General features: G+C 44.6%; 7 protein-coding genes and 1 long non-coding RNA gene across 17 annotated transcripts in view; 3 read left to right on the top strand and 5 right to left on the bottom strand.

Moving 5' to 3' along the window:
- Window positions 1–2,473, bottom strand: part of LOC111857458 (D(1) dopamine receptor-like) — a 4,261-nt gene extending 1,788 nt beyond the window's left edge. The window contains exons 1-2 of one of the 2 annotated variants that reach the window (XM_023838363.2): window positions 2,083–2,473; window positions 1–1,025 (exon numbers count right to left, since the gene is read on the bottom strand). The exon at window positions 1–1,025 is cut by the window's left edge and continues 1,788 nt beyond it. In XM_023838363.2, coding sequence (XP_023694131.1) covers window positions 1–884 — 884 coding nt within the window. In that variant the 5' untranslated portion in view covers window positions 885–1,025; window positions 2,083–2,473. Of the gene's footprint in view, window positions 1,026–1,384; window positions 2,036–2,082 lie in introns of those variants that run through there. The other variant, XM_072706759.1, reaches the window with a different exon arrangement.
- Window positions 2,474–8,724: 6,251 nt separating this feature from the next.
- Window positions 8,725–10,425, bottom strand: LOC140582191 (uncharacterized). The gene is made up of 4 exons (XR_011985117.1): window positions 10,301–10,425; window positions 10,013–10,060; window positions 9,683–9,838; window positions 8,725–9,081 (listed from the first exon to the last, which is right to left on the bottom strand). It is a non-coding gene; the product is annotated as an uncharacterized lncRNA (long non-coding RNA).
- Window positions 10,426–12,206: 1,781 nt separating this feature from the next.
- On the top strand, window positions 12,207–29,055 carry rad50 (RAD50 homolog, double strand break repair protein). 2 transcript variants are annotated; one of them, XM_023838350.1, is made up of 26 exons: window positions 12,207–12,284; window positions 12,635–12,808; window positions 13,229–13,312; window positions 13,631–13,782; window positions 14,266–14,451; window positions 15,308–15,512; window positions 16,861–16,989; window positions 18,388–18,553; window positions 18,685–18,878; window positions 19,381–19,587; window positions 19,705–19,887; window positions 19,974–20,131; window positions 20,259–20,434; window positions 21,349–21,589; window positions 22,426–22,615; window positions 22,748–22,874; window positions 23,372–23,565; window positions 24,647–24,757; window positions 25,711–25,803; window positions 25,885–25,998; window positions 26,141–26,268; window positions 26,814–27,038; window positions 27,414–27,499; window positions 27,618–27,760; window positions 27,986–28,119; window positions 28,485–29,055. In XM_023838350.1, the coding sequence occupies exons 2-26, from the start codon at window positions 12,680–12,682 to the stop codon at window positions 28,669–28,671; spliced, it is 3,942 nt and encodes a 1,313-aa protein (XP_023694118.1). In that variant the 5' UTR covers window positions 12,207–12,284; window positions 12,635–12,679; the 3' UTR covers window positions 28,672–29,055. The 2 variants fall into 2 exon arrangements, with proteins under 2 accessions (XP_023694118.1, XP_023694117.1); XM_023838349.1 differs by having other exon boundaries at window positions 12,260–12,371.
- Window positions 29,056–29,281: 226 nt separating this feature from the next.
- On the bottom strand, window positions 29,282–43,169 carry LOC111857453 (kinesin-like protein KIF3A). 2 transcript variants are annotated; one of them, XM_023838351.2, is made up of 18 exons: window positions 42,872–43,169; window positions 41,845–42,127; window positions 41,328–41,472; window positions 40,456–40,540; window positions 39,854–39,959; window positions 39,073–39,212; window positions 38,063–38,260; window positions 37,498–37,672; window positions 35,213–35,305; window positions 34,194–34,259; window positions 33,010–33,166; window positions 32,738–32,918; window positions 32,531–32,641; window positions 31,168–31,293; window positions 30,759–30,812; window positions 30,510–30,578; window positions 29,978–30,105; window positions 29,282–29,895 (listed from the first exon to the last, which is right to left on the bottom strand). In XM_023838351.2, the coding sequence occupies exons 1-18, from the start codon at window positions 42,875–42,877 to the stop codon at window positions 29,847–29,849; spliced, it is 2,172 nt and encodes a 723-aa protein (XP_023694119.1). In that variant the 5' UTR covers window positions 42,878–43,169; the 3' UTR covers window positions 29,282–29,846. The 2 variants fall into 2 exon arrangements, with proteins under 2 accessions (XP_023694119.1, XP_023694120.1); XM_023838352.2 differs by lacking the exon at window positions 34,194–34,259 and having other exon boundaries at window positions 42,872–43,161.
- Window positions 43,170–47,066: 3,897 nt separating this feature from the next.
- Window positions 47,067–48,655, bottom strand: LOC111857460 (POU domain, class 4, transcription factor 3-like). Its single transcript, XM_023838365.2, has 2 exons — window positions 48,443–48,655; window positions 47,067–48,256 (listed from the first exon to the last, which is right to left on the bottom strand). The coding sequence occupies exons 1-2, from the start codon at window positions 48,560–48,562 to the stop codon at window positions 47,372–47,374; spliced, it is 1,005 nt and encodes a 334-aa protein (XP_023694133.1). The 5' UTR covers window positions 48,563–48,655; the 3' UTR covers window positions 47,067–47,371.
- A 3,398-nt stretch (window positions 48,656–52,053) lies between these two features.
- On the bottom strand, window positions 52,054–66,113 carry LOC111857443 (RNA-binding protein 27-like). Of its 7 annotated transcripts, none has more exons than XM_023838321.2 (19): window positions 65,951–66,113; window positions 65,246–65,364; window positions 65,004–65,140; window positions 64,823–64,902; window positions 63,404–63,564; window positions 62,762–63,019; window positions 61,863–62,099; window positions 61,557–61,703; window positions 60,962–61,103; window positions 60,391–60,544; window positions 59,676–59,915; window positions 58,885–59,001; window positions 56,906–56,980; window positions 56,684–56,812; window positions 56,080–56,184; window positions 54,632–54,790; window positions 54,097–54,180; window positions 53,658–53,792; window positions 52,054–53,099 (listed from the first exon to the last, which is right to left on the bottom strand). In XM_023838321.2, exons 1-19 carry the CDS (start codon window positions 66,007–66,009, stop codon window positions 53,013–53,015), a joined length of 2,625 nt encoding a protein of 874 aa, XP_023694089.2. In that variant the 5' UTR covers window positions 66,010–66,113; the 3' UTR covers window positions 52,054–53,012. The 7 variants fall into 7 exon arrangements, with proteins under 7 accessions (XP_023694089.2, XP_023694088.2, XP_023694087.2 ...); XM_023838320.2 differs by having other exon boundaries at window positions 56,080–56,178; window positions 56,645–56,812; XM_023838319.2 differs by having other exon boundaries at window positions 56,645–56,812.
- A 4,578-nt stretch (window positions 66,114–70,691) lies between these two features.
- On the top strand, window positions 70,692–74,236 carry plac8l1 (PLAC8 like 1). Its single transcript, XM_023838331.2, has 4 exons — window positions 70,692–70,809; window positions 71,427–71,638; window positions 72,372–72,508; window positions 73,906–74,236. Exons 1-4 carry the CDS (start codon window positions 70,775–70,777, stop codon window positions 74,035–74,037), a joined length of 516 nt encoding a protein of 171 aa, XP_023694099.2. The 5' UTR covers window positions 70,692–70,774; the 3' UTR covers window positions 74,038–74,236.
- Window positions 74,237–83,578: 9,342 nt separating this feature from the next.
- On the top strand, window positions 83,579–89,940 carry LOC111857459 (glutaredoxin domain-containing cysteine-rich protein 2). Its single transcript, XM_023838364.2, has 3 exons — window positions 83,579–86,423; window positions 88,007–88,222; window positions 88,852–89,940. The coding sequence occupies exons 1-3, from the start codon at window positions 86,088–86,090 to the stop codon at window positions 89,038–89,040; spliced, it is 741 nt and encodes a 246-aa protein (XP_023694132.1). The 5' UTR covers window positions 83,579–86,087; the 3' UTR covers window positions 89,041–89,940.
- Window positions 89,941–109,747: the final 19,807 nt, after the last annotated feature.

The following is a 109,747-nucleotide window of genomic DNA, read 5'->3' on the forward strand; positions in this document are numbered from 1 at the left end:
GGCTCGCAAAACGGAACCATGCAATTTAGGATGAAGAAAGGCAGCCAGCAGCAGACAAACACCCCCATTATGACCGAGAGCGTTTTTAAAACCTTTGTTTCGCGCTTGAATGACATTTTGAATGAGCTCTCCGTTTCTGTTCCAGGGTTCCGCTCCATGCCGGTATGCCGGTGCATGGCGCTCTCTGCCGCTCGCTCCAGAGCCGATATCCGCCTGATCTGTTTCTGAGCGATCCGGTAGATCCGAGTGTACGTGACTATCATTATAGCGACGGGTATGTAGAAGCTAATGAGCGAGGATGAGATGGCGTACGTCCGATTGAGGCTGGAGTCACAGTTATCCGGAAACGTCTCCCCGTAGGTTCCGTTGGGCTCGGGGTAGCCAGTGGTTCGAACCTTGTGCCAGTTAAGCTGGACAGGGATGAAGGAGATGAGGATCGACAAGGTCCAGGCGACACTGATCATGACAAAAGCCACCCTGGGCGTCATCTTCCTCTCGTAGCGGAATGGACTTGATATGGCCCAGTACCTGTCCACGCTGATGACGCACAGGTTCAAGATGGAGGCGGTGGAGCACATGATGTCGAACGCCACCCAGACGTCACAGAATGAGCCAAAGGGCCAGAAGCCGACAATCTCCGTGGCGGCCTTCCACGGCATGACCAGGATCGCCACTAGCAGGTCCGAGATCGCCAGAGAGATCACGAAGAAGTTGGTGACCTTCGACCGCAGGTGACGGAACTTGGTCACAGCCGCGCAGACCAGCGTATTTCCCAGGAGGGTGGTGAAGATGAGGAGGAAGAGGAAGCAGCCGGTTAACACACGCGTGGAAGCGTCCCTCTCCGATAAGCCACCGTCTGCTACTGCGGAGATGTTCGTATCCATCTTTTCAGCCTTTCGTTGCAGAAATCACCTCATCATTAAACTGGAACAAATTGAGCAGAACTTCCCAGAGAATGGAAAAGTAGCAGAAATGCTGCGGACAAGTTGATCTGGAAACTCAAGCCTCCTCTTCATCATAGCGACCTGGATGGCATGAAGATTCTGCTTCATCAGTAATTCTAATACATTATTTTTAAAAAATTAAAAAAAACTATTCAGGCCTAATGCTTTTCAAGGACACTCCATATACTGTACACGTCATAAGGGTTTCAATTACAAAGTGTGTGATAAACATTAAATCATTCCCCCCCCCCCCCCACTTTTTGTTATCCAGTCCGAACTATGAGCCAGCCTTCAGCGACCATGCTCGTAAAAAAAAAAAAAAAAAAGTTAATCAAACTAATGCATGGCTAATTATAGCTTTAGAATCATACATCCTAGTGATGGTACTTATGCTGCATCGGTGTGATTTGCCGGGTGTTAAGTTGTGTTTCTGTAATTACCTCCCGGGTCTTGGAGCAGCCCTGGTCACACCGCAGGATGCGGGCACGTCGCGTACACTTTCTAGGTCACTGACGTGAATTCAGCCGCCGTTGTCAGTCTTAATTGCACATTGCCCCTTTTGAGCGTCGGAGTAAATGCAGGCGCATTTTACTGGAGCGATGTGGGATCCCGTGACGTCCTTATACGCTGGTTTCTATATCAGTGTTGCAAGAAATACCACAAAATATGACATAAACGTGGTGAAAGAGATCAGTCCGCAGGATATGTCCGATAACTGCCATGTAAAGCAGGCATTCGACCGATTAAGTTTGTTATTGTTGTTGCTATTATTATTATTGTTGTTGTTGTTGTTATTTTCTATCAGTTCCTCCAGGCAGCTGATTGAAAAAACGTCCATTACTGGTCTTTAGTTGTCAAAAATGAAGGGCGCAAACCAGTTCGCCCAGTGAAAAACAAGTTGCTGATAAAGTCCTTCTAAACCTTTTCTTCATTTTGACAAAAACCTGAGCAGGGATCGGCTTCGAGATTCGTGCAATTCCCGCTGACACCTGCTAGTTTATTCGGGAGGAGAATCTGAAATTAAAGTTTTGCAAACATGCAAAATGAAGGTGAACGTTTTATTTTTTAAACTAATACATTAAAGCATTAAGACTATCGTTTGGCTCATCTCGAGAGAGAGTAAAGGAAATCTATTTACCTGTATGCAACAAGATCCTTTGCACCAGTTTTCCGTGTCGTCAGGTGGTAAATGAATGCTTTCCTCCAACCTGAAGTAGAGAAATTTACCGGGCACGCCGTTAAAGCCTGATCGCTGACCTTTCCCAAGTCTTTCATTGATCCACGCATCTTTTTCCAAGTCATTGCAGACCGCTGCCACGCACACGTCTCCTTCCTCCCCGTATAAACGGAAAGCCTCACTCTCATATGTCTGGAGAAATTCACGTTTTTAGGATTCGCTCCACTTCAATTCGTTTACACTTCCAGAGAAAGTGTTTAAAAAGCATGTTCCATTTCTTATTCTTTTTTCATCCTTTGCTGTAATTTAGGAAAATGTGTGGGAATGACCCACTTCTTTTCTTCTGGCACATATTAGATGTTCAACTATATATCAGACCTATGATATTTTTACGTAATTTCATGGAGTAAATGCCTTTGCTTGAGCGCCTCTTTGAGGCCCCCTAGTGGTAGCAAATGAATATTTCTGTGTATATTATGGCTTTATTGCGCTGAAATGTGGACACAATGTAGCTTATGGATTTTGTGTAGGCATGAAAAATACCACTTAAATCAGTTAACCTAGAGAACCAGTTCCTGTTATTGTAGCTAATGACTGGCACAACTCTAAACACATTAAAGACTGTTGTTTTTAAAACAGTGCTTGTTGTAGTTTACTGCCTATAATGGTCTAGCCCAGGGGTGGCCAATCTTATCCGCAAAGGGCCGGTGTGTATGCAGGTTTTTGGGATAACCTGTAGGTCAGCTGTTCAAACCCCAGTGTGAGGACGCTTCAGCCAATCAGTCCTCTAATTAGTAATCTAATTAGGGAGTTGCAGCGAAAACCCACACATACCGCGGCCCTTTGCGGATAAGATTGGCCACCCCTGGTTACATTACTACCTGGTGACATTACTGATGTTTGCTGGCTTATGTTTATGAAACTTTTATCCAAAGTTCCTTACAGTTAGAGGAGAGTTGTAAGTTATGTGTGAACCAGGGGGACACAAACCTACGCCACTTGCAGTGTTAGCACAGTGTTCTACTTGTTGAGCTACAGGAGCACCTCTTGGTACCTATGTCTTACCACGGTAATGTGGAGACCATGCAGGAGAGGGGTGGGCGCTACCCATTACCCATTTACTTGGTTTCTCTGTCGCTTACAACAATGGACAGAATACGGCCCCAGGAAATCTTAACTATAGTACGTAAGATATTCTTAAGTATCTGATTTCCCTGATTGTCTTTACAGAGTCTGTGATAGATGATGGCGCAATCGCAGGACATCCAGTGTTCACTGAAGTTAATTTTATAAGAATATACCAGAAAGTAGCGAAGGCCAAACCAAGCTTCATGAACCATTTGCAATATTTTTTGGCCCCACTAGATGGTGCTCTCATCAAAAAACGGACTCAAAGCATGCCCCCAAAATAAACCAAGAGCGCCATGTAGTGGACTCAAAAAAATACACCAAACGGTCCACGAAGCTTCATTCAGCCATCACTGCTAGAACTGCACATGGACACAGCCTACAAACATAAAGGGTTAGCAGAGTACCAAGTATTTGCACTCCCTCCTCTTCTCTAAACATGACGCTCTTATTGCAGAGACGTGTGAATTTATGGATTCCAGATATACACTATTCCTCGCAGAGACACTTTGGGCTGAGCATGTGAGAAAGGTCATAAATCAAAGTCTGGTTTTTCCCGTCCTCAAATAAAATCCCATGCTCTTTTTTTTTTTGCTCCTGAAATGTAGGCACGGAATCTGTGATTATATAAAGCTGTCCGATTTGTTTATTAATAATTCAGCCGGCGGAAGTGGGCCAGTGTGTCTGGGTAAGAATTTAATGTAGTGTGACATAAGAATAAGAGACTGAAAGAGTAATGTATTTCCAAAAAGACTCGTCCCTGATGTGCAGGACGGGGGTCGGAGGGGGGAATCTTTCTAGAAATTATTTAAGTTTGTAAATAGAGCGGAGAATAAAATCAATATTTTAATATTATTTTTATTTTACATAAATGTACATCACAGCTAACCACTTTTAATAAAGCCCAATAGAGCCTCATAATATTTGTTTATTATTAACATTTACCAACTTTCTGACTATTTATTCAGCACAGGATTGCAGGGAAAGGCACAGGGCACAGATCTCCTTGGACGGCTGGCCAGTGTAAAGGTAGGTCTCACACATAAACACACTGTGTGCTATTAGGAGACGCTAATTAGACTGGTGGCGTGTCTCTGGACTGCGGGATTCCTCAAATCAGCTTCCTGATTCCGTCAGACAAACACGAGTGCTATTGTATGTAACGCATAAATGTGTCTGTATTTCTTTGATACGTTCTGGGCACAGTTTTCCATTTGCGATGTCTTGAGGGTTAAATAAAACTGTAATAGTTAATGCGGCATCTAAAAAATACATCCCTTTTCTGTATCAGTGGGTGGGACTACAGCTCTGTAATTTTCACATATTCATTGAGGATTTGCGCCTGGTGAGATAATTCTAATGTATTTCCTGCCCGTGGCGCAGAAATCATCTTCATCATGGTCTCCGGAGAAGCATCATATGTGGCAGTTTCAGCAAGGTTGTTGGATGCCAGAAAGATTCCCAACCCATAGAGTCGCCTCACAACACCTGTACTGAAAATGAAAGCGTTTCTGATATATATTCGGTGATATTTGCCAGTCTCTGATGATGCGTTTCCTGTGTCCTTCCAGACTGAAGGTGTAACTGATGTGCTTTGCCTAGATGTCTGCCTTAGGTTGCTTATGCCCATAGCTAGAATTCCTTTTCTAGTTCTCCCTGTTTATTTTTTTTTCCTTTGAGCCCTTTTTAAATGAAACACTGCCTTTAAGAACACACTGATTTTCTCAGTCCACGGCTGCCTCTCTGACTGACAATCTTTTGGAATCCAGTGCGAGATTAACATTTTATTTATTTAAAGTGACATATATTTGTTTTCGAGCAGTTGGGGGATAAGGGCCTCGCTTAAGGGCCCAATGGTGAAATCATTTTTCCATTCCTGGGATTCGAACCAGTAACCTTCTGATGACCGATGTAGTGCCGTGCCCCATTTACACCTTTTTTTGCCATTAATGATTGTTTATAATCATCCAAACCCTCCAGTGAACTGGAAACAGATCCTGTACCGACACACACAACCCAGTCTAAATGATTTCTCTGTAAAACCACAAGGAGGTGCTATGCATCTGATCTAATATTTAGTATAAAAGCAAAATGTCAAAGTTGTGAATGGAATGCAGTATATCTGATAATGGCCAGTTAAAATTAGGCAGGAGTTAAATCATTATGTTGTCTTACCACTTTGAAGTAAAACAAAACAAACTTTAAAATGTGATCAAAAAGATTTTTTAAAATATGGAAATTGTACATATTGTGTGGTTAAGTAGTAAGTATGCTTGATTTTTTTTATTTAAACGTACCATGTAAATGAAGCTTTAAAAATGCATCAAAATGGCCTATCACTACGGGTTATGGCCTATCACTACGGGTTATGGCCTATCACTACGGGTAATCCATACATACATACATTTTCTGTAACTGCTTGTCCTATTCAGGGTTGCAGGGACTTCGGAGTCTGTGGGCCCAAGGCAGGGACCCCCCCCCCCCCCCACGATGGGGCACCAACACATCGCAAGGTACACAGACACACAGACAGACACACACACACACACACACACCTACGGGGAATTTGGTAACTCCATTTAACCTCAGTATTTTTTTGGACTATGGGGGGGGGGGAACCAGAGTACCCCCAGAGGAAATCCCACGATGACACACTACACAGACTTCTAATTGGTTAGTGCAAGTTTCAACCTGGTTGGCTCTGGGTAAATGGGCGCTTGGGCTATCAATGCTGTTATTTTAGTATTCTGTACAGCCCACAGGATTTCCTGCTGATGGGGCTCACTGTCTCGCTATATGACAGGGCGCTAAGCTAATCCACCGTCTAGTTTCCGTACTGCATGACTAGCATTTCCCATGTCATTGACATCTTCTGTTTAGCTACATTGTTGCACATCTTGCCAAAACCTCTTAGCGATACTCAATACTGTGTAAAAAAAAAAATCCATTTCCTTCATAAAATATCTATCAATACTTTTACAGAACTACACAAATCTTCCCATGGCATTGATCATATATGGTTGGGATTCAAACCCTTGCCATCCACGCGGAAATACAGGTGTCCTCCAGAGAACTGTCAGAGGGATCGTTTTACTAAATCCTAAATTGCTGTTCAGGGGAATATGGCTCAGTTGAGATTTTGGTGTGAATGACAGACCTAAGGCATTATAGATTTTTTTCCCCGGTCTTTTCCATGTTGTTACCAGCGGAGTAAGGGGTCACTTGAAAAACGCAAAACCATTTTGCGAGTAGCTGAATGTACTGTAATGAGTATGATATCAGGCACATATCACAGGCCTTCACAGTACTCTGCTCTGCATAGATCTATGTAAAATATCCATGTATGTTCAGGTTATGATATACACAAACATTCTATCTCTCTCTATCTCTCTCTGATATACATATACAGAGAGAGAGAGAAAGAGAGACACACAGACATAAAATGCACATACTGTACAGTTCTGTGCAAAAGTCTTAGGTAGTCAAAGAAAATGATGTTTAAATCATCTTCATGTTTGTTGTGAAACTATTACATCTGTAAAAGTATGTCAACTTAGTCATTTCAAAGCCTCCCGTTTTATCTACAGCAGCCATCCAATACATCAATGTATTTTTCTGACTCAGCCACTTGCATACCATGTTTGGCTAATTAACAGCTTTTTACCCAATTAAATTAAATAATTAGGTGAGCTCACGGTGAAATTTAGCAATTAATTAAGGAGAGAATTGGTTTGGGAGCAGAAATGGTGTTCATCTAGCCGCCCAGAAGGAAGTAGGTAAATTTTGGGAGAACAGGAGACATTCTTGTTAGTTTTTATTGTTACTCTTAATTTGCATATTGTCTGATGTTAAGTAATGTTTTTATTCTGAGCAAATGTGTACTTATCTAAATACATGGCTTTAAACCGTGACTTTTGTACAGTACTGTGTATATATGAGTGCATTTTATAAAAATCCACGTCAATTAACATCTGACTTCTATGAATGTAAAAGTAATATGCAAATAGTTCATCGATAGACAGTTTGGTTTACACTGCCCTCTAATGTTCACATACAAACATGACGCAGTGTAATCTACCAATAGGAAAGTTTTACTCTGGCCAGTGAGAGTTACGCCGCAAGTATGCTGAGGAACAAATCTGAAGGGGGTTTCATGATGTCCACTGTCTGATTTACTTTTGAATACGTCTGAATCTTCCTCCTCTTGTTTTTTGTCATCGTCTGCTTACCCGACTGTATCTTTTTCTTGCCGTGTGATACATGTTGAGATTTGGCTAATGCTGCTGATGACAGTGAATGAGGAATATTGTGTGCTCATCTAAGAAGCACATGTTTGCCGTTAAACACACAGATATACACTGTATGGATGAAGTACTGGAACATGCCCCATCATTGAATTCAGGTGTTTCATTCAGACCCAGTGCCACAGGTGTATAGAATCAAGCACCAAGTCATTCACTCAGGTTTACAAACGTTTGTGAGAGAATGGGTCATTCTGAAGAGGTCAGTGAATTCAAGCGTGGTTCTGTCACAGTATGTCACCTTGGCAGTAACTCTGTGAAATTTATTCCCTGCTAGATATTTCATGATCAACTGTAAGTGGTATGATTGCAAAGTGGAAGCGTTAAGGAACAACAGAAACTCTGGCATAAAGTGACAGACCAAAAGTAACAGATGGGGGTCTCTGAGTGCTGAGTCGCATAGTGTGTAAAGGTCACCAACGCGCTGTTGACTCGGTAACTGCAGAGTTTCAATCTTCCTCTGGCATTAACTCCAGAACAAACACTGTATGCATCAGAAGCTTCGGGAAATGGGCTTCATGGCTGAGCAGCTGCATGCAAGCCTCACGTCACCAAACTCAATGCCAAGCGTTGGATGAAGCTGTGTAAAGCACGGCACCACTGGACTCTGCAGCAGTGGGAATGGGTTCTGCGCAGTGACGAATCACGCTTCTCTGCTGGCAGCCTGATGGATGAGTTTGGGTTTGACAGATGCCAGGAGTTATGCCAGGATGCCATTGTTATAGCTGCAATGGGGGACCAACTCCATATTGATGGCTATGGACTTAGAATGTGACGTCATAAATGTTCCTGTAGGTGTAATGACCAGGTGTCCCAATACTTTTGTCCATATAGTGTAATGCAAACATTTATTAACGAAGTTTTATCAATATCTGTTACATTCATTGTTTGGTAATTGTTCAATTCACAAGAGTTTAATTTCTATATGCATCCGTAAATGGTAAAAATAATTACATTAGTGCATCAAAGGAGCTCTTGTAGTATTGAAACTCGCCTTGGCACCCACAGGAAAGTTCCTTTGCAAGTATTCTGTAGCAACAACAGTTTGTTAGAATTAAAGTTTCACCAAACCGGCTCAAAGAGGTGGAACAGAATGATTCTGCAATTCCAGCATAAATCACTTTATTCAACTCATTTTTAAATTTCCATCCGTATTATATAAATAGCCAAATATTAAAATAAATAAATAAATATGTTGATAAATAAACATGCAAATTCACAAGAATTCACAAAAATGTGAAAAACCACCAATGTGGCTGTTATCCTCCTGTATGTATTATACAGGGAATATTTCAGATATGTAAAGAATTGGTCCTATAAAACATTCAAATACAGGGAGGTATTTTGCGCTGAAGTGCCTCGATTACAATGCTCCGGTATCTTATCATGTGTGCGCCGAACTTGTATGTTTGCAGGTTCGACACACTTCATTCCCATGTTGGACAAACTTCAAGTAGGAATTTATGATCGAAGTCTTGTTTTTTTCTATGTAACCGGATGCTACATTTCGGAAGAAGCAACCAGCTTTCACCTAGCAATGAAAAGACAAAAAGCACATTGTGAGTTAAACTTATATGTATGCCAGCAAAATGATCAAATGTACAGTATTACCTATGACATATATATATTTTATTCTTTTTCTGGACTGCAGGGATAGACTGTCCTCAGAGCAACTGGCAAAAGGACCCGCGCTCAGGGGTCCGATGGTGAAATCACACTGCCGACACCACGATTTGAACCAGTGACCATCTGGTTCATCATAGGCACAGGGGTCTGACCCACTGAGCCGTATTTTGGCATATATACAAAGGGGTGTCCTTAGGACAGCCTACATCCAAACTTGAAGCAGACCGTGGGGCTTTACATGAGGGGTGTGCAGATTATCGTCTTTAAGCTCATAAGTGATGGAAACCTTTAGCTAGAAATACCCAAGAAAATTCAGGAGTTTAAAGATTTACATTGAGCATAGAACAGTGCTTGTGCAATGTGCCTAACAAGGCAAATATAAAATAAGCAAATGAGGAAAAACTAGGTTTAGACTGAAGGAAAGGTAACAACTGCTAAATGCAAAATACCCAAAAGGTTTTGGCTGCGTGCTTCACATCTAGCTAATCAACATGTCTGGCACTCACCAAGTTTGTGCTGTGCTCCAGTTGCTCTATATTCCGCAGCAGCTTTGAGCGAATTTCACGTATCGTCTTGCAAACTGATTCCTGTGCAGCAGGGTTGCAGGTCACGCTGTTCACCATGGTCTTTAGCTCTTGGGAAAAGTTTCCCATGCAATGGCACTGTAATACAATGCGCAGTTTTAAATAAAAGGTAATAAAAAAATAGATTAAAAAAAAAACAATACAAATAAATGCTAGTCTTAAAAAATTAATATTGAAACTACACAAATAGTAGCAGAAGTGCTACAAAAGAAAAATATATAATAATGGCTGTTTATCACAAAACATACTTACTGTATTCTTTAACATTGACCTTCTCGGCAAGGAAAGTTGCGTTGTATTCTATAGGGGAGAGACATAAACAAGTCAGAAATAAAGTTCAGCTATACAGTACTTACTTCTGGTATTGATATAGTCTAGTGTTTCTCATTCTTAAGCACATTGCTGCAGCCTGAATTTACACTCAGTCTCAGTTCTGCATTTTGATCATCCGATTCCACACGACGTCGACGAGACACTTCATGCTTTCACTCCAATGGCGTCTTGTCGTAGAGCAAAAGAATGTAAAAAGAGATTACTTACAAAGCTGAAATGGCCCTGGTGATGTTCAAGCTGTTGAAGATGTTTTGTTAATTCCACAAGTAGGCCACATCCATTGGCCAAAAGTACGACGACACAGAGGATGAAAATGTTTTTCATCATGTTTGGTTTTAGAGATCTCTCAGCTGATAAAGAAGCACATTTTATAGTGCCTGCATAGGAAGTTTGGGTGGCAACTGAGAAAACCTCCATGACAAAGAGAATGCGTAATTGCACATAAATAGCATGAATTGGGGTATATGCACTCCCACTCAGGAACTTTCTTAGCTGGGTTTCTTTCGCAAGCCAAACCCTTCAGGTAGATCAAGTGATATCTCCAAATTTCCCAGAAATTCAGGGGCCCCTGAATAGGAAAAACAATAAAGCACATGTCCAGGAAATGTTGTGCATCTGCTTGGTAAATTCTACTGTGACCCCCCCCCCAGAATTTTTAATTACACCTCTGATCATGGGATGGATGGATGGATAGATGAGATCTCTCCAGTGAGCCCTCTGCAGGCTCGGGTGAGGGGCTGCTGTTTCAGACCCCCCTTTCCTGCCAGCTGCTGCTATGCTTTTTCCACAGTTGCTCCAGTGCTTTTGGTCCAGCTCAGTAACATGAAGGCCGAGACTCTTAAAAGGTCACCGAGGGGCCCTTTTAAGGAACTAGGGGCGCCTAGAACAATCTATGATAAGCTCTTTAATTTTCTCTATATTGAGAATAAGATCACTGTTCCCTCCTTAGCAGGTTTTGTCGTTTACCAGTGTCCAGGGGCGTTGCTAGAGATTTTGGGGCCCCCAATCCAGTTATGTTCCAAATTTTTTAGGCCCCCTGTCACTCGGGGGCCCTTGGAATCATCCTAAGTGAAGTGCCAGGGGCCATGAAATCATCCACTGATCTGTTTGTATATATATATATACACACACACACACACACACACACACACACACACACACACACACATTTATTCATTACCCCTGGACCATTCTTTTTTGGGGGTGGAGGGTAGTTAAGAGCCTTGCATAAGGACCCAGTGGAGGTGAAATCATGGGCACAAGCACAGAGTCTTAACCTGCTGTGCCAACGCACCAGCTCCATGAACATCTAGATCTATTTGTTAATAAAATACTCAGCTTTCTTTTCACAGGGCCACTTTGTACTCAGCTCACCAACAGCAACCAGCCATTATGACATTTCAAAGTAAACTTTATCGTCAACTATATATTTCCAAAGAAAGGACCCACACACCAACCAGACCATGCCTGTACTTTTGTTGTGATTATACTTGCGATTTGCACATTTATGGACAGTATGAGCGATAATTAACACTGGATGTTATGTTTTCAAGTTAGCAAATAGTTCACAGCACCTAAAGTCTACCACATAGACTCAATACTTTGGAAATCGGTGAGACAGCAAAAGTGTTCAATTTTTCCTGATATTACTAGTACTGATGCAAGATAGTTACTATTAGAACTGGTGCAATTGCAGCTGGCTTTCATCTGCATGTCAATAAAGACGTGGGCATTAATTCAGTTGTGTGCAGTGTACAACAATGCATATCTGTATATAATTAGCATATACTGTAATTCAAATACGAGTTGATATTGCCATTAAAAACATAAGGACCACTAAATTATGTTCAAACTGAAGTATGCTCATTCATTTGCATTATTGGTTTTTACTTAATTTCCAGAGCTGTTAAAGTTAATGGATTCAAAGGAGTTCAATCCAACAATTAATTTTTTACTACAAATATAGTAATAACAGTCCTGGCTTTTCATGCAGTCTGACTTTTTGCTTCTCTTGCTAATAACACGTGTCGCCATGTCTCCTGTGCACTGAGAACGACTCGCGAGCTGATCGTAATAGATAAGGATAACTGCCTCGAGCCGCTTTTTTTCGCGCGTGGCCGTGGGGCTTCTTGCAACGGATGTGACGTCACCGATATGCGGAAGCGCGAGCGGGTCTGCAGCCTACAGTAATGTGAGTCGTTGCTTTACATGCCGTCAGTATTTTCAGCGCTGAAAGAGTCGCCGTCTGCTCTCTCGTACTGTATCCGCATAATCCTGTGTATGTATATTTACATAGATGGCTATCAGCAGTGACGCGACGTGAATAAAGAGCGGACTGCTAGTGTAGCTAATTAGCTAAGTCGCTAGCTAAGTTTGGAAACTTCCCTTTCAATGGCTTTCTTGGTTCACGGTGCACTGCACGGTTCAGCTTTAAATTAACACAAACTGCCTGACTACTTAATCCAGATTCCCTTTGCCATGTGTGATAGTGTGTTTGAAAATGCCTTATAGTCATGCAAATTTCGTTTTTCGTCCATGAAGTTGCCCAGAGAAATCCGCAGAAAGAAATAGCCAAACAGTCCCAAGATGTCTAAAATTGAGAAGATGAGCATCCTGGGTGTAAGGAGTTTTGGCGTGGAGGATAAGGACAAACAAGTAATATCATTCTTTACACCTCTGACTGTGTTGGTGGGACCCAACGGTGCCGGAAAAACGGTAAGATGTGGGTAAAATCCCCAGTATGAGGCTGTAATATAACCAGTTACTTTTCACTACCAATTTTAATACATGCGATATATACGCACATGCATACTCATCATTCCTAGATAAGCCTGTAACTACTCCCTTGATCATTTTGTGGTTTTGTTAAAAAAAAAAAAAAAGAATCTCCATATAGCCTGTGGTTCAAAGAGTGTCTTGCATCCTGTGAACTGCATTTTCTATGTACATTCAAGTTGTTCCTAGAAAAATATGATGTTCATGTTTTTTCTGACAGGCTTGTGTTTTTACTCAGAAATGTATAAATAAAATTCAACTTTGCATGGCCCCACTACCCAACTCTGATGAAACATCTGGTGCCTTTTAATGTGATTTTTATGTATCATCACTCTTTTTTTTGTATGTTATGAATGCCAGACCATCATTGAGTGTTTGAAATACATAACATCGGGAGACTTCCCCCCCGGCAGCAAAGGAAATACTTTTGTCCATGATCCAAAGGTAAGAACTCAGCAGTGTGTTAAGTTGATTCGTACTGATTACTTAAAACACACATTGGTTAATTTCTTCAAATTTTTTTTTCTTTCATATTGTCACACAGACTGTTATATGGGCTGTGTGTGGCTCGCTGGGTTTGTCATCAGAAGGTCACTGGTTCAAATCCCAGAGTTAGCAAAATGATGTCACTGTTGGGCCGTTGTGCAGGGGCCTTTAACTCCAGTGGCCCCCGGGACTGACAGACACTGCTTTCATGCTGCTTTGGATACTAATATTAAATATATTTGGCCCTAAAATGTGTGTGTGTGTTTTTTCCTACAGGATGCTCACGAAACGGACGTACGGGCCCAGATCCGCCTGCAGTTACGGGACGTCAACGGCGAGCCACTGGCCGTACAGAGGTCCATGCAGTGCACCCAGAAGGGCAAGAAGACCGAGTTCAAAACACTGGAAGGTGTCATAACGAGGTTCAAGTACGTTAAAATCCCTCTGCTGTGTCTCTCTGCATCGAGGCAAAACTTATCTACTGATTTATGTATGCTGAAGTTTGCAGATGCTCCTGTATCACACCACTTACATTTAATCCTCTTTTGTATACCTTTGATCTCATGTTTATTCTCTGTCTGCATTATGATGTCATTATAAATAAATTCTAATTCCGATTTAGATCTTGTACAACTTGGATTGTTTTCCTGACTGATTTTCTGCAGGTTCTCTGGACCCGTTTCCAAGAAAGTAGTTGGTCTGGAGTTCTGACTGTGACCTTTTTGTGATATTATTTATAGCTTATTTGCCAGTGGTCACCTTGCACTTGCCCAGTCTTCAGGTGGCATACACGTCACCGCATGTCATTTTCGTAATGGCCTCGGTAAACGAAAAGCGTCTCCACGATAGTGACCCGCGAGTGTGCCCTCTGCGCCGAGTCCTCATGCATCGTGATCCGTTCGTACTTCCAGGCACGGGGAGAAGGTCAGCCTCAGCTCAAAGTGCGCCGAAATTGACCGCGAGATGATCACGGCGCTGGGGGTTTCCAAAGCGGTCCTCAACAACGTAATCTTCTGCCATCAAGAGGAATCCAACTGGCCACTGAGTGAGGGGAAAGCCCTCAAACAGAAGTTCGATGAGATATTTTCCGCTACGAGGTACTGTGGTGGAGTATGGGGGCTGTTTGGAAGATAAGGGTGTCTGTGGTATTTATTTTGGCATGTCTGTGATCAGCCTTTAGAGACACTTCCGTTCTTCATCTAACCGCTTTACCTTGGGCCGAGTGGTGAGGGGTCCTGGTCCCTATCCCTCTTTGCAGGATTCCCGTGCTGGAACGCGGAAAGAGCTTCCTGCAATTCAGTATATTTGCACGCTTCACAAGTTGTCTGAAGGCTGGTTTTGTAGATAGTATCAGTGTTTTCGTTTGAGGTTTTACTTCATGTTTCCTTTCTCTGCTTTTGTGTTTCTGCCAAATAAGCTATTTTAGCTACTGGCATCCTTCCATCTGTTTGTAAACTGGTCCACGATCATTTGACCACGGACAGCTTTGCATCAGTTCTTTGTCTAGGATATGTGTGGTGTGTCGTCTTCAGATACCTTACAAATAAACCATGTGATGGTGGCCTGGTGGAATTAGGGTTGTGCTTGGATTTTTCCAAAGTTAGGATGGATGCATCTGTTTAGTCCTCTGCGCAGGGTTCCCCAATTCTGGTCCTGGGGGGGGGGGCACACCATTTGCAGATTTCCCTGTTTAAACATGCATAATAAACCTGGTAATTAGCTAAGTAACATGTGTTTCGAGCAAAAGTCTGGAGGATGTTGGATTCTGGGCCTCCAGGACTGGAATTGGGGACCGGTGTGATTGTGTACGTGGTTGGACTGTAGTTCTGTCCAGGGCGTCCCCTACGTTCCATGGAGATATGTAAAATATGTATGTATATTATTTTTGCAGTAATATACTGTTTGGGAAACTCCTGATGAGGATGCATTGATTCTGTGTCACGTGACCGTCAGGTACATTAAAGTGTTGGAGACCCTGCGGCAGCTGAGGCTGAAACAGGCCAACTGCGTCAAGTCCTGCCAGCTGGAGCTGAAGTACCTGAAGCAGAACAAGGAGAAAGCCCAGGAGATACGGGACGCGCTCACCAGCAAGGAGTCGCAGCTGGCTGCCTCAAAGGAGAGTGTGCGGCGCATCGAGAGCCAGATCGAGCCTCTGGAGGCGAGTCCCTGCCGGCGCTGAGTCAGCCCTCACCTACGCACACCGCCTCTCGGGAGGGGGAAGCAGCGGCACATTGTACTTTGCGTGAATTCCGTCGCCCGAGCGGGTTGCACTGTTGTCTGACGCCTCCATGATTGTGGGTTCTAGCCCCCCCCCCCCCTGGCTCAGCGTGTGTGAGGTTCTGTGCATTCCCCCATGTGTGTAGGTGAGATTGTCTCCTGAGGGCCCGAAATTCCTCTAATGGGGTGCATAGTTTGTTGTTGTGTGTATAGAAATCTAAAATGAATTTAGAACGTTTTATGTATTTTGCATATTTTAATTGTGTTTTATTTTACAGCCTCTCCCCAGGTGGCAATGGTGTTACGTTCTGATAAAACAAAAATATCGTAAGGCGAAAATGCATTTTAATACAGTGCACCTAACCTAACAAACGTCGTGTCCTAGCCTACCTTAAACATGCATTTACAAGCTTACGTTGGCCTGCAGTTGGGCGAAATCATTAGCGCGAAGCCGATTTTATAACGAAGTGTTGAATGTCTCATGTAATTTGTCGAATAATGTGCTGAAAGTGAAAAACATTTTCCCATCGTAAAGTCAAAATATCGTAACACGGACCATCGTAATCCAGGGAGCGTCTGTCTGTATTTTGAGGGGGGATATCACTTGTAAAAGACCTTTTGGAGGGGGGTGCTGTTTATTGCCTGCGTTTACAGAGGTTGTGGATTTGAAACGACTGTGAGCTCAGTTCAGTTGTGTGTGTTGTGTGTGATTGGCCGGATTCATGTTCAGTTGTGCGTGTTGCGTGTGATTGGCCGGATTCATGTTCAGTTGTGCGTGTTGCGTGTGATTGGTTGGATTCATGTTCTAGCTGCCATCCAATGCTTCACTTTCCGGCCCAGACTGAAATCCTCTTCTGTAGGGATCCCCCACATTTTGGCCTCTGGTTTACGTCGAACGAAAATGTCGCGGATGAGTAACACGGCTGGGATGGAGGGAGTGGGCGCTGGTTAGTGATGGATTGATTAGCAATATTGAGAGTAATTGCTTGCGTTTTTTTCCCCCAGATGTAAACACAACGTGCAAATGTGACGGGTCATAAATAATTGAAAATAGATATTTTCGGAATTTATCCAACCCCACCGCAAACTGGAAAACTGGTCTCAGACCAGTACCGCCACTCTACCGGATAAGTGCTTATCGAAAATGAACGGTTGACTTCTAATTGAAGAGCCATGAATTGGGAATGGCAGGAATGCAATTATGAATAATTTGGTTTTTATCGTAAATGTCTGTAATATGCAGGCTGCAAACTGTGTTTGTCCTTTTTTTTTTTTTTTTGGTTGTTTAGAATCGGCTGATGGACATTGATACTAATCTGGGCAAAGTGATGAAGCTGGACAACGACATCAAGGCCCTGGAGAGCCGAAAGAAGCAGATGGAGGAGGACAATCGGGAGCTGGAGGAGAAGATGGAGCAGGTACATTCCATCGCGGCGCGATCGGCGACGCGGGATTACCCAGGGATTTCAATGGGAATTAGGCCAGCGGGCCGTTTCTGGCCAAACACAGGACCGCGGTAACGCCGTAAATGGTCACAGAAGGATGAGCGTAGCCTGAATGCTGTGACCTTCTCACAGAGGGGATGTCGGTTATAACTCTGAAGTTGCAACTTTACTCACTTCAGTCCTGGGAAAGAATGCGGGTTTACACCTGGAATCTTTGGTGATAGAAAAGGACAAATGGCAGAATGGCAGGCCGCCAGGCCGCAGAGAGTGGCCACTGCGGGGGCAGGCGTGAGATCCTGCGTCTGAGGTGTGAATGGTCAGTGATGACATCTCAAGGGTTTTTTTTTTTGTTCTTTTTTTAAGTTGGGTGCATTCGCGTTCATGTTTCGGTCACATATCTGACGTGTCACCATAGATATGCTGTGATAGCATGCAGTACGTAGGCTAAGTGTGAATTGGGGATTTCTCGTGACAGATCAAGCGTTGAATTTTGAGTTGGTTTTCCACTCAGAGCAATCATTAGCAAAGAGCTATAATTTGTTTCCCTAGAAAGCTGGTACTGTTACAAAAAAAAAAAGAGTGGCATATTGAAAAAGTTGTAAGAGATATCTTAGCAGCTGTTTGTGTTTGTCATCTTTTAAGTGATTCAGTGTGGTGCCACTCTGGTAAAAAATGACTCAACGCAGTGATACTACCATGACTGGTGTGGCCCAGAGGTGTGTGTGTGGGGATTAGGTTTATATTACATTGTGGGGAGCAAATGGGACCATTTTTCAGGTCAACCACAAAGATCTGTGAATACAATCAAAAAAGTAAAAATGCCAGAAGTCTCTTATTTTGTTTGGTTACTAATGGTTAGGGATGGGTAGGGGTTAAGGTTGTCATGTTGGGATTAGAGTTTTCCCCATAGAAATTAATGGAGAGTCCCCACAAGGATATAATTACAAACCTGTGTGTGTGTGTGTGTGTGTGTACACATACACTGTAACCTTCCATTGGATAACTGTATATGGATTTTTATAGAACTTCTACGAATCTTATCTGGGGTCTGATCAATTTAATCATTATTGTCTGTTCTGTGAATATGATCTTTATGAGCAGACGTGAAGTGTATGTTTGGGATTGTATGTATGGTGCCGAGGGGTTTTCCACAAAGGAGATTTTCCTTGACGCCTGGATAACAGAAGCCAAATGTGAAAACTGTCCAATAGGAGGAGAGGTAAGTGATATTCCTATTGGACAATCCTTACATTTGGCTTAAGTTATCCGGCTAATGAAGAAATCCTGCTTTGTGGAACAACCCTCAGGCCTTTGTGAAGCTGACGGCTGTTGATGATCGTGATGTTTTTTTTTTTTTTTTTCCCCGCTTAGGTGTTTCAGGGTACGGATGAGCAGCTGCAGGAAATGTACCAGAACCACCAGAAGACCGTGCGGGAGAAGGAGAAGCAGCTTGCGGAGCGCCAGCGTGAGGTGGAGCGGGTCGGCCGGGAGTGCCAGCAGCTGAACCGCCAGAAGTCCGAGCTCCTGGTAGAGCAAGGTGTGTCCTGCCCATCTCTGCTCCGGAAGCCTGCTCAGAAATCCCCGGGATCACAGCGACACGGAGTGCTGGAAGTGCTGGCGCGTGCTTATTCTGGCTGACGCCCGACGTCGCCGTTATTTTCACGGCAGGGCGTCTGCAGCTGCAGGCGGACCGCCAGGCCCAGAGCGTGAAGAGCCGCGACGCCCAGGTGAAAGCGCTGGCGTCCCTCTTGGAGATGGATGGTTACGACAGGACCCCTTTCAACGAGAGGCAGCTGCAGAGCTTCCACCGGCAAGTGAAGGAGAGACAGGACAAGGAGAACGAGGCCATCGACCAAGACATGGTGAGTCCGCATTCGATATTCATCTTATTGCTGTCATTGCTGATTAGGTTTGGTATTTGTACTGAGGTGTCCAGATGCTTTTTGTCTCTGCAAGGCCACCATAGACTTGTGGACTTAACGTGCCGGTTCCTTAAAGTGAAGTTTCACCACGTTTTCGTCCTTTTGAGTAGCAGTTGGCATCGATTATGTCCGGCAGTCTTACATCTTGTCGTTCCATTTATGATCGGGACGAAGATCTGTTTTCGGTAAAGGTTGGTCAGTGAGGGGAAAAATCAAAAAGAAGGAAAATGAAATATTAACATTAACAGCAATAATATTATTAACAATAACAGCAATAAAATGATGATAAATAAAATGCATACACCTTACATACACATAGTTATGTGACGTATATCAAATAAATTAGCAAATGATTACATGGCAACGCAGCACAAATAACCACAGTCCCTGTCTTGATCTTTGGATATCCGTCTTACAAGCTCTTTCTTTTCTGCCTCTCTAGCGAGAACTGCAAGAGAAGGAGGCATCAAAACAAAACAGCATTGACGAGATTCGGGACAAGAAGACCGGATTGGAGCGCACCATCGAGCTGAAGACCGACATGCTGAACAAGAAGCAGCAGGAACTGAGGAACATCAAAGGGGACCTTCACAAGCTGGAGGGCTCTTCGTCGCGCCTGCAGGAGCTGGAGCAGGAGCTGGCCAAAGCGGTGAGGCCCGACGACCACGTCAGGGAACTTTCCAGAACCCTCGTCGCCTTCCGTTTCTTTTTTTTTCCTTCTTGTCGGAACTGAAACGCCCGTGTCTCTGCGTGTCACGTGTCGAAGGAGCGAGACCTGGAGAACGCTACGCGGGGCTCGAACGTCGACGCGCTGAAGGAGGAGGTGCTGGCCCTCCAGAAGGAGAAGGGGGAGCTGGACAAAGCTCAGCGCAAGCTGGACCAGGAGATGGAGATACTGAACACTCACACCACGACTCGCACGCAGATGGAGATGCTCAAAAAGGACAAGGTCGGGGGTCACCATTATCCTCTCCCTGGACGTTCCAGTACAAATGCGTTCTACTAATGCATTTCTAATCCGTTGATTATTTCTAGATGGATAAAGAAGAACAAGTGAGGAAAATTAAGTCCCGGCACAATGAGGACTTGGTCTCCCTGCTGGGATACTTTCCCAACAAAAGACAGCTGGAGGATTGGATCCATTCCAAGAACAAAGACATTCGCTCCACGCGGGAAAAGCTCATCAAGCTGAAGTAAACATAATCGCCACGTAAAAACAGCGAGCTCTGATCTTTGTTTCTGTGGAAGCCTGTTTGGAGTCTTTGTACTGTACTGTCTCAGGTAGAATCCACAGCATCACTGGTTTGCCTGTGCTTTCAGCAAAGACCTGGCCTCCAGCGAGCAGAACAAGACCCACAGCGCGGGGCTGATCAAGCAGAAGGAGCAGCAGCTGTCCAGCTACGAGGAGCGGCTCTTCAACGTGTGCGGCAGCCAGGACTTCGAGAGCGACCTCAGCAAGCTGCAGGATGAGCTGGAGAAGAGCTCCAAGCAGAGAGGTAACATCCTTCTCGCAGGACGAGGCGAAGCAGAGGGCAGAACCATAGCTGGGCTGGTAAATTTCTGACTGTAGCCCACGTTAACCGATTCTGTCAGACTTATTCATGTGAAACGTAGATGCTGGCAGAAAGACAGTGATGTATTTCCCAGTTTGACTCATCACCTCCTCTCCCAATCTAATCCCAACTCCACCTACATCAACCTCTACAATCTCTAGACCTCCCTGTACACTCCCCACCCCAGCGACGGTGGACCGGTCCCAAAACCCATCTGGGGAATACAGTGAACTTTTAATTTATCTCTGATGTGAGAAGTTATTACACCCGACTGCAAGAATTAGTGTAAATACATATTAGCTGATATTTAATATTGAATTCTTAAGTATTGAATTTTGTTTACAGCGGTCTTCATTTATTTTCTTGTCCCTTTCACGGGACTAAATAAATACTGTGACGCCGTAAATTGCTATCAAATAAAGAGTGGAGCGTTTTACGTGACAAAAGATTCCGTAAATACTTTTTCTAAGACTTAAAAGCCATTCCTATTTTTCCTTTATATTCTTCATAGTTTTGTCAGTGTAGCTGTGAAGTGTGAATTTTACTCGCAGAATCCTGGGGATACCCCTGAAATTGAGATTTCGTTCATCTCGCTCATTTGACTTCCCCCTTTGGGTCTGATTCCTCCCAAGGTTTCTTCCTTCTAGGGAGTTTTTCCCTTGTCACTGTCACCTCTGGCTTGCTCACTGGTGGCCTTGGGCAGGGGTAATGTAAAGCGCTTTGAGACAATGTCGCGTGAAGAGGCGCTACGCAAATAAAATCGAGTTGAACTGAATAAGACGCATGTATGAGTGCTGACTGCTGGCCCTCGAGCGGCGTGTTTCTGCCGTGCGCGTGACGCCTTCTCGGTGGCCCAGCCATGCTGGCAGGTGCCACGGCCGTCTACACGCAGTTCATCAGCCAGCTGACGGAGGAGGAGGCGGAGCCCTGCTGCCCCGTGTGCCAGCGCACCTTCCCGTCGGAGGCCGAGCTGCAGGACGTCATCGGCGACCTGCAGTCCAAGCTACGACTGGTGCCCGACAAGCTGAAGAACACGGAGCAGGACCTGCGGAGGAAGGAGAGGAAGCGCGACGAGATGATGGGCCTCAAGCCCATTCGGTCAGTAGGGGGCGCCACTCGCATCAGTGGGTGGGTGGGGGGGGAGACTGGCATCATAAATATCTCCCGTCCGGGGTTTTAAATAACCAGCCCTTATGCCCAACCGTAACCAGGAAATACCCACAGTGGGCTTTCTGACTCAAACAGGATGGCCTTTAATTCACTGGCTCACACTTGGTTATACTGGTAACTCTGTAATATAAATAACATCTACTATTCATCACTTTCTCATTTGCGCTATGACCACCGAGAATGACATTTCATGAATGAATAGAAAATGCCGTCTAGAAATGTCTTTTCATCCCTTTTGTTTTTTTTTAAACCCCAAACCTAAATATTGCATCCTAAGTGCATATCATAGAGACTGCCTATCCACTGACCTTAGTAGTTACTGACTTCTGTATATAGTGGGTCTTGCTCTCCATGAGATGTACATGAAAGCAAGCTCAGCGCAAAGGGGAAGGGCAGCCGCCTTGCAGTGCGCAGTGCACTGGGGGGGGGGTTTAAGGGGCCTCAGGTGTGCCCAGTCCGGGGGCTCAAACAGGCAGCCCCCTGAGCCACACACACATATATTATTATGTTTTGATTAAATGCAGTGGCACTGCATTAAGAGCCAGACTCCATTTTACATTTACAGTATTTAGCAGACGCTCGTATCCAGAGCGACTTCCATTTTCTAAATTCAGGGACAGTCCCCCTGGAGCCAGTTGGGGTTAAGGGTCTTGCTCAAGGACACAGTGATGGTGGTGCCAGAGGTGGGCCTCGAACCCGCGATCTTTTGGTAGCAAGCGTCCTAACCGCTAGACCACCAACGCCCGGTCCGCGTGCCGCTGCAGGCAGTCTCTGTCCGAGCTGCAGGAGCGGGACCTGCCGGAGCTGCGCAACAAGCTGCAAGGCATCAACCGCAGCATCGAGAAGCTGAAGAACGACACGGAGGAGCAGGAGACCCTCCTGTCCGCGCTGATGACCGAGGAGGAGACGGCCAAGGCCTGCCTGCAGGACATCGCGCTCATGGACAGATACCAGGTCAGGAGGCTGCTTTGCTGCTCGGGGGCTCGATGCTAATGCTAATGAAGCGGAAACTGCTGATTAGAGGTAGCTTTTGGGTGGGATCCTTTAGACCTGCTGGGGTTGAGTCTTGTCGATGTTTGCGCACAGCTGGACCTGAAGGAGGTGGAGCGGAAGATCGCCCAGCATGCCGCCAAGCTCCTGGGCGTCGACCTCAACCGCACCATCCAGCAGGTCAACCAGGAGAAGCAGGAGACGCAGCACCGCCTGGACACCAGTACGTCCACGGATACCGTGCACTACCCAATCAGAAATCAGACGGGAGCAACTGAAACTTTGATTGGCCGATCTGGTGTAGTTGGGGTGTCCAGATAATCCACATCATCCTGGACACCTTGAGCTGCTTCAGGTTTTACAAACTACCTTAAACCCCAAAGGCTCCTGTGTTAAATAGTTCAGCTCTTCTTGTGCTTTGATTGGTTAGTTTCCTTGATTGAAAGACGCATCCAGCTGTTTCACATTAACATTAGTGACACATGCATGATTATAGGAGACTGACCAATCAGCACGCAGAAGTGCTTCAGTGAAGTCCAGGTCCGTTTAATTGAAATGGTAGTTTACTAACCCTGGCCTGGTTTGAAGTATCCTCCCTGACAGGGATTATTTGGTCAGCCTGCAGTGGACCTCCTCTGTGTGTGATGACCTCCTCTGTGTGGATGATGCTTGACATTAAAGCCACGGGGTCTTTTAAAGATCCTCTTTTCCCCATCTAAGTATCTAGCAAAATCGAGCTGAAGAGGAAACTGATCCAGGACCAGCAAGACCAGATCCAGGCCTTGAAGAGCAGCGTGAATGAGGCCAAGTCTGAAATGCTGCTCATCTCCAGCAACATGCAGCAACAGCAGCAGCTGGAGAACCAGTGCGTGGAGTTCACCACGGAGATCCAGACACTCCACCGGGACATCCGGGTACGCGCAGTCCCCCCTCCCCCCCCCCCAGAGCCCGAATCAGCCGGCACTGCTGCATTTACAACAGGCATGAACATTCAAATAGAGGTGCTTTGTATTTTGTATCCAAAATACAACATACAGATTCAAACTGTACTACACTGTTGCAGAAGCTTTTTAAAATTAGCACTGGGAAATTTCTTGGAATTTAAGCAAGGTTTCTTCCTTCTAGGGAGTTTTTCCCTGCCATTGTCGCCTCTGGCTTGCTCACTGGGGGCTTTGGGGCGAGGGTAACGTAGAGCGCTTCGAGACAATGTCATGTGGAAATGCGCCACACGAATAAAATCGAGTTGAGAGTTGAGTTGAAATTGCTGAGACGGCTGCTTGTGTGGGATGATAATTTTCACAACCACAAGATGACTGAGCTAAAGTGAAGAGAAATGGAAACTACAGAAATGTGTAACTGGCACATCCACACAAGCAGTGAGACTCCTAAACCACAGCACATAACTGGGCAACACAATGGACAACTACACACACAACTTAATTTCTTCCATCTGTAAATTATAAAAACATCTGTACCTCATGGCACATCTGCACCTTACCTTGTCTGCACCTATGGCACTTTATTTATTACATGGTAAATGCATATTTACTTCTGTATATAGATGTACATAAATTCATTTTTCCTCTTTTTACACTTATCCTCTGTTAGTACTTATATACTCATCCTACGTCTAGCACAGTCGGAGTTCAGCCAGGAAAACACATTTCACTGTATGTTGTACCAGCTATAACTACATGTGACAAATAAAGAATCTTGAATCTTGAATCTTGAATCTTGACCAGTAGAATATCCTTTTTATAGCTGGAATCACCTAAACTTAACTGGAGTCCTCGGGCTTCCAAATCTGCCCGGAGTGTGTCTGCTCTTCATCTGTGCCAGAGTATTTTTCCCATTCCGTTTATCGCACTTCCGACTCGCATTAATCCCCCTTGTCATGGGTACTGAGGAAACCTCGCTGGCTTCCGTGGCCCCGTCAGAATGCGTCACGTGGCCTGGAGATTTGAGTGCCTGGTCTTATCCCCGTGTGCCTTTCAGGACGCCAAAGAACAGGTGCAGCCCCTGGCAACGACTCTGGAGAAGCTGCAGCAGGAGAAGCAGGACCTGATTGAGCGCAGGAAGAAGATGATGCAAGAGGGGCAGGAGAAGGTGAACGGCTTCATAGCGTGATGCGGCTTAGACTCGCGTGGCTGCTATTCCTCCTTTGACTGTCCATGAAATGAAATGATGAAATGAGTAGAGATACATTGAAATGCTGCTTTTTGCATATCCCATCATGCACTCCTTCGAGCCACATACACACACAGCTCTGGGGAAAAAAATTGAGACCACTGTATATTTTAAATGATTTCCAATTTTAAATCCTGCTTTAATCCTGGTTCTGCTGGCAGAATGCAACACTGAACAGCAGGTTGCTTCCAGGTTCAACATTTCTAAGACAGCAGGACACAAGAACAAGGTGAAGCAGGAGACACTGGGATCGACCAGAGACTGTTACAAAGGGAGGAAGTGACGTTCTAATGCCAGAGATGGCAGTCAACTTATCTGACAGTTTCTCATGAATCGGAGGATGACATCAAGTGACCTTCAAAGGGAATGGGAAACATTAAGTGCAGGTGTGAAGTACACTGCTAGGACAGTTCGTATCAGGCTCCTAGAAGCAGGACTGAAGTTCCTTAAAGCAAGGAAGACGCCCTTCAGTAATGAGAAACAGGGAAGAACCAGGCTGCAGTTTGCAAAAAAAATATATGTATATTTTTCACAGACATACACCCATAAATTGAGAAATGAGTGAAGTAAAACATTTTGCTGTGATCTCTTAATTTTTTCCAGAGCTGTTTATACATATCCAAGAGCAAAGTTTGGGATCTGAGCACAGAGTCAGCTATTCATCGAGCGGCCGCCGCAGTATTTTGGGGGTTTAGGGCTCAGCGGAGATGTGACTATATTCAGTTATTCGGTGTCAGCTGAGGGCCGATTTGGTTGCAATATTTTGACAGTCCCTGCAGCATTGAATAATTTCTCCGTTGTGGTTGATGGTGTTTTTTTCCATTTCTTTCTTTTCTCAGACATAATTGTATTTTGCTTTTACCTCCCTGCAGATAAATGGCATCAAAGAGAAAGTAAAGAACATCACCCTTCACGAGAAGGAGATTCAGAGCTACATCAGGGATGGGAAAGATGAGTACAAGGAGGTAACTAATGCCTGAAGCGTTGGCCTTTCGCGTTGACAGTGATCGTGGGCCATCAGGTTACGTCGCGTTTTCCGTCTTCAGCAAAAAGAAGCAGAGCTGCAGGAGATCACCACCCAGCTCCATGAGGCCGAGAAGCAACGCGAGAAGATCAATAAGGACATCGGGAACATCAGGCAGGACATCGACACGCAGAAGGTGGCCTCGTGTCTTCATGCCGACTCGCCGCGGATTTCACCGGCACTTCAGCCCGCGGCACGGACGCGGATCGTGCCGTCCGCTGCACCCAGTGACGAGTGTTTCCATTGGTGTGTTCCCTTTTCATCCTCTTCTGCGGTAGGTCCAGGAACGCTGGCTCCAGGACAACCTGACATTGAGGAAGCGCATGGAGGAGCTGCTGGAGGTTTCCGAGAAACGCGCGGCACTCGTGAAGGAAATGGGAGACATGAAAGTCCTTCAGCTGCGGAAGTAAGCGACACTTCCAGCCACCACTGAAGAGGCCTTGTTTTAATTATAGTTAATTCTTTTTCTGTGGCCTTGATTAGACACGTCACATACTTTCATTACTGCTGAGTAATACTTCTTGGCTTGGGTCTGTTGAGAAAACAATCGCTAAAAATTGATTTTGTTGACTTTCCTATCTCCTATTTATAGATTTATGTAGATTGTTGTCAGTGAGACGTACATCAGTGTCAACTAATCAAACTAATACTATAACTAGACAGAGGAGAATGGCTGTATTGCCTCTAGTAGAGCAGGGCTATTCAAGTCATGGTCCTCGAGGTCTCAGCCCTGCTGATTTTCCACCCTTCCTTTACCTGTGAGCCACGTGTGATGTCTCTCTGGCCAGTCAGAATTGGTATTTATTAAGCTGCCAGGGAGGACTGAAAACAAGGCCTGCATTTGGAATCGGGGGCCAGATCTGATGAGCCCCCGGACCTGTAGTAAAACAGTCGCAGTCGTTACGAGGTCTTGGTTCGGCGCCGTCATGGTGTCTCGGCTCGGTGCGGCAGGGAGCGCAGGGAGGTGGAGCAGCGGCTGGAGGACCTGAAGAAGAACCGCAGCGTGGCGGTGGGGCGCCAGAAGGGCTTCGAGGAGGAGATCCTGCACTTCCGCAAGGAGCTGCGTGAGGATCAGTACGGGCAGGCCGAGGAACGCTTCCGGGACAAAATGATCGTCATGCGAACCACGGAGCTGGCCAACAAAGACCTGGACATCTACTACAAGGCCCTCGACCAGTAGGATGTCTCTTTTTTTAAATTTATTTCCTCCTACCTGTTGAGGGGGAGGGGGGAGTTTGTAAATAAATTTATATACAGATAAAGCATAAATCTATTTAGCAGATGCTAAATAAATTTTGAGACAGTCCAAGGAGCGATTGGGGATTAAGGCTCTCACTCAAGAGGCAAACAGAGTGTAGTCACTGCCAGCCTTGGGATTTGAACCAGCGGCCTTCTGGTCGCAGCCACACCGTAGCAGCAGTGCTCCGGCTTGTGTGTATCGGATGGACTCCCCTTTGTGCCTTTCAGATGGTTTCCCGTTTAAGTGGAATGTGTTTTCGTTTGTTGAGTCCGTGTGAGGTGCTCATGAACGGTCACCCTCTTGTCTCCCAGAACCATAATGAAGTTCCACAGCATGAAGATGGAGGAGATCAATAAAATCATCCGAGACCTCTGGCGCAGCACTTACCGCGGACAAGGTCTGTACGGGTCATGCGTTGGTCATCATCCATCATTATAATATTCTAAAGTCATCCCCTTCCATATCAGAGTTTCAGGGCTCAAAGCTAATTTACTGCTGGTGCCTCCCCACCTTAGATATTGAGTACATAGAGATCCGCTCTGATGTGGATGAGAACGCCTCAGCCGCTGTAAAGAGGAGGACCTACAATTACCGTGTGGTGATGGTGAAGGGTGATACCGCACTGGACATGAGGGGGCGCTGCAGTGCCGGGCAGAAGGTATGGGCCGCTTTCTCTTCTGTTCGCATCTGTTCCGAAGTTTCCACTGTTCCTAGATACCGTGGTGTTTAATTTGAGCACATTGCAAGAACACGGAGAACAACTGGTCTAGGTAATGAGCAATACCCCGTTATGTTTCCAAGATGATGAGAAAAGCCGGAATGTTCCATGTCATGCTTCGTGGTTTTCTGAGTAATGCGGGTCATCCTGTCACTGCATCTCCAGGTGCTGGCTTCCCTGATCATCCGCCTCGCCTTAGCAGAGACGTTCTGCCTAAACTGTGGCATCCTGGCTCTAGATGAGCCAACAACCAACCTCGACCGTGAGAACATCGAGTCCCTCGCTCATGCCCTTGTAGAGTAAGTACCCCAAAAAAATCTCCCAGCAACACCTATGCGAGTGTGTACGGAATATCTCTTTCCACATTGACTCTAATATACATTCAACACATGCTTTGTTTAGCCAGAAATGATACTCAAAAGCAGAGTTTCCCGATTCCGGTCCTGGAGGGTCAGTCTGTAACACAGTTTGCAGATTTCCCTGCTCAAACACACCTTATTCAACTCACTAGCCAATTGCCAGGTTTAGCTTGGGCAGGGAAATCTGCAAACCGTGTCACAGACTGACCCTCCAGGACCGGAATCGGGGAACTCTGCTCCAAAGTAAGCATTCTGGTTTGAGAACCCTTCCACTCAACTCCCTCCGCCAATTTTCAACCTTCCAGGATTATCAAGAGCCGATCCCGGCAGAGGAATTTCCAGCTGCTCATCATCACCCACGACGAAGACTTTGTGGAGCTTCTAGGCCGCTCCAACTACGTGGAGCATTTCTACAGGATCAAGAAGAACATCGACCAGTGCTCTGAGATCTCAAGGTGCAGTGTCTCTTCGTTGAGCTCCGACTTGCACTGAGGAAACTGTGCAAAGCCTATTAATGCCAAAGAGGAACGGGCTGTAGGGCCTGGGCTAGCTGGAGAAAACGTATTGGGTGTTATCGGTGTCTGAAGTTGTGGTTTTCCACATTGACTTAAGCAGCAGAGGAGGATGTTCCATGAAGCAGGATTTCTCAGTTAGCTCAGTTAATTTAAGATAGAAGTCAAGTTTAGGTAAGAAGCGGTCTGATTGGACAACCATGACTCCTATCTTAAGCTGAGAAATCCTGCTTCCTGGAAAGTCCTCCTCTTCTGCTTAAGTCAATGTTTAAACGTACAAGACATCTGTAGAATCAGACTGACACTTCTGTGGTTTGTGGGCCATGATACTTCCCAATTAAACATTTAGTAGGAAATCTGTTAATCTGATTTTTTTTTTCTTGACAAGTTAGTGGTTAGCACTCACAAATTACGAATCCGATTTCAGCAAGATCATTTGTAGAATTCTCGCCCACCTCCCTTCATCTTTTTGGGCTGACACTCAAATGTATATTAACTCTTCAAAATGTTCAAAAGGCCGTCAACCAAGAAGTAGACTTACCTTCGCTGTAGTGAAATAAGTAGCACCGAAGAAGTCAGACACCACACACTTTTAACGTATGACAATTTAATAAATTAGGGCGCATGCAAGAGCCACAGAAACGAAACAATATTCACAGATGAGCAACGTTAAGACCAGACCATCAGTAGGTGGGATTTAGCGCTGCTAGGTTGGCATTCAGTTGTAAGTTCTACAGCAGCAGTAAATCTGTCCATTGGCTTTTTAATCGGGTGCTTCGGTCTATTGTCGTGTTTGAGCAGCACTAACATTAAATCAAACGCTTCTTTGACACTAACCGAAGTACAGCTGCTTTATACTTGGACAGTAAGAGCCATATCTGCAGAGGCTGGGTAAAATCATAGCATCTATTGCCATTACTTTGTGCACATTGTAGAAGTATATAAGTGTAACATTGTCAGGACTTTGCTGGAAACAGGTATACATGACTGATACATGTAGGATTATGTTCTGTAAACTTAACGCTCGAAGACTTCAGGTGATATTCCAAATGGAACAGCGACATATTGCATTGCGTGTTAATATTGTACAAAGATTAGCCGGAAAAAGCTTTGCATCTTCGGTAGCAAATCGAGTTGTCAGCAAGTGTTTTGGGTTCACTGCAGGAGAGACTCGATCACGGACTCTGGTCTGGAAGACCGTTTCCTGAAATTAAATTTTATCAGTTAGTTGGACTTATTTCATACCGTGAAAGAACTCGGACATGTACAGCAGAGGACATACACACCTCCTACTGGACTTGGGCTTGGACCTTGCACTCTTTGAGGTTCTGGGCCTGTCGAGCCTCAGTAGGGACTGCTTCATGCTCTCCTCTGTGTAGGCCAAGTAGACATGGGACAGATCCACTTCGAATGGCTGCAGGGGATAACATGGACCTTCAGCTATGAATAGATTACCCTGGTTGAACAGTGGGGTGAATTTTCAAAGATGTCTGAACGTGGTGAATCGATAATTCTTATAATAATGAAACTATCCCAAGTCGAAAAATGTTAAAGGCCCTCGACTAGTAGGGTATTTCAAAAAATTTCTTCCTTCCCTGTTGGGGCGGGGTGGGTTCTGTAAACAGGTCTCAAGTAGGTAGGGAGCACATCAGATGCCTTTTCTAGATTTGTCGAATATACACTTTGGTTAGCAGTTAGCTATAAGCAGCAGCTGTCTGCTCCTGTGTCTGAATCGCACCCTTTCCACATACATTCACGGCTGTGTTCACTCAGGTGTGGAAGTGACACACCGGTGAAAGACAGACATGTAGAACTTACATCTTTTTCTTTCTTGTCCGGAACGGGAGTCTGTTTCCTCATGTTATTTCCTGTATACGCCACACATTTCTAAAGAAAAGCAGGTTCGGTCAGAAAAGATCTAAGCACTAAATATGGAAAATCTCCTGTTGATCTAAAAAAAACAATATTCTACGCTCTACTAATACTGATACTGTCAAAATGATTCATTGTCAGGACACACTTAAATTTCTTGGGAAATTCCATTAAAACACGGAGTATTCTACAAACCAATTGCCATTCTCCAATGTCTTCATTCCAGTGCACGTAGTTCTCGATCATGTCCTGTAAAGATACAACTGTCAGGAAATCTGAAGTCGTTTTCCTTCGTTTACAGCAGGGTTCTTCAAATCTGGACCTCGATTCCAAATCCAGGCCGTGTTTTCAGTTCTCCCAGGTAGTTAGTTTAATAATTACTGATTCTGATTGGTCAGAGGCTTCACACCTGGCTCACAGGTAAAGGAAGGCTGGAAAACCAGCAGGGCTCGGACCTCGAGGACCATGATTTGAATAACCCTAGTTTACAACATCACTTTTTTTTTTTAATTTACATGTCGTGTACTATATGTTCAATAGAGACTACATTTAAGACAGCTGTTCCAGATCACTGCCTGTGAAGACCCCCAACAGCGACGCTCACTTGATATTCTTGGGGGATGAAGCTATCGATGATGAGCATCTGTAGCCTCAGCTCGCGGCTCAGCTGCCGGATGTTCTCCAAAAGACCCTCGATCTCCCGGTGGTGCTCTTGCTGCAGGTCCGCCATCTAATGGGCCGGCATCCGAGGAGAGTCCAGACCGCCACCGTAGGGTTCAGGAAATGTACCATCACAGAAGTGCTAACCATTCTTCACAATACAGCAGAAGTCCAGGTTGCCTGTCTCAAACACCGGACAACCCCCTAGTATCAAATAGCATGAAATTACGGGTATTTCGTGTACAGTGCCGTGACTGATGAGTCAGCAGTTAGGGTGGGGACTAAGGAACTTAATACCAGCAAAGTCAACAGTCATCAAAAGGCTTTGACAAAGTATTCATATGGAAAGTCATAATATAGTAGACCCTGTATCCGCAGGTGATGCATCCCAAGATATCCCATCCTCAGAAGCCATAAATAATGTGATTATGTACTTGCACATAGTAACATCGCCAACATTATACTACTAATAAAGCCCACTGAACAGTGCTGTACTCATGAAAGGGATCGTGACATTTTAGCCTAATGCTCATGAAATCGATAGAGCAATGAAAAAATATGTAGCAAGCGATGGTGCAATGAAGATCACGCTTTTTATACCTCATAGGAGGAACAACGAAGTTGTGTGTTTCACTTTTCGTTTTTTCACACCATGTGTGAACTAGGGGTAACAAACCGACGGGGCATTGGGGCCAGTGGGTTTCTGCAGCTGTGATCAGAAGGTCGCCGGTTCAAGCCCCAGCAGACGCATTCTGGCTGTCATTCCCAAAGCTAACTTGTAATTATGTTTCCTTCAGACCATAGTAAACTCCAGATAACTGAAACCTCAACGGACAGGGGTGTAGCAAGTGGCTCAGCGGGCTAAGTCTCTGTGCCCATGATCAGAGAGTCACTGGTTCAAGCCCCAGCAGAACAGCTTAATGCCCATGGGGCTCCCCTCCCCCAGCTGAAGCCCAAACCATGGTACCATGCCTGTGATCAGGTCGTCGCCTGTCAGGCCTCAGCAGATAGCCATATGTCAAGGGGCTCTACACTTTGGCTGTCATTGTTGGGCATGCAAGTGGCTCAGCGGGCTAAGTCTCCATGCCTGTGATCGTAAGGTTACTGGTTCAAGCCCCAGCCCCGGCAGAACAGCCAGATGAACCATGTAATCAGTGGTAAGAGAAATTATATTTATATTAGCTACTAACAATTGTATACAAATAAAGGATTTTTTTAAAAAGGGTTTAAAACTTGAGATTACGGTATAATACTACTTGGTAACACAAATACACAAATGAATCTGCATCCATCTCAGGTTCTTATACCTCAGATTTGGCCGCCATCAGCATGGTCCACACCTTCTTCAGCTTCTTGGTTTTTCCTTGAGCCTCTTCTTGCAAACTGGTGTATTTTTCCTCTATATCAAGGCGCTCTTGCTGATGGGCCGAGATAGGAGATAAATTATAAGAGGAGCGGCCGTGACAGACGTAAGGTGGGCCTGTGCCCAGGCTCGCTCCCTACAGCCTCCTCACCTCCTTCTCCTCCAGCTCCTTGCGCAGCTGCTCGGCCCGCCTGCGCCGCGCCTCCAGCTCCCTGTTGGACTCCTCCAGCAGCTTCTCTTGCTCCTCGGCCTTGGCCAGCAGGTCCACGCCTCCCACGATCACCTTCTTCTCCAAACCCGACAGCTTCTCCAATAGCATCTGGTGCTCTTGCCTAAAAACAGCAACGGTGGATATATTTATGGGGGCAAATGAATTTATAATCTGCATTGTCAAGGGAGAAGCATCCGGAAGGTGGATCTTACTGGGCCTTCAGTAAGTCCTTCTCTCTCTTTTCCAACTCTGCACGGGCTTTGTTCCTCTCTTCTTCTTCCATGTCCAGTTTGGCCTCCAAGGCCTTCCTCTCTTCTTCAATTTTTGCCTGCATCTCGACCATTTTGTCAGGCGAGACCTTCTTCCTGCCTGAAATAAACATGCCTCGTTTTGCTCTGTGAAAATACAATACGGGGCATTTTTATGACAAAAATACCGGCACCGTTACTCATATTACCAGGTAACGCTGGTATTTTTCTGACATCATGCTGCCACGTCACCCGCAAGGTGTATCAACAAAGACGAGACTGTCTGAACTGAAACTACCAGAACAAGCATTTTCACATGGCACACTTTAGGAAATGTTAAGAAATGACTCAAAACCTCGTTCTTGAGAATTTTTCTTTTACATCCATATGTACACACAAAAAAAAGCATTTAAATAGGGGCTAACAGCGACTAAACAAAAGCCTTTTCCTGTTTCGAGTTTGGTGCAAATTCCAATATTCTATCCACGTTGCAGAAGAGTGTCATTCTCAAGCCGACCTGTTAGCTCTTGCATAAAGGCAAGAGACTGATACATCAGAGGCTGCATTTTGCGTCGGAGGATAAAGACGATGTGGCAGGTTAAGGCAGGGTGGTGGTCACAAAGCGCAGCACAACACAGGATGTAGAAGGTGAAGCAGCTGAGGAGGCACTTAAGGTGGTATTCTATCATTAACGACGTTTAAATGACATTGGTGATATTTAAGGAAACCCAAAAAAGGACACTTATCTGATTTGAGTCAGCATACTGCAAGCTAGAAGATACTTTCAGATGTGGGTTCGATTACCACAGCATCCTTTTCCTATCTACATTTTATTATTGAGAAAGTAGTGGTTTCCAGTATTTTTTTATTTTATTTTTTTTTAAAAGATAGAATATCGCATGAGACGCATGCAGAGGGAGCGGGACAAGCGGAAATCGCATGCATCTCGCTTGGGCGCTGTGCGTCAGATGACTTGATAATTAAAAGAAGGAAAAAAACCCAGCAGCCAAAATCAGGAGGGCAGCCTTGGCCTGAGAGGAGAGACATGAGTGCATACATGACGCCCAAAGCGGGGGGGTCGAGGAGAATCATAAAACAAAAAGGGGGGGGGGCAGGAGTTGGCTGACCAGACAGCTATTCCCACTCACTAGTCTGGGACCTTCCCACAGAGCTCTGAACAAAACAGGTGGAGTCTGAGTTACTGCTGACACTGCCTGCAGAGAGAGAGAGAATCAGGCGCTGGTGCACCCATCCATCCATCCATCCATCCATCCATCCAGCCAGAGAGGGGGGGGGGGTCGCAGTCACACGGCACGCTGACACGCTCACAGGGCAGCGGCCAGATACCAGGGAAAACCCTTTCAGCAACTTTATTCTTCCAAAAAGAGAATCGTCTCAAAATCTGACCTTATTTTCCAGTGAATTACCAGTTAAGGAAACAGGTGATGGAGAAAGAGAAAGTGGGGGGGGGGGGGGGGGAATGTGATTTTAGCACTATACATATTTCTCATCCAGTTAAACATAACCAGCTTCCACAAAGCAGTCCTGGATGAAGCTTTTATCATTTTTAACATTTTTTTTATTATTATTTAACATATAAAATTTTAATTTAGCTATTGCTTTTATGCAAAACAACATGTAGTTGTATAGCTGGATATCAGTGGCTTTTTTAAATGAGGACCTTCGCCGTAACCTTGATACCTCAGGCCCGTGTCCACAGGTTCGTAAAGAGCCGTACGACTTGCTCGTTCGCCGCTTTTCACAAAAGCCTCTGCTAAATAAATAAATGAAAATTAACGTAAATGCCACTCTGCCTGCAAGCCTGCTATACATAATTCACATTTTACAACGTTCCTAAATGAAGGCATTCAAGAGCGAAGACGCTGGGCTGAAGATTAATAGCCCATGTCAGTTATAGCTTTAAAGATGAATGCCGAGGCGTGTTAACGGGCTAATGTGGTAAATAAAAGGATTATTATTATAGCTACTTGTACCCTGCCTCCTCCTATTTCAAACCAATAAAATAAAGTTAATATAAATACAACCCCTACGGTCAGCTGTGGTCCTGTCCAGAGTCAGACTGAGAAGCACATTGAACGGGCAGGTACCATACGCTGTTCCAGGCTCTCGGGGGGGGTGGGGGGTGGGGGGGGGGTGGTGCTCGTACCTCGCCGTTTTCGGCTCTTCTCTCCTCCCTCTTCTTCATCATCGTCATCCATCTCCTCAGACCCACTGCCCTCGGATCCTGAAATTTCCTCCCCTAAACATCAACATAAACACACGGAGTCAGCTGTCGATCCGTGACAACGCATTCTCTGTAAGGGAAACGCTTTCGGAATGTAGGGAATGCATTGCATTACACATCAAATGCATCTGAAATGGCACTAGTGACACTAATCTCCCATTTACTGTGTCTCGGGGGAAATATTTCATAGCCCATTTACATTTTAGTCCATTTACAATTACCCTCTTCTGACATTTACATCTTCCAACTTAACCCACGCTATAGCGATGCATGCAAAATGTTACACGTTCGACATGTTGACAAGCTAGCAAACAGCCAAATTATTTGCTGGGGTTTAGTGATACTGCTGAATTGCAAAAGCAACCAGGAATGGTGTGACTAAGGTTTAGGGCTGTAATGCAATTTAATCTTTCACACAATCACCAAACACGGCATGCAAATTCAGCCAGCGGGTAGCAGGAACAGCATACGGTTTCCTTTCTACGCACATTTCATACCAAACTTTCCGTTTTTGATTATGAAGGCATGAGTAACAGAACATATTCTGGAAATTTTCATTAAAAGCGAGTTCACGTCCTCCGAAGGAATAAACGCATCAGACGACGGCTTCCAGATACGCAGAGCAGAAAATGCGCCGACGCAAAATTGCTTTATGCATGCACATATGCACGTATGCGCATACGGTTCTGCACCGGCGGTCATCTTCATTATCGTCCTCCTGGCGTCTTTCCCGGCAGGCTGCATATACATCACGGCTTTTTAATTATTCAGGCTAAGTCAAGAGATCATAAAGTGACATCATGTAACGTGATCGGTTTCTACGGCAGATGAGAGATTATGGAGCCGTCGGGACGGCAGTCACTGATTGGCCGAGCATGAAAGTGATAATCTCCAAGAGCCAGGCCTCAGATAACAGCCCAGAACAATCCCAACCTGGATTCCCCTTACAGACATCATTATACACATTCGAGCTAAATATAGCAAATGTAACACATCTCTTCCTATACATCTAACAGACTGAAAGATAGTAGAAGATATCACACCCCGAGCCTCATATATGTAAGGCAAGCATATATCATACGTAGCTGCAGATGTGAAGAACAGCCTGATGCTCTGTTCGGAATGCATTAGTCCTCTTAAAGCAGTTACTGCACATTTGGCTTATATATCTGTACCTAAAGATATTATCTTCACGCTTAGGAGTCAAAAAATGCATTTAGTAGCAGAACGACGTTCTTCTGCCAAGGATTAAACATTTCCATTTAGTTGCCATTAATTTTAAATCGCGTCCGGTGTCTGGAATTTTAAGTATCGCACGTTAGAATTAAAAGAGTTATAATCGCGTATTGACTTGTATTGTGAATCGCCTGACCGGCGATTCTAGAAGATTAATCAGCACCTTCCTGAACAATAAGGGTTGAGAGTTCAGTAGGGCAATCGTATAATAATGCCGCTTTCCCACTGCCACCAAGAACCATGCCCCACGACGAACTGACGGATTTCCACGGTAAAGTTTGTGAGCCGCACCAAGTTGTACCCAGCTGACATGACGCTGCTTACTATCAGGGTGGAAAGCACAACCAAAATAAGATGGTTGCGTCACCAGTATCTGATTGGTCGAAATGCACAGAGATACCAGTGATCTACATAGATATGCATGGATTATCTGAAAGAAAAACAGCATATTCCATTTATCATTCATTATCAGTAGTATCTCATATGTATGGAAGCATTCCCAATAACTTGGAACTTGAAAATTTCCAATCACCTACTTAAAAAAATATTATAAAGCAGAATGGAATTTACGCATTTTTAATTTTTACGTAAACCAATGCTAATTCCGCTAACGTTTGATGCCAACATAAGATGCCCATTTCTCACAGATGTGCCGGAAAATTAAGAAATTTGCTCATAGCAAATCAAGAGCATTAAATAAGTGTCTCTTCGGTTTTATGCCACTGCCGCTCTCCAAAACCGGCAAGGCCTTTAAACAGGCCGAACCTTAAGCAGTGGAAAACCAAAACGAACTGGAAAGGCACTGTAACCAGTCTCTCTTTGCGGTACGGTTCCGGTTCGGCTCAGTTCCTGTATGCCAGTGGAAAAGCACCAGAAGTCATTAATTGATATTAATTAATAGACTGGAAGCAAAAATTCCCACGTAAGATGTAGTGGACCAGTAAGCTTGTAGTGGACCAGTAAGCAGGTACCTTCCTCGAGTTTCTTCCTCAGCTCTTCGATCTCCTTCTGGAACTCTCGCAGCAGAGCGTCCTTGGGGTCTTCGTTAATCCTGGCCTTGTTCTTGATGTTTTTGGCCCGGTTGGCGTAGCGCAGCGTGCTGATGGTCTCGTCGTAATTGTAGTCCGCCGGCCCAATGTTTGCGCACTGCCGTGAAAATGACACCGTTGCACCGTCGTTAACGGACATTATGTCAACTACAATGGCAAGAAAAAAAAATGAGCGAATCTCACCATGGGTTAATTTATGGTAGGTATAATAAATTGATAAAATTGGGATAATAAAATTAAGTTAATCAGAAAACCAAGCATTTACACTGACACATGAAGCGGGTTATGAGGGGAAAAAAGGAAACGTCAAAGTAAAGGAAAACTCTGTTTCATCCATTCATCCCTAAGGCCAACATCCGTCGATCAGTCCATCCATACATTCATCCATCGTAGGGTCACAGTAAACCCGGGAACTATATCAGGAGGCATAAAATGGGGGCAGTGGTTCAGTAAGGAGGTGTATAATGTCTCTGGTATCTGCGGGTACCATCATGGTTTTGGAGTTCCCCCCCAGCGAGTCCTGAAGCAGGCGGGTCAGCTTGGAGTTCCTGTACGGCACGTGTGTGCTCTTGCCGTCCACCAGCGCCGAGATCACGTTGCCCAGGGTAGACAGGGACAGGTTGATCTTGGTGGCCTCCTTCAGTCGCTGGCCCGTGGCCCCCGTCTTTCCCTGCCTCTCGGAGCCCTGGGAACAAAGGCAGCGGATCTCTGTAGCCACCAACAGCTCTGCCCTCCCCTCCGGGCAGGCGGCGACATTATGAGCACTGATACTCCATGCCAGCGTTTCCCAATCCGGTTCTTGGGGACCATCACACGGTCTACATTTCTGGGAGCTGCGAGGGAGCAAAAATATGGACTGACTTTGGGTCCCCGCGGACCGGATTGGCAAATTCTACTCTATACAAAAAAAAAAACCGATTAAGCAATGTTGCATGTACATTATTGCCCACTTATACAAAATAATAATAATAATAATAATAATAATAATAATAATATGTAATGTATAGGTATATATAAACACGCACATCGCAGATAACTGTGATGCGCTGGGGAAAAATCCGCGATATAGCGGGGGCGCGAGAACTGAACCGCGATATAGCGGGGGATCACTGTATATGTCTTTCATATGCAATATGACCAAACAGATTGTGATTTCATCATGGCGTAGGACCCATAGATCCAACACCTGAAGACCACAATAAAGACATTTTGACTCTCGACAGACTAGTAAAGGTTAAAATCTCACGCGCCTCCTGGATTGGACATCAACAGCGGTGGAACATCATCGCGTCGATATGTATTATTTTTAGCTGTTTATATAATAAATGGTCGCAGCTTGGAACCCGTCCCAGGAAGCACAGGGCGTAGAGAAAGGTGAGCCCTAGGATGACAGCCGGTCAAGGTGAAACACCAGCAATGGCCGAGTTGGTGTCATCAGTCTGCCTAACGGAGCGCTTCCGGAGTGGAAGTGGAGGCGACGGCTTTCTGCGGACTCACAGCCAGGTCCACCAGGTGCAGCTTGCCCATGCGGACATGCTGGTCACCATCCAAGCCCTTCTCACTGCACTCGATGGTGATGGTGAAGATGGCGTGGGAGCGGGAGCTGTGTTCGTTCATGTTCGTCGCGCCCACCGACCCTGGAGGAAGAGAAAATGAGCAACGTGTAAGTAGGAGATTAGGGAGGGTTCCTGCCTCGATGGATCATGGGGCAGTCATATTTTATTTAAACTTTTTATTTAATTTTATCTATTGATAAAGATGAGCAGCTAAAGTTTAGACAGACAAACAGATAGAGTGGCATTACAACAGGTACTGTACATATCAAAATATGTAGATGTAATACACTAGTGGCCAAAACTGGGGAATTGCGTCCAGTTCTCAGAGATTGCAGAACTGTATTCCAGTTACTTCATCGTCCAGTGTATGATATTTGTAAACAATCTTTGATTGTTTCTAAACATTACTGCCAATATTTGCATAGAATTTCTTAAAGTGTGAAGCCAAAAGTGTTAAGTGTTTCCACAATTTTGGCGAAAGTGCACATTGTAATACTGGCATAGGCTCATGACATAACAGACATTAAATAACGGTAGCCATTTTACAGATCCAATATAAATGAGTATTCTGCATATTACACTAAACAGGTTGAAGCTGAAAATTCAACAGTTGCTCAAGCACTCTGTTCAGCATTAGCAGCCAATAAATGAATTTTCCTTAAGGAGGAGGTTTCAATGGGCAGTCTGTGTCTGTAAGACAGTACTGGCTGAGGAGTGCTTACGGTTTTTGTGGCCCAAAGTCATTATCCGATCCATATCGTCCGCATTGTTGACCACATAGCCCGAGAGGTCCTTAATGTAAACCCCCACATCAGGTCGCTCTTTTACCTGGTTTTACCAAACACAAAGAACATGTACAGAGGTCACACAATGACTCTGATTGAGCAAACACCTCAAGAGCTGAATAGTAACGAATTTTATCGTACATTTGTTTTTGCCAAGTTTGCTGCACGCTAAAGCAGGTAAGGCTTTCCATACTCCGAGCTGACCATTTCCTGTCGTCATCGACAGACAATGATTAAGTATTCTAGAACATTCTAAGCTACAACTGGTCATCACGTGATCTATTCTTCTGTAATATAGTGTTTCAGTCCATGTTTTTGATCGGAGGGAGCCAAAATGTGGACCGACTATGGGTCCCCAAGGACTGGGTTGGAAAACACTGATGTAATACCATCTACACAAGATACAAAGTATTTCTTGACAGCAATTTGTTAGCTCCCAAGCCAAATCCATTGTTACCATTCTGTGCATTCAAGCCACTTTAACAGTTCGTAATTCTTACAGTTATATCTTCAAGAGCATACAAGCCCACTGCACTCACCTCCAGCCGCTGGTTTTGATCCTTGCCCAGCAAGTCCCGTACTTCTTCATTGTAGATCTCCAGATATGAGACACGAACCAAGAACCTGATAACACATCATATTTTTCACTATCTGCCCACTTTCATACGTAATCTACCTTATAATTCAAACAACCCAGTGACAGACAGGAATAAATACTGCACTGGCTGCTGAACTCTAACAAAAACTCTTTTTGGTAACACTTTACTGAAAGCATTCGTATAACTGCATTATAGATACCTTCATAATGCATTATAATGCATTCATAAAGTATTACAAACATGGCTGTATTTATAAAAATGCATAACAGACTGCAGCCATGTTTATTATGCATTATGAATGCTCTATGAAGCTCTCATCTATAATGCACTAGAGATACTTTCATAATGAATTATAATGGTCAGTATAATGCGCGGTGAAGGTTTTTAAAGTGCATTATTGATGACAGCATTCATAATGCATAATAAACATGACTATAATGTGTTATGCCTTTTTATAAATAGTAATAGCCACTTTTATAATACTTTATGAATGCATTATAATGCATTATGAAGGTATCTATCATGTGACTGCTTTAAGTAAAGTGTTACTGTATTTTTCTCCTACATTGGGTTGCTGACTTGATGCTTTGATGTGAAGCATCTAAAAACTTAAAACTTTCTGTAACTGGGTATCTTACTGGTTGTCCAAAAGTACTACAGCGGGAATACTCTGGGGTGCTGAACTAGCGACCTTCTGGTTAAAAGTTTATGTCCTTAAACACACAGCTACCAAACACAGTAGTGAAAGTTTAATTCTAACATGGTGGCAGAACATTTCACCTGTAGGCCCACTCAGACACATCATACTGTACCTTGTGTCACCTTCTGCCTTTGCAATGTGGCCAAAGATATGAGCAAACGAGTTTGGTATGATCCCCCTCAATTCCGGAACTGCCCTGACCCCCTCCATAGTGAAGGTCTTCCCTGTTCCCGTTTGACCATAAGCGAATATCGTCCCTAAAGAAAAAAGCAGCATAGATTTAGACCAAACCCGACAGCCACGTTTTCACTTTCATGTTCATGTTATAGCAGAAAAGACCTTCAGGTCATGCATGTTAAAATAAGACAGAACTTTATTGATCCCTGTAGAGGGGAGTTTCTTTGTCCAGCAATACAATACAGAATGATGTAAGCAGAAAATAATACAACAATGGATGATGTCATCAGATAATAATACAGCATAGGATAATGTATTTCTACTTAAGTAATCTTTTGTTGTGCTTCTTTTCTGTGCTCCGATATGACGTTTGTTTAATTAATCCTCTGTAACTTATTTTATTGTCTTTATTTTTTTAAAACTACGCAAGGGCAGACAACTAGATCACTCACCATTGTATCCTTCCAGGACGGATTCGATGATGGGTCGAGCCGTCAGATTGTAAACATCTAGCTGTTTGCTGTCCGGCCCGAAGACCGTGTCGAAGGTGAAGGTCTTGGGGGGCTCGCCGGGGGCGTCCAGCTTGCTGACCGTTATAGTTCCGCGCATCTCGTCCACGATGACCGCCTGCTTGCACCCCGTGTTCTTCTCCTTGTGGTTCAGGGGCCGGCATCTTACCACCACCTTGACGTTGTCGTTGATCTCCGACTTTTCGGGTCTGTCCAGCGTACTGCTCTGTGAAAACAAGAATGTTGGCTGTTCTTCAGTGGACGTGAGATTTAAAAGTGACTTAATATTTACGTTTAATCTCCTGCAATTTGTCTTATCTGTAAACCATAAAATTCTTGGTTAGATTCATCGTTGTACACGTAATACATTCGCTGTTATTTAGGGAAACGGGTTTCCCAAGGACAAATATGAAAATGATCCACCTATCTGTTGCTGCCGAAATAGCAATCTGTACAGTGTGCACCTTACGGCCAAGACAATAAGCCTACCAGCAACACACAAAATCAGCACGATCAAAGATACATGGGATTATACAAATAAAACAGCTCTATATGTGCGTTAATGCAATGATTAAAGACCGATTTGATCCGTGCATTGCAAGTTAAATAAAATACTATGGTAATATTTTACCGACCGCTGCCTAGGGAGCTAACAATTAAGATCTGCATAACACTACGCATTACCTTACAAAATATCCATGCAAAGGTTTGCTACCTTGTGCTTAGACTCTCATCTTTACTGTATAAATTGATATATACCATTGCATATAATGTAAATAAATCGCTTAATTTCCTGACAATAAGTACCAACCAGATCGTCAAAAACAAACGGCAACATCGGCTAGCCAGCTAGCTAATTATCACTCCATAAATGCAAAAGTAACAACACAAAGCTACAGCGCCGATATTACTCAATTAGTTGATTAGCTATTATTCGGGAAATAATATTAACAGCAAAATAAAACCTTACCGGCATTTTCTGAAAGCAGCTTTTGACGATGTCAGAACCTTCAACGCAATGTGGCTAACTAGCTGATTGTGCTAACCGCGCAGCTAGACATCCGCCAGCTTAACAACGCAATCCTCGGCTTTTACAGAAACTATTTTAGCAGATTATGAGGATGGAAAATGAGGATATTGCCATTTAAATAGAAGCGCATCTCCTTTCCGGAGCGGAGTCAGTCGCGCGGACGCTTCTCGGCCGCACGAGACGCGCAGGTCACGCCCCACTTCCGTCCGCAGACGCAGATGCAGCCCAGGATCTGGACCACTTCCCTATGGATAGATACTCCACGAAAGATTAAAAAAACAAAAAACAATGGAAACACTAAAATATAAAGATCTGGATTGTCTTCACACTCCAACACTGCACCGTTTCTCTCTCATTTCCTCAGATGTGTACTTCATGAAGGCACTCCGAACATTTTTTATGTGTTTCCAAAATAGAATTGGCAAAGATATACAAATATGACATAAATTAAATATTTTACTTATCAAGGTGGGCATGGTCTCACATTGAGGATACAAATAATCTGCACATAAAGATCTTGTTTCTGTGAAAGCCTTATGGATACATAGAATAGTCAGCCTGAATGATCACTGGTATTAATTCTATTGGACTAACGAAATGCCTGTTTCGTGGCATCTCTTAAGGTGGTGTCCAGGTGAATGCTGAGGTGCTGTTAAGTCTGTGTTCCTATTTGACAGCTCCAAAATAAACAGAGTGTAAACTGCACCTTGCTCCAACAGAGCGGGTAACATATTAGCCGCCTGTTTGTGTGATTCTCCAGCTGCTCTTTGGGTCCATAGACCATCTGAGCATCTTACCATCATCAGGTGCTGCTAATGGCCTTTACAGTACTACAGTACGTAAAATCTACCCTGCTAACATAACGAGATGTTTAAAAGTCTTAAATATTAATGCCAGAAATTTTTGTAAAGATGTTTCCAGATTTGTGAGTAACAAATTATTCCATGATTTTGTTCTGTACCCCCCCCCCAAAAAAAAAAAAACATACTGAGGTAAACTGGAGTTACCAAATTTCTCATAGGTATGAATGGTGTGTGTGTGCCCTGTGATGGGTTGGTGCCCCATCCTGGGTTGTTCCCTGCCTTGTGCCCTGTGATGGGTTGGTGCCCCATCCTGGGTTGTTCCCTGCTTTATGCCCTGTGATGGGTTGGCGCCCCATCATGGGTTGTACCCTGCCTTGTGCCCATAGGTTCTGGACCACCCCTCCCCCCCAACCCTGAATAGGACAAGCGGTTACAGAAAATGGATGGATGGATAAATAAATTTGCAAACCTATCATTTTCTTTTTTTCACAGTCCACAAAATATTTTCAGAAGGTTATTATTGCCGTCATTCATTTCTGTGACATTATCTTTTGCCTTACAACTGACGGTGACTGAATTGTGTGTGATACGTGTAATAGAGAACAGAGATGATTCAAGTGACAAATTGGAAGTTCATTATGTAAAAATTAACATTTTTGCGTGGCATTAGCAGCAAAGAAATTTTTTAAAAGTTATTTAAAATAAAAAAAATACATACATATATATATATATATATATATATATATATATATATATATATATAGCTGTACACTGTATGGCCATAACAAGGCAATTTCCTTAAAATCATTTCAGTTACTTTTGCCAGAAACCACACCACAGTGATGAGTTGCTGGGCAAAGGTGAGCTTCAGGTTAATGCTGAAGCGGCAGCCTTTTTAATGATAGCAGGACAGCATGACAAAATGCCGAGAGCTACGGACTGCCCCCGTACTGGTTACAGTCACGCCGTTTGTTGCTGGCTCTCAATGAATAATTAAAGGTGTCTCAGCTTTGCCGTTCTTCCCGTAACTCCCAGTGACTTCCGATGCTTGACCGCCTATCCTGTCCGAAAAGGAAGAAGGAGGTGGCAAACTGGCCACACTGTGATCCACACATGACACCCAATCCCCGTTCAGCTGGGAAGTAACAAACATCTCAAGCAAAGTTTGCTATGTAAACACCTGTAGGGATTCTTACTTCCAAACCAGTTCAGGAATTCATGCAAAATCCAGCCCTGGTTGTATGTTATATAAACTAGTTTGAATTAACTAGCATGAGATCTAGGGTACCACCATGAAGCTGACCAGGATGGGTGTTTGGAAGATGGATGGATGTAAAGGTGATGTATCAAAGTTCAAATCACAAGTCCAACATGTGATCCAAGCCCATTTTACATTCTTAGAATTTGTATTTACGTTCTATTTATTTAACCAAAGCTCCTGTCCAAAGTGACGTACATACAGTATGAGAAGGCGAGGTCAACCAGTCCCTGGAGCAACTGGGGGATTAGAGCCTTGCTCAATAGTAAAATTATTTGGCAGACCTATGTGATTTGAACTGACAACCTTCTGATGACAAGCATAGGATTCTGACCCACTGAGCCACACTCTGTCCCCAAACATAGTTTGTTGCCTGTTAAAGGTTCCAACAAGATCTTCCCTAAGCCAACTACCTATAATATGTTACACAAACCGCATTATATAAGGATTGTAGTTCATGTGCTGAAGTATGCATTTCACCAGTTGCATGTGAAAAAGTAATATCTTCAGTCAGGTATGAATAATTGATCTGTTCTCACTGTCCACATGGTCTCTCCCTGCGCTAAACTTCATCTCGACTTACCTAGAAGCAAGTGTTTTACAACATCAATATGGGTATCATATGTAAGGGATAATGTACAGGCAGCCGGTAGTTATCGCAGAAATAAGCCCCGACAGTGTGATCAGGACCCGACGCGAAGCGGAGGGTCTTGTATCACACTGAAGGGGCTTATTTCGCGATAACTACCGGCTGCCTGTACATTATCCCGCTTATTACACGGCTACTTGCCACATAAGGAAAAAACTGGACATGAATATAAATTTGAAACATTTTATTGGCATATTTGTTTTAAATTAACATTTTTAAACGATAATCTTTGTTGGCGCGGACTGATTTTAAACATACAAGTAGTACCGGCTATGCGTTATTACTTTGGAGCGGTCATTATTTGAAAAGAACGAACCTGCAAATGTCTCAACTGACCAATCAGAATCAAGCATTCCAGAGAGCCGTGTAATAAGTATCAATAACTCACGCTGGTCTTTCTCCTCGGAAAGACTTCACTCATACTGTCCTTACCATTGTGTGATCTCCACTGTCTTACCTCTTCCGTACTGTCCGGAAGGAAGTACAGTAGGATGCGAAAGATATTTAAAATTGCCCTGTTCGACGTACCATTATTACTGGTCATTGCACTGTATTTTAACCAAAACCAGTCTAACTCCAAACTCCTGGTAAACTGTCTGCTCCAGACCACACATTAAAGTTTTCATCGGTCATTAATCATTGAATTAAAACCTTTTATAAGGTGAACTTTTGTTTGCAACAAACTTCACGCAAAACCTATAACATTATAATATATGCATATAAAAATATCTACTGTACTATTGTTTGATGAGAGAATAGAATTCAGCTCTCAGAGTGTGGGTGTTTTGTTCTGCATTTTAAAAGGAAATACAGAAAAACTCTGGAGTTGTATATGCGTAAAATGCATGTAGGTTATACGTTATCTACCAGGGAAATTGCCAGACCGTGTATTACTATAAGAGAGGGGATCATGGTTATAAATGTTTCAGTTTTTCCACCAGATGCAAACATAAGACAAAAAATTCCTGCGTTAAAATGAAATATCCAGGGCTGATGGCTAATAGAAGTGTGGATTAGTGTTTCTATGAGATTGCACTAGATTCAGGTACATTCTGTGAATGTCACCGTCTCCTTAAATGATTATAATTTGATATGCCATATTATTAAACAACCTTCCACAAAACTGAAGGGGTTTGCATCAACAGTGCAATTAATGGAAATATAGTGCATGAAGTTCAAAGTGAAATTTATTAAGCAACGCTGAAAATGCACACATTGACTAAAATGAAGACTAATTACATAACATTCTTCGCATTCTTTAGAATGGCTTCCCATTCAAGTAAACAAATCGCAACTGTTAAATCATCTCTGTTGCACATTTCAGTAAAACAGTTAAAGTATTTCAGTTGTTGCGTTTATAAAGTTAAACCATTTCATATTATGTTATATAACTTTATATATAGTTTAAACAGTTTTCTATATTTCTTTGGTATTAGCTTTCAGTCGAGTTATGAACAGAAAAGATGCATTTAGTTCATTCTGATGCAATAAATCTGTATGCGATACACATATAAAAGTAGCTTCACTTCAACGACCTTCCTTAAAGTGACGAGTAGTTTGTTAGTGCATGATACATTTTTTAAATTATTCACTTAAATAAATGTATGTCCATAACCTGAGGGAAACAATACAGACAAAATATAATTCAACCAAAATCCATTCTAATAAAAGAGTTCTTCGAAAGCTTTAATTGCAAATCCTCGATACATCTACAGCTGTTTTGTTAAAATTTAATGGCCCGCTGAATATTTCATTCTTTTTTGTTTCTGCCTTTGGTTACAAAACCAAACACGAACCACATTCTTTTTCAAATCCAGCTTCTCCGCGATCGCCGCGATTTTTTCCGAAGAAGGCCGAGGCTGGATTGCGAAATACGCTTCCAAGGAGCGCTTTTCCGGCGCGGCTATCGAGGTGCGTTTTCGTTTCCGCTCGTTGCAATTAAAAAGTTCTGGTTTGCTGTTCTTCTCCCGGTATGCTGTCTCGGCCTCCTCCAGCCACGCTTGGAGGACTGGCTTCAGGGCGATCATGTTATTGTGACTGAGCGTTAAAGACTCGAACCTGCATATTGTGCTCTGGCTAAGCGACCCGACTCCGGGTATCTTCAGGTTTGCAAGGGCCGAGCCGACGTCTGCCTGGGTGACCCCCAGCTTTATCCTCCTCTGCTTAAACCTTTCGGCAAACGATTCTAGTTCACGGGGATCGGATTGCACATCGCTAAAGCTCGGCATCCCACCGTGCGCTGACAGGGAGTGTGGGTGTCCCATGCTCTGGTGTAGGTGACCCATGGCTTGGAGATGATGCTGATGGACTTGTGATGACATCACAGTATGGTCCTGGGCCCCCATCCCGTTGACAGCTAGGGTCGAGGAGATGTGGTCCAGAAGATCCCCTTCCAAACTTTGATGGAGGTGGTGATGTGTTGAGGTCAGTGTGGATGGATGGGATATCGGTACCGTGGAGGGTGTGGATGTACAGGGCATTCGGCTCATGGTGTGGTAGGTCACGTCTGGCTTGAACGGATGGTTCTTGCCGTGGGATACTATGTCAACGGCCGCCAGCGCTTCGGGCCGGTTTAGCAGACTCTCATCGAAGCCTCCAAATAAATTGCCCTGCAGCTGCAAGCAGGAAAACATTGGAATTACTGGGAAATCCTATCCGTTTAAGATATTTAAAGCCTAAAAAGCATTATATTCACATGGAAGACAGTATCGGTTGACTTTTCAATGTCCCGCGGGGAGTTTACCCCCTTTAAAAGCGAGTTTACTTTTGGTAATGTGTATATTTATCAAATACATACATACCTGTGGAGTCGAAAGACACACCCTACGCATGGCTTCCGAATTCGAGTGAATGGCAGAGTACTTGGGCTCCTGTAGCGCCGGGTGCATGGAGAAATGCTGCTTGCCGTTCATAGTGATCATTTTGGTGTCAGACACCTTGCAGGTATACGTGGCCCTGACGCAGCCTTGATCTGCTCCCTGGCTTGCCGCTGACGATGTGAGCTATTTCCAATGACAGCGTCACACTGGATGCGTTTCCCTCTACCGGCCCCTGTGCTCATTTTTCAACCTGTACAAGGGGAGTAGGATAGTCAGCTCTGCGCAAGCGCACAACCCAACGCCTAAGAGAAAAAAGTTAGGGAAACTCGAGAGATGAACTAGAACACTGCAACATCTCATAATACTTTTAGTGCTTTTGTATGTATATTTTAAATTACATGAATACATTAAATAAGTCATCCAATTGTATAATTCATGTGTAGCTCATTAAACCTGCAATATAATTTTGATTTATGTTCTACCTATATAGATCTTGTAGTGCATAAATTATAACGAAATAATAATAAATAATAAAACAAAACATCATCAGTAGTATGAGTAGTAGTAATTTATCCCTTTATTAATGACGGTGAGTATTCACTATTATCAATGACTTTTACATGCAACAAATATATGATATATGATCATATATTACATGCAACGATAATAAGATTAAATCATTATTCAGTGTGGACCTTCAGTATGAACGAGTGCGATCATCGGCGATGTCATGAGTCAGTAAAATTGTACTCAGAAACTTGAAACGCACAAAAGATGACACCAGTAGCCTTTAACAGTAACCAGTAACATTACAGTAAAACTGGGAGAAATGTTGCCGATTTCGTCATGCCTATTAGAAGAGCTATAAGATGTTGGAATATACCATCATGAACTTTAATGACCACAAACATAAAACGTGTAATAATGGTAAATGATGGAAGAGAAGCGAATTAGGCAAATTAAACAAAAGTATCAAAAATGGAAAAGGACGGAAAACCGCGCAGAATACGGACATCAAATCAAACATCTGAACGTGAGCGTTAGTCACAGGAGCGAACATCGGCATCCAGCCGCACATCCATGTACTCCGATTATTCATGAAACATTCAGAGCAAATCATTTATATTTTAGGGAGTCTAAATAGTGGCATGAAAGTTTGATCGAAAGTCGAAGTATATTTAACGGGAGCTCTTGGTAGGAAGTAATTAATGAATAAATAAATATTAAACTTGCGACTAAATAATTTAATATAACTGTCAATTCAGCTAGCAGAATAAAAATAGCAAACGTGATTTTTGCTCGTTTGCCTATACTTACACAAATGATTAGTTAAACGTGAGTATTAATCTCTACGAGAAAATTACAATGTCGGCCTACGCTCTGTAGAGTAGGCCTATGCATAAATGTAAAAACAAAAAAGAATTTAAATACACGCATATTATTTACATAATTGCTAATATAATCGACTAAAATAGTAACTCATTTTAGGGTATAAGTTAAAATTAAGACATTGTTGGACGTAGAAGTGTGGTAACAGGACAAACTGGGGCATAGGTAAGATCGAATCTCTGGTTAATTAAGCTAATAAAATATGTATGGCAGCCTATTGGACAGTCATACTGGCCTTGCACCTAATATGTGACAAAAGAAAGGACTTCTCTTATAGAAGGATGCCATAATACGCTCCGCCAGGATCTGTCTGTGTTCTGCCCAAACGCACATCTTAATTGCCAGTCTCCTTAAATGATCGACTACAGTAACGAAATGCACTCTAAGACAATCGATTAAGGAATACATTACAACTCATTCAACAGGAGAAGTTTTTAAAAATTCACATAAAATATTCTTCATTTAGGCCTAACTACTTAAATCATGACGTAGTTTAACCAGCTATACGAAGTAAACGCGCGTCGAGGAAATAGTTTGAATCCATTTGCAACTCACCAGATGCCTGACAGTGAAAGCTGCAATAAAAATGTTAGTAAAAAAGATAGCAAGAAACGGTTATTTTCAGTGCCATGGGTGCATAGATACAGTGTCGTTTTTTTAAAGTCCATTTTTTCGATGTGCCTTCTGCCTGACTGTGCTCAGGAACTCAGCTTATCCTGATCGAGTTCTCATATAGTGGAAATGATTTTATGGCTACTTGAAAGGCAACAGCAGGTCAGAGAACCTCATTTTTTATTTTATTTATTTATTTTTTTACGAGCTGCGTCCAAAAGATGAAGCGTCAGTTAAGGATTTGAACCAGCTTGCAAAACAGCTTAAACATATGCAAGCAGATACATTAACTTGCGGAGAAAGATCAGGAAACTGAATAGCATGACCGAGAGCTATAGATTAATCTATAAAATTTTAGAAGCAAGGTCGATGTTCAAAACAAGAATTTACTATATAATGGACTATACCATTAGCTGGGAAATATTTTTCTTTAAAAGGGGATGAAAATGAGTGAAAGGAAAAAAAAGGAGAGACACAGACACACACTGAATTATTGTGATAATACCAAGTGGAACACATGCTGAAGATTATTGATTTAATTTCTAATTTTACGAATGATCGCGATTAAAGTTTGCAAGCTACGAAGTCATTTTAAAAATCAAACGATTTTTAAGATTTCATGTGTACTCTGCTGTTGCGATGTCGGTTTGCAGAAAAGAGAGTCGAAGGTGGAATTTCGCAAAGCTACCATCGTCCAGTCAGTGTTTGACGAGATGACTGAGGCTACAGGTCAAACATCTAGAGCACATTTCAACTCTAAAAGGCTCCCGACTTCACTTAAGCACCTGCGCAGGCAGATTCTGTGCTCTAGAAGACAGATACGCCAGTGACAGGTTTGTTCCATCTGATCCAAGTCAGTTCTCTGGTTCCCCAGACAGTGAATAATTCAGCAGGTATGTGGTAGGCATCCCTTACCTTGTTCTGTTCCCTTATTAATCAGATGGATTAGGCTGCTGACTGTGTCCAAGCAGAAAATGCTTCGTGTGGAGGGTTCAGCTGTGCAGAAAACCAGAATTCATTGTGATAAGTCACTTCTGTGTGCATGCATAAACTTGTTTGGGTCTTAGTTACTCGTGAATTAAAACAACGAATTGGAATTGGAATTGAAACATGATTATAATCGTCATTTTAACAGTGAAAAGGATAGGATTTGAAAGCCAAACACAGCAAATGAAACCAGATTATTTTGAAGCAGTTTCAGTACCACCTCAATTAAATACGCAGCCCTAGATAATAAAGAACAATTCATAATAAAAACGCGTTTGACAGCTGTTGAGGTAATTCTTACCTTTATGGATATGAACGCTCTCAGATTTCACCTTCAATTACTATCTGTGAAACGTATAAAGTCACACCTTTCAGAATTTACCAGAAAAGACAATAACGAACTGAACTATGCCTTACACTTGAAGGGTGTCAGGACAAAGCTTTGTTAGAGGCAAAACGTAAAAGGCATTAAAACCTCTGAAGATCACACAAGTACATATAATTTTTTAGGTATTTAACAAATTAGCCCTATGCCCAGAGCGCAAAAGCTGAAATAAAAAAAACTGTCCAGATTGTGTTAGAAAAAAGACTAGTTAACCATTAAATCACAGTTTAAGTGCAAGTTTTAATGAAGTTGTCATGCAATAAATCAAACATTAATAATCAGGCATCAGACAAACCAATACAACAGAATGCTTTCACTGGGATGGAAAAATTGACACCTGATAACTTAATAGGCACTTTTTTTTTGCTTGCTTAAAACACAAGCCTTTTAAATTCTAACACAAAGATTGGCAGAATGCAGTAAAAGAGTAAATTGATAAATCTGGCTACAAAAAAAAAATTGCTGTAATAAAACACAATGGTCTGCTGAAGAAAAAACTGAAATTATGCCAGGTACAGAATTTGTAGGAAACGCCAGTGAATACCTACTGATTATTTAAACACCTAAGAAGCAGTGTCATTAATATGGATTCTAGTCCAGTAGTCCTCTACAGCCAAATAAATAAATCATAAACAGAAGAAAAATATTACATACATATACATGAAATACAGGGCTACAGAAAACAAAATTTTTCCCAAGATGCACCACTTGACAAGCACACAAACTTATGGCACACACTTAACACCCAAGATCTGATGTGCAGTGCCACCTTAACATTTATAAAAAATATGAATTTAAAAAAGTCCTTATACACGGTTTTTGACCGCCCTCTTCCCAGCTCCACTGCAATTCTGTCATCTTCAAACGAAACCAGCATATATGCAGGAATCTAGTTTCTGTGACCCATTCGATCCCGGGAAGACGCGCTGGGCCTCCTTCTCAGGTACGAGTTCTCATTTCCTATCGAAGGTCATGTGTCTGTTAACGTAGCGCAAACCTTCAGCTGCAACCAGACACACTGGTGGCAAGAGATTAAATCAGCCACACAGGTTTCAAGAACGGGGGGGTGGGACACAAACTTCCATTTTAAGAAAAGAAAAGTGTTCAAAAATCACAAAAAGTGATAAAATGCCCTTTTCACAAATAAAGTAATATTATTGGTATTTCCCCCCCCCCCCTTCATCTTCTCCACGAACGGCTCTCATATTCATCCTCTTCGTCTTCATCCCCCTCTTCCTCCGCAAGCAGGGGAGATTTATGGGGCTTCTGCGGGAATGACAAAATAAAATTCTCCTTAACCTCAGATAAACTCTGTCAGCTCGGGACAGAGAGACAAATTTACAAACACTGCTGCAGCTTAATTGTGGCACCTTCTGACAGCGTAATCTGAACAACCAACACAGAGAGGACAAATGACCAATCAGAACAGCTAGCATGGAGCTATAAGCAGGGGCAGATAAATTTATCTGGGGACCTGAGCTGACATGAACATGGACATTCAGGTGCTGCAATTTTTCTGAGGTGGGGTTGACCCTGATATTTGCCTGAGCCCTAGGCCATAGTCTATGCATTAATCCATCCCAATCAACAGGTCACCAAAATGCTCTCTGAAACTGTATTAGTACCGGTGATCAGATGGTGTTTGGTTCAAATCCCACGGTGAGCAGAGTGATGTCACCATCGGGCCCCTGATCAAGGTGCTTAACTGGCAATCGCTCCTGGGACTCGCTGACCACGCTCTCTCAATTGTTACTCGATTTGGATAAAAAGCGTCCAGTAAATAATTAAACGTAAATAAGGAGATGCCAAGGTGCAACAGCTCACCTCCTCCTGTGAGGACTTCACCTCCCCCTGTGAGGACTCCTTCTCCTCCTCCGCACCGGGCACAGATGCAGCTTTGGGTCTGTACCACGCGATTTGCAGCAGCCGGTCTTTGAACTGTGAGCCTTGGTTCGCCGCCTGATTTCAAAGCTCTGTTTTTCTCGTGCCATTCCAGACCACATCCGCTCTCATAATGCCTGTTCTAAAAGCTACTCAGATAACCACCATCAAACATAAAATTAGTTATAAATACCGTGTTAACAATACTGGCCGGTTTTGTCTACATTTCCTTATAACAGGGGATGATATAATTCAGAGCATATTCACTGCTGTTAAAAATAAGGAATATGAGGGGGGTGGGGGAATGCAGGTTCTAAAGCACATTCAATAATAATTCTAGAATTTCAGAAATGAAAAGCAGTCTGGAATTTGTAGCACATACTTTCTCTGCTTCAGCCCTGGTCCTGAATGTCACCACAATGCCGGGTGGCTCCTGTTCCTGAAGTTCCACGATCTCCCCAAATCTCTAAAGACAAAAATAAAATAAAATTGCATTTCGGCTTTGAGACATCCGTTAAAAAAAGTTCAACTCAGCAGCTTGCTAAAGCAGGAGGCCAAGTTCACTTTATTGTATAACCATTTACTCGTCACAATTCTGGGTGAACCAAACTACGGATTACCCATGCAGACAGAGACCCGGAACAGAAAAGAACAATATACTTAATTCATCCCTGTGGAAAAACTGTTTTTGCTTCCACCTGTCCCATCTTGCTCTCCATGAGACAGACAGACATTTACACTTCAGCCCCAGCTTGGGGGGGTTGCAGTGCAGGGTCAGCCAACATCACAGCACCCCTTGCAGTGACTGGGCTTTGCAAAGTCACATGATAGGGAATCACACCGAAGGTGATAGTGCTCTGCTGGATGGACAGTTGGAGAATGAGAGTGAGAAAGAGTGAGAATGAGAGCGGATCTACCGCAAAGTGAGCCATTAGGTCGGCCTTCTCCTCCCCGGTCACCCCCAGGACTGCAAGTGCTCGCGGCCGATGATCTACCACCATACGGTTCAGGCCTCCGCGCCCCCAGAGGGCTGCCGCTCTCCTGTGTGCTTTGGGGATCAGTCCTAAACGGGAGACCTTTTGTGTGGGAAAAGCATGGCTGTCAGGGCGAAGCTCAAACTGTATACAGTGATCCCCCGCTATATCGCGGTTCCGCTATCGTGCCCCCGCTATATTACGTTTTTTCCCCTATGCGTCACGGTTCTCTGCGTATCGCACACCTTGCTTGTGGTCCGACTGTTTTCGTTTTGTTTTAAGCCCAACGATGGCTCCAAGCGTCCGGCATCTTGTAAGCCTTCTGGCAGTAGTGAGCCTAAGCGCCAGAGGAAGACCTTGACCATTCAGGAGAAGGTAAAACTCCTGGATATGCGTCGGGAAGGAAAGCGTTACGCGGACGTTACTCGCCATTATGGCTTGAGCGAATGGATGGTACGATATATTCTATTCACCCTTCTTGATGTAAGAGCCACCGTATCACTTTCCTTTAATCAAACAGGAAAGAGGGGGGCAGCTCCTGGGAATAAAGCCGTCGTTAAAATGGAATCACACACATATACATTACATATTATTATTATTATTATTATTATTATTATTATTATTATTATTATTTTACTCATATCCATAGCCCGACATCCACATATTTGTTATTTTAATAAGTTTACATATGTTTAAAGCGTGTGAGAGGGGTATTTTAAGGCTTAAAACTATAAAAAAAAAAATGGTTATTTATATTGTCTTTCTATATCGGGGATTTTCACCTATCGTTGATGGGCCTGGAACGTAACTTCCGCGATAGGTGGGGGATCACTGTATAATGTTTTACAGGTCACATCTAAGGTGTCATTCACGGTTAACGTAGCTGGCAGTGTACACAAAACAATCACATAAACATAACCGAGCCCACGGCGGCCATGATGGTTTGGGGTGCCACCTGTTGCCTTCGACAATGTCAGCTTCTAACGGAAAGCAGTTAGTGATGGACACTAACTTCATGAACAAATCGGCTGTATTTTCTGACCGCACCAGATGGTGCCCTTGGTTTGCTTTTGGGCATGCTCCGTGCTCTTTTTTTTTTTTTTTTTTTTAACAGAGAGCACCATCTAGTGGGGTCAAACAAATACAGCAACCGGTTCATGACGCGTCATTTTGTCCATCTCTAAAAGCAGAAATCAAAGTACCTGCACAACTGCGGTGGCCCGCAGAAATAAAGATTTAAACGCCAGATACCCGAGTCAGCTTGGCGGAGTCTCACATAGCAGCACAGCTAATATTACAGATTAGAAATTACAATTAACACCATAAATATGCCAAATACTTCCTTTCCACTTTCAAGTTTTACAAAGTTTAATCTTCTGGGCTGCTCTCACCTCCACCTGCAGCTGGTTCAGTTTCTGCTGGAGGTCCGTGGTGTCCTCCCCGGACGCCAGCTTCTTATGGAAGTCCAGCTCAGCATCAAGCAGCTCCTTCTGTGTCTGACCGGAAACCATAGTGATTCAGTACCTCCTGGGCAAATAAACGCTTAAACAAGAGAATGTGTCTTTCTTCCTTTGCAAAATCAGCGAAAATTAACATAATAAGTGACACTTTGGGGGGTTTGTGTTGGTCTATGCCAGGGGTGGGCAATCTTACACACCGGCCCTTTGCGGATAAGACTGCTCACTCCTGGTCTATGCTTAGTAGTGATGACCAAATTGAGCTTCATGAACCATTTGCTGTATTTTTTGACCCCACTAGATGGTGCCCTTGGTTTACTTCGCGACATGCTTTCAGTGCTTTTTTGAACGGAGTGCGCTATCTTGTGGGTTCCGAAAATACAGCATTGCTAATGGTTCAGATGTGCTTGATGTGTCAGGGAGCGAAAACAGATGGCTGTGTGGAGACCAATGATGACACCCGTGCAGGAGAATGGGAACCCAAACTAGCAAGTCTCACATCCATTTTGGACTTGGACTCAACAGCTCGGAACGCAACTCTGGGCGCTGGCTTCATCTCTTCCTTCAGCTTAGAGATCTTCTCCGTTAGCTCCTTCAGCATCTTCATGATACCGGCCCGTTCTTCCAGTTCCACCCCCTTCAACTTTTCCAGCTTGTTTAGCAAAGCCTGCAAAGGAATCACTTTCACGCCGTACATACATACAGGCGGGACGTCGAGATGGAATTGGAGCGTGGACCAGAGCAGGAACTGCCTACCCACCTTCTGACATTGTATCTGCATCTCCAGCATTTCCTGCTTCCTTTTCATCACATCCTGCTGCAGTTTTAGCACCTCCTGGGGACCAAAGTGACAAGTTCCGTTATTCTCGTCAACAGGATTGTGTCCTAATTATGACACAACCTACAAAAACATTTAGGTTTTATTTAGCAGAGGCCTTTAACTAAAGTGACATACAAACCAGCAAAACTGCACATAAACACGCAGTGATTAATCATAAAATCGATATTTTTCCCCCATCCATAGCTGTCAAGAAGTCAACTGTGCGTAAGTGCAGCTAGGCTGAGCCGTACCAAGGGATGAGTGTAAGCAGTATCGGAGGTACGAGACAAAAACCTTCCAAACAAAGCAAGCGCCAAATGAGACATATATTCAAATCCATAAAGTGTAACACTAAGCGCATTCAGGGAGCAGAGCAGTGTGGGCCACGCCAGTGTTTCCCAACCCAGTCCTTGGGCCCCCTTAGACATGTTTTTGCTCCCACCCAGCTCCCTGCCAGACAGTCCACATTTTTGCTCCCTACTGAGAGCTGAGTGGGAGCAAAAACATGGGACTTTCTGGGGGTCCCTGAGGACTGGGTTAGGAAACCCTGGGGGAGGCCAGCAGAGGTGTTCCTGGAACACTAACAGGAGCATGACTTTTTGAACAAATGGATCTTTGCATTGAAACTGCAGGGCTAGACATAAGGATTTAGGAGGGCACAGCCACTTTGGCCTTGGCTATTCATATTTTTTCTAGGGCACAAGGCCATTAAGCCTGGGCACAAGGCCAAAATCTGGACACCTCGGGCCTTGTGGAGGAATTTTATTTCCATAAAGGATGCATTTTTTTATTTTCAAAAAAGCAGAAACTTTGCAAAAAGGAATTGGGTCAATACTGAGTCACTAATTACCAATTACTGTAATTACCAAGTTTAGACAACCTACGCAATACGACCTTCGATTTGAGACAGAATATCTATATTTATAGATATATATATAGCTTTATTTCAAAAAACAAAATCCAACAATAAAGGAGCCGTCAATATTTTTGTATTTGTTTGCTCAGAACACCCGTATTCTTTTAGTGTACATGACAATTGACTTGACGTTCGTTTTTTGCACACTGCACGCTACCAGTCCTATATCCTCCCAGCAGAGCTTGGTACTTCTCTGAGTCAAATCTGCTCTGCCTCGGCAAATGTTTTTTTACAACACCATCTGACACTTACCTGAACAAAGTAGATAATTTGCAACATTTTGCGGCAGTAGCCGCGAGTTCAGCTTGCTTTCTTTTACGTTCTCGATCTTTGCGAGGCATGGTGACAGCATAAGCAGCAGACGACAACTACACGATGATTACCGAAGAGGACACCTATCTGTTATTCGGAAACCGTCGGATGGCTTTTCCAATCAAAAACGTAACCCCCGATGATGCACCATTGTCATTGCTGTGGCTCCATAGTAGGCTGGACGATACATACCGTACCAGCCAATCATGCGACGAACATGTACATGATCGTATTAGTCCAGAATTCATTGCGGTTCATTCAGTAGTTGGGAATTACGAGATGTGCGGGTCGACCTCGTTTCTCGTATCGAAGGTTGGGTTCGGGTTCAGTACAGATGCATCGATTGTTGACGAGGTAAAGTGGACCGTGTCGTGCGCAAGTCTTTTGTGTAATGAACGTTACTTTCGGTAAAAAGGGGGCATACGACCAGACAAACATTAAAGGCAGGCCAATCTTGGCCTTAAGGTACTTCAATTTTGAGGAGGCGTGCGGCCAATTTTGAAAGGCACGACGGCCATTGGCCGCGGTGCCGCGGCTTATGTCTAGCCCTGAAACTGTGGTGCTGAAAAAACACTTACTAAATCTTTCTCATTCTAAATAAACTGACCGCTTCACTGCTAGAGTCTTGCTGTTCATTAGGGCATGCACTGACATTCGGTGAATCGTCTGCAAGCCAGAGCCCTAATCCCACCTGCTTCTTCTTAACAGCCTCTGGAGCATCGAGACCTTTGGCCGTCTTCCCGAACGACTTTGCCGTCCCCTTGATGACCAGGCGGCTGGAGGGCGCCACCTGGGTGTTCGTGGGGACCTAAAGTGGCACAAACCAGCAGCATTCATAGTCATAGGCTAATATAGACCAGTGTTTCCCAACCCGGTTCTTGGGCCCCCTTAGACAGTCCACATTTTTGCTCCCTACTGAGAGCTGTGAGGGAGCAAAAACATGGGACTGTCTGCGGGTCCCTGAGGACCAGATTAGGAAACCCTGACAGACACAGTAGTGAATGTTGCCACATTTTAAACATCAAACTGAATGATCGATAAACTTCTAATCAATTCCAGTCTATGTGACAGTTCAGTTTCAGGTAGATGAGAGTCAGGAGGCTTTTTACAACCTAACAGCTGAACTGCGAAACATTAGTTAATAAATTACTACTACAGGTGGGATAGTAAACCTGGGTCCGCCTCATCTACAGCACCCTGGGTCTCTTCTCCCAGGGGGTGCAAGGTGCGAGAAGCCAAGCAGTCATTCACCCAGAAAAATACATGTATAACTAAACTGCAATACATTATTAAACGTGGATATGACTGACAAGCCACATTTTCAAATATAAACTTCACAAAAAAAGTTATTCAACTTAATGTTCAAATAGTATTTTCGTCACACCAGTAGGGGGTGCAATTGCACCTCATACACCTTCAGTAAAATCACCTGTGTGTGACTGTATGCGTGCATTTGCCCTGGCATCTACACACACTCATCACCTTGCTAATGTTGGCTGGTTTCTGGCCCAGCGGCTTGCTGGGACCCCGTGCCTCCTGCCCCGGCTGCTCCGGCTGCCCTGGCTGCCCTGGCTGCCATAGCTGCTTCCTGTTGTCATGGTGCCAGTATACCTTGATGAAGCGGTTGTTGAGCACCGCCTCTGTGCTGGAGATAGCTCGCCGGGCCTCCGCGTTGGTCGCGTACTGGATGAGTGCCCCCTCCACATCACTACCCAACTTGACCTGTGGGGGGCAGGCCGGGGCTCGTCAGACAGTCTCACGGGCCACCAACTATCCATCCATTTTCTGAAACCGCTTGTTTTATTCATGGTCACTGGGGGTCTGGAGCCTACGGGCACAAGGCAGGGCCCACCGACGATTAAAAAAACAAAAACTTAGTTTAAAATAGAAAAACGAGAATTTTTATATAAAATTTAAAATCTGAATTTTGATACTACAAGCAAAAATGTATTTAACCTAAATATTCTAAAATCCTGTGTTTTTCCACGACGTTCGATTTGTGCACTCTCATTTGTTTGTGATATTCGTACTCTCTTTGCACTTTGCGTGTTATGCACTAGACGCATGTCCGAATGTTCTCTATGCATTTACGGCTGCATGCACAAGAATTTCCCCTTGCGATGAGTGTCTTAATCTTAACTACCATCTTAAAGACCCCCACTCCCCCCCACCCCCCCTGCAACACACACAAACAAACCTGAATACTGGTAACGGTACCAAACTTGCTGAAGTGCCCGTTTAGTTTCGTGATGTTGTTCAAATCCCTGGGGATCTTGCGAACCTCCAGTTTAGTGTCGCCATAGTCACCCCTCTTTTGAACGTTTGCCTTGCGCTGATAGCTGTAGTTTTGTCTAGGGGGGGAAAAAGAAAAAAAAACCATGTAGCAACATTAGGCACCATGAAATCGAACAAAAAAAAATAAATAAAAAATCGTTTGTCATAAACACAAATGTATTACAACAATTCAGGGACACTTGAACCTTTATTAAAATTCTAACATGACAGGAAAAAAAAAGCTTTTTCAATAACTGTTTAGTTCTTCGTCAGCGAATTGGAAGTTTATACTCAGTTTAAGCCAAAAAAAAATTAAAAATTCATATTTATTACAAATATTTTAACAAAAAGGTTAATTTCCAGACAGAAAACTGCAAACTATCTGGACTATTATACACAACAAAAATAATAGTCAAATAAAAACACTATTTCAATGTAATCCTGCAGGTAGCTAGTAGATACTCTGCATTAAGTAAGGCCTCCTCTGCAACTACCTGTTTGCACAAGGATTGGTGCATGGGGCCCCATCATTGGCCCCTGGGTGCCTCTTCCTGCACTCATGTTCACCACCGTACCTTACAGTGTTGCTGGGTATTGCTGACACAAACGGATCCGTCTGGATCACGATGTTGGCACCTAGAGGACGGACACTGTTCATTATAATGCCGTTTGACAGCAGCAGAGCCCCCAAAAATGACATGATACCAACATCGTACTAAAAATGGCTGTAGGGGGGTGTGGAACATCACTGGAGGAACATATGGCAAAGCGTGTCTGCCTAGGATCTATGCCGGGAAAACCAGCCTATTCCGAGGTGTTCTCCAAGAAAGAATAGATACGAATAATTTCCAAGGAAGACTGGACTGCATTTCGTTATTATTGGGAAGAGTTCAGAATTCGCATTTCCAACAAAATACTTGATATCAGATCACTGAGGACAGATACAGCATGCGTGTAAACACAGGATCACCGTTTTAGACTGATGTCAGTTCCTCAAAGTTTTGATTCATGAAATGGTTTGATTAATGAAACAAGTTACACCAAAAGTGCATAAACTAACAAAAATGCAAAGCTGAAGAACGCCGAGACCTCGAGTGTTGTGCACATCCACATCTCCAGAGGTCAGTCCAATGAGGTTTGGTCTCAGAGTCTGGATGCGGGGGATGAACTGGCAATTCTGGGGTGCCGGTGTGGTGCTTGGAACCCCAGGGTTGTACCCGTCTGGGTTGTACTTATCTGTCGGAAGATGGCAGTCTGTATTGATTCAGTCGAATACAAAGTCACGTGCAGAATGAAGTGGTGTTCTAGCGCAGGTCAAAGAAAAACGACAGCACAATGCTGAGATGATTAAAACAAAACAAAAAAAAAAAAAACACAGAACAAGCATAAACCTACTAGCCACTGGGAAGATGCCAGGAGGTTGTGGCTGAAAGTGAGAGTGGGCAGGCATCCTGGCACAAGGTGGGGCCGCGTGGGCATGGGGGGGTGGCACGATGGGCGGGGGTGGCACGATGGGCGGGGGTGGCAGGGGTGGGAGAGGAATCGTTCTCGGCAAGGTGACATCACCCGCCATCGAGGGATCAATGCCGTGGTTGAAGGGACACAGGTCACCACGCACACAGACTCCCCGTTCTAGAAAGGAGATGGATTCAAGACACCAAATGGCAACAAGGCACAACTGATGTGATGTTCAGCCTTATGCTGAGATAGCGGCACATGAGTGACAATCATATCAAACCATCTTTGATGATCTGACTCCAGTAGCTAAATATGGCACAAATCATGAACAAATTCGATTTAAAAAAAAAAAAAAAAAAACACACACAGGTGAAACGCAAGCCGCCAGCAGTGGGTGCTCACCATCATAGTCGTGACAGCAGTGGGTGCTCACCGTCATAGTCGTGACAGCAGTGGGTGCTCACCGTCATAGTCGTGACAGCAGTGGGTGCTCACCATCATAGTCGTGACAGCAGTGGGTGCTCACCGTCATAGTCGTGACAGCAGTGGGTGCTCACCGTCATAGTCGTGACAGCAGTGGGTGCTCACCATCATAGTCGTGACAGCAGTGGGTGCTCACCGTCATAGTCGTGACAGCAGTGGGTGCTCACCGTCATAGTCGTGACAGCAGTGGGTGCTCACCGTCATAGTCGTGACAGCAGTGGGTGCTCACCGTCATAGTCGTGACAGCAGTGGGTGCTCACCGTCATAGTCGTGACAGCAGTGGGTGCTCACCGTCATAGTCGTGACAGCAGTGGGTGCTCACCGTCATAGTCGTGACAGCAGTGGGTGCTCACCGTCATAGTCGTGACAGCAGTGCTCGAGTGCCATGCTCCTGATGAACGGGGTTCCCTCTCCGCGACCAGAGCAGTAATGGGAGCAGCTCTCAGTGGTGCTGTCCGGCAAGTGAATGGGTACTAGAGTAGCAGAGCCGGGGATGGAGTCCCTCTCGGAGGAGCGCTGGGCCAGGGCACCGCAGTACAGGGCAGCGGGGGCAAGAGCAGGTCTGGAGCTCTCTGCTGCTTTCTTCTCCGCATCCTGCTTGCACCTATACTCTGATTCACACACACCAGCCATGTTTTTCAAAAGGACTCATGGCCAAACATAAAAAAAAAACTACATATACCACAACCCCCTGGGGCTTTACATCAGTTACATTATTGCACGTAGCTAGTGATGGACAAAACCACGCTTCATGAACCATTTGCTATATTTTATGACCCCACTAGATGGTGTGCTTTGTTCAAAAAAAGGGCACAAAGCATGCCCCAAAGCAAACCAAGAGCACCATCTAGTGGCGTTAAAGAATTCAGTAAATGGTTTATGAGGTGACATTTTGTCCATCACTAAACATTTCAGCTGGAACTGTACTGCCTTAATGTCAACATCTCAAGTTCTATAAATATAAAACCAAAAATGATTAAAGTTCAGTGGCTCACCTCTGTTCCACGTCCTTTCCCTGTCCTGGCTCCTGCTGCGGCTACGGCCATGGCTGCTGCCCGCACGCTGGTCACGGCGCTCCCTGTACGAGTCAGCACTCCTCCCGTGGCGCACCACGTCCCTGCTCCGGCGGCCCTCCAGCCTCCGGATGCTGTGAGCCCTGCGCAGGCAGGGAATCTCTCGTTTCCCCAACCCGGTCCTTGGAGACCCAGAGGTGGCCCATGTTTTTGCTCCCTCCCAGCTTCCTGCCAGACAGTCCACCTTTTTGCCTACTGGTCCCCGAGTAACGGGTCGGGAAACGCTAGTGCTGGCCAATGGAAGCTTCATGAACCATTTGCTGTATTTTTGACTGTACTAGATGGTGCGCTTGGATTACTATTAAGCATGCTTTGAGTCCATTTTTGAACAGAGAGCGCCATCTAGTGGGGTCAGGAAACGGTTCATGAAGCTTCCTTTGGCCATCATTACGAAACACTAGTCTTGTGCCCATTACAGCTTTTATCCTTCACACACCCTTCCACAGTAACACACATTCATTTGACCTGCTATTCTGACGATCAATTTATTATGTTAAAAAACGGGATGTGTAATAGATATCCATCATAGCATATCCATCCATCCCCATAAGAGCTGTGGTGATGACTTGCCTAGAGTTGACACATTGAGAATTCATTATGCCATTAATTATCAGTTAAATCGAGTGTCCACATTATGCAGGCAGCTAGTTCTATATACGGTGAACTATAGTAATTGTAAACGTTTCTCTAACCTAAAGCACAAAACACAATGTAAAAACAAATAATGCATAAACAGTAACAAAAGACATTACAGGCAGTCCCCAGGTTAAGAACGTCCAACTTCCGGACGACTCCTACTTACAAAACGAACTGCCATAAAGCCTATTATATTAAAAATTTGGGTAAAATACAATGGTCCGTAATAACAAACACATGCATTACTTCGTTCAGAAAAACCATGTTCAGATCAAGATACAGTACAGTATGTATTTAATTACTTTTATTATTGGTCCATATTTATCATCATCATTATGTCTAGGTACTGTATTATATTTCCAAATTACCTACACATTCGGCTTAAAAGATAACCTTAGGGAACGAACATCGTTTGTAATCTGGGTACTTCCTGTATCTACAAAGTTAATAATAACCTAAATAAAGGTGCTTTATAAGCAGGCGGGGGGGGGGGGGGGAGGTGCCTGAGCACCTGCAAAATGAAAGTCCCACCCCCCCCCACCCACCAACCAGATGGTCCAAGGGCTCTCTTTAGAAAATCATGCAAAAATCGAGCACATGCATGTCACAGGTGTTTTATACTGGCTTTTGTAAAAACATCTGGAACTGCCTCTAATTAATAAGCAGTGGAGGGGAGAAACGAAGTGGACAAAGAATGGGACTCGCCTTGATTCGCTTAAATCCAGCCTGGCTCGCAAAGGACTCCGCCTGCTCCTGTCATCTCCATCATCCTCAGCAACTGCAGTCTGAGAACAGAAGGAAGAAGAGTTAAAACTGGATGGAAGAGAATCACTGCGAGGTCACGCTCATCTTCTTTGCTCTCAGCTATGAGGAATAAGTGCCATACCTCTTTTTTGTCCTCAAAATTTTCCACGGCAAATTTACCCTCCACTTTGGAAGTTCCCTTTGTGTCTTTATCCAGACCTTCCAAATAGACTTTGGTGATTAGACACCGAAAGAGCTTTTCCACAAACCCTGTGGTCTCTGAAAAGGGAATAAAACTGAATAATAGAGTTCAGCTATTTAAATAGCCTCAAAAAAGGGAATTAAATAGGAATACTGAGAGTGCCAGGGTGACTGCTTTGTCACCTTTCTCCAGAAAGACATCCAACTGATTAGCACAAAGGACTTTCAGGTCTATTTCTGGTTTGTCTTTTTTAACCAAAGCAACCACATAGTTGGCCAGGGCAATAGGATCCGCATCACATCTGTAAAAGTGTTTAAGAAAAACAAAACACAACAACAGTCAGCATTTCAAGCAAGAATGCATTGCTCTGTTGTCAATTTGATAGGAATGTTTGACAGGGTAAAAACCCAGAGACCTGAATTAAACATCCCGAGTAATAGGCAAAAGATCCTTAAAACATTAAGAGACAGTTCCCAGATTTACAAGTTGTCTTTATGTCTGCGGTTTTAAAATACCCAAAGTTTGGACGGCTGATGAATTACTTCATGCAAACGTGTTCAAGTAATCTGCCGCTCTTTATCGTGTAAAATTTTAACCCCTATAAAACAAGCCGAGGAAGCCCTTCCTAAAGTGAATGAATGTTAGTGATACTGAGAGCAGTTTATGGATCTTAACAAAACAAACGTATATGAGGCACACAAACACGTTACCTGATATGAAGCGGCCTTCTTCACAAAGCATCAATCGCGCAATTCCTTACTTAAATGCCAGGAAATTCCATAAGGAGGCAGCGTCGCTGCTTGACACATAGTAACATGCACCAACAGCGGTTTGCTTTATCTCTGATGCCAGAGCTAGCGAAACTATTACTACAAATCAGTACTCACATTGGCTCCAGAAGTTTGGCCATCCACGACTTCAGAGCTTCCACATCGTCTATGATCATCCTAGAGACTTTTCCTCCACTGATTAACAGCTGTACACATGGTATTATGATGTACTATCATGGCCAGTGCTGAGCGTCGCTTCGGCCCATGTGCCACAAACTGCTTTACGTCCAAACAACTCGCGCAGCAGCACGAGCCATATTAAAAGCCAATCAGCGCACCCGTCCAAGGAGGCTGCGAGGAAAACGACCAATCGGGGAGCGCAAATGGAACGCGAGCGAAAAACGGATGGCTAATTAGCATAATACAGATGATTATGTATATTATGCTCTACTAAGGGAGACTATGTTTTTCGATTAACTTTAGATCAACCAGTAATAATGGGCAATAGTAGGTGCAGAAAATTAACCCAATGACAAGGAACTCACGTGTTGCAGCGCAACAATCAGCAAGTGTGACTTGGATTAAATGACTCGTTAGTTGTCGTTGCGTTGTTTGAATCCAGCTTGGCTATGTGCATAGAATTTATTGTACAAGTGCACTCCGCCCTGTAACATTAACAATAAATACTGTTTAATTTCTATGCTATATTGTTGTATATTTAAGTTCCGTTATAATTAAAAAATGTACATAAAATGCTTACATGTAACGTATAGGACGGACATAATAAATTGTGGCATTGAATGGAATTGCATGGAATTTCAGTCGTGAACAATTACATTGAAAATAACAAGTGGAAAATAACGTTGGTCTTAATTTGGAGACGTTAAATGAACGCTGGTATACATTTTTTGGTATATTTGGTTTTCTACGTGTCATGACCATTACTTTACAGCAGGTGTCAGTGCTGGGACGAAGTCAGTGTTTTAACAGGTGTATTTTAAAAAACCCAGCAAAGCGATCAAACCCAGTTGTCACTATGGCCCAAGACCCCACTCTAGCCTCCCAAGCAGAGCCGAAGTCATAAATTCATTTCGAGGGCGTCGTTTTACTACGTAGCTACTCCCAAGAGCAAGGTCAAATGTTACGACGTGTGGATACCAGATTCTGCGAGCAGTTAATTATAAGCAGACCGTAACGATAAAGCAAGTGTTTTAGTAAATAAAAATTAAAACTTGTGTGCGGATGTATATCCTGCGGTGAATTGGTACCTGCCTTTATTGTTCTCTATGCTGCTTTTCGCCCACAACCCCGACCGTGACAAATGTTCAGAAGCCCCAGTGACGGATGGATGGACTGACGGGCTTTCAGGGCCTGCTGTACCTCTCTCAAACACTAAGCGGCAGCAAGACGTCACTTCATCGAATGATTTATGTTTTCCCACTAAGCGTAAATGTCGCGGTGTCCTTTCAGTAATGCTCTGAATACAATATCCCTGTTATTAAGATCTTGACCCAGGAATATAGTTGGATTGTTTGAATTACCCTAGGAATATAACCTATAATACGGGAGCTACTGATGTGTCGGTATCGGTGGCAATGAAACTACAAAAAGTCGGCTGTTTTCCCGGCGGAAATATAGTATGGGACTAAAAAATATGAAAATATCACACGATAATAGAGGTGTTTCGCAAGACATTTAACATTAATGTTAAAATACACTTTTGACATATTTTTTTACTCTACACGTATATTCAGGTAATAAATCTGACGCTTCTGGCAGGACGTGCCTGGGGTATTGTCTTTCTGTGAGTCAGAAGGCCCTGGGGATTTGGTTTCTCTCTTTTTGTACCTTTCTCCTACTTGTATTACAGCCATCTGCACTCTCATCCTAAAATAAAATCCCTGCCTCTTCCTCCCATATCTATGTAACGTGGCTCTGTCCTACCCAAAGAACGGTCTACACGGCTACGTATGCCTGGTGCCTTGTCTACAGAGGATGTCTTTGTGGGCTCCACACATTCAGGGATGTAGGTTTGAGGCCACCTCTGGCTCTGTGTGTTTACAAATTCTTTTTGTGTTCACATTTAGTGCATTTTCCTGAGCCATACCGCGGTACACCAGGACTGTTCTTACAGCAACCCTACGTTTAATAAGAAGCTGTGAAAAAATTGCCCAGAACATTACATTTTTCTGTCTAATATTTACGGTCCCATGTATACACTCGAGCAGCGGAGTCTCCGGATGGAAAACATACACACTGGCAATAAATCTTTTATTTTCCCCACTAGCTTGATTACATTGGTACTGAGTCCGTGACAGAAAAATATGATGAAGTAAAGGAGAATTGTCGCACAGGGAAATTCATGGTGTTTTTCAGATCGAAGGTAATCATCAACAAAGCCTTTATCAGAGTCGTCAGCCTGTTTCAAAGGCCGGTCTCACGTTTGACGTGAGATTCTCTGCTTTTAGTGGTGAGGAAACAAGACTTTCAGCTGCATCTGATGTGCTTGTTCCTCCCGCTAGCTTATATTCTTTGTCCAATTGATTTCTTTCAATAGTCTCCTCTAGAGTTTGTCAAAAATCTAATGGAACGGATGTTGGTCATGTTCATGTCGGAGTATAATGTCGTGGCAAAGTGATAAAACAAACTGGATGTAAGGCACAAACAGGCCTGATTTCTGCTGTGACATGACATGAAGATGGAGTGTGTATTTTTTCACTTCACACCTACAGTATATCTTATTGAAATAGTGTTTTTGAAATTGGAGAGTTGGTGTAAGAGTTTTGGGTGGGTGGGAGTTTCATGTGTGGAGCAGTGGCGTTACCAGGTAAAAATTGTCGAGGTGGGGGCGGTTAAGCCTTAATCATTCCTTTTCTGGATCTTTCTGGATTATTTTGTTTTGGGGTGGGGGGTATGTTCAAACAACTCGTGTAGCAGCACGATTAACCATCCACTAGCCAGTGTCCCCCCCCACCCCCCAAAGATTGACATTTAGGAAGAAGACACAAAGGACTTTCTGAGGAGCTGAAGATAGGCAGTCCTCACACTGTCAGAGGAGAGTCTTTCAGATACTGAATGTCAACTTTCGAGTATTACCAGCAAGAGAAGTGTCCCCCCCCTCCCCCAGTTTGCTTTTGCTGCCTGAACTGCTCCTCCCCCCACCAGGGCCTACCCTTCACGATGTGCATCTCCTGCAAAGTACCCCCCGAAAAATACTCCACGCATAGAATGCGACGTGCCAGGAACTGAAGTTGCGACTTCTCGATTCGAAAACGCGATCTCAGCTTGAGCACCGTCGCATCAGTAAAGACCTAGAGGAAGAACAGGAGCAAGGGCTGGTTGTTTGTCTAGGAGCTGATGGGAAGCTATAAGGCAGAGCCAACAAGAGACGTGGTAGCCAGTCCACATGTCTCCCCGCAGGCTATTGTCAACATAAAGGTGTTTACTATTAATCTCTGTCTCTTTCTTCAGTTTGAATACGCTGCTGCTGTTTTGCTCAGAGCTGAGATGTTCCTTCTGCTGCTAAAGGCTAGGTCTACAAAATATTCGCAGCTACATCCATAATGCAAAATGACAGGTGTCATTTTTTTGAAGAACTAAGAGCGGAGTCAGGCGTTGATTACATTCAAGGCCTGACTGCTACTTGTCATTACTTCAGTTCCCCAGAAAAAGCCGTGCGTTTTATTTGCACCGAGCACGCTGAAAGAGGAAATGGCGAATGACAGACAACCACAGGCGTACGTGAGATCAAGCAGGCGCCCCTCACAGGCTAAACACAGGAGCCCGAGAGCGTGCAAAAAGCTCAGTGAGCGAGGCGCTGCCGTGGATACGGGCGAGCTCTGCTCCCCGCGGCGCTTTGCTGCCGACGGAAGGGGGGTCGGCGGCTTATGGGAGCCTGTTTGTGGGTTTGCAGTTTATTTAAAAACGCCGACGTGCAGGCAGACAGTGCAGAACAGACGCACAGGAGCAGCCAGTGCGGCGCTGCTGTAGATCAGCCCGTGGAGAATTTAAGATGGAGGAGGCGTCGCTGTTAATGTTATTAACGTTTTTCCGTTATTGTCGTTAAGGTGGGTCACCGGGTACCACTGTGGCCTCACACTCTCAGGGTTGGCAGTATGATTCATGCCGGTTTTCTCCAGATACTCGTTTTATTGGCATGGTTTTTGATTTTTTCCTCCGGTCGCCTGAAAGCATACCGCTCAGACGAATTGCTGTATCGTGCATGTCTGTCCATAGCGTGTGAGACTCTGCCTGCGATGGCCTGGCATCCCGTCCTATTGCCCGACCCCTCCTCCCCCCCGCCCTGTGCATCCTGGGACATCCACCGCGAATTCCATCATTCTTCTGAACCCATTATCCCAGGTATCTTACAAGTTGTGCGTGACAGTAAAGTTACGGCGATGTCATGCAGACATGGCAACACGTGACAATAGTATCGCTGTCATGGCGACCGAGGCGATGGGTCCTGAATGGTTAGGTTTGTGAGAAGAAATGCAGGATGGGACCAGGGATGTATATAGGGGGTGGGGTCACTGGCCTCAGCTGAAAGCTGATTGGCCCCTAGAGTACTCCCATCCCTGTCAGTCACAGATTCAAAACATATCATTGGCTAACGTAAAAGTTGGCCCCACTGTATGAATTATGGCCTTGCTTATGCTCTCTACCTTAAAAAATCCTGGAATCGCCCCTGGATGGGACCCCACAAGGGCAGCTGGGAGGTTCCTCCCTTCCAGGGCTGTGAGAGAGGGAGCCAACCAGGGCGTAATAGCAGATACAGAGACCCAAGCTCCCCCCCCCCCCATGGCGGATGAGCACGTTATCTGCAGCAGCCAGCACCGGTTACTTCACTATCTGTGCAAGCACGTCCCCCACCCCCCCGTCCCAAGCCTCTGTTGCCTTTGAAGACTCACTCTTCCTCTTCAAAGCCCACGGACAAAGAACATGCTGGACGCGGAAGATTCTGCGACTGAAAGGGCGTAAGTTTTTTTTTTTGTATCGGGAAACGAGTTTATTTGTCAAATAGAATAAATCATAAAGGATACTTGGCTCAGAAATGGTCATTTCGACCGCAGGCCTTTACTTACATATTCAGTCGAACATATTTGGAATACTAAATGTATGATTCAAGAATTTTTCACGTAGCTACCAGAAAATTAATTTCAATTAATTAATTATGCTGGAGTAAGGCATAGATTTTATACGCTATACATTATGTGTCACGCATGACCTTAGGTTTAATATTGTATAATATATCCTCTCCCTGTTTAGACACCAAGTTCCATTTCAATGACCAGGTTGTTAAGCGAAACGGTCGCCAAGGGAAAATCACAGTAACCTAGGCATGGTTACGGCTTCATGCCAGCCTTTCGAACTTAGTTTCCTTCATCCTTCAGGAAGTGAACATGTTTAACAACATTTTATACATTGTGCTTCAAAGATCTCTCTCACTCCGACGTGCATCATTCTCAGGCATGCAAGATTTGGTCGTAAATGTGTGCATTAGTAACAAAATGAATTTTTTTTTTGCCGTCATATTTGCAAATAGTTGCTAACTGAGGGAACTGCTGTCTGAGCTAATTGACATTTTTACTAGTCCTGAAGGACAGCTCGCAGCCTATGCTGCGGCCGAAGACTTAACACCTCCTCAGACCGGAATGGACCAAATGGCCCCCGACGGCTGGTTGGGACACCCCGTGATTGAACAGCCCGGCCTTGGCGTTACCACGACTACGGTCACTACCATAACACAGACAGGGGGAGGATGGAGTACGGGCCTCTTCAATGTGTGCGGGGACACGACTACGTGTAAGCGACTTCGATCCCTGGCTGACCGGTCGTACACGAAGGCTCAGCACGAATCCCGACTCGCGTTTCATCTACAAAAATATATTGTTATATTATCTTCTTTGCATTAATACTCTTTCGTATCTGACTGTAGGGCTTCAAATCTTGAATGGCACCAAATATTTTCAGTAGAAAACCTCATGTTACCATTATTATTGCGCCACTGTACTACTGTAATGCTAATCTAAAGCTACTTATAGCTACTTATGGGGGAGGTTATTTTTGTGTTTTTTGTGCACTTCTTAAAGGGGCAGTTCACCCCAAAAGTGAAAATATGTTTTAGAGGGGCTTGTAGTGTTATCTGTCCATGTAAGTTGTTCTGCTGGGAGTTTCCTAGTTTTGTAGATATCGGCCGTAGAAATGTCGGTCTTCTCTCAAATATAACGGGACTCAATGGCATTCTTTCTGTGGTGATTAAAGCAGCCAAACAAAAATATATATTTGAAAAATTCCACAGCCATATCTCTTACCAGAAATCATGACCCGGTTACTGAATATAATCCACAGACTTTGTAGTAAGCAGTTTAATGTAGGAACTATTGTCCTTTACACACCAATCGTATCACTGCGCAGAAGATACCGCCAGGGCGCTAATGCTAAAGCTCCTCTAAAACGTATCTTTTTTTCAGTTTTGGGGTGCAGTGGCCCTTTAAATCGCAGTGCCCTGTGATTCAACCACCGCTGCTTTTTTAAGGCCTCCTCGGCGCTGTCATTCCCTGCTGCCTGGACCTGAGTCTCGCCCATCAGTACGGGGAATGTTTGTGCCTTCCGCTGCTGCCTGGCTCCACGCTCGCCATGCGCGTGGGCATCAGGGAGAGGTTCAAAATACGGGTAAAGCGGGCGCCGTGGGACAGGAAGCGCCGGCGGTGCCGCTCAGCACGAAATAGGACTTACCGAATGAAAAAAGAGGGAGCGTTTTGACTATTGCGCCGGTCACAGTGTGTGGCTCAGTGGGTCGGGACGCTCTGGCTGTGATGGGAAGGTCACTAGTGCAAATCCCAGTGCAAGCAGAGTGATTTCAGCATTGGGCCCTTGAGTAACACCCCCCCACCCCCTAACTGCTCCAGGGACTGTCTTTCTCAAAAAAGTATGTATACTCAGCAAAAAAAGAAACGTCCCTTTTTCAGGACTGTGTATTTCAACAATAATGTTGTAAAAATACAAATAACTTTACAGATCTTCATTGTAAAGGGTCTAAACAATGTTTTCCATGCATGTTCAATTAACCATAATCAATTAATTAACATGCACATCCGAATATCACACCTACGTGACAGGTACAGGATGGCCACAACAACTGCCCGAGTCACACCAGGAACACACAAGCCCTCAGTCCAGCCTCTCTCAGCCTATTGCGGACAGTCTGAGCACTGATGGAGGGATTGTGTGTTCCTGGTGTGACTCGGGCAGTTGTTGTGGCCATCCTGTACCTGTCACGCAGGTGTGGTATTCGGATGTACCGATCCTGTGCAGGTGTTGTTACACGTGGTCTTCCACTGCGAGGATGATCAGCTGTCCTTCCTGTCTCCCTGTAGCGCTGTCTTAGGTGTCTCACAGTGCGGACATGGCAATTTATTGCCCTAGCCACATCAGCAGTCCTCATGCCTCCCTGCAACATGCCTAATGCACGTTCACGCAGATGAGCAGGGACCCTGGGCATCTTTCTTTGGGTGTTTTTCACAGTTGGTAGACAAGTCTCTTTAGTGTCCTGTGTTTTTAGAACTGTGACCTTAAATGCCTACTTTCTGTAAGCTGTTAAGGTCTTAACGACCAATCCACAGGTGCATGTTCATTAATTGATTATGGTTAATTGAACATGCATGGAAAACATTGTTTAAACCTTTTACAATGAAGATCTGTAAAGTTATTTGGATTTTTACAACATTATTGTTGAAATACACAGTCCTGAAAAAGGAACGTTTCTTTTTTTGCTGAGTATATATTGGATAAAGCATCTAATAGAATAATAATAATAATAATAATAATAATGAAAAATTCTCACACAGGTGCTGTAGATATTCTAACATAGAGCAGATTCCTCTTGTGTTTCTTGACAAGCATTCTTTAATTAATGCTGCCTTTGACGTGACCCTGTGTAATAGACTGTGGGTGAATCACTGGGACAGGTGTTATGGAAACAGATGACAGGACATGGTAGCTGGATGGCGGCCATCTTGGTGCTCCCTTGGTTGTTTATCGGCAATGTCCGTATTTCCCTGCATCCTCAGGGCAGTGTGTGTGAGGACTGGCTCACTGTCTACTGCTGCTACCCGCTGGCCGTCTGCCAGATGATCCGAGAGGTGAAAAGGAGACTGAGAAGCCAGATGTACCAGGTGTCCACCACACTGCAAAGCTCCTGAAGACCTGACTGTGTGACTCAGGGGACCTTGGGTATCTGTCCTGTAGCCATGGATGCTAATCTGATGCCTTTGGAACAATACTGCCACTGTGCCTTTTCAAAAAAAAAGCTTAAAACAAAATCTGAGCTCTGCATTGCAATATCGCTAAGCTTCCTTTTTCCTGTCAATGGTGAGATCATTAAAAAGCTTTTGTCTACTTTTCCAGAAAAGTTTTCTTTTCAACCCAGTCCTTGGGGACCCCCAGACAGTCCACATTTTTGCTCCCTCCCAGCTCCCAGTGCACCAATACCAGGTGTTCTGTGTTCTTGATTGGCTGGGAGCTGGGAGGGAGCAAAAATGTGGGCCGTCTGGGGGTCCCTGAGCACTGGGTTGAGAAAATGTTCTAGACAATATCAAGAATGCAATGGAACTATGAGGACATCCACTCCCATTTTAAAAACTGCAGCTGTTTACTGAAGACTTTTTTGGCGAAAGGTAAACCCCGTACTGGCATCTATCACTGGCCGGAGCTGGCAGTTACTCAGGCAGCCTTGAGACCAGAGTCCTGCAGTTCAAACCCAATAACTTGCCCATCCTAGTCAAATTCTGACCATAATTGTGTCCATAAATACAAACACTGTCAAACCGTCGGCTTTGTAAATCACTCTGAACCCTCAAGTGAGCATCATTTTATGTTACAGTATGCAGGTATATGTAAAACTGTGAACACATTCGGAGGTCACCATAGGTCACCATTAACAAAAGACTGGACCATATGGTATGTCAGTGTGGTATAAAATAATTTTTTTTTTGGCAGTTGTGTAATGCTATCCGTGGGGAATTCTGTGCGAGCAGACCGGGGTTCCTGCACCCTTCTGGGGATGGGAGATACGGCAATATTTGAATGCTTTTTAATTAGCTGTCGATTTATATCTGAAGCACCTGGTGGGGAGACATACGTCCAAATAATTACCTTAGCAATTACCGATTAAGCAGTAAATTAAAGCAAACAACGACATAGTGAAATGGATACAAGGACCGAGGCCACTGACACGATGATGTCATCCAGTAGGATGCCAGTGACATTGTGATGAATCTTTTCTTTCGTGGGGGTTCGTTCTCAGGGGTCTAATAGTAGCTATGCTCAGATACATCCCATTTTTCATTAGATCTGCTGTGCATTTGCGAAGACTCAAAAGCACGACAGAAATTTCGAATGGAAGACACTTTCGTACGTTGTGCATTTCCATTCGGTCTCACCATATATGTTTACACTTTCACACATATTTCACACGTTCAATCTGACCATACACACTCAATGGTCACAATCGCGATTATTTCTGTCAATGTTGAGATCACGATTATTTAACACGATTACTCATTGACTTTGTAAATATAGTGCAGTTATTCAACTTTTTGGAATTTATTGTCTTTTTAAGGGTGGATTTTAACTCTAAATTTAATTAAACGGAGAAACAAATAAAATGGGGTTAGAAAGGTGTGCACTAGATTTATAACACAAGACAAAACAGGAACATCATTGAGAAACGAATTGCGGCACTACAATCAATTAATCTGGGTTATTTTGTTTTGATAATCGTTGGAAGCTGCAATTGGAATTTAAATTAAAATTAAATTAATTGCCCAGCCCTACTACCTACTAATGCAAACAGCCAATCATTCTCCTGCAACCACCAATCATGCGACTGCATCTGAATATAACAGAACAGGAAGGTCAGGAGGTTCATTTACTGTATGTCTTAGCATTAGAATGGCTAAGATCTACGCTATTTTATACCCGGACGTTATCGCGGGTGCCTCCTGGGATGTCCGTGCGCTACGCCGTCTAGGGTTTACAGAGAATGGGGCGAGAGACAAAAACATCCAATCAGCGATATTTCTGCTGCTGAAAAACACGACGTCAGTGGGAGAGGTCAGAGGAGAATGGCCAGAGTTAAGGCTAACAGAAAGGACACCAGCTAGGTACAGCAGTGGTGTGCAGAAGGGCACCTCCAACCACAACCCATCAATGCACTTAGTGGTTTTGAAGACCTGAAGACAGAAGGGGTCCCCATTAGATGGTAATACATAGGAGTACCTAATAAAGTGATGCCGATTTAATACCCGTTCCCACTATTGTACATAGGCTATTGAATTATTCGGAGCACATACATACACATGAAGCACTGCACACATCAATTCATACACATTCAGATTGGATACGAACATTGTGTATCTTTCGACACACTGGTTTCTCAGACGGGATATGTCTGTATGGGTTTCCGAAAAAGTAGCTCAAATTAAAAACAAAAATAAACGTACTTCTCAAAAATAGAGCCGACGACCGCAGGAGGTAACGGCTCCACGGCGCCGGGGAAAAAATGCACGCGCTCATCTCCGCAGCTGACACAGTGCAGTGACTGCGCTCTCCGCAGTGGCTGGAATGATGACAAAGCTCTTTGCAGGCTGGTCGACGGGAAACCTTAATGATTTATTACCTCACGCGTTAGCTTACCCTCGCCTCTGTTCCTACTCGCATTAGCGCAGCGGAGTAGCTTAGTAAGCCTCTGAAGTATCAAGGGTATCACGGTACGTAGAATCCAGGATTTGAACTCGCGACCTTTAGGGCATGAGTCTGACTGCTTAATCACAGCACCATCTGCTCCCACTGATGTGGGCGGGGGGGGTCATCTCCTTTCTCTGTATTGATGCCATGTTACTAATGTTGTCTCCTGGGGCCACAAACTTATGGCCCCGATCCCTGCGTCTCTTCATCAAAGCCAGATATCCTATGCTTGGGAATCCCGCTGTGCATACTGTCTGAATAATAAAAATTAAGCAGCAAATGGCTGGTTGGCCCTTTCCCCAAGCGTTTTATATTATTTACAGACTGTCTAGTGGAAGGGGAGTATCTGCTAGACTGGAACCAGAATTGTGCGATCAAGACTTACAGGAAAAAAAGTCTTCAAAGTTACAAACGTTCCGTAAAACCGATGAAAAGAATCTGCAATCAAATGCGTTTCACTGTCAGAGTTAAGCGTATTGAGCGGCTGGTATGAGACGGGAGTGAAGGGCAGTGTCTGTTGTCATTGTGTCTGACGTCCAGTGCCCTGGATCATCGCCCACTCACTGTCATTTTAAATAATCTCATCTCAGACATTACATGTGCTGTTTATGTATTTTGACAGCCTGTCACCAGCAGAGGGCAGCGTAGCCCCAGAAAACGAGCACCCCAAGGCATCACACCGCGGGGGCTAATTCGGTTTGGGGTTGAAGAAACACAGACGTTTGCATGAATACATCAGATGGACAACTCCCATTCCGTAATATTACATTATAAGTATTACATTATAAAGGGACTGAATTAATACGAAGAATTTCATAGATAATTTTATAACCTAATCGAAGTCATACGCAATACTGAATTGCACAATATATTTTTGTTATTGTAGTTTTCTTCTCAAATAAAATTACTATTGAATCATTTTCTACATAACTGGAAAACGGTTAAGATTGTCCATTTCATTCCAAATATCAAAAAGGGTCCTGCTGTTAAATTAAATATAATTTCTAGCTCGGACCAGCCATTATATCTTGCCAACAACAGTCTTAGCTAAAAGCTTTAATTATCATCTGAGGATTATGGTCTGTGATTTCTTCCCAAGAAATAAGGAACCTGAGGCTCTCATCAAAACACTACAGCTGCACTGTGTTTGACATTTAAACAGGTCAGTAGGTTTAAGGAGTTAAATGCTGATCTGTACCTGTGTAAATCCTGTCAATCAAAACCTCGTAGCGCTGACTCCTTTGCCTTATGTTATAGAATCTGGGCACCTGTGAGTTTAATTCCCTAAAAAAATTTTGGGGTCCCACTCAAAAACTGACTTACTAGTGTAGTGACAGCTTTTGGTCAATAGGGGGCGCCCGAACCCTTGGGGCCCCGCGCCAACGCGTGGTTTGAGTGGTGGTAAAAATAATAATAATAATAATAATAATAATAATCGATACTTTATTAATCCCCTTCGGGAAACTGTTTTTACGCCTCCGTCAACTTGCTCTTTGTGGAGTAAGTTGTCCTTGAAGGGCAGCCACCCGTAGCAGCGCCTAGGGAGCTGGGGGTTAAGGGCCTTGCTCAAGGACCCGCAGACATGCTTAGGCTGGGTTTGATTACAGGTACACAGGCTCACAGTAAACACAGAGTGGCTCACTGTAATCATTTCAGCATCATATATCATAACAGATTGCGCGCTAATTTAACCACCTCCCTTTTCTGAAACGCATTAAGAAGTTAATTAAAACCAACATGTAAAAGTAAGGCCCCGTTAATTTTGCATCCTAAAGCATCTCAGGCCCCCACGATCAATTTCAAACGCTTCAGTATCACGCTGCAACAAAACTTTTATATTTATATAATTCGTTAAATATAACGGCGCTGGCCCTTGATTATCGGGATATTATAGTCCGGCATCGAGCTAAGGGGTCGACCTGCCCAGCTGAGCAGAGCTGAAAGATGGGCTGGAATGCTTAAATGATGAATGATGAAGCGTTAATCATGCTAAACACTAAGTGCTCAGGGGCAGGTCACACGGGCTGAAGTCAGACGCCGGTGCTCTGATGACAAAACCGCGAGACAGGACGTTTTTAAATCCCAGGTCCCCTGAACCCCAGAGAATAATATGAAAACGTGGGGGTACCAATAAGCCTTTCAGTTTTTTCATTCAGCGGAAAAGATATGAAGGCTCGTATTTACTCATCCAGTTTTTCTTCAGCCACCGAAGACAAATCTGACAGTATCACCCCCGGGATGGAGGGTCGGAGACGACAACAGTCATTAAAGAGAGTGTCAGGATTTATTTGTGTGTGTGTGTGTGTGTGTGTGTGTGTGTGTGTGTGGAGGGGGGGTGGTAATAGGATGGGAAGGAGGCCGGGGAATCACAGGGGCTGAAAGTGGGACGGTGGTCTTCAAGATGAAGAGGCAGAAAGGTGGTTTTCTCACAATCGACCGAATCATTAAAACTTTATCAAGATGAAGTGCAGCTTATAGGGAGCTCAGAGACCGAGCTGGATGGAGATGGATGCACTTTCAGTCATTTATATAAAGTTCACTGTACACATATTCTTTCGCAGGATATATACCGTGTCCTAGAAATTCTCACTCTATTAACGGTAAACTTCCCGATACCTAATACAGTGTCATCCCTATTAATTTTGTGGGTCAATTATAATGGGAGAATCTTATCTTATATCACTGCATCCACAAATGAAAAATGACTCTGGTATGGAACAAGTATTACAAAGAAATCGTCCATTACGCTCAAGCGTAAGTAAATAAGGCTTTTGACGGAGCAGAGCCCATCTGTGTCGGGCGGCTGCATAGCTGGGGCGTCGGGGATTCACAAGCAGCCAGATCTGTACCGCTGCCCACCTTCCTCTCTGGTTGGGTGAGCGGAGCTGGACGCGGTGCAAATCCCGTTTACCGGAGTGACGCTCCAGCATTTCATATTTCATAAAGTACGTCGTGCCTCATTACAGAGCAAACTTTTCACCCTGCTAAGTAATTAGTAGGCTACATTAGAGCGTTTTACACGCTGCATTAGGTTTTACCTTGGGAAAATGAGCAAAAACAAAAAAAAAAATCAGAACTCTGCGGCACTTATAGCTACACCACATAAAACTGCACCCCTCCGTTGACTTGCAGTAACAACTTAATCCAATTAGTGACCCGGAGATCTTCCTGCGCGCGTTTCTCGCGGCCGCGCTTCGCTTGGCTCTTCCGTGCCCGAGCACCTGGTGCGCGTCCGCTCCCGCAGGAAGGGAAGCGGGGAGCGCACTCCGCTCGTTAGCGGGTGCGCGCCCGGCGCTCTTCAAAGACGCGCGTGCACTGCGCGCCGGGAGGCGTCGCGGCTTCCCCTATCTCGGGCGCGGCGAAGACCTCGGTGGTCTGTTGAATTATGCAGGGCGCGTAGCCGGGGCCGGGGACGCCGCAGAAGCCGACTTTACCCCCCTCCCTCTGCGTCTTCTTCACCGAGGCCATGGAAATAGAGTCTGAGGAGGCACTGATGAAATGCACCGTCTTGCGGGCGTAACACGTTGCGAATCGGGGGGCTTGGCAGACGCGCGCGTCCACGGGCGATTTACACAAGGCGCGTTCTGAAATAAAGCCTTTCCGGAATGGAAATGTAGCACTTTGAAATCTGAAGAAGCAACTTTTTTAAATACTCTCCTCCTTTAACCAGTACACCACCTGCCGTCCTGTTGGTTCTAGAGGTATCATCCCCCCCAACCGGTTCCTGGCACTGCCCCCCACTGGAGAAAGGAACATCTGCGGAGCCTCGCTGTGCGACCATACGCTGGCTGAATGCTGCGTGATACAGTTTAACGGCCCTCTGTGCACATTACCCAGACATCACAGGCCATATACAGCTCAGTCGAAACTGAAACGTTATTGGACGCGGCCCATTGCCAACGAGTCATAAAACCACGAAGCTGTAAAAGCGCATAATGTCTTTCAAAGGCTTCTTATATATTGAGATTAGCATCGCTCAAGGCAATACGTTTAAAATATTTCTTTACATTACTTATTACAGACAAAGAAACATATTTGATGAAAATGTGCTGTATTAAAAAATCTCGTGGGCAGGGCAGTGGCTAAGTGGCTTGCACTGCTAAGTCACACCTCCAGGGGGTGCTGTTTTGAATCTCCCTCTGTGTGTTGCCTGTTTATGTCCTTGTGGGAGTAGGGGGGGGGGGGGGCATGCAGTTAGGGTAGCTGGCTTGTGGGCATATGGGGGCTGTGCAGAGACTTCTCGAGGGGCAGCTGCTCGACTGTGGGTCATGTGGGTAAGATTTTGTGTTGATCGGTAACATGTGCAGAAATTGAGGGGGGGAGGGGCAGTTTAATTGTGGTCGAAATGGAGAGGCACTCTCAATCTTTTGGGTAAAAGCGGCGGTTGGCCCCCCATCCCTGAGCGTATGTGTCCTGTGATAGGCTGGCATCCCTCTCAGTCCCTCTAGCCTTATGGTATACCCCCCCCCCCCTTCGGCACTGTCTAGGATAGCTGCTTATTCAGTACAGGGTTCTGGGAGCACAGGACAGGAGACTAGGGGCTCTCTGCCCCTCTGCCACTGGGCTCACAGTCACAGACTAAGGAGGTTCAAACCCCCCCAGCCCTAGAGATTTGAGGCCCCCTCAGCCAGTACGCCACCACACAGCCTGCACTGCACAGCCCTGTTCATCATAATGATTAATATACGTTTTACTACGTGCCGCTGTAAGACCACGTGACTTAGACCATTAGCTGTTAGCGTTAGCCTCCACCATTACTTATTTCCAGGAAAGCTAACAAAGTGATTTTTTCGAACGCTAACTCAGTACCTGCTTTCTTTTAAGAATCTGTCCACCGAGGGATTAAACTTCGCAGAGAATCTTCAGCCGATTATCTTCACCTTGATCCCATGTTCCCTGTTCATTCATCTTATCGTTGCGGGATAGCTTAAGTCATGACAAGGGCAGAATATATAAACTGGAATGTATCTGACTGTCATGAAATGACTCGTAGTATGTTCTCAGAAATTCTAGTCACAGATGATGCTCAGTGGCTTGCACTGGTGTCCCACACCACAAGAGTATGGGGTACTAACCCCATTCGGGGGGGTGTTCCACGAAGTAGGATTTCTCAGTTAGCTGGGTTAACTTAAGCTAGAAGTCATGATCGTCCAATAAGAGGTAAGGAGCATTCCTATTGGACAACCATTAATTCTAGCTTAAGTTAACCCAGCTAACTGAGAAATCCTGTTTTGTGGAAACACCCCCAGATGTGCATTTGCACAAGTCTCCTTGTGTTGGAGATCCTCACGCAGTCCATGTAATTGAGTGACTAGGGCATGTATTTTCAGCTTGGAACAGACTAACATCCTGCCCATGACGTGTCATTTCCTGCCCTTCCTAGGATTGACTCCAGGTTCCAGCTGTCAGCCATGGCAGTGAGCAGAAAGTCTCTGCCTCGCTGTCTGGCTTCCATTTTGTTTTTTTAGCAGACACTTTTATCTAAAGTGAGATGCACGTTTTTTTTTTTTTTGAGAAAGCAGGGTCAGTCTCTGTAGCAATTAGGGGCAAGAACCTTGCTCAGGGGCACAAAAGCAGAAACACTCTGCTGCCTGTGGGATTTGAAGCAACAACCTCCTGACCACAGGTCCTGCATCCCACTCCACTGAGTCACACGCTGCCCCCCCCCCCCCCCCCCCCCCCGTTTTGCCCAAATGCAGAAGTGATCAGTGATGCATCCTGAGATTTCACAGGAACTTGATTCTAATGAGTAACACTGACTTGTGACTTATCCTCACAACCTGACGGCACGAGCAAATGGTCTTGGACATCTTGTTGATTGGATATGCTGTCGGCGATCACGTGACGCTCCGTATCACGTCCGATTGGCCCGTGGACGGTGGCGATTTCGGCGCCTCTCCTCGGCTTCCACGCCCTGTTGTGGGAGCAAGTAGCGTTGCAGTTCCTCTCGTTAAAGTCCAGCCTGGAAAACGGACTATGAGAGTCAGAGAAAACACAGACCAAGTTCCATGCTTTTCTGGAAAAGGAATCCTTCTTAATGCAAACGAAGACGGCCATTTTTACTGAGTGTGGTATTGTGGGGTCTTTCCTTAATTTGAATGTGATTGGTCTTGATACATATCTAATCAAATGACCCCATCACCTGTACCACACCCCTGACCCATGAATAGTAACTGATGCCACTCGTGGGTCTTTGCAGCTTTGCAGTCTTTGCAGACTGGTTTTTCTTCCCATTGGATGGTGCCAGTTAGTGATTAACAGCACATGTAAATCTCACCCATAGTTGGTGCTGAAGCCTCATTTATTTCGTTGCAAGCTGAGGGCAATCAGATTAATTACACTGACTCAGAGAAGTCCATTGCTTTCTGGATGTCTTCGGCTTCTTTTAAAGAGCGACAGTTGGGCGTAAGTAATTGTTTTTAAATTTAGCTGGAAACAAATTAGACCAAGTGAGGACGTTCTGGCGCAGCGAGGCGAAGCGTCAGATTAAGATAGTAGAGCTAACTGTCCCTGGAACAAGGAGCAGAATAATCAGGCCGGAGTAAACTTCATGGTGCACAAACGAGAATTAATAACGAATGAATGGAGGCGTCGCTTTTTAACGTTTAGCCTGATGGTTGCGTTATAGTGATAAATGTCGTCAATGAGCACCACAGAGGAGACCTAGCAACCAGCCATGGAAACAGTGGAACCTGGTGAAATTCCATTCCGAGGCACCTGGAGCAGTCCGCGTTCTTCAGCAAGCGCAGACCCCGGATGTTTTCCCGAAGAACCGGCGCTAACCTACTTTTAGCATCCCTGAACGATGACGCGTGCCCGGGGAGTTCTGATGTCGGGGAAAACACTACGGCAGGGTGGGTGTTACTTGGCAGGCATGGTGAAGGAGTAGATGTCCCCTTGAGAGAAAATACTTTAGGTGGAATCTCTCTGGGTGTGTGTGTGTGTGTGGGGGGGGGGGGGGGGATGGGGGGGTGACATTATTTTGCAGCTAAAAAAAACAATCCGCAGTGTGGTCCTATTTGTCCAGTGGGAACTCAGCATATTCCCTCACCCTAGCACTGAAAAACATATAAAGCTGTGTATAAATCTTACATTACATGTCTGTGTTTAATGTTACGTAACCCTGTTTTTATTTTCAGTGAATGTAAAGCACTTAGCTTCCAGTTAACTGGTTTGCACCAGACCTCTGCACTGAAATTGCGGCCCTCGTACCTGTCTGTGAGTGGGGGCGGGGAGGGCAGTATCCTAACCTCATAACTCATTTTTTCCATACATACTGTTGCACAGAATATAACAGTCAGAAAACCGGCAAAAAAAACCCATCAGAAATAGTTAACTAGAGCAGCAACAGCAGTGACAAATAAGCAGGTCAGAGGCCAATGTCAGGAGTGAAAAATTCCAAAAGTTAGCGAAGTTATGATATGCTGAAGTAGGGCAGGTTGGGGCAGAGTTAAGAACGTATACTCATAATCTGAAGATTGCTGGTTCACGTCCCAAGTGGGGGCCCTGCTCTAATACCCTTGAGCGAAGCACTTAACCTGAATTATTCCAGCAAAATATGCAGGTAAAAAGGCTTATTTGAAAACATGAGCTCAGCATCTAGATACACGGATGCCCTTGTTGTTTAGGAACGTGTGTTTTCTTAGTGTGGGCTGTGATGCCGACGGAAGGTAGAAAATTGCAGAACCACGGACAGCAGCCCAGACTCGACCATGGGCCCAGTGCAACTCCACACCCCTTGCTCACTCCCGGTCACTCTCGTGCTCAATTCAAGCCCCTGGCAGCCAAGACCAGCCCCCCCTCACTACCCCCCCTCTTTCCTGCTGGCTTAGAATGTCCGAATGTCTCCTGCTGACAAAAACAAAAACAAAAACAAAACACATCAAGACTGTCCCTCCTCTCTAGTGCCAGGACTCTCAAATTCTGAAAAAATATTCTCACGCGTGAACAAACAAACAAACAAACAAACAATTTTTTTTAATTGCTTGCAAACATCACTTTTTCCCTCACACTTTTATGCTGTTTCACACTCTCAGAAGCTCTGCCCATCACCCAATGGGAAGGCTGCCCTCAGATAATTGACATGTCACTCTTGGCCTTAAGACCCGCCTTCCTTTGGCTGCAATCTCTCTGATTGGTTGACAAATCCCCTCTAAATACATCCTAGTCTTTGACCTTGAACCTGCCCCAAGGAGAGCTCTATTAGCTTCAGAGGGAAAATTGTCCATCCTTTTGTTGATCTGTTTATCTGTCTATCATTTTCTTATCTGTCTGTCTTCCATGGACTTCAGGGACAAGGTAGTTAGAATGAAACACTTTGGGATTAGCAGACACCCGTGGCAGGACACTGGTTCAATGCACTAATTCATTAAAAAAAAAAACCAGTTTAATCAGTTATGGTTTGCGTTATGGTTATTATGCAATTACCAGGGTGATAATCTTGTGCAGACCACCCAAGTCTAAAAGTTATTTAGAGTCACCAACGAACCTGATCTACATGGAGGAGAAAGTGTGTCTGAGTGTGAGTTTCTGAAGGAAATGCCGACCCACAGAGAATGCAATCTATATCCTTATTTCACGAACAAGCACTCCTCGGGTTACGATGGTCCGTGTTACGATATTTCGACTTTACTATGGGTAAATGTTTTTCGCTTTCAGTACTTTCTTCGGTAAATCACATGAGATATTCAACGCTTTATTATAAAATAGGGTTTGCGTTAATGATTTTGCCCAACTGCTTGAGGTTGGCTAACCTAGGCTATGATGTTTGCTAGCTTAGGTGTATTTCACCTTACGTTAGTTTTGTCGGAATGTAATCCCATCGTAACCTGAGGAGAGGCTGCATTAGGTTTTAAAAAGTTCTATATAAAAAAGATTTCTGTAAATATTGTAATGCTCCCTTTACTAAGTCATTCCTTGCATCAAACCTATTCTGATTGGTTGCTGTGAATAATATACTGAGAAAAGATTGTATAAGAATAGAGGACGTCGAGCAGTAAAATGTTATTTGAGCGACGGGGTCTGGCTGCAGTACTGCGAAGCTAAAAGTGGATCTGACTGAGCTGAAGAAGAAAAAAATACTTAAAAGGACTGTGCGGTCGATCCTTTATGCATCGGCAATTAGGCCTTCTGTTAGTCCGACGAGAGCTGACCTTCAGAGCCGGTCAGACTTTGAATGCTTCTGCGGAACGTGGGCAAAAACGCAGCTTTCTGTGGAAGTTTTCCCTCGTGTTCCGTGTATGTTGAGCCACTTTTTAAGGCCGTTGCAATTTAAGGGAAAGGTGTGCATTTCGCATTTGCCCCCTGAATGATTATTTAATGAGAGGCTATCGTTTCCCCGCTGCTGTGCTGTATCCGATCCAGGGCTGAATTATTCAGGGGGTGTAGACAGGGGTGGGCAGGCTTGACGTCGATTACCTGCCTCAGGTGAGCTCCGCTGAGCCCCACTCCAAGTTTGCGTCCCTCCGCCGGACCTCAGGGCAGCCTCCTCGCCAACGCCGGTGACATGGAGGATACGCAGAGGAAGCTTAGCCAGAGGTATGATGGCAAGCCACGGAAAGTGCGCTTCAAGATCGCGTCCTCGTACAGCGGGCGGGTGCTGAAGCACGTCTACGAGGACGGCCAGGAGCTGGACAGCCCCGAGGAGAAGTACCCGCGCAGCTTCATGCATGGCAAGGTGCCCCAGCATCTGGAGGCGGAGCAGCTCTCCAGCTTCCAGGAGTCCCCGGAGGCGCGGATGGGCATGTCCCCCGGGCTCACTGCCCAGAGGATAAACGTCTACAGAGGCATGACTAGCTACAGACTCGCTACCTGCGGCGGCTCGCCACCAGTGGATTCCAGAGTGAGTACTGGCTCAGGTTCTCTTGGAGCTGGCCAACAGTAAGGAGGCAAAATCTCCAAGGACTCTTAGCGTTTTCCCCACGGATTTCGTCTCACTGCTCTGTTCTGCGCGTATATTGAGAATCAGATTCGGAAGCTTCATCGTCACATGTTCGGTGGGAGACAGTGAAATTCTTATTTTATGGTTACATGGTAGGGAAATGGGGGCAGGACAGACAGCAGGGCAATATAATAGAGACAGCAGTGCAATACAGGACAAAGAGCAGTGCAATATAGGACAGACAGCAGTGTAATATGGGACAGAGAGCAGTGCATTCCAGGACAAACAGCAGTGCAATACATGACAGATAACTGTGCAATACAGGACAGACAGCAGTGCAATATGGGACAGAGAGCAGTGCATTCCAGGACAAACAGCAGTGCAATACAGGACAGACAGCAGTGCAATATGGGACAGAGAGCAGTGCATTCCAGGACAAACAGCAGTGCAATACGGGACAGACAGCAGTGCAATATGGGACAGAGAGCAGTGCATTCCAGGACAAACAGCAGTGCAATACAGAACAGACAGCAGTGCATTCCAGGACAGAGAGCAGTGCATTACAGGACAGAGAGCAGTGCATTCCAGGACAGAGAGCAGTGCATTCCAGGACAGAGAGCAGTGCAATACAGGACAGACAGCAGTGCATTCCAGGACAGAGAGCAGTGCATTACAGGACAGAGAGCAGTGCAATACATTTCAAAGTGTTGTGCTATAAGGGATGAAGAGCAGTAAAGTACAGGACAAACGTCAGTGCAATACAGGACAGAGAGCAGTGCATTGCAGGACAGACAGCAGTGTAATACAGGACAGACAGCAGTGCAATTTAGGAGTGAGTCACAAAAAAAGTAATATATATGTGCATTATGGTAAATGAATTACAGTATAGAAGAAGAAATAAGGATAAAGTGCAGGTTCACACACACAGGGAATTAGATTCAGGTTATGAAAGACCCTCGTACATACTGTACAGTAGATACACAGTTAAGACAAAATATGACAATGGGCTGGTACAATGATAAACACGATGTGTATGTGTGGTTGATAAATGTATAGAAGTGCAGGAGTACAGGTCAGTGTAAGAAACGTTGCCGTAAATACAGTACAATATGTACAATATGACTAAAACAATGTAATAATTATAATGAGTTATTACCAACAATGAGATGTTGCTTGTCATGGGGATGAGGATTGTTAAGGAAGAAAATTAGTTAAGCGGGTCAACAGAATAGAACGTTAGAATGTTTGCACAATATTAGCGGTACAACATCCAAGTAACCCACACGTCATCTCTGGTAGGATATTTCCTCGGACGACGAAATTAACATTATCACCTTCATCTGAATTCCAATTTGCATAATAAGCTCAACCATATCATATTAATTTAGCCAGTGCTAAAAGGCCGTCAGTGATTAACGATATGCAGATGTATGTGATTTGAGGTTCTGCCGCCGTGCTGAGCGGGATCCTGTGTGGACGGGGTGGTTGGGTAACGTTAAGAATGTGTTCTGTTGACCTTAGCATGTTTGGGCCGTGTCTTCCAGTCGTCCGTGCTGGACTTTGGGAAGATTATCATCTACACCAGTAATCTACGAATCATCAGGTCCCCTCAGAGGAGGACAGAACTGATGAAGACCTCTGTCCAGAGACAGGACGGAGAGGGAGAGGATCCACATGGGCGAGGAAGAGGAGGAAAGCATTACCACGGGTCACTGTGCTCTCACTGGGAGGACGAAGATGGCCTTGAAACCGCAGACAAGGTAACACCAGCACAGACAGACAGAAACAGATGGGCAGACAGACAGAAATACAGACAAATAGACAGACAGATAGGCAGGCAAACAGATAGACTGACATAGACAGACCATTTCAGGCCATGCACAGTACATTTACACCAATACTGTCCATTTGTATTAATAACACTAAAAACTGCACATATAACACTTGATGACATGGCAACAGAAGCAGTCAGTGTGTATTAGCATATATAATAAAAAGTTGTATTTCAGTTCTTAGAAAAGAGGTTCCACACATTACATTAAATACACTGCAAAGGCAAATTTTATAAAGTGTGTATGAATAGTTATTTGTTTTTGCATCATCTGTTGTGTATTGTGTGTGTTGGAGTGCTTGAATAATCGATTTATCATGCATGACAGCGGCTGTTTGTGATTAAATATCTGTCGCTGTATCTTTGTGATGTTTTAGGAAAGTTTTGCGGTACTGTTTGTTTTTCCCCCTTTGGTGCTTTTTTTCCAGTGCAAACACAAGCAGTCTTTGTTGGTGTAGTTCATTTATCAAGATGAGACTGTTGGTGTCAGTTTGCACAAGGGACACCGGTCCCTCTAGTGGTCAGTGGGGGAACTGCGTGTGGTTGACTTGCTTGCAGGAGGAGGCCGCGTGTCCGCAGTGCGGGGGCTCGGGCTGCACTCCCTGCTCCCTGTGCCATGGAAGCAAGCTGTCCATGCTCGCCAACCGCTTCAACGAGTCCATCCGAGCCCTGCGATGCCCGGCGTGCTACCCGGACGGCCTGCAGCGCTGCCAGTCATGCTCGGGCCAGCATGGCGGAGAGCCCTGAGGGCGGGACTTCCTGCTGGGAGTCTGTGTGAACATAAGCGGACGAAGCAGACACAAAACCCTCAATGTGAAAACAATGACGGGCTAAGCAGCCAGTGCATGTGTACAGGCGGCCATTGGCTTCCGAAAATGGCCGACCATCAGTTGATAAATGCGGAGACGCATCTTCAGCTTTATAATCATAATACTCAAGAGCTCTGTAATGGGTGCAGGTGTGTATACCGGGGCGGGGCTACAGGGATACTGGAAAGCTGATTGGCCCATAGATTGCGACCTCCCCTGTCACTCACAGATTCAAAACATATCATTGGCTAACGATAAGGTTGGCCCCCCTGTATGAATTATGACCCCTATTATGCCCCCCCCCTGCCTTAAAAAGATCCTTGACTTGCCCCTGTAAGGATGTATCCAACTGCATTATTACATACCTGGATATTACTCAAGAAGTAGCACCTCTGTTTATGTAGCTGGTTTGCAGCCCAAGCTTGTACATTTATCACGTTTGAGGAATAACTAGTCACTGTCAAACTGTTGTGTGCAACACATGTACGGCCTCATCTTTGCATAGTATCATAGCAATAAACCACACTTTTTAAGGCTTTAGGTTACCACTGTCTTTACACAAGATGCATTTTACCACGGTGTTGCACTTGCAATTGAATAAATAAATATGTAATTCGCCTACAATAATGTTTATTCCTTAGCTTCGAAATCCAAGTTTTAACATTAAGTGGTGTTAACATGGTGGTGTTCGAAAGGGTCATTATCTTTGACCTTCATCAAATAAAACCAAACTGCTAGCTATAAATCCCACAATGCTTTAGTCACTGAAAATTAGCAATGCAACTTAAACAAAAGGCTGAGTGGAATTGTACGTGATGAATTGCTTCCCTTACTTTGTGTATAGAACATCTGCATGTTCTCCTTGCCTTGCATGTCTTTCCGTGGGTTACCTCCAGATAATTCAGTTTCCTCCTACAGGAAGCTTGATGTCTCTAAATTGTTCTTCATGTACGTGTGTGTTTATATTACATTGTGGGAACCAAAATGTTCCCCACCATGTAATGAAGACCTGGTATTTTGACGTTAGGGGGGACTGTTTTTCAGGTCCCCACAAAGATCCGTGGATGCAATCAAAAAACTAAAAATGCCAAAAGTCTTGTATTTTGTTTGGTTACTTATGGTTAAGGATAGGGCTGCGTAGGGGTTAAGGTCATCATGTTGGGATAAGAGTGTTCCCCATAGAAATTAATGGAGAGTCCCCACAAAACTATACTTACGAACCTCTGTGTGTGTGTGTGTGTGTGTGTGTGTGAGAGAGAGAGAGAGAGAGAGAGAGAGAAAGAGAGAGGTTCATCCTACTCCCCAACCTTGGGGATTGTGGGACAGGGTTCAGGTTCACCAAGCAGCTAACTTTATGTAAAGCAGAATTACATCCTTTATGTTGGCCTGAGAGGCAGTGGTTACCTTAAAGCATAAAGAAGACACTGTTAAAGCAATAAAACAAGTCGGTGTAATCCTGCACAAGAACATTTGTCAGCTGCGGAAACCACATCGCCGATCATTAAAATGCCTGTCAGAGAATTACTCCAAAGTCTTATCATGAAACAATTCTAACCTCACGAAAGCCCTTAATGTCACCACAATACCCGTTCCGATTTAAAAAGAGGCAGATTAAGTTTTGAGTCTGTTAGTAATCCTCGGGAATGTAAATGAGGCGGTCTCTTGTCACTGCGCGGAAACAGCACTTCTGCTCTGTAACCAGTACAGGCGGCCCCCAGGTACGAGATACGCACCCTAAGTCTGTCTTTAAGTCGATTTTGTAGGTAAGTCGGAAACATAATGCAGTACATAATGATAATAATACATTAATGATAAAAGTACTATAATCCGAAAAACCGCTGAAGCAGTGCATTATTATGCACTATTGTATTTAACCCAAATTTTAATATCGTTATATATACTATACGATACTATAGTATCGTTTTTATGTTAGTTCGTTCGTAAGTATACGAGTTGTCCGTAAGCTAAGCATTGCCTTGGTGAACTCAGTGCTATTAACGACAAGAAATAAGTAAAACAGCGAAAAACATTGGAGGTAAGAGACGTGACGACCCACAGAGGGAATACTTTAAAACTTACTTCTCCAAGAAAGTGATGCATTTTACGGCAGAATACAGAGGACCCTCCATGTGAGTAAGTAAACCATACAGTATTTATAATCTACATCTCTCTCAGAGGTGGATTAAATAATTCACTTGTCAATAAATAAGCGGACAAGGAGACCACGGCGCCGAAGGCAGTTTCTAAATACGGAACGGCAAGGTCACGGTAGGTGCGGCCGTGCGGGAGTCTGCGTGATGAATCCGCGGCCAGTCCGTGCCGAGCAGCGCTGCGCAGTTTGGAAATTTGGCAGCGGAGGTCACAGAGTATGCAATTCATTTTTGCTCACATTTGATGCTTTTTTTGCATTCCAAACTGGGAGGGGGGGGTTACCTCCAGGTCACACCCTGTTGCTCCTCCAGTGGCATCTTCAAGCACGAGCGGACAAACGCGTCGGCCTCGGGGTATCTGCTGTTTGGACATGCAGGGCAAAGCCGCCCGGCCCTAGTGGTGTGTCCCATACTGTAATATTATTTAATTTATTAAGACTTCCTTTTCTGCAGTATAAATTTAGTTACCTGAGACATTAACCAGGATAAAGATGGATGGATAGATGGATGGATGGATGGAGCAATGGCGTTGTGCAAACCAAATCTGTGGGTAAGCACCAAAATCCAGAAACGGGCCCCTCTGCTGCCAGCGATTCATACGACACGCAAAGGCATCAGTTCTATAAGTAGTAATCTTTGTATTTATGTGATGTTTCCGTAACAACGGTGTGAGGGGCGTGGCTTCAGCTGATCGCGAAGAGGACCTTAATTAGCCGGTGATGATTCATCAGGCGCCATGCGAGTTGCCTGATTTTCTGTTCCAGGCCTCCGCCGGCTGTGTCGTGGCCTTAAACGCTGTCATCTTCGCTAGCCGATAAAATGCGTCAGGAAACGCCCCCCCCCCCCCCCTCAAAGTGATGAATGAATGATCGGTCTGTCTTCACACTTAAAATTTGTTAAATGTGCATTTTCGGCATGCTGTCGTGAGACCAGTGATAGGCATTATAAAAAGCATTTGTTTATAAATTATTTAGATATCCATGCATCTCCAAACCACTTATCATGATCTGGGTCCGGCAGGGGCACACCCTGGACTGGATGCCAGTCCATGGCGGAGCACACAGAATCACCCACCAAGGCAGATTAAGAGACACCAATTAGCCTAACCACATGCCTTCAGGCCATGAGAGGAAAACAGAGTGCCTGGAGGACGCCTGTGGGACTGTGGAAAAAAACAGTGCTTTACAGAGACGGCGCAAAATAAATATACACACAGAGGATGGATGGGATTTGCAGCCCACAAAGGTGTGAGGAAACAGAACCACCCACTGCGATTGCCGCTTAACAGATGCATTTCGAGTAATATATCTGCAGATCTGCACCCAGTCGGTGACGTGGGCTTCTGCCTATGGCGTCATCTTCTGAAGGGGGTACCCACATAGCAAGCCAATTCCACATTGTCCCAGATAGGGGGCGCCGGCGATGCAGCTGGCCTGGGGTTCGATCCACATGAGCTGCAGTCAGTGATAATTTCACTGGATTATGAATTACAGTTAGGGGCGTCAGAAGCATTTTGCATGTGTGTGTGTGTGTGTGTGTGTGTGTGTGTGTGTGTGTGTGTGTGTGTGTGTGTGTGTGTGTGTGTGTGTGTGTGTGTGTGTGTGTGTGTGTGTGTGTGGGTGGGGGGGGGGCACACTGGCATAAAACTAATATTTTATATTAAATGTAGGGGGGTCCAAACAAATAATAATGAAATGTGAGGGGGACACGTCCCCCTCAGGTTTAATGGCAGCGACACCCATGATCACAGTGTAATGCAACCTGTTTGTTTATTTATTTTTTTTGTGGGGGGAGGGACTGTCTGTAGCACAACACGAAGAGGAAAACAAAAACAGGACTGATGTTTGGGGCCCAGAAAAATGGAGATTGCAGGTCCTGGGATCCTGCAACATTAAACGGCAGGTACATCCCCAGGCAAACAGATGTTTGACGTGAAGATTAGGATTAATATAAACCGACTCTGTCTATCTGGGTCTCGGCTCAGGGGCTCAGGGGGCTAAGCCTCTGTGCGTGAGATCAGAAGGTTGTTGGCTTGAGCCCAGCCGCAGCCGAACAGTGACGTCTGATGCCCCTTGCGCTGGGCCTCTAACCCCCAGCTGCAGGTGGCTGCCCTTGGCTCACCTACACATGTGTCATGGAGAGCCGGAGGGGGGGGGGGCACGAGAGAACTTCCCCACAGGGATCAATGAAGTATCAGTGTTATTACCTGGTAACTAGTTACCATTGTGTGGTCCAGTCCACGTTTTTGCTCCCTCCCAGCTCCCAGCCAATCAGGATCACCGAATGCCTGCTACAGGTGCGCTGGGAGCTGAGAGGAAGCAAAAATGTGGACCGTCTGGGGTTCGCCGAGGACTGGGTTAAGAACCACTGGTTTAGACCAACTGTGAAAGCTGATCAGGTTTTTACGTTTTTTTGTCTGTGACTAAGAACCTCAGTGGGCGGCATTGAGGTCCGGCACCTCTGACGTTTTGGGTTGGATTTGAAGAGTTTGAATCTTCTCCCCACAGCCTGATAACATGCATTCAGGTGAACTGGTGTCTCTAAATGGTTCCAGATATCTCAGAGTGATTCAAGGCTTTCTATTTGTCTTTTGTACATCAGTATGTACCATACATAGGACAAATGGCTACAGAGAAAGAGTGGATGGATGGATAGATGGATGGATGGATTGATACATACCATAAATAGGACAAATGGCTACAGAAAAAGGATGGATGGATGGATGGATAAGATAAAAGTGAGCACTGATGCACCGGTTGCCACTGCTTCATGCTCTGCTCTTCCTGGGATTTGACCCCACCCCGCCCCGTCCCGCCCCGCCCCGCAACCCAGGATAAGCACATATGGAATATAGACGGATGGATGACAGCAACATGACTTTCTGAAATGGCGTCCTAGAGCTGCTTGAACGTAACGCGAGTCCTTAAGCGCCTGGATGTCCTTATCGTGGCGCTGTAAAGCCATAAGGCAGTTAATGATTGTTTTTATCTGGGGGCTAATTAATCGCATAGGCAATTAGTACGCAGACATCAGATTAAACCCCAGGACTGGCACTTGAAATAAGAGACACTGTGTGCTGAGAACATTGGAGAAATGCGCTTGAGAGGAGAATCCTCTGGAAAATTCAATTAATTTCATCTCAGACAACAAAAGAATTGTTATGAGAACTGGGAATGGGTTGGATTCCATAAGAAGAAAAATATGAGCAAAATATTAGATTTATTGTAGCTGGTATGTGGTACTATCACTGGGTTTTGTTTAGACAACAAAATAAATACGTTTATTCCACTTTTATTAAAAAACAAATTGTGCTGTGCTCTGTTCAGTTTTTTATTATTGTGATTATTTTGGACGCCAAAGTTATCGTGCAGCATGAGGGTTCGAAGTGTTGTCATAACAACCCAAACTTGACCGACGTGATGCCATGACAAGTAAGCCATTCATTCTCAGGCCTTTCTGTCAATATGCTCCATTTGTTTTGATAGTCATTCCATAGATCTGGGTCTGTAGATCTGGGTCATGGTTAAAGACCTTTAAGTTTATGTTGCAGGCATTATAATTGAAAGCTAAGGATTAGCCAATGAAAAAACATCTTAGATTCGGGGGTGTGTTCATTGTTCAAAAGTCACTTTGGGGTTTCCCCACACTCTGAGTGTAGTGACTGTCTGTGGCCAACAGGGGGCTCCCAAACACCGGGGCCCCCCACGCAAATGCGTGGTTTGAATGGGAGTTGACACTGCAGCTGTTTAGATTCCTAGCAGGAGCACAGTTTGGACGAAGACCGTAGCAGGGCTGTTGCTGGAACGATAAATGGAAGTTACCACAGCTGGTTAAAGAGCTGCACATCTTCCCAGGTTTCATTTCTGGTAGGTTACCGTAATCCACAGATCAAATGCGCCCACATCAATCAGAGCCTTTCTCTCCCGTTCTGTCCAAGCCGCTTACAAATCAGTTCATCGCATACAAAAGTATGCTTTTCTTTGCACTTCTGTGATGTGACACCAACGCATTTTTCATTGGCGAGGGGGGGGAGGGGGTTCATTTTTATCCCGAAGCTTACACAGTATGTTTATTTTCTAATCTGCGAGGGATTCATTAAATCTTAATGTATGCTAAATAACCTCCCGTATAAAATGTGAAATGCAAAAGTGGAGTCAGTCATTGGAGATTCTAGAATCTCTTTGCTTTGTTGTCCAGGGGGGGTTGGGTAGCCAGTTGCCCTTGGACCCATCCTCCACCCCACCAAGGTTTTTTCTCTCCCAATTCCTGGTCCCTCTCCTCCGTTGTCATCATTCTTTCTTTAATTTCTCTGTCTTTCATTTCCCCTGCTTTTGTATTGTTCTCTCTTTGTATTGTAATGTATCACAACACACCCATGTAAAGCGCCTTGGGGCGACTGTTGTGAAAGGCGCTATATAAAAATAAATTGAATTGAAATTGAATTGTTATCGCTTCCGAAAGTGCATAAAGGTATTAGCACGCAAAAAATAAACATTTCTTGGAATTTACCAATGCACATGAACAAAAATGATACACTGGAAGTAAAACAATGTATAAATGATATATATACATCTATATATGATATACAAATTATTCTCTGTGATATATGAATATATATTGCAAGGGCTATTCTTGCATTTTTTTAAAAGGTGGGACATAAGAGGGGCCATAATTGAAACAGAGGGGGCAACCTTATCAGTAGCCAATAACGTGATTTGAATTTGATGAGTGACAGTGGAGGCGGGCCAATCAGCTTCCAGCTGGTTTCATTGCCCTTATGACTCCCATCCAACGTGTGCCCTGGCCAGTGCCCAGTTCCTTGAAATGGGCCCCAGGCTAAGAGTGACCCTACTCTGGATAAGATGTTGTGGTATTTATTAGATTTTCTTGGAAGCATCCAGCAGCCATGCATCATTTTGCTCTCAAATCAGCCTACGGCGTACTACAGTAATGTACAGACAAATCAAACAGACGTCAGGTACGGTTTTTATTTTATTGTTACTGCAGCACATCCTCAGATCTCCAGACACAGTCGACAAACCGGCTTTGCCAAAACGGGGGGGGGTGGTCGGTTATCCTGCGTAGCAGTGAGTGTCAGCCTACGAGGCACAGTGGGTGTTTCGAGGCAGGAAATTTATCTCTGGAGGGGGGGGGAGAGAACAAGCTACTAAAGAGCTATGCTATGAAAGCACAGTGACTAACAGTCTTTTTGCACACACTGCTATTTTCCACATCTGCATGTCACTCAACGATTACTAAAAATACACTAAATTTTCTTTGCTAATAAATAAATTTACAGTATGTTCACCATTTCAGTACCTTTATTAGCAAGAAAATGTCGTATCTTTGATTCATCAAAGTAACCTCCTCTAGCAGTTATAACAGCAGAGAAAATTCGAGCCGTTCTTCCTACAAGGGACATTAAATACTGCTCTGTTTCGTGGGATGAAACAGGAAACTAGTGTATTTAAAGTTAAAGGACGGCCTGGAATCTGCCATCACCACACAACCAGTTAATAGGGTGTCAGACATGCACTGTTACATACTCTTTCCATGTTATAAAACAAACCTATTTTATTTGACATATATTTCCATTTATAGTTGTTCACTGAACTTTCCAGTGCTTAACAAGTATAAAAAAATCTGTGGTTTATGAAATAAGTGGTGAAAACCTGGGGTGAGCAAGAACCTTTAACTGTAGTGCATGTTTGTTCCCCCTGTGCTTCTGCAAATAGTGGACATACACATTTACTCCTCCTTTACCACATGGATCACATCTCCTATATTTGGCAGGCACTTTTGTCCAAAGTGATGTGCAAGTGAGGCGAATAGCACATCACAGACGTGGCTGTCAAGGAGGCGACTGGGCATAAGCGCGGCTATGCTGAGCTTCCAGTTAATGCCCAGGTAAGCGTTACTGGAGCAAGAGCTGCGCAGCATCTTCTGAACAAAGCAGGTACCTAATTAGATAACTGAAATGCAGGAAGTGCAACATTAGAAACACTGAAGGGAGCACGGAGTGGTGTAGGGTAACAGAGGGGTTCCTGGAGCAGATGGGTTTTGTTGAAAATAGCGGGTCTGAATCATTGCATTCCAAAAGAGAATAAAGGATATGACATACAGGGGTATAGAGAGCAAAATCTTGATCTGAACTTGAGGTTTCGGTTAATGTCGGCCAGACGCATCAATATAAGCCTGAAGCTGGAGCCTTCATGGCAGGCAAGGAGATTTGGGGGTCAGAGATTTGGATTAGCTCACGCTGTGTCGTGTCAACTGTCTGTGACCAGGAGGACTGAAAAAGATGACAAACTGACTCGCGCGCCGTCTGAATCAGACCGCCGGACCCCGCCGATGGCTTCCTGGCGACGTTCTGGCTGGTCGCATCCTCGGTGAGTCAGCCTCAAAGTTGGGTGCTTGGAGACCCGGGAGATTTGAGCAACTTCCAAATTTCAAAATTTATGGATTTAGGCATGTAACTTTAACAAAAAAGAGTCTGCATCACCTGTGTCATTAAGAGCTTGGTGAACCCCGACCATGAAGGACTCCGACCCACTAATGATTGTCCGTCATGCTGGATAGTCAACATCTGCCAGTGCACCGCTCTGCACCTGGAAAAGCTGGTCCTGTAGATAGTCTCTGGGACCCGCCGGGGACTGGATCATCGTGGTATGTGGACTCTCGCTGTTACCGTGACGACTGGAGGGAACAACGTCTAATTAAAAAAAAATGTATGTAATGCTGAACCTGCAACCAAATCCATAAAATGCAATAAATGAAGGAAGCTGTTCAGCTGCTCATTTTGTTATGTTATATTACATGGATTCTAGAATGAATGGGTGCGGCGAGGAAAACTCATCGACATGGATGGGACGTGCATGCGTGTGAAAATGGTGAACCTTCAGCTGCCAGAGAGTGCAAACGCGTTTGTTCCACTGCAGTTGTATACAAAAAGTTTTTGTCTCGAGCAAAAGATGCAGCTTCTAAACAAAATCCTTGGATACTGGGAGGTATGATAAAACGGCATTTACTGAGCTGTGGGGTTTCTGATTGCATGTGTGTCTGTGCGGTCAACCTGCAAAAGTGGACAAAGGTCTTTTAACTGTTACATAATATAAATCTATTGTGCATTTGCTCCATTCTGGCAGTTATATAACATTTAAAAATTGATTTTTGGCTGTTTCATTACATTTGCACCCCTTACACTACACTAAATAGTGCCATTTAATACATGTTGCATTAAGGGCTGAATAGTTGTAAAAGTGAACAGTTGGTTAGTCATATTTCAGATTTTAATTTGGATATCTAACAGGCATGAAATTTGACATTTTGATTATGGCTGTGTGTACTGTGTAGCGTGGTATTTTGGCTGGAAAAAGATTGGTTGTTGGCTTTTTAGGCTGTTCAGAAGCACTGGGGCAAAAAAAGAATGATATAACAGTATATTTAGCAAATAAGTATGCAGTTTTGGAAATGAAAACAAATCTCTGCAGAAGGATGAATCGTTAATGGCTTTGGTGACTTGTAATCCATCTTCTAAACGCTTATCTTAGTCGGGGGTCACGGAGAGTTTGAATAGCTGCTGTAGTTGCGGATTCTTCTCTCCCGTGAGGCCACATCAAAATCTGATGGGCTCTAAATCAAGGATGGAGAGTGGGTCAAGACGAGGCATTGTGGGAAAACTGGCACAGCACAGCCTGTGTTAATATTTCAACCGGCAAACCAGACTATGAAGGCCCACCGTTCCAGAAGATCAGGTTCACCAAACCATCGTGGCCTACATGGTTCTCGTGGAGAAGCTTGAGGAATCTAGTCATATCTAGTCCAGCAGGTGGCTGGTCTGAGAGAAGTTTGTTTAGCTTTTCTTTCCCCTATGACACGATTTTCGTGCGGTTACCGTGACTCCAGTCAGCCGCGGTGAGTAAAGTGTAGTATAGTTTCAGCAGGTGATGGACATTTTCAAGTGGAACCCAGTGGTCAGAGCTTTCAGCCAAGCCTGTCCTCTGTGGGAGACATGAGGAATGGAACCGCCAGGGAAGACATACTGGACTTCAGCAACAGTGCCTAAATAATTTATTGCGAGCCATCAAACGGCTCCTGGTTCTTGGGTCAGAGTTGAACCTCTGTTCACCGGTTAAGTAAGTGTTCAAGAAGGATGTTGAAAAGCCGAACCTACAAAAGGAAACTCACTTGATCACAGCAATCTGTTCAATATCATAAGATAAGATAAGATAAGATAAGATAAGATAAGATAAGTTAAGCTTTATTGATCCTGCAAAGTGAAGTTTTGGTGTTACAGCAGCAGTTATAGACAGGATCAGGCAATACACACAACATAAGCACAATGTGAAAGGACATAAGTATATGTATATAAACACTATGCTTTATACAAACAACTAAATGGAAGCCAGAGTCTAAGACCTGGGGTTGTGCTGTATAAAGAGACGAGCGGCAGAATGAGTAAACGGGACTTGGGGTTAGGTGGTTCAGCGAGGACACAGGGCACATAATAATAATTAGTATAATAAATAATAATAATAATAATAATAATAACAGTGCTATTAACAGTGGCAAGCCATTCAGGTCCAGTGAGTAAAAGTCTGGACCAAGATTTAGTTTCAACCGACCAGTTGAGTATAAAGAGTCAGTCACAGAGCAACTAGCTGGATGAAATAAAACCTTGGTCGGGATTTTTATTCTCTAGACCTGAACTGCCCATTTCTAGCTATTAATAATAATAATAATAGATATAGATCTCACACTCTGGAGTTAAACTGCCCACGTGGGCGATAACACTTTCACTCTGCTTGTCCCTGATTTACAGCCACCAGGGACGAGGAGCCACACCATGTTCTGAAGGCCCGAGTCGGAGGGTGATGAGGAAATGCTGACAGTCCAGACTCAAATCTATCAAGAGGATCAGCGGGGCCCTTTGGCAAGGCGGGGCCCCTCTGGCAAGGCGGGCCCCTCTAGGGGTCCAGGTCGTCCTCCACAAGGCGACAACCAGCTCTGCCTCCCCAGGCAGGAACTACAACTGAGAATCTGACAGTATTATTCTCAGATGTGCAGCAAGTGACTGAGACCAGCACAAAGACCTCAGTACCCTGGGAGGGTCATGTAGGACGTCACCAGGATGGTGAAGCGATGACATAATGGGGGAGGAGATCTTTTCCGGGAGTATCTGTGTATGGTTATCTGTGCTTTTCATGTTTGTGAGGTTCTTCAGCTAATTTGGGGTCTTTGTGGCGTCCATTCAAAAGGCCCTATAGCTGTTGGCGGTTTTGTTTTGTTCAACCGCAAATGTGCTGAGTCTCTGTCCCACCTTGTCGACTGCCTTGTATTGTGTGTGTGTGTGTGTGGAGGGGGGGGGGGGGGCTGTGTATGACGAGCTGAGCCTTGGAATCTTCAGTTGGCCTTGGTATCAATCTGAGGTGCATCTCAATGAGCCAGCGGCAGCTGAAGCTGGCAGCTACCTGTGGGCCACAGTTTGACCCTTCCAGGTAGCAGGACCCTCTTGGTTTCTGTCGTCTCCAGCATGCTAGAGTCTGACAAACTGTTTCCTGAGTTAGTTACTGTATCCCTCGGTGCCCTGGGGGTCTCACTGCAGCCCCGACTCCTCTCTGGGCCAGACAGTCAGCTCATTCAGCGATTCTCCTTCTCATCATCCTCCTCATAGGACGACGACACGTCAGGTCAGCTGAACCTCTACAGCATGACAGAGGCCTCTGGCTGACAGAGGTCCGGTCCTGGCAGCGCTGAGTATTCCTGTTCTCAACTCTGGCTGTCACGATGTTTTCTGTGTTTTATTTTTTTAAACATCTCTCAGGTTGAAAAAAAGAAAACAAAAAAAAGCAGTAATTCCTTATTCAGATTCGCTGCAAGTAATTTGAGTGAATTTAATTAATATCCAGCATTGTATTCCAGTGAATGCCACTGATATTTTGATCGCTTTACATCAGATAAAGATTTAAATTAGCCGAGGATTCGGGAGGAACGGCGAAGTAAATTAACGGGATTAAGTGATTATCCAACAGGTGGAAAGAGAAGCTACCAGACAGCCAGGGAGGTTTTAGTCACGCCAGAAATCATTTTTAAAAATTCAAAGATAAAGAGGCTGTGAAACGGTGCAGGAATGGGTTAAAGGTGCAGAGTCAGCATTTCAGCTACACATATAGGCTTTTTTCAAATAAAATCAGATACATGCCAATGATATGAGTCAACACTATTCTTTCCAGAAATTGCAGCTTCTTGCTGCTGCTGGTTGCGATCCGACAGTCATCATTACGTTGTAAAGCTTGGTTGATTTCAGTTCTAAGTTGCGGCAGGTGGGAGCGCAGAGTCACACAGGCTGCAGAGGTGACGGAGAAGCCCCCGTAGAGGTCAGGATCAGGGGGGGTTGGTCAATGATGGGACCTGGAAAGGAGGAGACCGTGAGCAGAGCTGGACAGAGGATGGCGGCTGTCAGACGCCTCAATTCAACACTGACTGCAGAATAGAATAGACACTATTTTCATGCTTGTGAAGGGGAACTGTTTCTTCTTAAGACAGCCAGACACATTCAGGCAGTTCCCAGATTAAGAAGGTCCAACTCACAGACAAACTGTACTTACAAACAAACTGTCATAAAGCTGATTATATTAAAAATTTGGCTTCAGTACAATGGCTTGGATAACAAACGCACGCACTACTTTGTGACGCTTGTGAAAACACTGTGTGGCTTCAGCACTCCGTCGGCTTGAGGTGCAGTACTATACTGTACTGTACTGCATATACTGTACTGTATGTACTGTACTTCACTGTATGTACTGTACATACTGTACTGCATATACTGTACTTCACTGTATATACTGTACTGTATATACTGTACTTTACTGCATGTACTGTACATACTGTACTGCATATATTGTACTTCACTGTATATACTGTACTGTATATACTGTATGTACTGTACTGTACAATTACTGTATGTAGTTTCTTTCATTATTACTGTATAGTTCTTTTTATGTGCTGTGTTTTTATTTTTCCAAATTATCTACAAATTTGACTTGGGAACAGACCCCATTTGTAGCCTGAGGTCTGCCTGTGTACAGGTGAGACCAAGCTTGGGGGTTATAGCACTGGGTCAGCCAGCATGCAGTGGCCTGGGACCAGTTGGAGGGGTTTCAGGGTCTTACTCGGGGGCCCAACGGTGATGTATGCACTGGGATTCGAACCAGTGACCTGATCAGGGGCACTATCGTGAGTGTGTGAGAGAGTGATAGAGAGAGAGATACAGAAAGAGTGACAGGGAGAGGGAAAGAGAAGGAGAGAGCGAGAGAGCAAAAAAGGCTGTGTGGAAACAGATCAGGGGCCGGTTAATTCAGGCTTATTTAGGTGCCCCATTCGAGAGAGAGAGAGAGAGAGAGAGGGAGAGAGAGAGAGAGAGAGAGAGAGAGAGGGAGAGAGAGAGACCAGGAAAGGCTGTGGGGAGACAGATCAGGAACCATTTAATTCAGGCTTATTTAGGTGCCCCATTCGAGAAAGAGAGAGAGAGAGAGAGGGAGAGAGAGATAGAGAGGGGGAGGGAGAGAGAGAGACCAGGAAAGGCTGTGGGGAGACAGATCAGGGGCCGGTTAGATTGAAATTCTGACTCAGGCCTGAGCTGAGGCAGTTCCTGGCACTCCCTGTCCTGCCAGAGCTGGGCCTTTTCATCTTCCCTAGACCACCGGGAAAGTGGAGCCAGCCGGGCTGATTACAGCTCTCCAGGCAGGAGGGATTGGAGGCTCGGCCCGGAGCGCGTGATCCTCGCCCCGCAATATGGGTGCTGATGGCATGACAGGTGGCACCGTCCAGGGTGCTGGAGCAGAACTGTGGCCACCTGCCAATCAGCTGGGGCGGCCGTGGACAGCGGGTCCCATCAGTGTCAGGAAAAGCGTCGGCTTATTATGTATTAAAGCTTATTTGGTTTCTGAAATGTATGCAACAACAAAAAAAACAACAGATCCCCCATTTACGCCCAAGACAAAAATTTCTGCCTGTTCAGAGATTATCCTGCACAGAACATAAGAAAATGGAGGAAATATTAAGATTTAATAGATGCGTAATAAAATATAAATCATAAAAAGTCCAGGTAGAATTGCTGCATGGTACACATTTCCCATGAAAATCAACAGTTACTGTCCAGTGAGCAGCATCAATCCCGTCACCGAATGGCTTCTGTGTCGGGGCGGACTGCCGGCCAAGAGCGGCCTGGGAATTCGCTATCAAGCGGCCCCCAGTCTGATATTTTGCCACTGAGGGGGTGTGGGGAGGGGGGGGTAGTCCCTTTGGTGTGTTTTGCCAGCGACTGGATCTCATTAGACCATCCCACGGGGAATGTTCCCAAACTTCCCGACGGCCAGTCTGCGCCTGAACTGAGTCATATCGATAAAATACCTTAATCAAGCTAGAGAAGACAAGGAAATACTTTGGGGTAAAACGTTTGCTTATTTGGTGTATATATATAATATATGTGTGTGTGTGTGTGTATAGATAAATATATATATATATATATATACATGCACTTTTCTGTTTTTAGTGTTTAAGGGACACGTTAGTTACTCTGCTTTATAGTTATATCCGCAGTTTTGACGTCTATGGGCATTTTAAAATCCCACTTGTGTACCTCATAATTTCAATCTAACCCTAAAAATAAGCCGGCAGCAGTTGTTACGTTCATTACAAATCACTCTAATCCACACCGAAGCCTTGCTTTCTAGTATCTAAGAGATTTGTATATCGAGGTTGACATTTTGTATTTTTTAACAAACTCCTTTCCAGCTGTATCGGAAATGGGCTAAAAACAATGGATTGCCTTGAATTGTGCACAGACCTCCAATGAGGCTTTTCAGGTTAATCTATTTGCACACACTGTATCTATATATTGATCTGCATTCATATCTCAAATTATTTTTCCCTTTTGTTAATCTTCCATCCAGTCATCCATTCATTTTTCGCTTGTCCAGTATAGGGTCCCCCGTTCTGCTTAATCAGCCTATAATAAATCATTTTTTCCACACAATGAGATACAGGGTAGATGATATTAATCAAAATGCTCAACAGAATTTTGCAGTATTTTTTTTTAAGAGTGCTCCATTGCAGCTGGCATCCCATCCAGGGTGTCCCCCATCCCAAGGCCCTATGATGGACTGGCATCTTGTCCTGTGTCCCCCATCCCTGTGCCCTATGATGGACTGGCATCTTGTCCTGTGTCCCCCATCCCTGTGCCCTATGATGGACTGGCATCTTGTCCTCAGCGTCCCCCAGCCTTGTGCCCTATGATGGACTGGCATCTTGTGCTCAGTCCCCCAGCCTTGTGCCCTATGATGGACTGGCATCTTGTCCTCAGCGTCCCCCATCCCTGTGCCCTATGATGGACTGGCATCTTGTCCTGTGTCCCCCAGCCTTGTGCCCTATGATGGACTGGCATCTTGTCCTCAGCGTCCCCCATCCAGTGCCCTGTGTTGCCTGAGAGAGGTTCCAGCCCCCCCTGCGATCCAGTAACAGATAATCAGTTAGAGGACGGATGGATGGATGGATGAATTAAATGAATCATCAGTAACTTTGCAGCTTTACCATACAATTTAAAAACATCCTATTTTGTTTTTCATATAATGTTTAGAGCTCATCAAAGCCATTTCACTGTATGATTGCATGGCTCAGTTTCGGTTCACTTGAATCACAGTCCAGGGCATCTACCTAAGCTCTTTACTTTTTATCCAGATAAAATTACGTTTTTAAACAATTCCTTCTCACAGATCTTGAATCTGGGATGTACAAGTTTAAATTCAGGCGTGCCCAGGGCTGTAATTTTTGGTAAAGTCTGGGCTTTGTAATTCCATATGATTAATTTGGATAATTCAGAACTCCTTTTATTTAGACTTTGTAATGAAACAAAATTATATTGTTTATGGTCTTTTCTCTAAAGGGCTTATCCTTGACTGTTTTCTAAAAAGCTTCAGGTATAGAACTCCAGTTATGTAACTCCAGTTATGCAACTCCAGCTATGGAACTCCAGTTATGGAACGCCATTTATGGAACTCCAGTCATGGAACACCATTTATGGAACTCCAGTTATGCAACTCCAGCTATGGAACTCCAGTCATGGAACGCCATTTATGGAACTCCAGTTATGCAACTCCAGCTATGGAACTCCAGTCATGGAACACCATTTATGGAACTCCAGCTATGGAACTCCAGTCATGGAACACCATTTATGGAACTCCAGTTATGGAACTCCAGATACAGAATTCTCGTTACGAAACTCAAGATATGAAAGTCCAGATACGGAACTCCTTATATGAAACTCCAGATACAGAACTCCTGTTACAAACACCAGCGAGAAACACAACCACTGTACAGGCCTTAGATTGCTCTAATAGGTTTTTGATAAATTGCATCTGAGACATATGACTGTTTTAATTTATGTCTTGTCCTCATCCGAAGTCAGAGTGATCATTTTATGTTTAACTGGATTTCGGAAGTCCGCTTTTTTAGCAGAGTACCACCCGCTGAAGAGGGAGCTAGATATTCATTTTTTCCTGGGATGTTAGCTGGAGACAGGGCTGAGCTTATTCCCATTTGCTCGACTCATTTATATTCCTTACCAGCTGTACTTTGTGAACCAAGCTGGCTTGATTATCCATTCTGTGGTTTGGAAAACAATACACAATGCAACCAGGCTATCAGTGGAAAACAAAGAATGTTGTTTGGCATCCGATAGTTTTTTTTTTTTAAGCCTTGGGAAGCAGCCTTTGCTTTTTAGACTGCTAAATAATTCTGGACTGCTCCTGCTCGACGCACGTAGCCAGGTATGCTAATGTTAGATTGTTTGAAAATATTTAGTTATGCTCCAGTTGCCAAAGTATTGCTAAAGGTCGAACTGGGAAATGATAAAGCTGTCTAACTGGAAGGATCTCTGACACGCGGCGAAATAACAGGGAATATTTGTCCAGCCCGGAACGCTGAACTTTATGTTAGCCACAGGCAACTTCACTGTTAACAGAACGAGCCCATGTAGCGAGACGAATGCCACACATAGGGTAAAGTTACTACGCAAAGGCTATCCGAACCAATTAAAAACAAATGGGTAGCAGAAGCTCAGCTCTCGATTCCTTTGGAGTGTGCGACTGCGCAATGAGTCACGATGCGTAAGCGATCTGCCGCTTCCATTTCAGCTGCATCGGATCTGGATCCAGGAATATCATCCGCATATAGACAGCACTGATTGCCGTTAAACTCTGCCCAGATCGGAAGGTTCTGAGACTAATGCATTCAGCTCCGATAGAGGGAACACATTAGCATTTTTTTCCCAAGCAATTTGCTGCGCAGCACAAAAACACTGCCCTACAGTGGGCTTAAATCCACGGCCCACAGTGGCAAAAGCAAATCAAATATGCCACGGGCTGCCAGTTACGCGCTGCACTGGGTATTGTGTGCGGGCGAGATCAGCTGCGTCTCTATCTCACATTACGGGCGTTAATTAGAAGCCTTCCCACAGCGCTGATGGGATATTTATGCCCTCCAAAAACGGCAAACAAACATCAGCAATTAGCTTTATGTCGACTGAATCGGCGGCAAGCACTAAGGGCATGTCATTTGTTTAAATATTATGAAGACATGAAATTATTGTTTTTTTAATCTGGTCTCATGTTTGCCTTATGTTTTCCTGAAAAACAACAAATCAAATGCATGTTTTTTTTTTGTTGGACACTCTGAAGGCTGAAGAGATGCAGGGAATAGACAGAGCTCACCTGATTTGCCAAACTGCAGGATTTGCAAATATTTTTACTTTCTGGACCTGAACTGTGCACCTCTGCCTACTGGCGGTTCACCAGAGGTTTGGGAAGCCAAAATTAAGCAGAACAGTGAGCAGTGAACAGTGAACAGTGAACAGTGCCCTCCCTTTCTTCACTTCACTTTGACGTATTGGGGATTTTTTGGTATCACGCCAGACACAGAGGCCATCGGCAGATTACATGAAGCTTTATTGGCCATTTGCACAAGTATAGGTACATCGGAATGGGTTCTTTCTACGGATCCCGTAATGCTCTCCTTTTAAAGCAGGGGTCTCAAACTCCAGTCCTGGGGGGCCGGAGCCCTACACAGTTTTTGGTTCACTCTCATCTAACACACCTGATTCAACTCCTTGTGCTAATTACCACACAGCTCTTGAGCTGAATCATTTGTGGTGGAACAGGGAAAGAACTAAGCTACACGGGGCTCCGGCCCCCCAGGACTGGAGTTTGAGACCCCTGTCTTAAAGACGCGCACATGCAAATTGAGGTGAGTGTGAAGTTTGGGGTCCGATCATAGGGCTGACAGTCCAGCAGCTTCTGGAGCATTTCTGACGGACATGTGGCTACCTTGCTAAGGATGGGATTCGAACTAACAACCTTCCGATGCCAGACACAGAAATCAAGCAACACAAACAATAAAAATGATACATAACATGTAATGTGTCACTCTTCTTTGCCCTCCCCCCTCCCCACCCCCCCTCAATCCTGTCTGAAGCACCCACAGATGGAGCACCAGAACACAAGCGCAGCGGCACAGAAATAAGTTGTCTGTTTGCAAATAAGTTCTAGGAAGCGCTAATGATCCATCTTGGTTCCATGACGTGCCTCAGCAGCTCGCCTCATGCCTAGAGAGCTTTTTCTTTTTGACCTGCATCCATTACATTTCTGGTAGCAGATGCACACACTCATTGCCCGGGAGTAATTTAATATACGTTCTGGGCCAGGAACTCTTAGGCTTGATCATTAACATGCTACGCTTCCAAAGAGTAGAGCTAGCGCTCGCCCAGTGACATCCCGCGCGGATCTGTATGTCACATGTGCCATCGTGTGTCCTACATTCCACAGTCGCGCCAGACTGAACGTTCAGCAAACGGGGGGGGGGGGGGGGGCGGATTCTTCTGAGGCAAAATTGAATTTCCCCTTCTGGGACTGAAAGAATGGTCCCCACGATGTCAAAATAGCAGGTGTTTATCACATTGTGGGGGCATTTGGTCCCCACGATGCAATATATAGAAAAACAGGCACACATACACACACATTTATACACACGCAAATATATAAGTATATATATAAATTAGACAGAGAGAGAGAGTGAGAGAGACAGATTTTTTTAACCTATTACTTCAGTTGATTATAATGGAAATCGGACATCATTTGCCTGATCCTAAATTGCTATGCCTACCCTCAGCCTTCACAAATGGGTACCAAAAAATCAGTTTATGTACTGTAATTGCCCCCAGGTGTTTTCAGGAATGATTAAAAGCCACCCCCCCCCCTCCCAGCCACCCCCCCCACCCCCACACTCTATTCCTCCATGACTGAAATGAATAGACTGTGTTCTGCAGTGACGTTCCAGCAGACCCTCTTTGATCATCTCTGGGGGAAGGCAGGACCCGGACCTCCGCGAGGACCACAATGAACACGGCACCCGACGCCCGATTAGCACTGATCTTCCGCGGATCCAGAGCAGCCTGCGTCTCATGCATTAATGCATGCGCCCCGGCAACCATCGCCAGCCGAGGAAGTCAATAACATTTGCCAGATAATTATAATTTAGCCCCCCCCCCCCCCACCACCACCATCGCTAACAGTGGAGCAGGAGTGTCAGATTTTCGCATCGCGGCATCTAGAATATTAACGAAGACGTGCAATCAGTTCATACACCATTTTTGCACAGATCACAGATAATAGGCATTTTTCACCCGGCTGCTATATTGGAGATGTGAGGTGTGAGGTGTGAGGACATATTTTGCCTCAGAAGCTAGGTAATAATTAGGCAGTTGTATCGATATTTGGCCAAGGTGAGCAGCCCCTGTTTTGTAGGCCTTCGCTGGCCCTCTGGTGCAGGGGTGGCCGATCTTATCCGCAAAGGGCTGGTGCATATGCATGTTTTCGGGACGACCTTTAGGTCACCTGTACAAATCCTGCTGTGAGGACTCTTCAGCCAATCAGTCCTCTAATTAGTAATATAATTAGGGAGTTGCAGCGAAAACCCACATACCCAAAGGCCCTTTCTGGATAAGATTGCTCACCCCTGCTATAGCGTCTTCATTTCCTCTAGCAACTACAGGAGGCGGGACCAACCAATCAGATGTCTTGGGACAGCCTCCTGTACAATCTGATTGGCTGTCTCTCAGAACCAATCGTTGCTCACCCCTGCTATAGCGTCTTCATTTCCTCTAGCAACTACAGGAGGCGGGACCAACCAATCAGATGTCTTGGGACAGCCTCCTGTACAATCTGATTGGCTGTCTCTCAGAACCAATCGTTTTTTTGTTCTTCCCTCAGAACATTTTTGCGTAAGTAAAACTCCCACGAAGCCTAAAGAAACATGAGATTGGGGACGTAGGTGGGATTATAAATCCCTCATCCCTGGAGGTGAGCGACATCCACACTGGACAAAGTCCCCCCTCCATCCTGCCGCTCTCTCCGAAGGCTGCTGAGATATTTTCATCTCAGGATG

This window comes from Paramormyrops kingsleyae, chromosome 24 (genome assembly GCF_048594095.1).
Source record: "Paramormyrops kingsleyae isolate MSU_618 chromosome 24, PKINGS_0.4, whole genome shotgun sequence".
Classification (NCBI taxonomy): Eukaryota; Metazoa; Chordata; class Actinopteri; order Osteoglossiformes; family Mormyridae; genus Paramormyrops; species Paramormyrops kingsleyae.

Excerpts from the sequence above, each read along its gene's own strand:
- rad50 (XM_023838350.1), top strand. The coding sequence starts at position 12,680 with ATGTCTAAAATTGAGAAGATGAGCATCCTGGGTGTAAGGAGTTTTGGC. Across the intron at positions 26,269-26,813 it reads AAAGTCCTTCAGCTGCGGAA|GGAGCGCAGGGAGGTGGAGC; the intron begins GTAAGCGACACT and ends TCGGTGCGGCAG. Across the intron at positions 27,039-27,413 it reads TACTACAAGGCCCTCGACCA|AACCATAATGAAGTTCCACA; the intron begins GTAGGATGTCTC and ends CTTGTCTCCCAG.
- LOC111857453 (XM_023838351.2), bottom strand. Across the intron at positions 33,167-34,193 it reads TGTGGGAAGGTCCCAGACTA|GCAGGAAGAAGGTCTCGCCT; the intron begins GTGAGTGGGAAT and ends TGTTTATTTCAG. Across the intron at positions 29,896-29,977 it reads AAGCCCAAGTCCAGTAGGAG|GAAACGGTCTTCCAGACCAG; the intron begins GTGTGTATGTCC and ends ATTTAATTTCAG.
- LOC111857460 (XM_023838365.2), bottom strand. The coding sequence starts at position 48,562 with ATGATCACTATGAACGGCAAGCAGCATTTCTCCATGCACCCGGCGCTA. Across the intron at positions 48,257-48,442 it reads TGTGTCTTTCGACTCCACAG|CTGCAGGGCAATTTATTTGG; the intron begins GTATGTATGTAT and ends TCCTGCTTGCAG.
- LOC111857443 (XM_023838319.2), bottom strand. The coding sequence starts at position 66,009 with ATGATCATAGACGATGTGGAAGCTCTGAAGTCGTGGATGGCCAAACTT. Across the intron at positions 60,545-60,961 it reads ACCAATCCTTGTGCAAACAG|ACAAAACTACAGCTATCAGC; the intron begins GTAGTTGCAGAG and ends TTCCCCCCCTAG. Across the intron at positions 53,100-53,657 it reads TGAAGTCCTCACAGGAGGAG|AAGCCCCATAAATCTCCCCT; the intron begins GTGAGCTGTTGC and ends TCATTCCCGCAG.
- plac8l1 (XM_023838331.2), top strand. The coding sequence starts at position 70,775 with ATGCTGGACGCGGAAGATTCTGCGACTGAAAGGGC. Across the intron at positions 70,810-71,426 it reads GATTCTGCGACTGAAAGGGC|TCCTGAAGGACAGCTCGCAG; the intron begins GTAAGTTTTTTT and ends CATTTTTACTAG. Across the intron at positions 71,639-72,371 it reads GTGCGGGGACACGACTACGT|GCCTCCTCGGCGCTGTCATT; the intron begins GTAAGCGACTTC and ends TGCTTTTTTAAG.
- LOC111857459 (XM_023838364.2), top strand. The coding sequence starts at position 86,088 with ATGGAGGATACGCAGAGGAAGCTTAGCCAGAGGTATGATGGCAAGCCA. Across the intron at positions 86,424-88,006 it reads CGCCACCAGTGGATTCCAGA|TCGTCCGTGCTGGACTTTGG; the intron begins GTGAGTACTGGC and ends CGTGTCTTCCAG. Across the intron at positions 88,223-88,851 it reads GCCTTGAAACCGCAGACAAG|GAGGAGGCCGCGTGTCCGCA; the intron begins GTAACACCAGCA and ends ACTTGCTTGCAG.